The 144,179-nt window shown below is 47.1% G+C and overlaps 2 protein-coding genes across 2 annotated transcripts; both read right to left on the minus strand.

Moving 5' to 3' along the window:
- Nucleotides 1-6,507: 6,507 nt before the first annotated feature.
- On the minus strand, nt 6,508-25,358 carry LOC144695694 (zinc-binding protein A33-like). Its single transcript, XM_078566643.1, has 6 exons — nt 24,452-25,358; nt 21,842-21,928; nt 18,009-18,233; nt 12,672-12,694; nt 8,358-8,470; nt 6,508-7,676 (listed from the first exon to the last, which is right to left on the minus strand). Exons 1-6 carry the CDS (start codon nt 24,857-24,859, stop codon nt 7,138-7,140), a joined length of 1,395 nt encoding a protein of 464 aa, XP_078422769.1. The 5' UTR covers nt 24,860-25,358; the 3' UTR covers nt 6,508-7,137.
- Nucleotides 25,359-53,889: 28,531 nt separating this feature from the next.
- LOC144695336 (zinc-binding protein A33-like) lies at nt 53,890-93,858 on the minus strand. Its single transcript, XM_078566236.1, has 6 exons — nt 93,451-93,858; nt 69,911-70,006; nt 62,774-63,007; nt 60,530-60,552; nt 56,394-56,506; nt 53,890-54,579 (listed from the first exon to the last, which is right to left on the minus strand). Exons 1-6 carry the CDS (start codon nt 93,847-93,849, stop codon nt 54,035-54,037), a joined length of 1,410 nt encoding a protein of 469 aa, XP_078422362.1. The 5' UTR covers nt 93,850-93,858; the 3' UTR covers nt 53,890-54,034.
- Nucleotides 93,859-144,179: the final 50,321 nt, after the last annotated feature.

The following is a 144,179-nucleotide window of genomic DNA, read 5'->3' on the forward strand; positions in this document are numbered from 1 at the left end:
GCGGTGGGGTGAGAGTGTCTGCCCTGGACATCAAGACAGCATTTGAGTTTATGTGGCATTAAAGAGACCAGGCAAAACTGAAATTCATAACAATGAGGGGGAAAAGTCTCCACTGGTTGAAGACAAACCAAGCACAAAGTACAATGATTCTATGTGTTGGACACCAATCACCTCAGTCCCAGGACATCACTGCAGGAATTCCTCAGCACATTCATCTTCTGTGTTTGCTGCCCATCATTGGCTCCTGTCCAAGCAACCGCTTGATTTTGAGATTCTCATGCTCGCTTTCAAACCTCTACAAGTCCTCGCCCCTCCCCATCTCTGTAATCTCCTCCAGCCCACAACCGTGCAAGGTATCTGCACTCCTCTAATTATTCCCCCTTGAGCATCCTCATAATTTCTCCACTGTTAGTAACCATACCTTCAGTTCCTAGGCCCCAATCTCTGCAATATTATATATACATCTCCACTTCGCTGACTCACTTTCAGCTTTTAACAGACTTCCTAAAACATGCCTCTTTGACCAAGCTTTTGGTCATCTAACCGAATGTCTCCTTTTTGTGGCTCAGTGTCCTACTTTGTCTTATAATGCTGCTGTGAAGCCGATTGGGACATTTTATTGTGTTAAACGCGTGATAAGTTGCTGTTTTTTATATTGTTCAAAACACCTTCCTCCTAAAACAGTTCTAAAAGTCATTCGCATGAATCAAACATGGCAAGTACTGAGTGAATCTTCTCCTGTTTGATTGTTCCCAGTCCCACTGAGCTCATTTGTATCAGTGGGCACTGTCCTGGGCACTCACTTAAGTGACTTAGTTCTGTACTCATTAGGACTGAGAAGGATCTGCTGCATTCATTACACCATGCCACAAGTCTCCCCTGACAGGCAACTCCTAATCATTCATTTACAGTCAAGTGTCACTTCATACTGTTGACCAGTTAGGATGGCAATTTGTTGGATTCCAATTTCATGCAGCGAACCTGATTGCAGTTGTGATTTTGTTCCAGGAAAAACGTGGTCTCTCCAAAGGCATCTCTCGGTACATGATAGCCATGGCAATGGCAGACCTAATGGCTTGTATTTTTAATGAGATTTTGGGAAGTATCTTTAACCATCATTTCCGAGATTCATTCTTGATCGACACCAATGTGTGCCATGTCACTGCCTTTATTCAGTATCCAGCATTCAATTCTCTCTCTGGTCCACAATATTATTCATCTTTGACCGGTTCATAGCAATTTGTTGTCAGAAACTAAAATTAAATATTGCACCGGAAGAACTGCAACTGGGATTCTAACGATTGTGTGTGTACTAAGCTTATTCATGAATATTGCAGTTTATTTCCGTTATGAACCCGATGATATTAGTGCTGATGTACAGTGGGACTGCCGCACAGTCACAGCATATGCTTGTTCACTGGCATGCATAGCTTACCAGTGGGTCACTAATGTCTCAGTCCCGTTCTTGCCATTTCCTTTGTTTTTGCTGTTGATTTCTCTCACCGTCGGGCACATCTTAGTGGCCAGCGGGGCCCTGAAGGGGCAAAGCATTGGAGAGACCAGCAGTGAACCTGAGCTGAAGAACCAAAGAACAGAATCACAGTCACATTGCAGAAGAGGCCCTTCAGCCCATTGAGTCTGCACTGACACCTGTGAAACACCCGACCTACCTACCTAATCCCCTTTTCCAGCACTTGGCCCATAGCCTCAAAAGTTATGACATGTCAAGTGCTCATCCAGGTACTTTTTGAAGGATGTGAGGCAACTTGCCTCCACCACCCTCCCAGGCAGCGCATTCCAGACCGTTACCAGCCTCTGGGTAAAAAAGTTTTTCCTCACATCCCCCCTAAACCTCCTGCCCCTCACCTTGAACTTATGACCCCTTGTGACTCACCCTTCAACTTACGGGAACAGCTGCTCTCTATCCACCCTGTCCATGCCCCTCATAATCTTGTACACCTCGATCAGTCTTCTCTGCTAAAATGAAAACAACCCAAGGCTATCCAATCTCTCTTCATAACTTAAATGTTTCATCCCAGGCAACATCCTGGTGAATCTCCTCTGCACCCCCTCCAGTGCAATCACGTCCTTCCTATAATGTGGAGACCAGAACTGCATACGGTACTCCAGCTGTGGCCTCACAAAGGCTCTAAACAATTCCAACATGACCTCCCTACTTTTGTAATCTATGCCTCGATTGATAAAGGCAAGTGTCCCATATGCCTTTTTCACCACCCCACTAACATACCCCTCTGCCTTCAGAGATCTAAGGACACACACATCAAGGTCCCTATGTTACTCTGAACTTCCTAGTGTCATGCCGTTCATTGAATACTTCCTTGTCAAATTACTCCTTCCAAAGTATATCACCTCACACTTTTCAGGGTTAAATTCCATCTGCCACTTATCTGCCCATTTGACCATCCCATCTATATCTTCCTGTAGCCCAAGACACTCAATATCACTGTTAACCACCCAACCAGTCTTTGTGTCATCCACAAACTTACTAATCCTACCCCCCCATGTAGTCACCTATATCGTTTATATAAATGACAAATAATAGGGGACTGAGCACAGATCCCTGTGGTATGCCACTGGACACTGGCTTCCAGTCACTAAAGTATCCTTCTGTCATCACCCTCTGCCTCCTACAACTAAGCCAATTTTGAATCCACCTTATCAAATTACCCTGTATCCCATTTGCATTTGCCTTCTTTATAAGTCTCCCATGTGGGACCTTGTCAAAGGCTTTTCTGAAATCCACATAAACTACATCAACTGCACTACCCTCATCTACACACCTGGTCACCTCTTCAAAAAATTCAATCAAATTTGTTAGGCATGACCTCCCTCTGACAAAACCGTCTATCCCTGACCAAACCTTGCTTCTCCAAGTGGAGATAGATGCTCTCCTTCAGAACTTTCTCCAATTGTTTCCCTACCACTGAAGTGAGACTCACTGGTCTGTCATTCCCTGCCTTATCTCTACAACCCTTCTTAAATAGTGGAACCACATTAGCTGTTCTCCAGTCCTCCCCCGTAGCCAGAGAGGAATTAAAAATTTGGGTCAGAGCTGCTGTGATCGCCTCCCTTGCCTCCTTCAGCAGTCTGGGACACAAATCATCTGGACCTGGAGATCTGTCCACTTTTAAGCCTGCCAACGCCTCCAATACCTTGTCACGCCCTATATCAATTTGCTTAAGAACCTCGCAGTCTCTCTCCCCAAGTTCGATACCTTCTTCCTCATTCTCTTGGGTGAAGACGGATGTGAAGTGTTCATTCAACACTCTAACGATGTCCTCTGGCTCCACCCATAGATTGCCCCCTTGGTCCCTTATGGGCCCTACTCTTTCCCTGGTTATCCTCTTTCCATTGATATACTTATAGAATATCTTGGGATTTTCCATACTTTTACCAGCCAGAGCTTTCTCATATCCCCTCTTTGCTCTCCTAATTGCTTTCTTAAGCTCCACCCTGCACTTTCTGTGCTCCACTAATGCCTCTGCTGATTTGCTTCCCTTGTACCTGCTAAAAGCCTCTTTTCCTTCTCATCGTAACCTGAATATCTCTGGTCATCCATGGTTCTCTGGGCTTGTTACTCCTTCCTATCACCCTAGAGGGAACATGTTGAGCCTGTACCCTCCCCATTTCGATTTTGAACACCCTCCACTGTTCCTCTGTAGATCCCCACAAGTAACTGTTTCCAGTCTACTTTGGCCAGATCCTGTCTTATTTTACTAAAATCCATTCTCCCCCAATCCAAAACATTGTTTTTTTGCAACTTGTTGATTTCTTTGTCCATAGCAAACTTAAACTGTACCATGCTGTTGTCGCTATCGCTAAAATGCTCGCCCACCATCACCTCAGCCACCTGTCTGGCTTCATTCCCCAGAATTAGGTCCAGCACTGCACGGTCCCTTGTTGGACCCTCTATATCCATGATTCTGCTCTTCGCTCTCTCAGGGAGCTTTACTGGTCTGTGGACGCCTGTGGTGATACTTGACATCTGCTTCGAGTTCACGGAAAGTACTGCTTTCAAGGGTTCAAACCAGTTTCATTTGACAATTCGAATCACACTTGTGTTGATGTATTCAGGCTGCTGTACATACACGTTTATTTAAGCATTGACCCAGAGGAGATTCTGAACTTAGCGAAATATCCCTTTACTCTCATCATTGCATTGTTTAACTGAATAAAATATGCCGAGTTAATGTGGATTTTTAGAACGAAATCTAAAGGTTTTTCTGGAACGTGAAATCAGACCATGTGAACGCATCCATTTCGGCTGTTGTAAAAGTGCTTCGGGGCCGAGTGCTAATGTTAACTTGCGGCATGAAGTTGGACATGTCGGAGCGCTGACCCCCAATTCCAGTTACCTCTCCAGTCAATAGAAGGGAAAATCGGTGCATGGGTGACCAATTCCATATATGGTGATCCACCATTGAAGTTAAAATGAACCTGCACCCCGAATGCTGAAAGCTTTTCCATTGACTTGAACTGCCTGTTAGGGTGTTGGATAGTGTAAGCTTCTCTCTGCAGGTAGCCTCTTCGTTAACTGTGGGTTTCACTATGGGGCATGGTCCCAAGAGCTAGCTGAGCCAATATAGGGATTTAACCCACACTGTTGGCACCCTTGAGCCATCTAACCAACTGAGCCTACAGGTCAGCTGTCCTACACTCACTATCTGGGGTTTGGCCGAAAGGCAGGGTTTTGGCCCCCAGTATGTGGGCAGGAACGGAGGCGGGCAGGCATAGAATTTCTCGATGATGGCCAGAATGTTGGTTCCCTGTCTCAGTCCTGACTCCCAGGCAGTTTCTTTGAGGTCAAGTTGGGCAACAAACGCCAACTCCCCACAGGCACCGGTTAGCTTGGTGCTGTCAAACAAAAGACTAAATAAGGCCATTAATTATGAATTGAGGCCATTGGCTGGGAACACGAAAGATGCCCGGAGATGCACTCTGGCAGCAGACAGGGTATGGGAGGAAGAGGGAGGTAGCTCTCCACGATTACCCTTCAAACCCCCTATCCACCATCCCCTTCCCGGCATCCATGCCGCAACCCTATAACCTACCTGGCCGCAGTTACAGCCAATCCCCTCCCGAGAAGCCATGACCATTTTTAATTTCAAATATCTCAGAATGGCTAGAGATAACGCTGAGAGATTGAGGCGCCCCCTCTCGCCCTTACCTGCAACTGCAGGCTACAGCACCCTCAGCTGGAGAGACTGCTATTGGCTCTTCGGCTTTGAGATCCCGCCCACTATCATTACATGGTCTGACCTACATATGACTCCAGATCCACAATAACGTGATTGATTCTTAAATGCCCTCTGAACAAGGGCAACTAGGGATGGGCAATAAATGCTGGCCTAGCTGGCAACACCCACATCCCGTGAATGAATAAATTTTTTTTTAACTAGTCAGATGAGGAGAGCACCCTTTGGCCCCTCATTGGCCCAAGCATTAAAAAAAAATCACTGCCAGTTTGCTGCTCATGACACGATGTGGGCCTGGGTCCTGGATTTGATGTGTGGGTGCCGAACCCACTCAGAAGACGCTGCCCATGGAAAGTTAGGGATTGCTAGGCCCAGAAGGCTGAGCAAGAAATGTTCCCTAGGGTTTGGATTGTGATACCAGTCCCATACGCAGAGCATGGCGACATGTAAAGAAGAATAAAGAGCTACATTCATATAGCATCTTTTATTCCCACAGGATGTCCTAAAGTGCTTTAGAAACACTTTATAACCAATGAAGTAGTTCTGAAGTAAAGTCGCTGTTGTAATGTAGGAAATATGGCAGCCAGTTTGCACACAGCAAACATGCACTAACTGCAATGAGGTAATGACCAGATAACCAGTTCTTAGTGATGTTAATTGAGGGTTAAATATTGACCAGGACACCAAGGAGGACTGCCTTGCTCTTCTTCAAAATAGTGCCTGGGACCTTCTGAGTTCACCTGCGAGGACACAAGGGGCCTCGATTTACCAGGTTGTCTGAAGGAGAACACCTCTGACATTGCAGTGTTCCCCCAATGCTATAATGGAGTGTCAGCATTGATTATTGCGTTCAAGTCCTAGCACGGGACTTGAACCGGCAAGATTCTGTCTCAGAGGTGAGAGAATTTGATCCGCTATCGTGCTATTTAAAATTTGGTAAATAAGTGGAAATTTTAGGAATGAGGGATTTGGGGACAATTCAGGAAGAATATCCATTTTATCCAGCTTTAAACTAATAAACAAAACACTAGTGTGGTCATTGAAAAGGAAACATTTGCAGTGCTACGGGAAGGGGGCAGGAAGTGGGGTTAATTGGACAGCTTTTTCAAAGTCCCTCAGCAGGCACCATAGGTCTGAATCGCTTCCTGTGGACTGCAATGTTCAATGATTCTCTGAATTTGCACTGGAAATTAGTAAAAAGAAAATTCTGAATTTGAATAATCATTAAGCATGTTGCACACCAGTGCAAGGAAAAGACGGAATAACTTAAGATGATGAACTGGGCGCTTAATAATTTCAATAGTCTTTATTGTAAATAAATGAAAAATGCTGAGCTATGGAGGTGTTGTGCTGCAACGGGCAGTGTCCTAGCTTCAGAGCCTGAAGCTTCGGTTTCGAGTCCCACCCAAAGACTTGATGGTTAATTCATAAGGGCAATTATGGATGGGCCATAAATGCTGGACTAGCCAGTGATGCCCACGTCCTGTGAAAGATATTTTAAAAAATAAGGTATGAAGGTGTGTTCATAGTGTGGCCAAACAGGTTGATTATCAACCGGCAAAACCTTCCAAAGCATGTCAATACCAGGCAGCAAGAGTGGAAGGCAATCCTGGTCAGCCATGTGATGGAAAGAACGTTGGAGCCTCTACCATCACTATCTGTAGCTCCAGGCTACAGCGCACATGTGAAAGTGCAAGTTGCCACAGCAACTCGGACTCCCTGACTGAGCTGCAGCACACCACCAGCAATTGGGATACATGTTAGTTTGCGGAAGCAATATTTAATCAGTAAGACAAAATGTAGCTTTGTATCTCAATGGAAATGCTTGGCACATGAAAAGCGATTCACAAAATAATTCGACAGACAATCTGACTATGAATGTAGGGTCCACCGAAGAGTAGATCATCTCTTTATCAATGTGCTACAGTTTCAAATGGAAGAGCTTCAGCGCTTCCTTGGTCATTGACTCTGGGAAAGGCAGAAAGAAAGGGTAGATCTTCTCTGTGAATTGGTCAGTGGAAGTGTAGAGGTGAGTCATGTCTTCGGCATTATAAAAGGACACCTGTCCTCCCTCATAGTCCACACAGATGCCAACCTTCTGAAGGTTCATGTTTTGATGGCACTCAGATTCCTTTGCATGGTGTGGGCCGTAGATGTTTCCATTCCACTTTCTCAAGATCCAAAACCCATTTGACGGTGTCAGTTCAATGGTGCTGTGTCTGTCAATGGACTCTTTGGCTGCACCAACGATCCACTCATCGTTGCTCTCCACGCTGACCTCCCAGTAGTGTTTGCCTGATGTAAACCCTTCCTGCGCCAACACACAGGCATAATTACTGAACCGCTTGGGGTTCTGAGGAAATGCTTTCAGCTTTGAGCGGCCCTTCACCATTGTGTGGTCTTTGGATAGGACAAGGTCCAAGCTTGCTGATTCCGAGTCCAATGTCAAAGGGGCAGGAGCTACAATCGAGAGATAAATAAGTTAAATAAATAAAAGGGGAAAAAAATTCCAATGAATTAATCTTAAGCTATGAGAGGCCAAGATAGCTTAAAGGGGAAGGTCAGGGAAGCTTTATATGGTAGATCAGTTTTCGATGAATTTCAAATTTGAGTTTCAGGAGGACAGCAAGTTCTTCTTGTTTATTCTTTAATTAGGACTTAGGTGAAGTTAGCTAGCCAAGGTTTATTCCTTTGGGAGTTTGATGATATTGGGAGGAGAGGGGAATGGGATAAGTGGAATGGAGGGGAGAAGATGAGAGGGGGAGAGAGGAGTGAAGGAGGGCAGAAGTGGAGAGAGGATAGGGGGGAGGCAAGGTGAGAGGGCAAGGGGAGAGCAGAGGAGAGGAGAGAGGTAAAGAGTGGGGAGAGAAGGGGGAGGGAAGAGGGAGAGAGGACAGAAAAGGGGAGATGAAGCAAGAGGAGGGAAGGAGTGGAGGGGATAACAAGGAGTGAGGAATGGAGTGGAAAGAAAGGAGGGGAGGGAAGGCGAGTGAAGGGGTGGAAGGGTGAGAGGAAGGAAAGAAGAAGTGATATGACGTGAAAGGGGGAGAGGACAGAGGAAAGGAATAAGGAGAGGAAGGTAAGGGAGAGAAGGGAAGAGGCAGAGAGGAGTGGGGAGAAGGAGAGGGAAGAGGACGTTACCTGGGCTGATTATATTCAGCATCTGTTTCCATACTGTGTACTGCAGAGGTCCATTGAACTCCCCTAGATTCAGTTTGGGAGTCTTTAGTGCAGGTTTAGTCTCCAAGTCACATCTGTAAAGCAAACATAAGTTTTTCAATAAACTGAACACACTTCAGCAAAAGCAGCCGAACTGTGTTTACACAGGAACATAGCAGGTTGATACTGGGGTAAATTTACCTTCTGGGCCAAGTAAAGAATAGGTGATTGAAAATGGATAATTTATATTACACCTCGACAAATTTACTTTCTCTCTGACTGTCTCAGCCATGTTTCTAGAGTAATAACAAATCAGCCAAAGTTCAGTCAGTGAGAAGCAACTGAAATGAGTCGCGACACAACTGGGGTCATGAGTTGTTTACTGAGAGCAGTTCCATTTTTGCTGTAGGCCAGCCAGAACTTCATTGATGTCTATCAATGTTTTCTGGTAAGTGACACCGATACAATTACGGCTACATCTGTATTAATACTATTTGAACATTCGTGCACAGGGCAAGTTCAGTTTGCCTCCAGTCCGTTCCTGGAGTTACTGTGGTGCATCCGCGAGGCAGAGAACTACGTGGGTTGCACATTTAGGGAGGTGGTCACACTGCAGGCTAGAAGGGTGCAGGCAGGGAGGGAATGGGTGACTGCCAGGCAGTCTAGGATAACCAGGCAGGGAGTGCAGGAGTCCCCGGTCAATTGTGTCCACTAACTGGTTTTCCATTGTGGATACTGGTGAGGGCAATGGCTCCTCAGCAAAGGGCAGCAAGAGCCAACTCTGTGGCACCAGGGGTAACTCAGCTGCACAGGAGGGGAGAAAGAAGAGCAGAAAGGCAATAGTGATAGGGGATTCATTATTCAGGGGAGCAGGTAGACGTTTCTGTGACTCCAGGATGGTGTGTTGTCTCCCTTGTGCTAGGATCAAGGATGTCACAGAGCCAGCTGCAGGGCGGTCTTCTCAGGTACCAACCTCCATTGGGTACCAATGACTAAGGAGTGGAAATTGGGGAGAGAGAAGAGGAGGAGAGGGAAGAGGACATTACCTGGGCTGATTATATTCAGCATCTGTTTCCATACTGTGAACTACAGAAGTCCATTGGACTGGTTCTGGGGCAGGTGGGGCCTGTACAAAATGGATAGGCTGCACCTTAGCAGGTCTGGGACTAACATCCTCACAGGGAGATTTGCAGGTGCTGTTGGGGAGGATTGAAACTTGATTAGCAGGTGGATGGGAACCTGAGAGGGAGCCCAGATTGGAGGGGGGCAAAAGTGGTAACAGAAGTAAGAAAGTAGTAAACAAAATTAGAAGGCAGACGAAACAAAGGCAAGCATCAAGTAGGATCAGAATGCAGAATAATGTTAAAAAGACAAAATTAATGGCACTTTATCTGAACGCACACAGCATTCGCAACAAGGTAGATGATTTGAAAGCACAAATAGAGGTAAATGGGTTTGATTTAAGTGCTATTTGAGGGACGTGGTGACAGGCTGACCAGGACTGGGAACTGAATACTCAGGGATATTTGTCATTTAGGAGGTATATGTGGAGGGGACAAGGAGGTTGGGTAGTACTGTTAATCAAGGACAAGATCAGTACACAGTGGGAGTGGCTGTTAGACTGAAGGATCAAAATGTAGAATTAATTTGGGTGGAACTAAGAAACACCAAGGGGCAACAAATATTGGTGGGAGTTGTGCACAGGCCACCAAACTGTTGTGGTAATATTGGGCACAGTATAAATCAGGAAATTGGAGCTGCATGTAACATAGATAATACTGTAATAATGGGTGACTTGAATTTACATATAGACTGGGAAAACCTAATTAGCACTAATGCTGTGGAGGATGACTTCCTGGAGTGTGTACAAGATAGGTTTTTGAAGCAGTAAGTTGAGGGACTAACTAGGGATCAGGCTATTTTCAATTTAGTATGATCTACCACCGGGCATGGCACGAAAACCAGAGACACAGCAGCGAAGAAAGAGGCAGTGTCTGCTGTTAGAAACATGAAAAGGTTTAGTAGAAACATTTCAGCAGCGACTCCAAGGTTAATTTGTTATAGATGCGGCAGTGACCACGTACCAGACACCTGCAGATTCAGGGAGGCAGAATGCCATTACTGCCATAAGAAAGGTCATGTAAGTAAAGCAATGCAGGCTAATGAATAACCTTGCTGTAAAGGAGCCATGGGGAAATAGTGACCATAATATGATGGAGTTTTACATTAAGTTTTAAAGTGATATAGTTCATTCTGAACCTAAGGTCCTAAATCTGAACAAAGGAAACTATGAAGTTATGAGGGGCAAATGAGCTGTGGTGGATTGGGAAAATACATTAAAAGATTTGATGGTAGACAGGCAATAGCTAGTATTTAAAGAAGTGTTACATGGTCGACAACAAATGTACATTCGTCTAAGACACAAAAACCCAACAGGAAAGGTGAATCAAAAGTGGCTAACAAAAGAAGTTTAAGATTGTTCTTCAATGGAAGTGGCCTATAATGTTGCCAGAAAAAGTGATAAGCCCGAGGACTGAGAGCAATTACGAATCCAGCAAAGGATGACCAAGAAACTGATAAAGAAAGGGAAAAGAGAATATGAATGCAAGCTAGCGAGTAACATAAAGGCTTCTTTAGGTATGTGACAGTAAGTAGCATGTTGTCCTTCATTGTAAGGGGATTTCAGTATAGCAGTAAAGATGTCTTGCTGCAATTGTATAGAGCCATGGTGAGAGTGCATCTGGATCAGTGTGTACAGCTTTGGTCTCCATCTCTAAAGAAGGATGTATTTGCCATAGAGGGAGTGCAACAGAGGTTCACCAGACTAATCCCTGGGATGGCAGGATTGACTTATTCGGAGAGATTGAGAAACTGGGTCTGTTTTCCCTAGAGTTTTGAGGAATGAGAGGTGGTGATCTCATTGAAACTTAGAAAAGACTTACAGGACATGATAGGTTTGATGTAGATAGAATGCTTCCTGTGGCTGGTGAGTCTAGAACCAGGAGACGCAGTGTCAGAATGAGGGGTGGGCCATTTAAGACTGAGATGAGGAGGAATTTCTTCACACAGAGGGTGGTGAATCTTTGGAATTTTCTACAGCAGAGGGCTGTGGATGCTCAATCATTGAGTATGTTCAAGACATAAATCAATAGATTTCTGGATACTAATGACATCAAGGGACATGGGAATAGTGGGGAAATTGGCATAAGAGGTAGATAACCAGCCATGATCTGTTTGAATGGCATAGAAGGCGGAATGGGCTGAATGGCCTATGGCTGCTCCAATGTTCCTATGTGGTTTCCACCTCTGGGTGTTAGATCTGACAGTATAGAGGGAGCTTTACACAGTGTCTAACCCCGTGCTGTGCCTGTCGTGGGAGTGATTGATGGGACAGTGTAAAGGGAGCTTTACTCTGTATCTAACCAGTGCTGTACCTGTCCTGGGATTGTTTGATGGGGCAGTGTAGAGAGATTTACTCTGTATTTAACCCGTGCTGTACCTGTCCTGGGAGTGTTTGATGGGACAGTGTGGACAGAGTTTTAGCCTGTATCTAACCCATGCTGTATCAGCCCTGGGGGTGTTTGAAGGAACAGTGTAGAGGGAGATTTACTCTATATCTAACTTATGCTGTACCAGCCCTGGGAATGATTGATGGGACAGTGTAGAAGGGGCTTTACTCTGTACCTAACCTGTGCAGTACCTGTCCTTGGAGTGTTTGATGGGACAGTGTAGAGAGAGATTTATTCTGCATCTAATCTGTGCTATACCTGTCCTCAGAGTGTTTGATGGGACAGTGTAGACAATTTGTCTATTTTTCAAGCAAGGGCAACTTTAGCAAAAAAAACCTACAGTGTAAGAGTCACATCGATGACTGAATTATCATTGCTTTCTACTCCAGTAATTGAAAAAAATACACGACAGCAAGAGTTGAATACTCTGCTAGTTCTATGGTGGTGGCTGTAGTAATATACCTGTTACTATACAATGCACAGACTTAGGTATACTTATTGGCGTACATTGTACCATGTGGACAATGTGACACGTAGAGAAGGCTGACTTTTGATAGACTCAGTTCACATTTTTGAATGTTAAAAATAAAAAAATGCTTGGCTCGCCATGACCCTTTAAGGAAAAAGCAGTTACTGACTGAAAATGGGTGGATGGAGTCGGGGAGCTGCACTTCTTGTGCTAATTGTCCTCGAGTGCCCTCTCAATGGAGGGGATTGTGGGATGAGATTCAGAAAATGCAAAGCGGAAGTAAAAACAGATAAATTAACAGGTAAATAAGTTACACACCTCTGAAGAATGCCTTTGATCTCCTGAAAAAGAAAATGAAAGAAAACTTGACTTTAACATTGTGCCATCATCGGGTCATTTGCTGTGCTGGTGTATAATTACAGTGAACAATTTACTGTTCGGCCAGGGAGTTGAGAACTTTAGCCTGAATTTAGTGTTTGGTTTTCCACATCTCTGAGTACCTCATTTGCAATATAGGAATATTTTTTGGTTCCCAGCATTGACAACCTTCCGTTCAATGGACATTGAACTTTTTTATCCCTAATTAATGCAGCCCCATCATTCTGGCCCACTAAGTTGGCCACAGTCCTCCTGGGATGAATCTGAGAGCCCTTGAATGAACTGTCCCATCAAACACTGCCAGGCACTCTGTTAAAGCCCTTCATAACTCTATACAACTCAATTAAATCTCCCTTCGGTCTCCTCTGTTCCAAAGAAAGCAACCCAGCCTATGCAATCCAATCTTTCCTTAGCTGAAATTCTTCATGTCTGGAAACTTCTTCATAAGTCTCCACAGTACCCGCTCTAGGGCAATCACATCCTTCACCAGTGTGGTGCAGAACTGTACTCAGTGCCCCATCTACAATTTTATTAAATTCATTAGACATGGTCATCACTGGCTAGGCCAGCATTTATTGCCCATCCCTAATTGCCCTTGTTCAGAGGGCATTTAATAGTCAACCACATTGCTGTGTGCCTCTGGAGCCACATGTATGCCAGACCAGCAGATCCCTAAAGGGCATTAGTGAACCAGATGGGTTTTTATGGCAATCGGCCATGGTTTCATGGTCAGCATCAGACTTTTAATTCCAGGTTTTTATTGATTCAAATTTCATCACCTGCTATGGTGGGATTCGAACCCCGGTCCCCGCAGCATTGCCCTGGGTCTCTGAAATGCTCTCCAGTGACAATGCTACTATGCCGCCACCTCCCACAATTCCAGTGTAACCTACCTGCTCTAATGCTTGGTGTCTCATCCAATAAAGGAAAGTTCCCTGTATACCTTCTTAATCACTTTATCCATCTGTCTGGCTACCTTCCAGGGATCTGAGGACATGCACTCTCTCTCCCTCTTTCCAGCAAGGCTGCTGCCTGTTCCCCTCAGTCATAGCTTTGTACACAATGTCGAATCAAAACAGAAAAAGGCATTGATCACTCACTCTGTGTATCCCCTGACTCGAATAGAACTTCCCTGAGATACTTGGGGTCTTGCCCTAACTCTAACTTGGTTGCTGTGAAGCGGCTGCTGCATTTCTTTCTAATTCCAACAGAGGGTGCACTTGTACTGGTTAAACAGTCATTTCTCTGCTGAATTATTTTCTAAACGGTAATCTGTCCTCTCACTGAGACAGAAAACTCATGGAGTGAATGACACTTGTGTTAAAAAGTTGCAGAATCACAAATGCGGGTGAATTAATGTTTCTCACCAACGCAATAAGCCCAGAAGCGTAACCCAACCATCCCTGTGTGTTTCAAGTTTTGCAGGCACCCTCTATAAACCCTGCTGCCTGTTTGCACGAAGTACCATTTACACATCATCCCTGTGCTGGCTGCCTGAGATTGTCTCCCAGTCCGGCGATGCTTCAGCTTTAAAATCCTCACCCTCGCTTACGAATCTCACTCACCCGACTCCACGGCCTCCCCACTCATGGCTTGACCTCTGCCTCTGTAACCTTCTGCCCGTCAACCATCCTCTGAGATCTCTGCACTCCTCCAATTCTGGCTTCTTGCGCATTCCTTAGTTTCTTTGCTGAACTATTGTGTAAGGTCAGCAATTCCCTCCCTAAACCCGCTCCCATCCGCTTCCCTCGCTCCTTCGTTAAGACCTTCCTTCCTCTTTGACTAAGTCCTTGCCCTAACATCTCCTTATGTGTCAAATTATGTTTGATATTTGTTCAAGTGTCTTGAGATATTTTACTCCGATCAAGGCGCTAGATAAATGCAAGTCATTGTTGCTAAAGAGTGAGAAAATATATGAATATATATAAATATACACCCACACACATTATATATATGAAAAAATGGGTTCAGAAACTGTGCATATCCAGCCCATGATTTTCCAATCATTGAAAATGGATAGAAAATTAAATTATGGGATGACTGTACACGATTATCCCAATTCCTGCTGCCTGTGGAAATTTCCTTCCCTGCTTGCACCGCCATTGGATTGATATTGGATGTTCTGCACCGGAGCTCCAGAGAAATGGAGGGATGGGAAATCACCGACTGGTGCGCGTGAATTCCCGCTGTACCCCCATCCCCGGGATCGCTAACATCTCAGTCTGCCCCACCCAACACCTAGTTCGATTGAAGTCAAAGGCACTTCTAACCAAACCTGCTCCCTGGGGGGCCTGACCGCGATCGGGTTCAGCGCTGGCTTTCCCTGCTGTAAATCCAGCCTGTGGAGCCCAATAGTGGGTGCAGCGTATTCTGGGTGGGCCAAATTGATGCAATTCACCCTGTACTCCCCTTCCTCCAGTCAAAACTCAACCCAAGCCCAAAGCCGTGCCTGAGGTTTCACCATTGCTAGGCTGCATGTGCAGACTTAGTGCTGAGCTGCAGCAGTCTTCAAGCTGCTGATCTAACCGCAATGGTCTCAGCATGAGCTCCTCTTGCGGTTTTGCTCCCTCCTGTGGGTTGTGTAGGCGTCATCCTGCTCAAGGGCATTGATGACATCACAACTCACAAAGTCAGCTCAACAAAATTACTTTCCCCCAGGTCTATAATTTTTGTAAATCAGTCTTATGATCAAATCCCACTAAATGGTGTGCCAAGGAACTGCTTCACCTGCAGCCATTAATGTCAACATCGAACACCCTCAGACCAGAAACTTTTCGCTACACTGTCCCCATCAAACACTCCCAGGACGGGTACAGCACGGGTTAGATACAGAATAAAGCTCCCTCTACACTGTCCCATCAAACACTCCCAGGGCAGATACAGCACGGGTTAGATAGAGAGTAAAGCTCCCACTGCACTGTCCCATCAAACACTCCCAGGGCAGGTACAGCCCGGGGTTAGATACAGAGTAAAGCTCCCTCTACACTGTCCCCATCAAACACTCCCAGGGCAGGTACAGCACGGGTTAGATACAGAGTAAAGCTCCCTCTACACTGTCCCATCAAACACTCCCAGGGCAGGTACAGCCCGGGGTTAGATACAGAGTAAAGCTCCCTTTACCCTGGATTGGCGAGCCAGAGATTTGAATATAAGGTGTCTGTGCAAAGAAATGAGAGGGGCAGATGAGAAAACATTTTTTCCTAATGCAATTTGATCTGGGATGCGCTGACTGAAAGGGTGATGGAACCAGCTTCTATTATGAATTTCAAAAGGGAATTGGATGAAAATTAACAGGGGGAAGAATCTGCAGGGCTGTGGGGAAGAGCAGGCACAGGCCTGATTTTTTTTCATTCATGGGTTGTGTGCAGCATTGGCAAGGCCAGCGTACACATCTAAGTGGCTTGTTAGGCCATTTCAGAGGAGTGTTAAGAGTCAACACTCTGCCTTCAGGGAGCTTACTGTCAGTGCCGGCCCACGCTCCGCATTGACATCATCGGCCGCCCTCTTCCCGACCCCACCCCACCCCCACCTCTGGCTGGCCGTTAATTGGCTAGCCGGGGGGAAATCACGGTCAGGGGCCGATCGCGGTTGGCGGCCCGTTTCCCGGCCATTCCTGGGCCCGCCGAGCTGAAAATTCAGGCCGTTGAACGACATAGCACAGAACAAGGCCATTTAATCCATCGTGGCTGTGCCAGCTCCTTATTACAGCCATGCAATTAATACCTGTCCTCTGCTCTTTAATCCAAAGTCATGTGTTTTTTTTAATTTAAGTATTGACCAAATTCTCTTCTCAATTTTACTAGTGAATCTGATTTCTCCACCCATTCAGGCAGTGCGCTCCAGATCACGAGTTTACCAATTTCCCCTCCAGTTCTTTTGTCAATCATCTTAATTTGTGTGCCCTGTGGGTGACTGACCCCTCTGCTACTGGAAAGAGTTTTCTCCCTTATTTCACCCTCTCAAAAGCCTTCATGATTTTGAAGCCCTTAATCGATGCTCCTCATGACCTTCCCCGCTCTAAGGAGGATGACCCCAGTTTCGCCCGCGCCCCCACATATCTGAAGTCACCTCATCCCTGTCCCATTCAACAACCTGCCATCGGGAAGCTTTGCAATTTTTAATGGACACTTAAGCTGATGCCATGACAATGCGCTCAAAGGAAGAGAAAATATGGGGCAAGTCTGAGTCCAGATTAATACAAGGAACCATTTGAAAAAAAAGGCATCACAATTGGTCACCTGACAAAATGATTCAGTTTCCTGTTGTATCCAGAACTTGGGGCTTCAGTTTACGCCTGTACTGATCAGGTGCACAACTGCAAGAAATTCACCTGTCAGTGTCTTTAGCCGGGACATTATATTAAGTTCTGAGAAACAAAGGGACCTTGGCGTGTGTGTCCATAGATCTCTGAAGGCGGAGGGGCATGTTAGTGGGGTGGTGAGAAAGGCATATGGGACACTTGCCTTTATCAATCGAGGCATAGATTACAAAAGTAAGGAGGTCATACTGGAGTTGTATAGAACCTTGGTAAGGCCACAGCTGGAGTACTGTGTGCAGTTCTGGTCGCCACGTTATAGGAAGGATGTGAATGCACTGGAGGGGCTGCAGAGGAGATTCACCAGGATGTTGTCTGGGATGAAACACTTAAGTTATGAAGAGAGGTTGGAAAGACTTAGGTTGTTTTTATTGGAGCAGAAAAGACTGAGGGGCGACCTGATCGAGGTGTACAAGATTATGAGGGGCATGGACAGGGTGGATAGGGAGCAGTTACTCCCCTTAGTTGAAGGGTCAATCACAAGGGGACATAAGTTCAAGGTGAGGGGCAGGAGGTTTAGGGGGGATGTGAGGAAAAACTTTTTTACCCAGAGGCTGGTGACGGTCTGGAATGCGCTGCCTGGGAGGGTGGTGGAGGCGGGTTACCTCACATCCTTTAAAAAGTACCTGGATGAGCACTTGGCACGTCATAACATTCAAGGCTATGGGCCAAGTGCTGGTAAATGGGATTAGGTAGGTAGGTCAGGTGTTTCTCACATGTCGGTGCAGACTTGATGGGCCGAAGGGCCTCTTCTGCACTGTGTGATTCTGTGATATTAAACCGAGCTGTGTTCAGGCATAGGTACTGGGTAGACAGGGCTAATAGGGCAAGGAAATTGGGACAGCGCGCAGTTAAGTGCATAACTCAAAGCTCCGGAGTTTCTTTGATCTTTATGGCCCCAGGCGCGGAAACAGGGACGAATCCACCCTTTACTCTGTCGGGTTCCCCAGAGCGGGCCTTACCATCAGAAGCTGTGTCTTCTCCTGCATCGACTGTATGTCTTCAAGTGCCTGTTCAATGAGGGCACTTTGCTCCGAGATCAGTGACATGTTTTCCACAAGCTGACTGATAGCAGACTCAGCTGCGGCCCTCAGCCGCTGGATCAGGGCTTGCTCCCGCTGCTGGAGGAAGTGCTGCAGCTCCGCAAACTCAGCTGTAATATGATCCTGCAGGCGATTGGTATGTTCCTGGGAAGGGTTGGCGGAATCATAGATCAACGTTAGCACGTTGAGACTGCTGATCGATGATCAAACAAGCCCCCATTTCCACAGTCACCCTGGAATCATCAACTATCTTCACTAAAATCGGGCCATTGCTGTTTGTGGGATCTTGCTGTGTCCACATTGCCTGCCACGTTTTATGCATTTCAACAGTGACTATACTTCAAAAGTACTTCATTGGTTGTAAAAGTTCCTGGGCTTGGCCTGAGGTCCAAGACACTATATAAATGTAAGTTCTTTCAAGTGCCCTTCTCAAGGGCAATTAGGGATGGGCAATAAATGCTGGCCCAGCCAGCAACATCCCATCCCGTGAATGAATAAAAAGAAAAATTCTTCATTCATAATCAAAAGCAGCCACAGCGCTCTTAAATTTGGTCTTTTACCGACATGTGCTTATACACAAACCCTTATAGGTGACAGGGAATAGTTTTTTAATATTCATTCACAGGATGTGAGCTTCGCTGGCTGGGCCAGCATCTATTGCCCATCCCTAATTGCCCTTGAGAAGGTAATGGTGAGCTGGCTTCTTGAATCGCTGCAGTCCCTGTGGTATAGGTACACCCACAATGCTGTTAGGGAGTTCCAGGATTTTGACCCAGCAACAGTAAAGGAACAGTGATATATTTCCAAGTCAGGATGGTGAGTGACTTGGAGGGGAACCTCCAGGTGGTGGCGTTCCCATCTATCTGTTGCCCTTGTCCTTCTAGATGGTAGTGGTCGTGGGTTTGGAAGGTGCTGTTGAAAGAGCCTTGGTCCTGCAGTGCATCTTGTAGATGGTACACACTGCTGTTACTGTGCATTGGTGGCGGAGGGAGTGAATGTTTGTGGATGTAATGCCAATCAAGCAGGCTGCAGTGTCCTGGATGGTGTCAAGCTTCTTGAGAGTTGCAGGAGCTGCACTCATCCAAGCAAGTGAGGAGTATTCCGTAACACTCCTCACTTGTGCTTTGTAGATGGTGAGCAGGCTTTGGGAATTCATGACGTGAGTTACTCGTTGCAGGATTCCTAGCCTCTGACCTGCTCTTGTAGCCACAGTATTTATGTGGCTAGTCCCGTTCAGTTTCTGATCATTGGTAACCCCCAGGATGTTGATAGTGAGGGATTCAGTGATGGTATTGCCACTGAGCATCAAAGGGCGATGGTTAGATTCTCTCCTGTTGGAGATGGTCATTGCCTGCAATTGTGTGGTGAGAATGTTACTTGTCATTTGTCAGCCCTAGCCTGGATATGTGCTGCAGCAAGACCTGGATAATATCCAGGCTTGGGCTGACAAGTGGCAAGTAACATTCAATAAGCATTTGATAAAGCTGATAAGGTGGTTAAAGAAGCATATGGGTTACTGGGGTTTACAAGTCAAGGAATAACATACAAAAGCAGAGAGTTCGTGCTAGAACATTATAAGTCTCTGGTTAAGGCCTCAGCTGGGCTATTGTGGGCACCACACTGCAGTAATGTTGTAAAGGTTACATGGAAGTTTACCATGTTATTGCCAGCAATGAAGAACTTCAGTTGTGAGAAGAGGTTGGAAAATTTAGGAACGTATTCCCAACCCCCTCACCCTTTTCTCTTGTATCCCCCCTTCTCTCATGATCCTCCCATCTCTCATATTCCCCCCTTTTCTCTTGTACCACCCCTTCTCTCTCATACCCCCCACTTCCCTCACGTTCCCCCCCTCGCTCACATTCCCCCCTTCTCTCTCATAAACACCCTTCTCTCATGTCCCCCCCCCACTTCTCTCACATTCCCCCCCTAAGAGGTGACCCAACAGAGGTTTTCAAGATGATGAAAGATATTGACGGAATGAATACAGAATAAATATTCCCTCTGGCAAGTGGGTTGATGACTCAAGGTTATGGATTCGAAATCACTAGGAAAAGATTGAGAGGAGAGATGAGGAGAATGTTTTCACTCCCGAGAGAAATCAGTAATTTGGAAAGCTTTGCCTGAAAAGGTGGTGAAAGTTGGTTTTGAAAGGGAGTTGGACAGGTGCTTGAGGATAAGAAACTTACAGGGTTACAGACTAAAACAGGGGGATGTGCGAATATGCACGCCTGCTATTTCAAAGAACCAACACAGACATGGGAGGCTGAATGGCCAGTCCCTGTGCTGCAAGTCTCTATGATGCTATATTGCTAACGGGCAAGCAGCACAAAGACTGCACGGAATATTGGTAGACCCTTTCACTTTATCTGCATCTTCTTCATACTTGGTTGTAATAAAGGAGAGTGTGTAAATGACCTGTGCAAGAGGTGAAGAGAATGCAACACTCCCAGGGCCTTCTTAGAGGAACAATTTGTAGGGCTATGGAGAAAAAGAGCATAGGGAGTAGGGCTAATTGGGATAAATCTCTCAAAGAGCCAGTACAGGCAGGATGGGCCTGTAAAAACAGAATATGCTGGATACCAGTGAAGAGAAGAAACCGAGTTAAAATTTCACAACAGTGCCCTTCTGACAGAACTGCTTCCATCTGTGAAGTATGATTCCACAATTTAATGGGCTAATACCTCTGCCAAAATAGCAGACAAAGGAATGTCATTGAAAAGTCTAAAGTGTTTGCCTAGAGAACATGACTGACAGGTTGTGCCATCCGTCCCAGGAAGAATCAGGGCACTTGAAGAGGCCAAGCAAAATGTTATTGGAGGGACTGCCTTTGCGGAGTCCTTTTGAAAGGGACCATCAGTGCCAAGAGCACTTCTCAGGCCTTCACAATCACTGGATGGCTCAGAGCTCTGCACATCCAATGAAGTATTTTCTGAAATGTAGTCACAGGAAATATGGCAGCCAAAATATAACACTGTGACGATGACTCAATAATTTTTTTTTTCCACAATGTGTTTTGATGGATTAATATTGGCCAGGACACTGGGGAGAATTACACTGCTCTTCTTTGTATTAGTGGCCATGAGACCTTTTACATCCACTAATTCACCAAGGCTCCTTCAACAGCACCTTCCAAACCCACGACTACTACCATCTAGAAGGACAGGGGCAGCAGATACATGGGAACACCACCATCTGGAAGTTCCCCTCCAAAACCCTCACCATCCTGACTTGGAAATATATCACTGTTCCTTCACTGTCGCTGGGTTAAATTCCTGAATTCCCTTCCTAACAGCACTGTGGGTGTACCTACACCACATGGACTGCAGCGGTTCACCCACAGTGCTCACCCACCTTATCAAGGGCGACTAGGGATAGGCAATAAATGCTGGCCCAGCCAACGAATCCCACATCCCTTGAATGAATAAAAAAACACCTGGGAGCGCATACAGGGCCTCAATGTAATATTTCATCCAAAAGGCAGCACCTGTGGAAGTGCAGCACACCCTCGGTACTGCACTGAAAGGGTAGCCTGGATAATGTGCTCAAGTCCTGGGATGGGAATTGAACCAAAAACCTTCTAGGCCACAAGTAAAAGTGCTACCCACTGAGCCACAGGTTAAAAGATGGCAATGCTACGATTCCCATTGAAAGCCTGAAGCCTTTACAATATAACCACTGTATAAACTGCACCCTTACATATAGCTGGCGGATTTAACAGTGTACCTGCTGCTTTTTCACCTATAAAATCTCACCAGGGTTTCGGAGATCTGCAGTCCTGTTGCTGTGTGTGTGTCACGATATTGCTTCAGTTTGTCCTGGAGCAGTTGAATCGAATTCGCCTTAAAAGGAGATAAAATATCGGTAGCTTCATCCTGGCAGCTCTCACTTGAGGACTTTTAAGCTAACATGGAGCTCTTAAAGAGCAGGCCCCAACTTGTTCCTTATCATCAAAAACTGATCGGCAGTCTATATTTGCTCACTAAGTGCTCAATACCACGACACGCCTCAGCATGCAAATTCTGTGCCGTGACCTACTATTTCTTCCCCCCACTTGTCTATTTGTCCCCTCCTCCTCCTGAAGAGTCTGATCCCTTCATCATTGTATATTTCAGATAATTCCACAAACTGCAAGTCCCCCTCCAAGTCACTCACCATCCTGACTTGGAAATATATCCCCGTTCCTTCACTGTCACTGGGTCAAAATCCTGGAACTCCCTCCCTAACAGCACTGTGGGTGTACCTACACCACATGGACGGCAGCAGCTCAAGAAGGCAGCTCACCACCACCTTCTCAAGGGCAACTAGAGATGGGCAATAAATGCTGGCCTAGCCAGTGACGCCCACATCCTGTGAACGAATAAATTTTTTAAAAATCTACCTGCTCACACCACCCTCCACCCCCCTGCCCTGCCACGCCACCCACAACCCCTTGCCTCCCCTGCTATCCATTCGTGACATGTAAACAGAGACGGTGAAAGGACTTATTTCCAGTGCCTCTCTGCCCAGTTTCAGATGGGGTGAAGGGGCAGATGGGAGAGGGAATTGGCCGGCAGTTACTGTCCTTTTCAGCAATTTCCATGGGAAGTGATAACAAGTGTCAAACTCCCCTGTTTAAACCTGGCTCGTGGTACTCAAAGTGAGGGAAAGGTTGGCTTTTATGTATCACTTACCCCAATCTCAGGGCACCCAAAGGGTTTTAACACCAATCGAGTACTTCACTAAAGTGTCGGCACTTGTAGGAAACTCAGCAGCCAATTTGCACATGGCAAGATCCCACAAATAGCAATGAGAAAGTAATCAGTTATTTCAGTGATGTTAACTGAGGGATTGATACTGGCTGGGACACCAGGTTGGATCACACTGCTCTTCTTCGAATTAGCAGCTATGAGTTCTTTTACATCCACCTGAGAAGCCCTCCGAAATGTCTCCTCTGAAAGATGGCATCTCCGACAGCGTGGCGCTCCCTCAGTTCTGCACTGGTGCATCAGCTTGGATTTTGTGCTAAGGTGTCTGAAATGGGGCTCAAACCCACCACCTTCTGACTCTGAGACATGTATGCGCTACCCATAGAGCTAGAGCTGACACATTCAAGGCATCGCAATTGATCCCCTTGGGGAACAATCAGGCAAGGTTCCATGGCCGCATGTCAGAAAGTGCAGCTGCGATGTACCACGGCTAATACTCTGGAGACATGGGTTCAAATCAAATTCAATTAATTTTTTTAAAATCTAGAATTGAAAGCCGCTCTCGGTAATGGTGACCACAAAACTATCACTGATTGTCGTAAAATCCCATCTGGTTCACTAATTGTCCTTTAGGGAAGGAAATCTGCTGTCCTTACCTGGGCTGGCCTACATGTGACTCCAAAAGCGCAACAACGTGGTTGATGCTGAAAGGGCCTAGGCAAGCCACTCAACTCAAGGGCATTTAGGGATGGACAACAGATGCTGTCCTTGCCAGAGACACCCACATCCCGGGAAAGGATAGAAAGAAACCTTCTCCAACAATGACCAACCTGTCAATACCTATTGCCCAGAGATAAGAGGAGTGATCACTTGGGCAAAGGGTTCTGACACAACAAAGTGACCCCAACATAGCATCGCTGCCTTTGTGGGGGGCGGGGGGTTGGGGGGGTATGCGGGGGGTGGATCTGGGAAGGGGGAGGATATTAGAGAGAACAATATTGGCGTGGGGGGAGGATATTGGGGTGGGGGAGAGGTTGGGGTGGGGGGAGGATATTGGGGTGGGGGAGATGTTGGGGTGGGGGGAGGATATTGGGCAGGGGCAGAGGTTGGGGTAGGGGGAGGATATTGGGCAGGGGCAGAGGTTGGGGTGGAGGGAGGATATTGGGGAGGGAGGACAGGTTGGGGGGAGGATATTGGGGAGGTGGGCGGAGGTGGGGGAAGGATATTGGGGAGGGGGAGAGGTTGGGGTTGGTGGGAGCATATCAGGGAGGGGTGGAGAGGTTGGGGTGGGGGGGATATTGGGGAGTGGGAGGGGGAGGATATTGGGGAGGGGGAGGGGGAGGATATTGGGGAGGGGGAGGGGGAGGATATTGGGGAGGGGGAGGGAGAGGGGGAGGGTATGGGGGGAGGATATGGGGAGGGGTTGGGAGAATATTGAGGAGGGGGTGGATATTGTGGAAGGGAGGGGGAGAGGTTGGGGGAGGATATTGGGGGGGGAGGATATGGGGGGGGAGGACATGAGGGAGGGGAGGGGGGAGGGGAGGGGAGGGGGGAGGATATGGGGGGGATATGGTGGGGGGGGGATATGGTGGGGGAGGGGGGAGGATATTGCAGAGGGGGTGGGTTAGGGTGGCAGGTGATAAAAAACATTAAACATCCTCTAAGGTGCCTCCCTACCTTGCAGACTTTGTAAGCCTTTTTTATGGCCGTGCAGCCATGGTTCCTGTGCGCCTCTGATCTCCAACATGCCCGACAGATAAGCTGCAGGTCGTCCGAGCAGAAGAGGCCGATGTCCTGCTGGTGGAGGTGGCACTTTAGTGGCAGCTCAGGAGCGGCCGGCTCCGAGCGCCAGAGCCTTTGGAAACCCTCCACGATGCTCGCCAACAGGCGGTTACTCCTGATGTCCAGCCTGCCGGACTCCCGGCGGCACTGAGGGCAGGAGATCCGGCTGGCATGGTCCGACTGTGCCCAGGCGTTCAGGATGCAGTCCCTGCAGAAATTGTGGCCACACTCCAGGCTCACCGGCTCGATGAAGAAATCGATGCAGATGGGGCAGCTCAGGTCAGCATTCAGACTGTCAGCCATGGCTGATCCCCACTTTTAATTTCCCTTCCCTCCGTCTATCACCGTCTCTCTCTCTCTATGTGTGTCTATCACTGACTCTGTGTGTGTGTCTGTCTCTCCCTCTCTCTGTGCCTGTGTCTATCACCACATCACTGTGTCTATCACCGTCTCTCTGTATGTGTCTATCTCTCTGTCTGTCTCTGTCTCTCTCTCTCTCTTTGTCTGTGTCTGTCTCCCTCTGTTTGTATCTATCTCCCTCTGTCTTCCTCTTTCTGTTTACTCTCTCTCTCGCTCCGATTTTCTCTGTCTTTCCTCTGTAACGCCTGCCTATTCCTCACGATCTCCCTGTCTCTCTCTCTCTCTGCAGTCTGCCTTTACTTGTTTACCCGTCTATTTCTCTGTCTCTCCCTCTTGTCTGTCAGTCCGTCTTTCTTTTTGGCTTATTTCTCTCCTGTGCTCTTGCTGTAGTCTGTTAGCAAATATTCTCAGTTGTGGTTTCTATCTTTCACTTCCTCCTTGTGACGCCCATGCTTGCTTCATTTCCATATTAGTACTCAGAACACTTCAACAGGGGAATTTCGACGGTGTTGTAACACAGGTCAAGGGCCATTCGTACATTGATGTTCAGGTTGTTGATAGGACGTTTACACAGGTAATCAGGGTCGGAGCTGGGTCAAAATCCTGGAACTTCCTCCCTAACCGCACCGTGGGTGTACCTACACCACATGGTCTGCAGCGGTTCAAGAAGGCAGCTCACCACCCATCTTCTCAAGGGCAACTAGGGATAGACAATAAATGCTGGCCCAGCCAGAGACGCCCACACCCCATGAACAAATAAACAAAAAGTCGACAAAATTCGATAAGACATTTGCAGGGAGAGAGGCAGTCAGTGAATCCAAATCAACTCTGCACCCTGTCATGGACTGAGCGTAGCATCAGGGCTCTCTCTGCTGGTGGTGAGCTTGCCGGAGCTCTGCGCAGTTGCCTCTGTATCAGCAGACAGACTTTGCCGCCATCAATCTACCCTGAGAGAGGTCAAACTCAAGTTCACACGATGTGGTTAACTCTCAGTAGTTAGGAGTGGCTATGTTTTTTCATTCATTCACGGGATGTGGGCTTCACTGGCTGGGCCAGCATTTATTGTCCATCCCTAGTTGCCCTTGAGAAGGTGGGGGTGAACTGCCTTCTTGAACCGCTGCAGTCCATGTGGTGTAGGTACACTGTTAGGGAAGGAGTTCCAGGATTTTGACCCAGCGACAGTGAAGGAACATACTGCATTCTGATATCATCACATCAAAGAGGAGATGGTGGCATGAAGGTAATGTCACTAGACTAGTACTACAGAGACCAAGGCTAATGCTCTGGGGGTCAAATCCCACCAAGGAAGTTGGTGAAATTTAAAATCAATTAATAATGGAATCCAAAATAATGATGACCATGAAGCTATCATCAATTGTTGTAAAAACCCCTCTTTCTCCCTGACACCCTTCAAGTGAGGAAATCTGTCACCCTCTGATTCAAAACTGGCAAGCTGCTCATTTGCACCCAATTGCCACAGGCAGTCCAAGACAGTGGCTCACCATTGCCTTCTGAAGGGCAATTAGAGATGGGCAACAAATGTTGGCCTTGCCAGTTGTGCCCACATCCCCTGAATGTAGCACAAATTGCCAAAAGCAAAGGAGCCAATTGGACCAGCTGCTTCCATCCCAATGCTTCAGAGGTTAGTGCAAAGGTTGAGGCTGCTACACAGCACCAAGGCCAGGTACTGCTCTGGGGGCCAGAGAGTTTTATTCTGTATCTACACTGTGCTGTACCTGACTTGGAAGAGTTTAATGGGACCATACAGAGGGAGCTTCACTCTGTGTTTGTTTGATGGGGACATGCAAGGGAGTTTTAAGTTACATGTTACACCTGCCCTGGAGGTAGGTATATCTGACATGGGTTTCAGAATGTTAACGTGACCTATTTGTCAGCATTAACAACCCTGGCCTGCGATGCAGAACAGCTCACACAAAAATTGCATCAATCCATGTTTTCTGTTGCAATTTTCCACTGCACCTGCACTTGGACATGTATTTAAAGAGAACTTGTTTGCAGGGCTATGGGGGAGAAGGATGAGGTGTGGGACTAAATTGGACAGCTCTTTCACAGAACTCGCACAGACACATTTGGCCAAATGGCCTTTTTTTTTATTATTCGCTCATGGGATATGAGTATCACTGGCTACGCCAGTATTTATTGCCCATCCCTAATTGCCCTTGTTCAGAGGGCATTTTAAGGGGCAACCACATTGTTGTGGGTCTGGAGTCACACGTAGGCCAGATTAGGTAAGGACGGCAGATTCCCTTCCCTAAAGGACGTAACTAGTCCAGTGATATTACCATGATGCCATCATCTCCTCTTTGATGTGATGATATCAGAATGCAGTATGTTCTTTCACTGTTGCTGGGTCAAAATCCTGGAGCTCCCTCCCTAACAGCACTGTGAGCGTACCTACACTGCATGGGCTGCACTGGTTCAAGAAGGCAGCTCATCACCACCTTCGCAAGGACAAGAAATTTACAGCAATCGGCAGTGGTTTCATGGCCATTATCAGACTTTTAATTCCAAATTTTTATTGATTTCACATTTTAATATCTGCCATAATAGGAATTCAACCCGGGTCCCCAGAGCATTACTTTGGGTTACTGGAATACTAGCCCAGTGACAATACCATTATGCCACCAATTGCTCCTGTGCTGCATGATGCTATGATTCTGTACATCACCCTCTAAACTTGATGTGGCCTGGCCAAGCGGATCTGCAATTCACCAAGAGAAGGCAAGGCTGCCTTGGCAACCAGTCGAATGTCATTCAACTCAAACTGAGGGTCTCTCAGTGCATGGGGGAAAAAAAAAGAGAGAAAGCTCCCAAAACTCCCTACAATGTTTTTTTTCCCGTTGCAGAACCTGTTGGACTAGTTCTGTTTTCCTACGATTTTCAGTTCTTATCGTCCATCTCTTGGAATTCCCCCGGACGTTGTTCTGATCTTCATTCTCAATGTGGGTGGGAGAATTGGTGGGAATCCCGAAGAAAACTGCTTCCTTATCGATCCCCAAGTTACTGCGGTATACTGGGAGAACCCCTCCCATCCTGAGGAAGCTTCCTTCCGCAAAAATATTTCTTATTGTGGAATATTATGTCATGTTGTTCTTATATTTGATAGAAAGTGGGAGCTGGTGATTGAGGAGCTGCAGGTGTTTTCCAAGCTGTTGACTCAGCATAAATACCCTTCCTCACCCAGTGTCACATCTCATGACCTTGGATCTCAGCTTGGTTTTGGACTGACACCCCCCCGCCCCTGCTCTCGTTTTAACCTCATGGAAACCATCAGCACGGGTGGCTTTTATTGGATTTCCTTCCCTTGTTCACATACTTCACAAATATCAATATCGCCCATTTTTTGAATATTACCCAAAGTTACAACTGCATCCCTGCCACTTAGAGGTCTGGACTGCTGCCCCTCCTCCCCCCCACCCCCGCGCCCCCACCCTACACCCCTACACCCCATTTCCAATCAATCCCAGGAGGAACTTTCTCAGCGCGGTAGCATTCCTGCTCCTGTGTCAGAAGGTTACGGCTTCATGACCCATGCCAGAGACTTTTTCCCCACACTCCAGTGAGGACACATTGCACTGTTGGAAGTGCCAGCTTCTGGGCGAACATTAAACCAAGGCCCCATCTACCCTCCCAGGTGGGTGTAAAAGGTGATATGTCACTGTTTCAAGGACCACACCCCTTCCTCAACTCACCTGCTGCTAAAACCCTCACCCAGGCCTTTGTTGCCTCCTGACTTGACTATTCCAATGCTGCCCTAGCCAGCCTCCTACATTCCTTCCCCATAAATTCGAGATCCTCCAAAACTCTACTACCCATGTCATTACTTGCACCAAGCCCCATTTTCCTGTTATTCCTGTGCTCGCTAACCTACATTGGTTCCTGGTCAAGCATTATCTTATTTTCAAATCCCTCCATGGCTTTACCCCTCCCTATCTCTCTAATCTCCTCTGACTCCACAACCCTCCGAGATATCTGCTCTCCTCTAATTCTGGCCTCTAGAGCAGCCCTGATTTTAAACGCTCCACCATTGGTCGGATGTGCTTTTAGCTTCCTGGTTCCCTGAACTTCTCCTTATTTCCACCTCGCTTTCCTCCTTTAAGAGACTCCTTAAAACTTACACCTTTGATCAAGCTTTTGGATGTCAGCCCTAACGTGTCCTTATGTGACTTAATATCAAGTCACTCCTGTGAATCATCATGGAACATTATCTTACATTAAAGGCATTAAATGATGTGTTTTGAAGAACATGGGGGAAGACCCTCCCACCTTCACTAAAGCAGATGGTCGGATCATTTATTTCAGTGCTGTTTGTGGGAGCTTGCTGTGCACAAATTGACTGCCCCGTTTCCTACATTGCATATGTGACCGCATTTCAGAAAGCAATACCAATGGCTGTAAACTGCGTTCGGGTACACTAGGGTCGTAACGAGGTGTCAGCTGTGGCTCAGTTCATAGCACCCTCACCTTTGAGTCAGAATGTTGTGGGTTCATGTCCCACTCCAGGACTTTGAACAAAAAAAAAGTCAAGAACTGTGAATGTACTCGAAAGAGTTACACTAGGGTCGTGAAAGGTGAAGTATGAATGCAAATCTTTCAAGCCTACCTCTTCTTGAAGCCCAGCATGGTCTGAAAAGCTTAGAAGCAGACAGCACAAAGAATCACAGAAACAAAAGAATGGTTATAATACAGGAGAGGCCGTTCGGCCCATCATGTCCGTGCTGGCCCTCTGAAGGAGCAGTGCACCTTGTGCCGATCCCCTGCCATTTCCCCATAGCAGTTTTATTTTTCTCAAACCAGTTCCCTTTTCAAAGCCTCAGTTGACCTTCCCTGAACCACACCCTCAGGCAGTGCATTCCAGATCAGCAGATACAGCTCAGCCATTCAGAGGTCAGGTGCATACAGGTGGAATAACCAAGTGATACTGAGCGGTGTATGAATCAGGAAAACAAGTTTGAATCGAAAGCATTGCTGGAACGTAGGTGTTTCTCAATATAAATAATCAGTTTAAATACCGACTGTCACCCACAAGCAATGGGTAGAATTTTACGCTTCCCCTGCTGGTGGGTTTTTAAGGGGTGGGGGAATGAGTGTAAAATTCCTCAGATGGGCTTTCCACTGGGTTCCCGCCTGCCCCAACCTCTCTGCAATTTTCCGTTGGGTCGGGCGAGACCTCGGACAGGCCGCACACCCTTGCCCCACTTGAGGCCCTTAAGTAGCCAATTATTGACACAATTATTGTGGGTGACTCTAATTGAAGCAAGTTATTGGAATGGCTTTTGCGTGTTGACTGTCCAGTGCCTTCCTTCAGTTTTGGCAGTCGGTATTTAAACTGATTATTTATATTGAGAAACACCTACGTTCCAGCAATGCTTTTGATTCAAACTTGTTTTCCTGTTTCATACACCGCTCAGTTTCCCAACCAGCCTCAATTCTCAGGCTGGCGGGAGGAGATTCCCGGGTATGAGGGAAGCCCAAAAATGCATCAGATTCAAGTCTCAGGCGGGAAAGGGATGGGGTGGAGGCTTTCATCAGCAGCCGCCCTTTAACATCAGGTGCCCTCCTCCCCACCTTAAGATCTGGCAGCTGCAGGATCTCCCTCCCCCGACCCGGCCTCTCCACCGGCACCCCAATACCCCTTCTGTCCATCTCCCCAGGCCTGAGGTGTCAGCTGTGGCTCAGTTCATGGCACCCTCTCCTTTGAATCAGAGGGTTGTGGGTTCATGTCCCACTCCCGAAAAACCAAGAACTGTGATTGTACTCGAAAGAGTTGCAATCTGTGACTGTTGATAACTCGAAAGAGTTTGAATCTGCGAGGTGTCAGCTGTGGATCAGTTCATAGCACCCTCACCTTTGAATCAGAGGGTTCTGGGTTCATGTCCCACTCTTGGAAACCAAGAACTGTGATTGTACTCGAAAGAGTTGCAATCTGTGACTGTTGATAACTCGAAAGAGTTTCCCCAGGCCTCCTCAGGCTGAAACCCCCAAAACGTACCTGTCCCTGGAATCCCAGGACTTAGGCTCTGGGGAGCACTTGCAGTCCCAGTCCTGTCCACTGCAGCTTCTGGCGCTGCACGGACGGGAGAGCTGCTGGCCAATCAGACTGGCCGGCTGCTCTCTGAGGCGGGGCTTCCTCTCGATTGAGGGGTGGAAGTCCCACCTAAAGCCAATTAACGCTCGCTGGAGCGTGAAATCGCTGCAGGACAGACAGTGTCGGCGGGGACTCTTCGGATGGTGGGGAGGCAAACCCTGCCTCCCTAAAAACCCTGGCCAATGAGGAGTGCTGATTCATCTGCTGAGGGGCGGGTGGTAGGTGTCAAACAGTAGGAGGTTTCCTTGCCCATGTTTGACCTGATGAATAACATTTCATGGGGTCCAGAATCAATGTTGAGGACTCCCATGGCAACTCCCCTACCACTGCTGGCAGCTCTGGTGGGCTGTCCAGCTGTGGGACAGGATATAACCAGGGATAGTGATGGTGGTGTCTGGGACATTGTCAGGAAGGTATGATTCTCTGAGCATGACTATGTCAGGCAGTTGCTTGACTAGTCTGTGGGGCAGCTCTCCCAATTTTGGCACAAGCTCCCAGATGTTGGTAGGGAGGATTTTGCAGGGTCGACAGGGTAAGGTGTGCCATTGTTGTTTCCAGTGCGTAGGTTGATGCCCGGTAGTCCCTCTGGTTTCATTCCTTTTTGACTTTTCTGTATTGGTTTGATACAACTGAGTGGCTTTCTAGGCCATTTCAGAGGGCATTTAAGGGTCAACTGGATTGCTGTGGGTCTGGAGTCACATGAAGGCCAGACCAGGTAAGGATGGCAGATTTCCTTCCCGAAAGGACATTAGTGAACCAAATGGGTTTTTACAACAATTGATGATTGTTTCATGGCTCCCATTACTGGGACTAGCTTTGAATTTCAGATTTTCTAATTAATTGATTAGCAATTACACCACTACCATGATGGGATATTAACCTGTGTCCCCAGAGCACTAACCTGGGCCTTGGGATTCCTCATCCGCTGACATTAACACTCTGACCTCCTCCTCCCCATAATTGTGATTAGGTTCACCCCCTGTTGCAAATGTTGCAAATTTGGTCTTGATCATTGCTATTTCAGGACAGCCCTTCTTAATTCTCAGGAAATTTATATAACCGTCAAATTATATGTAGGCTATCGGCCTCATTGATTCGAGGAAAGTGAAGCTTGCTAGGACTCATTGTGGTCAATTTTCCATTAGTCAGTATTCTGCATTTTAAGATTAAGACATGGTTCTAGGTTGTAAAAATTTCACTTGTGTATGGTCGAGGATTATCAGTATGAACTCATCTTATCAAATCCTGTGTTCTCTTTCCTGGCAGTGTGCAAAAGAAAACATTCTGGTGTTGCCGTTTTTTGGACGTGTGTCTTTCTTATCAGGGATTCTCATATTGCCATAGAAAGACACAAGGCTGTACAAGCTAGGATGTGTAGTTAGGCATCGCCCTTTTAAAAGAAATATGAAACCTTTTTAATTCTTTGACCTCTTAGTTATGAGAAAATAAATATTTTACCCTTTATTATGACGTATTTCTTTACACGGATTCCTTCACAGAGATACAGGCAACAGAGTTTCGGGTGAGCTCAATTTTCTGGAACATACAAACGTATACAAATGAATAATAAAATTAAGTGGAGTAGGCCATTCAGCCCCTTGAACCTGCTTTGCCATTTGATATGATCTAGCTTTTTAAAATTTTATTCTATCATGCGATGTGGTTGTCGCTGGCTAGGCTAACATTTATTGCCCATCCTTAATTGCCCTTGAGAAGGTGGTGGTGAGCTGCTGTCTTGAATTGCTGCAGTCCCTGTGGTGTAGGCACACCCACAGTGCTGTTAGGGAGAGTGTTCCAGGATTTTGACCCAGCGACACTGAGGGAACAGCGATATAATTCCAATTCAGGATGGTGTGTGGTTTGGAGGGGAACTTGCAGGTGATGGTCGTTCCTATGCATCTGCTGCCATGTCCTTCTTGGTGGTAGACATCGTAGGTTTGGAATGTGCTGCTGAAGGAGGCTTGGTGAGTTGCTGCAGTGCACCTTGTAGATGGTACACACAGCAACCACTGTGCATCGGTGCTGGAGGGTGCAAATGTTGAAGGCATTGGATGGGGTGCCAATCAAGCGGTCTACTTTGTCCTGGATGGTGTCAAGCTTCTTGAGTGTTGTGGGAGCTGCACTCATCCAGGCAAGTAGAGATTATTCCACCACACTCCTGACTTGTGCCTTGTAGGTGGTGGACAGACATTGAGGAGTCAGGAGGTGAGTTACTCACCACAGGATTCCTAGCCTCTGACCTACACTTGTAGCCAGGCTATTTATATGGCTAGTGCAGTTCAGTTTCTTGGTCAATGTTAACCCCCAGCATGTTGATAGTGAGAGATTCAGCAATGGTAATGCCATTGGTAGTGCCACACAACACGATAGAGGATATCCTCAATGTGATGACGGCCTTCGTCTCCACAAGAATATACGGTGGTCACTCCTACCAATATTGTCACGGACAGATGCATCTGCGACAGGCAGATTGATAAGGATGAAGTTTGGATTTTCCTCTTGTTGGTTCCCTCACCACCTGCCGCAAAACCAGTCTAGTCGCTATATCCCGTAGGACATGGCCAGCTCGGTCAGTAGTTGTACTACCGAGCTCATCTTGGTGGTGGACGCCTTGCATGCCATCTTGAAGTTCCTCACCCAGAGTACATTCTGTGCCCTTGCCACCCTCAGTGCTTCTTCCAAGTGTTGTCCAACATGGAATAGTATTGATGGGACACTGGCATCAATGTTGGGGAAATTGGGAGATGTACTGTTGGGACGGTCTTCACCTTGCTTACCAATAACATGCTCACTAATGCTCAGTTTGGGTTCTGCCACTCAGCGCCTGACCTCATTGCAGCCTTGGTTCAAACATGGACAAAGGAGCTGAACTCAAAGAGTTCTGTGAGAGTGACTATCCTTGACATCAAGGCAGCATTTGACCGAGTGTGGCATCAAGGACCCTAGCAAAACTGGAGTCAATGGGAATAGAGGGAACACTCTCCACTGTTTGGAGTCATACCTAGCTCAAAGGAACATGATTATAGTTGTTGGAGGTTAATCATCTCAGCTCCAGGTGATCACTGCCGGAGTTCCTGAGGGTAGTGTCCTCGGCCCAACCATCTTCAGCTGCTTCATCGATGACCTTTCTTCCATCATAAGGTCAGAAGTGGGGATGTTCGCTGATGATTGCACAATGTTCAGCACTATTTGCAATTCCTCAGATGCTGTAGCAGTCCATGTCTAAATGCAGCAAGACCTGGACAATATCCAGGCTTGGGCTGACAAGTGGCAAGTAACATTTGTGCCACACAAGTGCCAGGCAATAACCATCTAAAACCAGAGAGAATCTAACCATTGCCCCTTGATGTTCAATGGCATTACCATCACTGAATCCCCCACTATCAGCACCTGGGGATTACCATTGACCAGAAGCTGAACTGGACTAGCCATATAAATACTGTGGTTACAAGAGCAGGTCAGAGGCTAGGAATTCTGTGACTCACTTCCTGACTCCCCAAAGCATCTACAAGGCACAAGTCAGGAGTGTGATGGAATACTCTCCAATTTCTTGGATGAGTGCAGCTCCCACAACACTCAAGAAGCTTGACACCATTCAGGGCAAAGCAGCCCCTTCATTGGCACCACATCCACAAACATTCACTCCCTCCACCACTGACGCACAGTAGCAGCAGTGTGTACAGTCTCCAAGATGCACTGCAGGAACTCACCAAGGCTCCTTACACAGCACCGTCCAAAGCCACAACCTCTACCATCCAGGAGGACAAGGGCAGCAGGTACATTCCAGGAGGGGAACAGCACCACCTGGAAGTTCCCTCCAAGTCACTCAGCATCCTGATTTGGAAATATATTGCCCTTCCTTCCCTTCCATTATCCTGAAACTCCCTCCCTATCAGCACTGTGGGCATACCTACACCAAATGGACTGCAGCGGTTCAAGAAGGCAGCTCACCACCACCTTCTCAGGGACAATTAGGGATGGGAAATAAATGCTGGCCTAGCCAGCAACGCCCACATCCCATGAACCAATAAAAAAAAGGAAGGGGCAGACCATACAAACATTAGAGTGCACCAACAGGTAATGCTGGAGATTGTGAAAATTAGAAGACAGAATTAAAAGCATTCCAGCTGAATGCATGCAGCATTCAAAACAAGCTACATGAATTGACAGCACAAATAGAAATAAACAGATATGACCTCATTGACAATTACAGAGACGTGGCTGCAGGATGACTAAGGTTGGGAACAGTAAGTTCAAGGATATTTGGCATTTAAGAACAATAGGCAAAAAGGAACAGCAGGTGGTTTCACACAGTTAATAAAGAATGGGATCAGTACATTAGTGAGAGGGCATCTTAGGTCAGACGATCAAGGTGTAGAATCAGTTTGGTTGGAGCTAACAAGCAGCAAGGGACTGCAAACTTTGGTGGGATTTATTTTATGGGCCAACAAATAGTAGTGGTAATGAAGGGCACTGTATAAATCAGGAAATTAAAGGTGAATGTAACAAGAGTTACAGAGTAATCATGGGTGATTTCAATCTACATATAGACTGGGTAAATGTATTAGCACTGATGCTGAGGAGGACAAACTCCTGAAAAGTATATGCAATGGTTTTCTAGAACAGTATGTTGAGGAACCAATAGAACAGGTTATTTTAGAATGAGTATTGTGCAATGAGAAAGGGCTAATTAATAATCATGTTGTAAAGAACCTTTAGGGGAGAGTGATCATAATATGGTATAATTTTGCATTGAGTTTGAAAATGATGTAGTTCAATCCGAAACTAGGGTCCTTAAACCAAACAAAGGAAACTATGAAGGTATGAGGGGCAAGTTGGTTGAGCTATATTGGGAAACAACATTAAAAGGTGGACAGGCAATGGCTAGCATTTAAAGAATTAATGCATGGTTTGCAATAAATTTACATTCCTATAAGGCACAAAAAGCCAGCAGGAAAAGTGATCTAACCATGGCTAACAAGGGAAGTTAAAGATTCTATTAGATTAAAAGCAGAGGCTTATAAAGTTGGCAAAAGAAGTGGTAATCCTGAGAATTGAGAGCATTTTTAAATTCAGCAAGGGAGGACCAAGAAGTGCGGTCCCATTGCAAGTAGGGAATGGAGATTTATAATGAGTAATAAAGAAATGGCAGGGGAATTAAACAAATATTTTGTGCTGTCTTCACTGAGGAAAATAGAAAAACTTCAATGAAATAGTGGGGAGCCAAGGGGCTGGTGAGATTGAGGACCTGAAAGAAATTAGTATCAGTAAAAATGTAGTGCTGGTGAAATTAATGGGACTGAAAGTTGATAAATTCCCTGGGTCTAATGATCTACATCACAGAGTGTTGAAAGAGGTGGCTGTTGATATAATGAATGCATTGGTGATCGCTTTCAAAATGCTATAGATTCTGGAATGGTTTCTGCAGATTTGAATGTAGCAAATATAACCCATTTAAAAAAGAAGGAAGAGAGAAAACTGGGAATGACAGACGTGTTAGCTTAACATCAGTAGAAGGGAAAATGACATCTATTATGAAGAAAGTGATAACTGGACACTTAGAAAATAATGGTCGGATTAGGCAGAGTCAACATGGATTTATGAAAGAGAAATCATCTTTGACAACTTGGAGTTTTTTTCAGGATATTTCTGGCAGGATAGATAAGGGAGAACAAGTGGATGTAGTGTATTTGGATTTTCAGAAGGCTTTCAATAATGTCCCGCACAGGAGGTCAGTAAACAAAATTAGAGCACATGGGATTGGGGGTAATTTACTGGCATGGATTGAAAATTGGTTAATGGACAGAAAAGAGAGTAGGAATAAAAGGGTCATTTTCAGGTTGACAGGGATACCGCAAGGATCAGTGATTGGGACTCAACTCTACACAACTTATATCAAAGATTTGAATGTGGAGACCATATGTAATATTTCCAAGTTTGTTGATGTTACAAAACTTGGTGGGGGTGTAAGTTGCGTGGAGGATGCAAAAAGACTTCAAGGGGGTTTAGACAGTCTAAGTGAATGGGCAAGAATATGGCAGATGGAATATATGTGGGAAAATGTGAAGTTATGCAGTTTGATATGAAAAACAGAAATGCAGAGTATTTCTTAACTGGGGAGAGATTAGGAAGTGTTGATGTCCAAAGTGACCTGATTGTTCTTGTCCATAAGTCGCTGAAAACTAACGTGCAGGTACAACGAGTAATTAGGAAGGCAAATGGTATGTTAGCCTTTATTGCAAGGGGATTTGAGTGCAGGAGTAAAGAAGTTTTGCTGCAGTTATATAGACCCTTGGTGAGACCACACCTGGAGTATTTTGTGCTGCTTTGGTCTCCTTACCTAAAGAAGGATATACTGACTGTAGCAGAGGTTTGCCCTGGGATGACGGGATTTCCCTATGAAGAAAAAATTGAGGAGACTGGGCCTGTATTCTCTAGAGTTTAGAAGAATGAGAGGTGATCTCTTTGAAGTGTACAAAATTCTTACAGGGCTCGACAGGGTAGATGCAGGAAGGGTGTTTCCCCTGGCTGGGGGGTGTCTAGAACCAGTGGACACAGTCTCAGAATAAGAGGTAGGCCACTTAGGACTGAGATGAGGAGGAATTTCTTCACTCAGTGGGTGGTGAATCTTTGGAATTCTCTACCCCAGAGGGTTGTGGAAGCTCATTCACTGAGCATGTTCAAAACAGAAATCGATAGATTTTTGGAGACTAATGACATCAAGGGGTCTAGGGATAGTGCAGGAAGGTGACTTTGAGGAAGAAGATCAACTATGATGTTAAATGGCAAAGCAGGATCGAGGGGCCAAATGGTCTTCTCCTGACCCTATTTTCCTTTCTGCTGAGGAGCAGGATGAGAGGGGGTGGGTGTTGAGGGGGGTGGGGGGGGGGAATGGGGGGTGGTGTTGGTGCTGGCGGATGAGTGGTGGTAGGTAACCAGGAGGATTCTTGCCCATGTTTGACCTGATGGCATGAGACTTCAGAGTCGATGTTGAAGACTCCCAGGGTAACTCCCTCCTGATTATTAACCACTGTGCTGCCCCCTCTGCTGGGTCTGTCCTGCCTGTTGGACAAGACAAAGCCAGGGATGGTGATGGTGATGGTGGTGTCAGGGACATTGTCTGTAAGGTATGATTCCACGAGTATGACTACATCAGTCTGTTGCTTGACTAATCTGTGGGACAGCTCTCCAAATTTTGGCATAAGCCCCCAGATGTTAGTAAGAATGGCTTTGCAGGATCAACACAGCTGGTTGTGCTGTTGTCATTTTCAGTGCCTAGATCGATGCTGGGTGCTTCGTCCAGCTTATTCCTTTTAGGCTTTGTAGCAGTTTAATACAACTGAGTGGTTTGCTAGGCCATTTCACAAGGCATTTAAGAGTTAATCACACTGCTGTGAGTCTGTAGTGACATCTAGGCCAGACCAGGTAAGGACGGCATATTTCTTTCCCTAAAGGACTTTAGCGAACCAGGTTGGTATTTACTGCAATCAATAATGGTTTCATGGTCACTATAACTGAGGCTAGCTTTTAATTCCAGATTTATTAATTGAATTTAAATTCCACCAGCTGCCATGGTGGGATTTGAACCCATGTCCCCAGCATTGGCAATTATGACATTATCACTATGCCAATGCCTCCCCTAATTGTTGATCTGATTGTGGCCTCAACTGCACTTTCCTGCCTACCCCCAATATCCTTTGACTCCCTTGTTAGTCAAGAATCGATCTACCTCTGCATTAAAAATATTCAATGACCCTGCTTCTACCACTCTTTCGGAAAGATAACTCCACTGACTCAAAACCCTCAAGAGAAATAAATTCTCCTCATCTCCATCTTAAATGGGAGGCCTCTTATTTTTAAACTGTGTCCCCCAGTTCTAGTCTCTCCCCCACAAGGGGAAACATCCTTTCAGCATCCACCCTGTCAAATCCCCTCAGGATATTATGACGGGTGTGTGATGAGACCCCCATCAGGATAGGTTTGGAAGTAAACCAATCAGGAGGTTACAAAAGTATGGACGGAAAATTCTGCTGAGATGCCATAAATTAGGGTGTTTTAACCATTATGCTTCTGATACCAACCTGTGACATGATGAAGGTATATTCCTGTCTAAAAATTAGTTATACAATTAAACATATGTATTTATTATTGTTATTTAAATTACCTAGCCTGAAATTTGTCGCTGGTGCCGAACAACAATTTTGTCAAGACATGAAATACCTTTGATAAGCACACACACACAGACATGTGCACACACATACGCACACACACACATGCACTCTGTATCTAACTCTGTAGCTGAGCTGGATATATTTGATGAGGCAGTGTACAGAGTTGAACTCCCTCTACATTGTCTCATCAAGCCTCCCAGGACAGGTTCAGCATGGGTTAGATAAAGAGTGTCTCGACTCGCTGGGGATAGTGCACTGTAATATCAAGCCCCAGTGTTCTCCGGGCCACGACAAACGTGAAAAAGTTTGATAAAACCACCAGATTGCTCCAATTCCATCTCACTGTTTAATTTAGGTTAACAGAATACAAGAACCAGGTTTATAAACTTAATAAGTAAATAAGTGTTTATTGAACAAACCGTTGTTAACCAGTGGCAAAAGAAAGAAATATGAACTGCTAATTTCTAACACTATATCCTAAACTCTACCCCTTCTTAAATCCCTATACACACATACAAGACACATGGATTTTAGGGGTGGGATAAAACAGTTCAATAGCACCAATTCCAGAGTACATGATTCAATGGGTTGATTTTGATTGATGTCTTCCAAATTCTTTTCCTTTCTTGTTGATGACATGAGGTGGTCTTCCAGCACTTTCCGTATTTAGCTCGATAGTTGAGCACTTGCCTTTCAATGTCTTTAACGGTGATTTTCCCCTTTGCCTCTTGACAGAGGTTTTCAGAGAGACAGAGCAGATTACAGAGATATGAGGAGAAAAAGCCAGCTAGCTATTACTGTGGAATTACTGGAAGCTTCCACTCACAGGAGAAAGAGACTTTGGGTATTTTTCCTTTCAGGCTAGGAGCTATTCTGCTGCACTGCTCATGGACAAAACCTGGTCACCTGGTCAGGAGTCAATTAAAACATTGTTGCCAGGCAGTTCCCCATTAGACCTCACTCCAATCAGCACCTTCCTGTCTTTCATGGCACATTCTTTTCCAGGACAGCAACATTATATATATCCCTCACACTGTTCCAGTGGCCATGACCTTCAAACTGCAGCCATTGTAATTTTAATCCACAGTCCAACAGAAATAAAAAGATATGTTCTTTACAAGAGTAAAGCTCCTTCTACACTGTCCCACTAAACACTCCCAGGGCAGGTACAGCAGGGGTTAGATACAGAGTAAAGCTCCCTCTACACTATCCCATCAAATACTCCCAGGAGCGGGACAGCAGTAACATTTCCTTACCTTGATGAGCTTAAGAATTACCCAGTCATTTAGCTCTTTCTTTCACAAATTCATTTTGTGGGTTCCTGTGGTATAAGGGTCCAGTACATACAGGGTTAATGTGGAACTGAGTACTGTTCCACCCACGCAGTGATATGAAAAGGCACATGACCTGGACCTGGGGCCAGTGTGGTATTAGCGAAAGATGTGTTAAGACCTAGGATGGAGATAGCTCCTTACCGGTACTCTTTACTGTACACTTGTATATAGTGACATGTAGGTAATAAAGACCTGCTATTAACATTAAGAAAACTATAAAGATTTCTTTAACAGGCACATTCTGTAACCAACACTACCCCAACATGGTGGCAGCTCCAGGATCAAAAGCCCTCATTCTCACAGAAATGCTGAAAGGCTAAGAGAAAGGATATCTTCAATGGATTCTGAACTGAAAGAAGCTTCCAACAAAGCTACAGATGCCGAAAAAATTCACCAGAAATAGCCCCAGAGAGAAGAGCCTGGAAGCTAAATGGCAGAAGTCCCTGCAACAGGAGACTCCATGCAATCTTCCTTGGAAGTCCAGCTTCAGCATGTGGGGCTCATAGACTGCAAGCATAAGCTATGTTTTCTTTTACTACCAGGCTGCAGCCAATCCAGAGGAACCTCTTTTACTGATACAGTCAGAAGCGCTGTTTCAATAAAGTCCATCACCCAGTCCCGATCTCTGGTTCCGAGCCTCAACACAGTGCCTCCAAGTTGAAAAGAAAAATAAAAACTAATCACTAATTCACTCAACTCTCAGGAACCTCGCGACCGTCTGATTCCTTAAACCACAAGCCTGCGGCACTTTTAAACGCTTTGTTACTCACGACGCTACATCGCTGATTAAATCAAGTCACCAGGCTCCCCACCCATGCAAACATTGTTGAAAATTCTTCTTCCCGAAGCGCAACGCTGCCATTTTGCAAAGCCCACCAGAACCAGCGAGTGCGGGAAATCCATTGGTCCACAGTGAACGGCGACGCCATCTTGGAAACCTGTGAGCCCTTAAAGCTGTACCCACACTTTTAAAATCTTCAACATGGATCACAATTTCACACTTTCAATTCCACTGGAACTCACCCAAGGCCCCAGAACAGTCACAAAATTGGAGTCTTTGGAGGAAAAGATTTTTAAGATACAGCATCGCTTCAAGTTTAAATTTTAAAAACTCAGAAGCAGCAGAACAAGTAATACATATTTTTCCCCAGTGCTCCAATTGCAGACAGCATCATTGCATGTCAATCTATCGATGAGTCGTTCGCCAAGTTTGAGATGGTGTTAAAATCATTTGATGTTTATTTCAACTTGAGACCCAACAAAATATTGGAAAGAGCTAAATTCAATATGAGAGTTCAGCTGCCTGGGGAACCTGTCGACTCCTTCAAAAATGAGCGCTACAGGATGGCAGAGGGGTGTGAATATGAAGAATTAAAGTCTGAGAGCATCCGAGAGAGAGGATCGTGTTGGGTGTTGCAGACATTTCATTCTCTGACCTCCCATAAGCTAAAGACGATCTTACCCTAGAGAAGGCAATCGAGCCAGTTAGACTGTCTGAGCTACACAAACAACACACTGCCATCTTAAAGGGAAGAAGACACAACATGGGGCAGAAGGCAAACCTCAGTCTAGCAGTATCAGGCCACATCAGGGAGGATCCAAGCCAGGGAAGGCAATTCCTGAACTGCACAGCAGAGCGACCTTGCCAGCGCTGTGGTGCGAAGCGCCCTCACAGGAGAGGCCAGTGTCCTGCGAGAACAGCCCAATGTTTCCGTTGCAACAGACAGGGACAATCTGGCAAACTGTGCAATTCAAAACCCCAGCACCCCACAGGTAGCCCAAAGGTCATCCACAAGGTCAAGGCCAAAATCCCAGAAGACACGCAGCCATGCTTCTTAGGTAAGGTCAAAGATTGTGACGCCCTGGTCAATGGTCATCTAACACATTTTAAATTAGATGCGGGTGCCAGTGTGACAGTCCTGTCGGACAAGGAACGATGCCTCAAAGACCTCTGGCTTCGAACAACGGACTCTCCACTTTACAGGGCAGGGAGAGTCCGGCTCCCGGTCACCGGCAGGATCGTGCAGCCACTGAGGTACGGCAGCGAACAGATCTTTGAGCTGATGTACGTCATCAGTCACCAGCCTCTCCATCTCCTGAGCAGAGATGCCTGTGCAGTCCCGGATCTCCTCCAGACGGCAGAGGGTGTAAAGTCTATCACTGTCATTAGCCAGCCAGAACAACACGGTCCTGAGTACTCAAACACTAAAGAGTATTTAAGCTCTGATTTCACCTTTGATCTCTCTTCTCTCTTTGTGGAGCAAGTTTGCCCGATATCATTCCAGGTCCCAAAAGTCCCCAATGGTCAGACCAGCCTGTCGCACATGAGATTACCAATGGCATCTCTGATGGATGTGGTACTAGAGAATGATCAGCAGTCTGGGAAGCCTCTACCTCCAACTACGCCAATGGTACAGCTGGTCAACACATCAACCACCGTGCAAATTCCAGCCAGCATGCCACAACCACAAGGGATACTGGTACCTGGTAGCAGTCTATCGCCATCGACAACAAAAACACAGGTGGGCTTAACACTAAACTTTCTCCCCCCCACAGGAACGCTCCTCCTCAGTCTCAGAGCTTCCACACAGCCAACATGGAAAAAGAAGAAGGAAAAGCAGCGCCAAGGAGACCAACACCATCTTCGTTCACCCGCAAGAAACAATCGAGAGTAACAGCAGCCATGCATCAACGTAACAGCCGAACCGACCAGACATGATTCAGCATAAAACAATAGTAGAAAAGAATGAAGGCCTACCCAAATGCCAGGCCGACCTCCAAGCCAACAACAAGAACCAGAACCAGCAGAGCCTGCCACTCTCCCGACAGAACACCGAATGAGGTTTGGAAGGGCTATAAGGCCTTCAGACCCCCTGAATCTCTAACTTCAAGGACTTGAAGTGGGGCGATGGGGTTCTGAGACTGTTGTTAATGTTAATACTGCAATAGCAATGATTTGAAATAGCATTAAGGTTGTAACTATAAGGCAAATGCATAAGGCCTATAACAATGCAAAACGAAGTAAACTAAAGTAACTCAATATCCATGGGAATTGTGGAAGGTGTTGTATAAGGGCCTGGTACATACAGGGTTAATGTGGGACTGAGTACATACCGCCAAAGAGTGATGTAAGAAGGCATGTGACCCAGGCCTAGAGTAAGTGTGGTGTTGAAATAGTTCCTTCCCGTACCCTTGACTGTATAGTTGTATATACTTACATGTGGTTAATAAAGAATTGCTGTTGACATACAGAAGACCATGAAGACTTTTTTAACAGGCACATTCCATAAACAACACTATCCCAACAAGTTCATGTGGCTGTTTTTTTTTAATTACTGAAAGGAACTCATTTATTTGCATGGAAAAAGATCTGCTCAGATCTGATCCTTTTGTATTGGGCAGGATGCTGTTGGATTAACAGGAATGTGGAAAAATCAAGTGTGATGGAATGCGGTGGTAATCTTTTGCCACAAGTGCTCAGAAGGAATTTTGGACACAGTTGGGTGAAACTGAAGCAGTTTATTAAGCAGAGAAACAGCAATACAGTCTATATGGATGAGCACACATCTGATAGCAGGTTTACACTTGACTGAAAATGTAATGAGGCCTGGTTGAGCCAGCTAAATTCGGAAAGCAGCTTCAATCAAAGAATTGCCATGTTTTGTACACAGCAATGTTTCACAATACCAGCAAACACGCTTTTTTTTAACACTGAGTTCTGCCCCACTGAGTTCATAACAATACAAGTAGTTTTATAATAGTAGTGAGAGGGGAAAAGATCACAGGAGAAATGGGAGTGGTGAGTCACACTAAGAGACAGAGATACAGAAATGGAGTTACAGAGAGAGAGAGTGAGAGAGAGAGAGAGACAACAGATAGAGAGAGAGTGAAGAAGGTAGAGCAAGAGACAGACGGAAAGAGGCACCGACAGAGATGGACAGAGGGAGAGTGTGAGGGAGGCACAGAGAAATGGATAAATAGAGACAGAGACTCAGAGACAGACAGAATCACAGGGGAAAAGTATGAGAGACAGAGGAAAACAGAGAGTGAGAGAGTGACAAAAAGAGAGAAACAGAGACTCATGAAGATGAGAGACACAGGGAGAGAAACAGAGAGACAGCAAGATAGACAGAGAGATTGAAAAAGACAGAGAGATTCACAGAGATAAGTAGACAGAGTCAGAGAGAGATCGATCGAGGCAGACAGAGTCAATGACAGAGAAAGAGAGAGAGAGCAAACACAAAGGAGACACACAGGGAGCCAGACAGACAGAGAAGGAGTAGAAGTAGAGCATGAGAGGGGTAGTGGGAGTGAGAGAAAGAGAAACAGCGATGCACATGGAGATAGACAGAAGGACAGAGAGCACGAGAGAGACAGAGACACAGAGAATGGGAGTGGGTGAGAGAGAAACAGACACAGAGGGAGAGCAAAAGGTAGAGAGAAAGAGGCAGTGAGCAAGACAGAGAGAGTCAATGGCAGAGGGAAACAGAGCTAGAGACAGAGGGGGAGAGAGAGAGAAAGAGAGATAGGGAGGCAGGAGGAGGCCTTGTGGTCAGTAGGTACACCCATGCCTTTAAGCAGAAGATCCGGATTTAAGTGCCACTCCAGGACTTGTTGGTCACAGAAGGCGCATTGATGACACGGTTCAACGGGTTGATAATCAGCCAGCTAATCCTCCACAACCTTCCCCAAAGGGAAAAATATGTGAAGATATAAAATGAGTGAAGGACATACATCACAAAGAGCCAGGCAGAGGGGTCAGAAAGAGGAGAAATAGAGAGAGAGCCCAACAGTGATGAAGAGAGAGAGAGATGTCAGAAAATTCCTCTATCCTTGGGAGATAAGTGAGGGTTTTATAAGATATTATTCCTTCATTAGCCCTCGATTCTTATCCAGCTTCTCACCTTTGCCAGAATATCACATGGACCTGGGTGAGTGGGGATATGAAGTATCAAGTATCAGGATTGTCTGGGGTAGGCTGGATTGACCAGTTGGTCTTTACGAGTCTAGCATTATTGGTGGACACACATGCATCAGGTATTGCACAACAATGGCACCAACTAGTCCAATAAATGGATATTCAACTCCTCAGATCCTGCAGAAATATGAGAGGTAGCTTCAGGCTTTCTAGGTCCTTCCCTCCATAGCCTCTCAGCGCAGCTTTGGGACATTGAAACTTACCAGATTACAGCAGTCAGCGGCACAAAATGTGGGTGTGGCGTAGCTTCCCCTGACACTGCTGCACTGCGAGGACGGACTCCCAGAGCAGGGGGGCTCGCTTCGGAAGCCTGGGTGGGGAATGTGGAACTCCAGTGCAAGGTAAGCCAACAGGAGTGGAGTGGCAATCCAACGGTGATTGACACTGCTTGGGAGATTCGGCCCACTGAGGGACTGCTGCATCGTCAGAGGTGCTGACTTTCAGGCGGAATGTTAACACAAGCCCTGACTGCCCCCTCAGGTGGATGTATAAGATCCCATGGTACAATTTCTAAAGAAAGGGCAGGGAAGTTCTCCCCAATGTCCTGGCTAATATTTATCTCCCAACCAACATTACTAAATAGAGATGCATTTGTTGGTTTCAGCTCACTGATATTTGTGGGACCTTGCTGTGCACAGATTGACTGCCATGTTAGCCTTCATTACAACAACATTTGGCTGCTTTGGCATCTTTTTCTTTTTCCTTAAAAGTGGCTCATTTCTTTGCATGACCAGCTATCAGTATCTGTTTAATCATGGGGGCAATGCTGAGGGGGAGGGGTGGGGGGGGGGGGGGGTGGGGCAGCGGTTGTAAGGTAAGTGGGTGAGGGGGTAGGGTGACAGGTGGGTGGGTAAAGGGGGTAGGGTGACAGGTGGGTGGATAAAGGGGTAGGGTGACAGGTGGGTGGGTAAAGGGGGTATGGTGACAGGTGGGTGGGTAAAGGGGGTAGGGTGACAGGTAGGTGGGTAAAGGGGTAGGGTGACAGGTGGGTGGATAAAGGGGTAGGGTGACAGGTGGGTGGGTAAAGGGGGTAGGGTGACAGGTGGGTGGGTAAAGGGGTAGGGTGATAGGTGGGTGGGTGAGGGCATAGTGTGGCAGAAAGCAGGTAAGAGGAAGGGTGGCAGGTAAGTGGGTGAGGAAGTAGGATGCTTCGGGGGGGCTCAGAGTTTGGGGTAGTAGGGAGGCCGGGTAGTAGTCAGGTGGTCGGTCTGGTCATCAAGGGGTAGGCAAGTTGGAGGGTATTGGGATTTAGTAAGAGGGTGGGGTGGGAAGCCTAGTCGGGTGGGTGGTAGTAGGTGGGTCCGGGGTGTAGTCAGGGTAGTTGGGAGGTAGTTGCGGGGTCTGGGTTAGTCTGTCAGAGGGGTTAGTCAAGGGGGTTGAGGGAGAAGTTGAGTCTGCGGGGGTGATCAGGTGGTCAGGGGGATGTAGTCAGGGGGGTCCAGTGGGGAATTGGGGGTTCAGAAGTGTAGTTACCCAGCAGTTAGAACTGGTTTTAATCCTTCTAACCTCTCCTGGGTAACTATTCTGATAAGTAAGTCAGAGCTATCCAAAGTATCCAACTTCAACTCGGAAGGAGGATTCCAGACACAGGGGAACTGCCCATTGGAAATCCAAACTTCCTGGGCAATTCCTGTGTAGTCAATGCACGGGAACTTCCAAAGGTTCACCTAGTGCATTGGTTGGGGAGGGGGGGCTGGGAGCGGGTACCTCCGGGGTACGAACATCTGGAGATCGCAAGTTCTGGGCCACTGTTTCCAGCTTCTTCTTAAACTGGCTCCAAAGCCGGTTTTGAAAGCGTGACCCCAAATTCACAAAGTGAGCCTCGAACTAGACAAAACAAACATTGACTTATATCCATGATCCAAGAGCAGCTGAGCAGCGCGAAGATTGACACCGTTGTAGGGCCGATGTCAGTGAGCCACATCCGATCAGATAACTTGTTTACAAGAAGGTTCCTTCCTGCAGAAACGCAACTATTAACACTTTCCAAACTCCAGCATTCTATAATACATTTCTCAAACATTCAAAGCACTGAATCAGGAACAGGATAGTTGACAATTTTGATAAATGCTAAGGCCATCAAACCTGTACTTATTTTTCACTTTCTGTTGGTCTCATCACGCACCCCTTGAGCAGAAGTTTGATACAGACTAAAGCTCCCTCTACACTGTCCCATCAAACACTCCCAGGACAGGTACAGCACGGGGTTAGATACAGGGTAAAGCTCCCTCTACACCGTCCCATCAAACATTCCCAGGACAGGTACAGCACAGGGTCAGATACAGGGTAAAGCTCCCTCTACATTGTCCCCATCAAACACTCCCAGGACAGGTACAGCATCAGGTTAGATACAGGGTAAAGCTCCCTCTACACTGTCCCATCAAACACTCACAAGGCAGGTACAGCATGGGTTAGATACAGAGTAAAGCTCCCTCTACACTGTCCCCATCAAACACTCCCAGGACAGGTACAGCACGGGGTTAGATACAGGGTAAAGCTCCCTCTACACTGTCCCATCAAACACTCACAAGGCAGGTACAGCATGGGTTGGATACAGAGTAAAGCTCCCTCTACACTATCCCCATAAAACACTCCCAGGACAGGTACAGCATGGGGTTAGATACAGGGTAAAGCTCCCTCTACACTGTCCCATCAAACACTCACAAGGCAGGTACAGCATGGGGTTAGATACAGAGGAAAGCTCCCTCTATATTTTGCTGCAAAAATAGGCTTGAGGCTAAACTCAGAACAGCGCCACCTACTGTAGCTTCTAATGGGCAACTTTGGCATTTCCTGTGCTGTGGTATTAAAGATTCACAATTTAATGCAAATTAAATTTAGTAATGTAAATTTAGGATCATTTTTGTGCTGTAGCCCATGCTTGCAAGGAACCTGAGACTTACAAGGCTCTCTCCACCAATCAGCAGATAGTTGTCTTGCCTGTTGGGATGGGTTTAGAATCCAGCTCTATAGAAGCCCACCATGTGAGTCACTTCCTGGCCCAGTCCTCCAGCTCAAGTCTGGGTGTATTTTTGGAGGGAGACCTTTTGGGGAAATTATCTGGCCATTCCAGTCAGCATAGAATGCAGCTTGTTTAAGAACCTTCCAGTAAACACAACAAGCCAAACTTGCATCAAAATGTTTCTTGGGATCCCAACCTATTGACTGTGCTAACCCGACCCCATCGTTTCATAGGTTCCAAAAGCTACAGATCCATTGATCAATCTCTAACCTGTTCACGTGCATCGAATATGAGGACATCTGCTGAAAGAGGCAAGTAGTGCTCCTTTTTGCATGAACCTCTCATTTAGAGCAGAGACCAGGATGTTTTACTTGTTCACTTCTACCTCCACATCTCCTCAACCTCCCCTTTTGGCTCCACCCAAATCCAATGCAGCTGAAACTCTCATTCACGCTTTCCTCACCCCGAGGCTCTTGGGGTCAGCCTCCTGAGTTCCTCCCTATATAAAATTCTTCCACCTGTATCACGTCCTATACAACATCTTTGCTCACCTGTTGTTGTGGGTGTAGTAGTCATGGGTCTGGACTTACAGATAGTGCTGGAGGCAATGCTGTTAGGAAACTCTATCTTTTATTGAACATTACATAGTTAACATTAATCTTTTATACTACACTCTGTTCCTCCTGTCCTTGCAAAACTCCAATGGCTTTGGGGCTCCACACCACTTTCTAGCTCCAAGACACTTCAAATTCATTTAGAACCCTTTCTCATTTACAAACCTGTCCATCGCCGCACTCCACAAAACGGCAATCTCCTCAAGTCCTACTCACAAGTCTATCCTCCATACTTCCAACTCAGCCCAGGTTTGCATCTCTCCTTTCTGACTATATTAACCTCGGTTCAAGAAAGGAGAGAGACAGAAATCAGGAAACTATAGGCTCTGTAGCCTAACAAATGTCATAGGGAAAATGTTAGAATTCATTGTTAAGGAGATAATAGCAGGACATTTAGAAAACCATAATAAAATCAGGCAGAATCAACATGACTTTATGAAAGAGAAATCATGTTTGGCTCATTTATTTGAATTCATTGAGGAAATAATAAGCAAAGTGAATAAAGGGGAACCTGTAGATGTGGTGTACTTAGATTTCCAAAATGCAATTGATAAGGTGCCACACAAAAGTCTATTGCACAAAATAGGAGCTGGACAGGTAATGTATTAGCATGGATAGAGGACTGGTTAACTAACAGGAAGCAGGATATAAGGATAAGTGGATCATTTTCAGGTTGGCAAGCTGTAACTCATGGAGTGCCACAGGGATCAGTGCTGGGGCCTCAATTCTGTACAATCTCCATCAAAGGCATGGATGAAGGGACTGGATATATGGTAGCTAAATTTGCTGATGACATAAAGGTAGGTAGGAAAGTAAGTTGTCAAGAGGACATAAAGAGTCTCAAAGGGATTTAGATTTGTTAAGTGAGTGGGCAAAAAATTTGGCAGACGGAGTATAATGTGGGAAAATGTGAACTTGTCCACTTTGGCAGGAAGAATAAAAAAGCAGCATATTATTTAGGGAGAGGGAGATTGCAGAACTCTGTGGTACAGAGGTATCTGGGTGTTCCTGTTACACGAATCACAAAAAGTTATTATGCAGGTACAGCAAATGATTAGGAAGGCAAATGGAATGTTGGCATTTTTTGCAAGGGGAATCAAGTATAAGAATGGGGAAATGTGGTTAGTGAGACCGTATCTGCAGTGCATGGTCTACGGTTTTTGTCTCCTTCCTTAAGAAAGGACATCATTGCATTAGAAGCAGCTCAGAGAAGGTTCACTCAACTGTATGAAGGGGTTATCATATGGGGAAAGGATGAACAGGTTGGGTTCGTACCCAGTGTAATGTAAAAGAATGAGAGGTGATCTAATTGAAACATATAGATCTGGGTTTTTGCTTGCTGATTGGGTGCACAGAGACCCAATCTGGGACATTTTGCAATTCCGTGAACCTGACCAGGAACAAGAGACCTGGAAGTGGCGATTTTCGACCTGGGTACGGGCTGGATTATAAATCAGGCTCAAAGTCCCTGGGATAAGTGCAGAGGAGGGCTGGCAAGAAGCCCTGTCTCTGTGCATCGGCACTGTGTGAAAGATTGAAAAAAAAACAAAACAAACGCATCCCTCCAGGCCTCAAGCCCTCACACATTCCTATGCCACCTCATGTCCCATCCACGCACAGACCCCAATATATTCCAGGCCAACCTATCCCCATGCCCACCCACCACAGCCCCTAATAACTCCTATGCCTACCCATGCCCACCAATCATCCCCATGGCCCTTTATAGCTCCTATGCCAACTTATTCCCAACTCATGTTAACCCATGCCCCCCAAACCCCACTCATTGCCCTTACCCCCTTCATGCCAGTATCCGCCATGGGCAAAACTCAGGAGCCATGCTGACATAATGTGTGTTGAGTGATGATTAACTGTTTTAAAAAACATTCTCATTGATAAAAAAATTTCAATACATTAAAATTCCTTCAACTAACCTCTTATGAAAACCAACATTTCACTTAAATCCTTAATCTCTTATGAAAACACACATCTATATTCTATAACCACATGGAGTTGTCAATCAAATTGCTCACTTAACAGGTACCCCACTGTGATAATGTTAGGTTGTAAAATCAGCCATGCAACACAAATCATATAATGACAACCCTCAGGCTTATGTCATCAGAGTGAAATAGCCAGCACTGACCTTTTTAAAACTCCACACATTTTTTTTTTAAATGTAAAGCCAGCAAAGTTAAATCCCTTGAAAGCTTTGACAGGTCCATGAGTTTTGACATTTCTTTGACAGCTCCAAAGTTCCGATGAGTTTATGCACTATTGCATACATTCATGTTTACTTTTAACAATCCCAAAAGGCATCTGGCTTCTCCCAAAGGGCATCTGACATCAGCCAAAGGTGGAAACAGGACCATAACAAAAGGGATACCTTAACTCTCCAAAATGGTACCCTGGCTATCCAGATGAATCCACAAGGTTCAGACCAGCTCCTACCAGGTCTAATCTGCATCTACATCACCAAAGTCACTCATGAATGGAGGCAACTGCCGATTTATATTAGCAGCTGCCTCTGGGAACTACGGATGTGCGATTTAGAAACAGCCCTCTTTTCCTTCCCCGAGAAAACGCCAGGGCCCAGGTTCAGGGGCAGGACTTCCGGGTTCTGGCTTCTGCTGGAATTTCTAACTGAGTGAAAGTTCAGGCCATAAATTCCTGAGGGGACTTGACAGGGTGGATGCTGAGGGGATGTTTCCCCTTGTGACGGAGTCTAGAACTAGTGGACACAACATTCAAATTAGCACTCTCCCATTTAAAACGGAGATGGAGGGGGATATTTTTCTCCCAGAGGGTGTCTAGCCTGTGGAACTCTCTTCCCCAGAGAGCAGTGGAGGTCGGGTCATTGAATATGTTCAAGGCTGAGGTAGACAGGTCTTTGATTGAACCTGGGGAGTTAAGGGTTATGAAGGACAGGCAGGAAAGAGGAGTTGAGGCCACAATCAGATCAGCCAGGACTTTATCGAACAGCGGAGCAGGCTCAAGGGGCTGAATGGCCCACTCCTGCTCCTAATTCTTGTGCTTGTGCCCTAGCTCTGGCTTGAGTCACAGAATCATCAGCCACTTTGGTTTGACATTCCACCAAAACCTTCTACCTTGCAACCTCTATCCATTCCTTGAAAAGCATCCTTTACACCTTAAACCACTTAAACTTTAATCCACTCTTTTCCAGTCACCACTCATTCCTCTGTATTCAATTCTGCAGAATACTTGGCAAAATCTTATTAAGTTACAGGTGCGATTAACGGATATAAATTTATTCTTTCGTGGGATGGGAGTGCCACTGGCAGGGCAAGTATTTGCTGTCCATCCCTAATTGCCCTCAAATTGAGTGGCTTGCTGGTGAATATCAAAGGACAGGTAAGAGCCAACCACATTGCTGTGGGTCTGGAGTCAAATGTAGGCCAGACCAGGTAAGGATGGCAGATTTCCCTCCCTGAAAGGAAAATTAGTAAACCAGATGCATTCAATGATAGCTTCATGGCACCAGCCCTGAGACTAGCTTTCAGCTTCCAATTTGTTTCCTCTTTAAGTGAATTTAAATTCCACAAGTTGCTGTGGTGGGATTTGAACCTGTTTCCCCAAAGCATCAGCCTGGGCATTTGATTACTAGTCCCGTAAGACCACCACAATGCCACCATGCTCCCCTAAAGCACCTTATAGTTTCATGTGGCACTTTTGAGGTAGCAAAGGCATCCCAAGGCATTTCACAGGAGCGTTGTCAGACAACATTTGACACAGTGCACAGAGGAAAGGGTGATTAGGGCAGGTAGCCCAAAGGTTGGTCAAAGAGTTCGGTTTTAAGGAGCAATTTGGAGGAGAAGAGAAAGGCAAAGATGCGCAAGAGGGAATGCCAAAGGTTAGGGCTGAGGTGGCTGAAGGCCTGGCCTCCAAAATGGTGCTGCGATGAAAATTGGGGATGCACAGGAGGCCAGAATTAAAGAAGCACAGATATCTTGGAGAGTTGTGTGCCTGGATGAGATGACAGAGATAGGGATGGGCCAGACCGCGGAGGGATCCAAAGGGTGAGAATTTTAAAATCGAGGTATTATCAGACTGGGAGCTGATGTCAAATCAGTGAAAACAGGGGTGATAGGTGACCTGGTGCAAATATTATGTGGGCCGTGGGCCTTTTGTTTATATGAGAGAATGATCAACGGGTAACAGTGAATGACAGGGAGCATTGCTGAGACCGGGGCACTGAGGTTGGTAATGTGAAGACAGGAGGGTTGGTATTCTGGAGAGAAGGAAAGAATTGCTGTTATAAAAACACCTTTCATGCCTTCAGGATGGTTCAAAGTGTTTTACAGCCAATGTAATGGAGGAAATGAAGTAGCCAACTTGTGCAAAGCCAGCTCCCATTAGGAGCTGAAGCTGTGTGATAATGGACCAACCTATATTTCTTTTTGGAGATGTTGGCTCCGGGGTTAATATTGGTGACCCCGGGGTGAATGACACGACTCTTCCTCAAAGCATTGGCTATGGAATCCTTTACATCAAGCCGAGGGGGGGAAAGGGGGCCTCAGGCTAAAGTCACATGTGAGGGTGCTGGGCTTCCCCTCAGTACTGCACGGAGAGTGTCAGCCTGCATTTTGTGTTCAAGTCTCTGGAATCTGGGCTTGAACCCGCAACCTTCTGCTTTAGGGAAAGTGCTACACACTGAATGATGGCCGGTGGATGACATCCAAGGAGCCAAAGGACCACCTTCATCAGAATCTAGCTACTGGGAAGTATCACTGGGCCAATAGACCAACTCAACCCCCTCCCCCCACCCTCCAAGTGAAAACCCTCTCAAAACAACAATTGCATTGGGCTCATAAATGTTGGCGGTGAACTTTATAATCAAATTCCATTATCCAATGGGTAAGGTGCTTTGCTGGACAACATTTACTCCATGGATATTCAGCCCTCCAATCCCTTCCTTCTCCCTTTTTTCAAATGTCATAAATACAAATGGAAAAGCTTCAGGATTTCAGCCTCTGACATTTCCATGTTAGGCAGAGGGAAAAGGAAGGGATACATTTTCTCCACAAAGTGATCAGAGAAGGTGTAGAGGTGGGACATGTCACCGCCATTGTAAAATGATATCTGACCCCCTTCATAATCCAGGTAGACTCCAATCTTGTCGGGCTTGATATCTGCACAGCACAAAGAGCCAGATCTGCCTTGAGACGCATGCACTTTCCCATTCCACAGCTGGACGGTCCAAAAACCGTTGGCAGGCGTCAGTGGGATGTCGTCGCTCCTGTTGACCGTCTCCTTGGCCACGCCAATGATCCAGCCGGACATGCTCTCCACTTCTACCTCCCAGTAGTGCCTCCCAGATGTGAACCCTTCTGTCGCTAGCACCGAGACACAGAAGGTGAATCTCTTGGGGGTCTCCGGTAGCTGCTTGAACTTGGTGCGACGCTTGACCATGGTGTGGTCCTTGGACAGAATAAGGCAGGGGTTTGCCGTCTCGGAGTCGAGGGTCAAAGGAGCTGGAACTGGAATGCAGACATCAGTCAGTCAAGCCATTCATTAGAACGTGAGAGTTCAACTGTCAGAGTACACATGTTAAAAAGGAGCAAGCTAAGAATAAGATGGTGAATCAGGTGAGGCTTCTTCACCCTAAAAGGTAATGAAGTTTGGAAAGAAAGGTTTGCATTGATTGCACAATTGAAAAAGACAACAGAGTTCACAATGGAATGTGTTTTGCTGTATAGCCCCTGCTAGAAAATGTGGCGGCTAATTTGGGCACAGCAAGGTTCCACACAAAGCAAAGCGATAATGGCCAGATCGATCATCTTTTTTCAGTGACTGTTGCTAGAGGGATAAATGTTGGCCAAGACCAAGATCTTTGAAGGTGACAGGGCATCTTGAGAAAGTGGTTAGTAAAGCATATGGGTTTGGGGCTTCATAAATAGAGGCATTGAGTATGAAAACAGGGAAGTTATGCTGCATCTTTATAATGCTCTGGCCAGGCTACAACTGGAGTTTTACATCCATACTGGTCACCACACTTTAGGGAGGATGTGAAGGTTCTTGGGAGAATGCAGAGGAGATTTACCAGAATGGTTCCAGGGATGAAGGGTTTCAGCTAACAGGTGAGATTGGGGAAGCTGCGATGGTTCTCCTTGGGGCAAAGGAGGTTGAGGGGAGATTTGATAGAGGTGTACAAGGTTATGACTTGCTTAGATAAAGTAGACAAAGAAAAGATGCTCACATTAGCTGATAGTACAAGGACTAGGGGAAACAGATTTGAAATATTAGGCAATAGATGCAGGGGGGGATGTGAGGGAAAACATTTTTATGCAGCAAGTGGTAATGAGTAGAAAGTCGCTGCCTTCCAGGGTGGTAGAAGCAGATCCATACTTAATTGATTCTTTAATGGCCTTAACGGGCCTTTTAATTGTTGGCAGGCGCACTGCCAACTCTGGCACGTGCCCACCGACTGAAGTATCGCGCGACTGCGCATTGACGTCAGGACCCTCGCCCAACGTCAACCTTATTACAAATTACATGGTAGAGCCATACTTTCAAAACGAAATTGGATGGGCATTTGAGGGAATTAGACTTTTTACAGGGTGAGAGCTGGGGGAACGGGGCTAACTTACAGAGAGCTGGAATGGACTTGATGAACTCCATTGCTCTTCAAAACAGTGTCATTCACTTGAGTGGGCAGACAGGACCTCAGTTTAACCTTCCAACTGAAAGACAGCACCTCTGGCAGTACAGCACTTCCTCAGTGCTGCAATGGGAGCGTCAACCTGGATTATGTGCTTGAAGGGTCTGGTGTGGGACTCAAACACACAACCTTCCGGCTACCCACTCATCCATGGCTGGCACCAACCAGGAAAGGTACATGCAGCAGAGAATTATATAGGTTCAAGGGTCAATTGCATTGTTTTTAGAAAGTTAAAAGGATTTTGGAATACCGTGAGAATACGGGTAGGCAGGACTGATGTCATGGATAGAGCTGGGGCTTTTTGTAGACTTTTTTGTATCTAAAATTTCTTTAGGAGTTAGGCCTCAGTTGGGCCGAATGCCATATTTTGAGTTTCACATGATTTAATATAACAGGCTAGACCAGTTATTTAGCATGTTCTGTATGAAATTGAAAACTGTCTGCACGTTACCGATAACTATTTATCTTAGCCTCTCTTTATGAACTTCACCAGGGAATAAACCTGAGTGACAATATTTAAACCTGCAGCTGGTTGAGTCAAGTTTATTTTTGACATAGTTCAGTGGGGCATGGTCTGTTAGCTGGGCCATTGGGTAGCTTTTAGTCTGTAAGTCCATGACAGAAAAGAGTTACCTGGGTTGATGATGCTCAGCATCTGTTTCCATGCTGCATACTGCAGAGGCCCATTAAACTCCCCCAAACTCATATCAGATGGCTGTAGGATAGGGTCATTGTGTAAGTCACTTCTGAAAAGTCAAGAACATAATTATTAAGCGTACTTTGGGGTACTTCCTTACAACTGTTTCATTTGCACTGTGAGCAAAGGTGCAAATATGGAATGTGTGAGTGTATCAGCAGGTCAAAATACATGTAGGCGCATGTGTGTATGTGTGTGCAAGTGTTTGAAAACGTGTGGAGAATGAGTGTACCTTCATGTGTTTTGAGGTTTTCAGTGCGAGTGCATCTGTAGCTCTGTGTGAAAGTGCGGATGTCTGAGCGTATGTATGTGTGCATGTAGGAAATGTAGCCTGAGTTAGTGTATGAATGTATTTATGTGTGTGACAATGTATGAGGGAGCTGGTGTGAGCCTGTGAGTGTGTTTACATATGTATGAATGTGCTTATGCATGTATGAGTCCAGTTGTGTTTCTCTATGCATGAATCGGAGTGTGTTTCTGTATGTGTGAATCTCTGTGTGTTTCTGTGTGTGTGAATCTCTGTGTGTTTCTGTGTGTGTGTGAATCTCTGTGTGTTTCTGTATGTGTGAATCTCTGTGTGTTTCTGTATGTGTGAATCTCTGTGTATTTCTGTATGTGTGAATCTCTGTGTGTTTCTGTGTGTGTGAATCTGTGTGTGTTTCTGTATGTGTGAATCTCTGTGTGTTTCTGTGTGTGTGAATCTCTGTGTGTTTCTGTATGTGTGAATCTCTGTGTGTTTCTGTATGTGTGAATCTCTGTGTGTTTCTGTGTGTGAATCTCTGTGTGTTTCTGTATGTGTGTATCTCTGTGTGTTTCTGTGTGTGTGAATCTCTGTGTGTTTCTGTGTGTGTGAATCTCTGTGTTTCTGTGTGTGTGAATCTCTGTGTTTCTGTATGTGTGAATCTGTGTGTGTTTCTGTATGCATGAGTTTGTGTGCTGGTGCTTTTAGTATTCTTTCGTGGGATGTGGGCATCGCTGGCTAGGCCAGCATTTATTGCCCATCCCTAATTGCCCTTGAGAAGTTGGTGGTGAGCTACCTTGTTGAACCGCTGCAGTCCATCTGGTGTAGGTACACCCAGAGTGCTGTTAGGGGGGGCAGTTCCAGGATTTTGACCCAGCGACAGTGAAGGAACTGCGGTATATTTCCAAGTCAGGATGGTGAGTGACTTGGAGGGGAATTTCCAGGTGGTGGTGCTCCCATGCGTCTACTGCCCTTGTCCTTCTAGATGGTAGTGGCCGTGGGTTTGGAAGGTGCTGTCTAAGGAGTCTTGGTGAGTTTTTGCAGTGCATCTTGTAGATGGTAAACACTGCTGCTACTGTGCGTCAGTGGTGGAGGGAGTGAATGTTTGTGGATGTGGTGTCAATCAAGTGGGATGCTTTATCCTGAATAGTGTCAAGCTTCTTGAGTGTTGTTGGAGCTACACTCATCCAGGCAAGCGGAGAGTATTCCATCACACACCTTGTAGATGGTGGACAGGCTTTGGGGAGTCAGGAGGTGAGTTACTTGTCAAAGGATTCCTAGCCTCTAACTTGCTCTTGTAGCCACAGTATTTATATGGCTAGTCCAGTTCAGTTTCTGATCAATGGTAATCCCCAGGACACTGCTAGTGGGGGATTGAATGTTGGAAATGCCATTGAATGTCAAGGGATGATGAATAGATTCTCTCTTGTTGAAGATGGTTATTGACTGGCATTTGTGTGGCACGAATGTTACTTGCCACTTGTCAGCCCAAGCCTGGATATTGTCCAGGTTTTGCTGTATTTGGGGATGGAGTGCTTCAGTATCTGAGGAGTTGCAAATGCTGCTGAACATTGTGCAATCATCAGTGAACATCTCCACTTCTGACCTTATGATGGAAGGAAGGTCATTGATGAAGCAGCTTAAGATGGTTGGGCCGAAGACACTATCCTGAGGGACTCCTGCAGTGATGTCCTGGAACTGAGATGATTGACCTCCAACAACTGTAGCCATTTTCTTTTGCGCTAGGTATGACTCCAACCAGCGGAGAGTTTTCCTCCTGATTTCCATTGACTCCATTTTTGCTAGGGTTCCTTGTTGCCACACTCGGTCAAATGCTGCCTTGATGTCAAATGCAGTCACTCTCACCTCACCTCTGGAGTTCAGCTCTTTTGTCCATGTTTGAACCAAGGCTGCAATAAGGCCAGGAGCTGAGTGACCCTGGTGGAACCCAAACTGGGCGTCAGTGAGCAGGTTATTGCTAAGTAAGTGCCACTTGATAGCCCTGTTGATGACCCCTTCCACCGCTTTAAAGATGATTGAGAGTAGACTGATGGGGCGGTTACTTTGTCATCCCGTGGATGGTGACGGTGGTTCTGGGATATTGGCAATGAGGTGCGATTTTGTAAGTATGACTATGTCAGCTACTGTGATGGGATGTGAACCCTTGGCCCCAAGGCCATTAGCCTGGGCCTCTGAATTATTAACACAGTGACATTACCACTGGTCCATCATCTCCCCGACCTATGCACAAACCTGTGGGGGTGTTTATGTATGTATCTATAAGCATGTTTATGTATCTATACATACGTGTGTGTGTGTGTGTGTGTGATTGAGAGTTTGCAAGTCTGTATCTGTGGCTATGAGTGGGTTTATGGGACAATTTTAACATAATTCATGGGGTGGAAATACCATGGGATTGGATGGATTCCCAGTTTTATATTCCAGTGAGCATCACTCTCCACTGACTCCAGTGAGTGAGGAATCGTGGAGGGATACAAAACCAGCTTTCTCCTCTGCCCCCCACGCCCCCACCCCTCACCCCGGCCCCACCCCCGTCCAATTCAGTGGGTTTTTGGGTGGGCAGGTGTAAGAGGGCAGCTCCTGTTAAGGCCGCCTTAGTAACAAACACTTTGCCGTCAGAAAAAGCGTTCACTACATTTCTGTGCCATTGTTACAATACAGACAAGGGTGGCATTGTGAATGCACCAATATGGCAACCAATATTGCGCATTGCAACACAACCTGTTTGTGTTCAAGGCATGAAAGCCTTTCCTGGCTATAGACACCTAGGGCAAAACTTGCGCCCGACCTGCTCAGGCGTGAAATGATGGGGGTTGACGTCGGGCGAGGGTCCTGACGTCAATGCGCAGTCACGCGATACTTCAGTCAGTGGGCACATGCCGGAGTTGGCACTGCGCCTGCCAACAATTAAAAGGCCCGTTAAGGCCATTAAAGAATCAATTAAGTTAAATTTTTTCGCTGCCCATTTCCGAAAGCAAATAAAAATTAAAATTTTAAAATGTAATTGATAACATGTCCCTGCTCATGTGACAGCCACATGATGGGACATGTTTTATAACATTTTTCAAATCTTTATTATTTTCTTTACAAAACTCTTCATCTCCTGTGCCTCAGGGCAATTCTGCAGCGTGCACTGGCGCACACAAATGAAGTTCGCACTCGCCCTGCTCTTGCTACCCCTCCCCCCCCCCACCCCCCCCAGCTCGGACAGGCAGCGCGTTTCACACTGGGCAAGCCTTAACTGGCCCACCAGCATGGAATCGCCTTCTGGCCTTGATCACGGGCTGCTTCCTAGCCACTTTCGCTCACCCGCGCCAGGGGCTAAATTCTGCCCCTAGTTTTCTCCTGTTCTCTCTTGTGCCCTTGGCTGGTTCCTGTTTATGATTCTGGTTCACTTGACTGCACCCCACCCCACCCCACATTATCCCCCACCACCCCCCCACCCCCCCCGCCCCACCCCCCCACCCCACCCGAACCCACCCCCACCCCCCCCCACCCCCCCCCCCCCCCCCCCCCCCCACCACAACCCCCTCACCCACCCCCCACCCCCCCGAGTGTACCTCAGCTCTTATAATGCCAGCTCAGGCAGACTTCAGCAGGGCATTCAGCTCTGAGAGTATTGCAGCAGTCCCTGACACTGTCCTCAGCAGAGTGTATACTATACATATTACTATATATATATACTCACAAGTACTCATTATCAATTATACACACATATACACTCACATACAATCACACTCTCAAAAAAACATTCAGGGTTAAAAACACTCTTGTGGTTTAACTGGACAAGAGTTGTAAGGAGTTACCTACCTTTGAAGGACACTCTTAATATCCTAAATAAATAAAAACAAAAGCACAATTAATAAAGCCAAGCAATTTTCTTTTCACAGATAATAAGAAGGAACTCAAACAAACGGATATTAACAGCCCAAAGAGTCGGATGGGTAATTGACTGTTCAATTGTTGGATGTTTGTCCTCTCACCTCCATTAGAGAATTCCGGATCCCTTTTTATCTTCCGTGGGGCAACGATCATTCTGTTAAAATCTTCTGCGTTTGCACAGCTTACCTGTCCTGGCCTGAAGAGCCGGGGAGCAGGACTAACTGGATTGCTGAACGGAGAACCAGCAGGGATTTAGTGGGCTGAATGGTCAGCTTCTGTTCTGTGATGTCTCTATGGCTCTATCAGGAGGTGCACTGGCTCCTGCGATAGGGGTGTGGGACTCTCACAGGTACGTCTATGAAACCACTTCTGGACAATCTCCCCAGCATTCTTGGAACCAAATCCCAGATTACCCCCACTGACAGCACTGTGGGATTACCCTCCTAACTGCACTGTAGGATTACCTCCCTAATAGCACTGTGGGATTACCCTCCTAACTGCACTGTAGGATTACCTCCCTAACAGCGCTGTGGGATTACCCCACTAACAGCACTGTGGAATTACCCCCCCAACAGCACTGTGGGATTACCTCCCCGCAACAGCACTGTGGGATTACCTCCCCCGCAACAGCACTGTAGGATTACCACACCCCTCAACAGCACGGTGGGGTTACCCCCCACCCCTAACAGCACTGTGGGATTACACCCCCTAACAGCACTGTGGGATTACCCCTCCCCCCGGCAACAGCACTGTGGGATTACCCCCCCACCCCAACAGCACTGTGGGGTTACCCCCCACCCCTAACAGCACTGTGGGATTACACCCCCTAACAGCACTGTGGGATTATCCCCCCTAACAATACCGTGCGATTACCCCCTAACAGCACTGTGGGATTACCACCCCCACCCCCCACAACAGCACTGTGGGATTACCCCCCTAACAGCACTGTGGGAATACCCCACTAACAGCACTGTGGGTTTACCCCCCCTAACAGCACTGTGGGATTACCCCACACCCCTAACAGCACTGTGGGATTACCCCCCCCCAACAGCCCTGTAAGTTTACCCCCCTAACAGCACCATGGCCTTAACCCCCTAACAGCACTGTGGGATTGCCCCCTACAGCACTGTGGGATTACCCCCCCAACTGCACTGTTGGATTACCACCTCCCTCAACACCATTGTGGGATTACCCCACCCCCCCCACCTCACTAACAGTACTGTAGGATTACCCCCCTAACAGCACTGTGGGATTACCCCCCTAACAGCACTGTGGGATTACCCCCCTAACAGCACTGTGGGATTACCCCCCTAACAGCACTGTGGGATTACCCCCCTAACAGCACTGTGGGATTACCCCCCTAACAGCACTGTGGGATTACCCCCCTAACAGCATTGTGGGATAACCCCCCAACAGAACTGTAGGATTACCCCCCACCCCGCTCCAACAGCACTGTGGGATTACCCCCCCCCCCACCGCAACATCACTGTGGGATTACCCCCCCTAACATCACTGTGGGATTACCCCCCCTAACAGCACTGTGGGATTACTCCCCTCCCCTAACAGCACTGTGAGATTACCCCCTAACATCACTGTGGGATTACCCCCCCTAACAGCACTGTGGGATTACTCCCCTCCCCTAACAGCACTGTGGGATTACCCCCTAACAGCACTGTGGGATTACCCCCCTCCCCTAACAGCACTGTGAGATTACCCCCTAACAGCACTGTGGGATTACCCCCCGCTAACAGCATTGTGGGATTACCCCCCTAACAGCACTGTGGGATTACCCCCCTAACAGCACTGTGAGATTACGCCCCCTAACAGCACTGTGGGTATACCCCCGCCCCACTAACAGCACTGTGGGATTACCCCCCCCCCCCCACCTCACTAACAGTACTGTAGGGTTACCCCCCTAACAGCATTGTGGGACTAACCCCCTAACATCACTGTGGGATTACCCCCCTAACATCACTGTGGGATTACCCCCGCTAACATCACTGTGGGATGACCATCACCATACTAACTACAATGGTTAAAGATGGTGGCTCACTTTCACCTTCTCAAGGGAAACTAGCGACGGACATGAATTTCGGCCTCTGCTAGTGAAGCCCACATTCCCGGGATGAATTTTTTTAGTCCTGGCTGGCTGTAGAGTGTCAACCTTCTCACCGTCAGGAGCCGGCTTTGATCGTCTGTGTGAATCAGCGAGTGCATCTCAGCAATGAACTTCTCGATGGAGCTGCTCTTCTTGGAGATCAGTTTGAGGTTTACCTCCAGTGACTGCACCAGCTCCTCCGATTCCCTCCTCAGCTTGTCACTCACGGTCCTTTCCTGTTCCTGCAGGAACTGGTACAGTTTGGAAAATTCCGCTTCAATGTTTTCCTGGAGACTCTTCACCAGCTCCTGGACATGAAGGAGGGGAAAAATGGACAGTTAACAGTCACACGAACATACAAAGATACGATTTAGTAGCAGGAGTAGGCCACTTGGCCCCTCGAGCCTGCTCCACCATTCAATAAGATCGTGGGTGATCTAATTGTAACCTCAACCCCACATTCCCGCATACTCCCGATAACTGTTCACCCCCTTGTTAGTCAAGAACCTATCTAGCTCTGCCTTAAAAATATTCAAAGACTCTGCTTCCACCGCCTTTTGAGAAAGAGAGTTCCAAAGACTCACAACCCTCTGACAGATGTTAGGCTGACTGGCCTTTAGTTCCCTGCTTCCTGCTTCCCTCCCTTTTTGGATAAAGGAGTTACACTTGCTATTTTCAAATCAAATGGAACCTTCCCTGAATCTGAGGAATTTTAGAAAACTGAAACCAATGCATCAACTATCTTACTAGCCACTTCTTTCAAGACCTTAGGGTGAAGTCCATCTGGACCTGGGGATTTGTCAGCCCATAGCCCCAATAATTTGCTTAGTGCCACTTCCCTGGTGATTGTAACTTTTCTCTTGAGTTCCTTCCTCCCTTCCATTTCCGTATTTCCAGTTATTTCTAGGATGATGTTACTCGTATCCTCTATAGTGAAGACCGATGCAAAATTCATCCACCATTTCCTTACTTTCCATTATCAATTCCCCAGACTCACTTTCTATAGGACCAACGCTCACTTTGTTAACTCTTTTCTTATAGAAACTCTTACTATCCGTCTTTATATTTTTAGCTAGCTTTCTCTCATACTCTAATTTGTCACTCCTTATTAATCTTTTTTGGCATTCTTTGCTGTTCTTTATATTCTGTCCACTCTCTTGACCTGCCACCTGTCTTAGAGCAATTATATGTTTTTTCTTTAAGTTTGATACTGTCTTAAACTTTTTTAGTTAACCACAGATGGTGGGCCCTCCCTTGGAATTTTTGTTTCTCTTTGGAATGTATCTATTCTGTGCATTCTGAATTATCCCTTTAAACGTCTGTCACTGAACCTCTATTGACCTATCCCTTAACTTCATTTGCTAGTTCACTTTAGCTAGCTCCACTTTCATACCATCATAGCTGCCCTTATTTAAGTTTAAAACATTAGTCTTGGATGCACTAGTCTCCCCTCAAACTGAATGTAAAATTCAATCATATTATGATCACTGCTACCTAGGTGTGCCTTCACTATGAAGGAGGGAATCAATTAATCCTATCTCATTGCACAGTACCGGGTCTAGTATAGCCTGCTCTCTGGTTGGTTCCAGAACATGCTGTTCTAAGCAACTATCCTGAAATCATTCTATGAATTCCTTATCTACATTACCTTTGCCCATCTGATTTTTCCAGTCTATATGTAGATTAAAATTCTCCACGATTATCACTGTACCTTTCTGACAAGCTCCCATTATCACTTCCTTTAAACTCTGTCCTACCCTGTAGTTGCAATTAGGGGGATGCGGACACCATTCCCACAAGTAGCATCCTCCCTTTATCATTCCTAACCTCAAACCAAACTGCTCCTACATCCTGCTTTCCTGAAATTATGTCATCCCTCTCACCTGTCCTGCCATACTTATGTGCTTAAATTAATTACTTAATTATTTTATTGAATTATTTATTTTCTTTTATATATTTATTAATCTTCTCACAAGTTCCTGTGCCATTTTAAACCTTAAGAATAGAACAGACCTTGACCACTTACCACATACTCACCAAACAGCTAGCTTCTTCCACTGTAGTAGAGCAAGAAGCAGTTCCTACAGGGTGAAAAAGTGAGAAAAAGCAAATGAGCACCTCCCTCCCCTCCTCACCAAACCCCCTCAGCTCACCAAACACTCACACTATGTTCAGGTTGCACACTCAGTGCTGGTCACACTGAGAATGTGCGAATTTATATGTTCCAAACAAAGGGACTAGCTGAGCCCAGGTACAGCAGGACCAATTCTAGCTAGTTTCCCTAGCTCCTGCCAGTGGATAGCTTCTAAACCCCTGCTTAGGTCCCTGGATGAGACTTAGAATTTAAACAGTACTTGCAATTAAATGTTAAATGCAAACAATATAAGGTTTTTAGAAAGATATTTAAGTTTCCTCAGCTCACCAAACTCTCACTCCATTGAGGTCGCACTCAGTTACAAGAGGCAAACCGATGAAGGCCTTTCAGCCCAATTGAGCGCACCTTTCCTCATGACCAACCTTACTGTCTTCACTTTGCAGCATCAAAGGGACTTTTTTGGTTCAGAGGTAGGATCCACAGGATGGATTAGATTTAGAGTAAAGCTCCCTCTACACTGTCCCATTAAACACTCTCCGGGCAGGTGCAGCACAGGATTAGATACAGAGTAAAGCTCCCTCCACACTGTCCCATCAAACACTCTCAGGACAGGTCCAGCACGGGGTTAGATACAGAGTAAAGCTCCCTCTACCATGTCCCATCAAACACTCTCAGGGCAGGTACAGCACGAGGTTAGATACAGTACTCCCTTTGCACTGTCCCATCAAACACTCTCAGGGCAGGTCCAGCATGGGTTAGATACAGAGTAAAGCTCCCTTTGCACTGTCCTATCAAACACTCTCAGGGCAGGTACAGCACAGGTTAGATACAGAGTAAAGGTCCCTCTACACTGTCCCCACCAAACACTCTCAGGGCAGGTACAGCACAGGGTTAGATACAGTACTCCCTTTGCACTGTCCCATCAAAAACTTAATCTTATTTAAAACCAGTAGCAGTTTTGTGTTGTGGGCTGATGCCCATTGGGACCACATTTCCCAAATCAGCAAACAACATTTTTTCATCCAATAATTCACTGTTTGCTTTCCACTGATGTCCCTGAATTGAGCAAATTAGTACCTTACACACTGGACCACACACAATGAAAGCAGCCAGCCAGAAGCGTGGTCGCACAATGATGAGTAGATAATGCCGATTCCTTCCCCCTTTCTCCTGCTTTATTCCTCCACCCTCCCTCAAGGTTCCATCAAGGAAGTTTCCGCACTGCCGACAAATCCCGCATTACTTAAAAATAATCTGCCTGGTGTGTGCACATCGATGTACTACTATTTCCTACCACCAGGTGGCACATTCGCCTCTTCGTCAGACGGTTCAACCTTGCTCCAGAGATTTGAGTATATGACCCAGGCTGACACTGCAGTTAAGCACTGAGGGAATGCTGCACTGTCAAAGGTCTTTCACATGAGACGTTAAACTGAGGCCCCATCTGCACTCTCAGGTTCCATGGCACCATTTCGAAGAAGGGCTGGGGAGCGTTCCTTGGTGCCCTGGTCAATATTTATTCCTCAGGCAGCACCACTAAAAACAGTTTCTGGTTATTATCTCGTTGCTGTTTGTGGGATCTTGCTGTGCCGGATTTGGCTGCTGCGTTTCCCTCATTACAACAGCGACTGCACTTTGAAACATACAACTATTTAGAAACAGTTGGCGGTAAAACGCTTTGCGCAGAACCTTATGTCCTCAGGGCGGGAGAGCGCCCGACCCGATCAGGCGTAAAATCGCGTGAGGCGGGGACCATCCCAACACCATCCCGACACCGTCCCGACACCATCACGCGCCGGCGCGACAGGTGCACGTGAAAGTCGGAAGTGCGCCCACCGACAATGAAGCTGCCTGCGATTTTTCGCGGCCCGTCCAACCTTGCAGTCGGCGGACGGGCCAATCGGCCAGGCGGCCTTGACATTTTTCAGGAAACCTCATGCAAGGGGCGGGGTGAAATCTCTGTTCGGAAATAAAATAAAAAGAAATATCTGGGGACAGCGTTGTTATGATGTCGGCCTTCGGGTGCTTGATGGTGCTGCACGGACACTTTTATTTAGTTATTTTTTTGGCAGCCTTTTACTGCTTCATTTCATTAGTTGCAGGCCTGCAGCTCCCTGAGGCAGCTGTCTGCCTTCAGTGGGCCCCCTCAAAGCGCACACCCACACCCATGAATCGACCCTGTGAACCTTCCCTGCAGCACGTCCAATGAGTTTTGAATAAGCTCAAACTTCCCCATATTATACTCCACATATCACCACATGGCTGTCCACTCACTTAACCTGTCTTTACCTCTTTGTGTCCTCCTCACAGCTTACATTCCCACTTCGCTTTTGGAGGAGGTTAGAGAGATAGGGCGAGGCAAGGCTATGGAGGAATTTGAACACGAGAATGAGAACATTAAAATTAAGGTAATGCTGGATTGGGAGCCAATGCAAGTCAGTGAGCACAGAGATGAAGGGTGACTGGGAGCCAGTGTAAGTCAGTGAGTGCTGGGGTGATGAATGACCAGGAACCAGTGTAGGTCAGTGAGCACACGTTCTAATAACTGTAAATTACATAAGATCATGAGACATAGGAGCAGGAATAGACTATTCAGCCCATCGAGTCTGCTTCGCCATTCAATATGACCATGGCTGATCTGATTGTGCTCATAACTTCACTTTCCTGCTTGCCCCCCTTAACTCCCTGGTTAAAAACCTGTCTAACTCAGCCTTGAATATGCTCCATGGCCCAGTGTAATTTAATCAGCCCTGATTTGTCCTCTCACCACCCGTCCGTAAACAGAAAGGTGTTTTGATTCCGATTTCCCCCTTTATAAGCCGTGGTATATTTCCCAGCCCCTCAGTTTTGGTCTGATCCTATTTATATTAATAACCCCACAGCAAACTCGAGAGGCTAAACTCAGAGGGGTGGTTTATTCGCACAAGCTCAAACATGGGAGGAGGGATCGCGACGTAGCCTCCTTTTTCATTCATGCAATGAAAGAGGGAGGATAGAGAAAGAAAGATTTACAGGGCAAAGACCACACAATAAGGAATCATTGTTCCACATGATTCCAGAGTCCAGTATCAAGGTCCGATGATGTATTCTTTCACACGGGCCGACAGGTTGAAGACTGGTGCTGGATAATTCGCTTTTCCAGTAGAGTTGTCTTCCACAATTGGATGGGCAAGTAGAGATGAATTAGTCTTGTAGGGTATAGAAGTTCAGAAGTCCCAGTAGAGTAGCATAGATAGGGGGGTAGATATTCACCTGGACTAAACCTTTGTACTGAGCTGCTGCTTGCTAGATGGAAGATGGCAGACTGATTGGCAGTGCAGCAAGACACAGTAACTGGTTCTCCCAGCTGAGGGGTGGGGGGGGTCATGTGATTCCCACCTTGCCACTTTGGCTTTAACAAAGGATGTTTTTTCCTATTGTCCAGATTCTCGAGATTGTTAATGTTTCAGCCATTAAGAATTTAAAAGGAGGTTGCAGGTCCTTTGTCCTAACAGACTGGTAGTCTCCATTGGCCAGGCCTGGCTTAGGAAATGTCTTTGTACAATTCTTTTTGGATTTGGTTTCTGCAGCTCACAGGATGTTAGCTGTTTTAATACTGCCAGAAAGTTCCTTTTCTTTGAAATTCACAGCCAGACATGGCTTCATTCTTTTTAAACACTTTGTCCAGTTTTTAAAATTTTATAAATTAGCCATGAGAATGGATATATATATTTTATAAAAATATAGTGTGAGGTCTTAGCTGCATTACAGAAGAAACTCCTCCTCATCTTAAATGGGAGATCCCTTAGTCTGAAACTCTGTTCCCTAGTTCTAGATTCCCCCAAGAGGGGAAACATCCTCTCAGTATCCAGCCTGTCAAGCCTCCACAGGATCTTAGATGTTTCAAAAAGATCACAGGAAACAGGAATTCACCAAGAAACAGTAAGAAACAGGAATTCACCAAGGCTCCTTTGACAGCAACTTCCAAACCCATGACCACTACCACCTAGAGGGACAAGGGCGGCAGATAGATGGGAAAACCACCAGCTAGAAGTTCCCCTCCAAGTCACTCACCATCCTGACTTGGAAATATATCGCCATTCCTTCACTGTCGCTGGGTCAAAATCTTGGAGCTCCCTTCCTAACTGCACTGTGGGTGTACCTACACCACATGGACTGCAGCGGTTCAAGAAGGCAGCTCACCATCACCTTCTCAAGGGCAACTAGGGATGGGCAGTAAATGCTGGCCCAGCCAGCGAAACCCACATCCTGTGAATGAATAAATAAAAACCTCTTATTCTTCTAAACTCCAATGAAAATAGGCGCAACCGGCTCAAACTTAATTCATAAGACAATCTCTGTATACCAGGAGTGAATCTTCTCTGAACTACTTCCGAAGCAAGTATACCCTTCCTTAAGTAAGGAGACCAAAACTGTACACAGTACTCCAGATGCGATCTCACCAATGTACAACTGTAGCAAAACATCCCTACTTTTATACTTCATCTCCCTTGCAATAAAGGCCAACTTTCCATTTACCTTCTTAATTACTTGCTGTATTTGAATGTTAACCTTTTGTGATGCATGTACGCTGTGGCTCAGTTCATAGCACACTCACCTTTGAATCAGAAGGTTGTGGGTTCATGTCCCACTCCCGGAAACCAAGAACTGTGAATGTACTCGAAAGAGTTACAATCTGTGACTGTTGATAACTCGAAAGAGTTACAAGGATACCTAGCTTCCTCTGAACCATAGCATTCTCTATTATCATCGTTGTGGGTCTTGGATGAGGTTGTCCTTAGTCAGGATCGATAGAGACTCCTGGATACAAGGCTATTGGTAAACTTTACCTTTTATTGAACATTCTACTAACTATGTACAGTGCAAGGCTTAGCACGAGGCTTCACATAGAACTATCTCTCAGCATACTCTGTTGTCATGTGATCTTACATCACTGATGATGCGGACAGTCTACTTGTCTATTTAACATAATCCTTTACGCTACACGTTCTGCAGTCTCTCTCCACTTACACAGTATTCTTGCTTTTCTACTCTGCCTGCCAAAGTGAACAGCCTCACATTACACTCCACCTGCCAATTTTTTGCCCACTCACTAAACCAGCGGTAAAAGGCTCACCAGTGTCTCGGTGATCTTGATTCCTCGGGCGGCTTGCGCCTCGCGGTACTCCTCCAACTTCTTCTCAAGCAATCCGATCGAATTCTCCAATTTGCCCTGCGGGAAAACATAGGGAATTTCACTCATCATCAAGAAACACTGGTGCGAGCCAACCTGCACGGTAACAACAAGAGGAGGCCATTCAGCCCGACGGGCCTGCCCCCACCATTTAATTAGATCACGACTTTCTATGACGTCAAGCCCTTACCCAATTAAATCTAGCCACCTGCAGTCTTGAGAGCTTCAGTTGACCACCCCCACCCCCCGCAACATCCCGAGCTGCTCCGGGGAGACAATTCCAGGTTTCCACCACCCAATGGCTGGGATTTTCCAGTTCTGCCCTTGATGGGGATCGTCACAGGCAGAATGGGAAATTTGATGGAGCAGCCAAAAGGTGCATTGGCTTCGGGCAGGAAAATCCCGGCCCTGCGGCGGGCGGGACCGGAAAATCCCGGCCTAGGTTGCGTGGAAAATAGCTTTCTGCTTTTGCTCCTGGACAGCACATCTCGAATTGTAAGATTTTTCCCTCTCGATTTTGATACATCACTGGAGGGATTAATTTCTCTGCACTGCCCTATTGAACCCTTTTAACATTTTCAGCTTTGATCACCCTTTGACCTTCCATACGAAATAAAGGTTGCACTTTTGTGGCACCTTTGTCACCTCAGGGTGTCCCAAAGTACTTATAGTTAATCCAATACTTATGGAAGTTCAGTCACTGCTACGGTATAGGAAATGCAGAAACCAATTTGTGCACAGCAAGCTCCCACAGACAACCATGAGGTAAGGACCAGAAAAGCGGTTTCAGTGATGTTGGTTGAGGGGTAAATATTGGCCAGGGCATGGTGGAGAGTTCCCCTGCTCTTCTTTGAAATAATGCGGATGGGATCCTCCAGGTTCACCCAAGAGAGCAAACAGGGCCTCAGTTCGGAATCGCCCCAGATTTGCACTAAATGTGGTAATGGGCATGAAAAGCGATGTTTTACCCGCCAGCCGCAATGGCGGACTTTCACACCGTATCGTCCTATTCCCGGCGCATCTCGCCCCATGCATAATGTATTGACGGGACTCACGCCGGGTCACAGGCGGACGGGCTCCAGTTTGCCCGCCACGCCATTAGCTCGGCGCTTCCTCACTCCGGGCGCCAGATTTAAACTGCAGCTGCACGCACAGTTCTTAACGCTTGCGACCCAGCACTGCTCCAGTGAGGACATGGCCCCAAAAGCCAAGAAGGGTGCAGCCTCCCGATTCAGTGACACATCCCTGGGATGCCTTTTGGACGCTGTGGAGGGCCATCACAATGTCCTCTACCCCCGCCCTGGCCACAGGAGGCCCATCAGTCTCACCCACTCCGGCTTGGGAGATGGTGGCAGAGGCGGTCAGTGCCAATGCTGCACACACGGTCAACCATCCAGTGTGGAAAAAGGATGAATGATCTCATCCGTGCCGCCAGGGTAAGGTGACCGTCTCATCACTCTAAACTCACTCACTCACAAGCTCATCACACATTCACTGGCATCTCACTCACTGTCAGCTCAAGGGACACCACCACTCACTCTCTCTCTCTCACACACACACACACACACACACACACCCACCCACATCTCCATCTGGCCTCATCTCCTCTGGAGGTAGCTTCCTTATCCCGCCCTTGGCTCCACTCAGCACACATGTATGCCCAGCATCCTTCTCACATGGCCTGGCATGTGCCTTGCTCACACTCTTTATGCAGGGCAAGATCACGCACAATCACCAGGAGAGGTCCCAGTCCGGGGCTGGAGTGCAGGACATCAGGGTCCTCATTCCTTTCGAGAGTCGTGCGTTGGAGCTGGCCAGAGGGAGCGTGGACCATTCCTGCAGTGACAGTGAGGTTGGTGGCAAACATCCACATAAGGATCCTGCACCACAACAATTGAAGACCGGTCATGGCGCTCACCCACACCCTCCAGCAGTGCAGAGGCATGCACCTCAGTGGGACCTAGATGTGGAGCAGCTTTGGGATCGCAGTCTGATGAGCACAGCACACAAGCTGTTCCACAGCAGGTGGAGGCAGTGACATTTAATATAGGCGACACTCATATCTGCTGGAGGGAAGGAATCTGCTGAGTCCGAATCAGGTGATGAGCCATCAGTTGCTGGAGCTTCAAAGACAATCACGGGAACATCAGGAAGGCATGTCCGCTGCACTCCTCAGATTGCAACAGACGACGGAGGAGTCCATTGGCCTTCAGTCCGAGCTGATAACACCAGCCGACGCACCGAGGTCAACACTGGCAGGATGGTAGCCACCATGGAGACCTTGATCCAGGGCATCAGTCCTGCACTAATGTGTGGGCTGAACCCCATCGCTGATCCCATAGTTGACCTCCAATGGTGTCAATGTGAGAGGAGTGCAGGGCAGCTCGATCTCACTCCAGCTTACTCTCCTCCTCTAGCAGTTAGCCTGGGGCCCTCGGGCACACCCCGGGGCCATCCACCCATGTGACTCCAGTACTGTCCAGACAATCCAAATCCCCTCTTCCTGTAATCCCCTCATCCCCAGCTCCACAGGCAGAGGAGGGTGTACCTGGCCCACAGCAGGATACCAAAAGCATGTCCAGGCCCACCAGGTCTCAGTCCTCCAGAGACACCCGCCAAGGTCATCATAGACAGGGCATAGCAGTCAGCAGGCTGCTTCCACCTCCGCTGTGGATGTCAGTGAAGGACCAAGATGTAGCGGCAGCGTTAGGAAGGTTAAGAAGATGTAGTTGCGTAGCCTGGGCATGGGTGTTAATCACATGTACATACTGTTCGCTATTGTAAATGAACTCCCAGGAATCTCTCCCTGCCTATGGCTCCTTGTTCTGACGAGTAGTATTTGTGTTACTCAGATGTGAAACCTTTCTGCACAAGATAAAGGCAAGTGTCTCAGTCCAGGGCCTCTTCCCAGTGCAATGTTTAACCTTCAGACCAAAGTAATGGTCCAGCTTCACACTCCCTGGACACATCAGTGATACCTGCACCTCGATGGTGATGGTCATTGCTGCCAGAATGTCATGGGCAGGCAGCACAGAGTTCCCTCATTCTCTCTGTGTGCTCTCAGCACCTTTGAGGCTTCCCATCTCGTCAGTATCTGTGACCAGTGACACTGTGCTCCTGCAGGGGACAGGTGCTGAATGCTAACAAGGATCAGGTGCATTTAAAGTTTCATGGCTGCATCTCCATGATATGGCCCTAATCACAGAGAGCAAGTGAGCTGCCCTCAGCCAGACAGGAGTCAGAGATTCACAGTGACAATGTGAAGATCTATGGGGTGTCCTCACTGCATGTTGTCATCATCCTCCTGGAATCTAGTGACTGTTAGGGCCTCCACTGTGTCTCCATGACATGAGCCTGAGCACTGAGGGTGTGTGCACTGCCATCAGCCACACAGGAGTCAAACATTCACAGATGCAAGGTGAGGATGTCAGGACTGTCCTCACTGCATCTCGTCATCATCCTCCACGAATCTTGTGGCTATGAGGGCCTCCTGAGCGCGCCTGCCTCATCTGACCAGTGCGATGGCCTCATCGCCAGCATCCTCACCTTTGAGGACCACGTCACCCTCCTCCCCTTCGACATCCTCCTCATCGGAGGGGATGTGCAGCTCTTCCATCTCCTCCTCAGCCATCAGCTGATGTCCTCCCTCCATTGCAGTGCCAGGTTGTGGAGCACACAGCAAGCGTCGTGATACCCTCTGGGGACTGTATTGGAGGGCTCCACCGGACCTATCAAGGCACCGGAACCCCATTTCCAATATGCCTATCATTTGCTCCACCAAAGCCTGGGTTTGTGGCAGGATCCCTGTTACACCATCGCTCTGCTGCAGCCTGAGGTCGCCAACATGGGCATCATCAGCCATGTCCTCTGTGGGTAGCCCTTGTCCCTGAGCAGCCAACCCTGCAGACCCCTGTGGACCCTGGGAGATATCAGGGATCTGAGACCTGCTCAGGGTGTAGGAGTTGCGGACACTCCCCGGGGATCATGTGAAGACCTGTAGGATGCGTTTGTGGTGGTTGCACACCAGCTGAACATTCAATGAGTGGAAGTCCCTGTGGTTGATGTAGTTGGCTGCTTGTTGCCATGGAGATCTAAGCACCATGTGAGTGCAGTCGATGGCACCCGGCACCTGTGGAAAACCAGAGATCTGTACAAATCCCAGCGCTCTTCCCCCTGGCTTTCCTGATCCCGGGCGAAATGAACAAAGTTCTGTGTCTTCATGAAGATGGTGCCCGTAACCTCCTGGATACCCTTGTGCATGGAGGCTAGCGAGATCCCACACAGGTCACCTGTGGAGCCCTGGAAGGAGCCACTGGCGTAAAAATTGAGCGTCGTGGGCACTTCCACGGCCACTGGCAGTGGATGCCCTCCATGTCCTCGTGGCGCCAAATCCTGCAGCAGGTGGCACATGTGACCGACCAGTTCCCTAGACGTGCTCAGTCTTTGGAGACACTGATTCTCGGTTATCTGCAGGGATGACAGGTCCTGTCAATAGACCTTGGGTCTAGCGAGGTGCCTACGAGCGACAGCTTGCTGTGGATCTTCAGCTGCGTGCGCAGGAGACCCTGCCACACCTTCACCTCGAGGGTGATGCTCCTCCCTTTGCTAAGCCAGGAGCCTCTGTCGCACTCTCCTCCTTCTCTGCTCCCTGTAAGTCATGAGCCATACTGCTAAATCACCAGGCTCCATGGTCCTGATGTTCTCCTCCTGCACGATCAAAGAGAGAGACATGTGGGTTATCATATGTGTCCTAAGGATGTCTCTTGGTTAAATCTGAAGGCCCCTTCATACTTGCAGGAGAATGCTGGCCACCACTTGGATGGCCAGTGTGTAGTGCACTTCATGGCTGTCTGAAACCACACCCACGTCCGCCCCACTCCACTTGACCGATTGGCGGCAGCTTTGGCTACTGGACTGCACGCTGTGCTCTCAGCTCAGGCATCCTCCTAATCTGCACTTGGAAGGCTGTGCTGTTAGCTTGATTCCACAACTTGCCCCAGTGGCCAGTTGTTCTGTAGCTCCCTAAAACACACATTAATTTGCTGTTTGCCCCCGAGAGGTGAAAAGTTCTGGAGCACTTGGTGGCAATTTCATGCTTTTGCGTTGCTCGAGTGGGCAGAGAAGCTTCAGAGGCCCGACTCCAAGCAGAGCAATGGAGCTGCTGCTGAATGGCCTCAGCTGTGGAACAACGCTCACTTTTCACCAGCTTTTCCAAGCGCATGGCCGCTTTCTTTACCCCTCACCCCACCCCACGCCCACCCACGTGCCTGTGCACTTCCTTTTCAGTCCGTGCTGCCTTGCATCAGCACCCGTCTTGCCCCGGCCAGCTGGGATAAAACGGCCTGCCTGTGTGACCACACCCACCCCCACCCACGACCGCGCGGTGCCTCCTCTTCCATGTCCTACAGGCGAATCTCGCGAGTGCTGTGCAAGGCTGTGTGCGCTCACCTCCGAGCTCCCCTTGAAGTTCAGCTCACCAGGGGCACACACCTTTAAAGGTGATCGTAAATCACGTCGTTCTAAAGCCATGCCAACGTGGGAGGTAAATTTGATGCGGGGGGAGAGGGATGATTCCGGCGGGCACAATGATGAGATGCAAATGCATTAAAGTGAAGTTCCCGTGTTGGGTGGTGGGAGATGCGTCCCGCCATTGAACGGCGGAGCAGACGATCGCAAACTGGTTTCATGACGGCGTGAAACCGGTTTTTGGCCTTCCCGCCGTGTGGTCCGCTCACGCCACCGAACACGGCCGCTGCCAACAGGAACGGACAATTCCGGCCTCAGTTTAATGCCTGTCCCAAGAGACTGCACCTCCGGTACTGGATTGTGAGCCTACATTGCACGCTCTGAGGCAAGATTCAAACCTTCAGACTCAAAGACAGGGGCAGTACTAAGTGAGCCAGAGCTTTGGGCCTAGCCAAGTAGCGTCTAATTCCTGCCGAGAGTCCCAAAAGAGCATGCAACATGGTGTAATGAATCATGGAATTGTAGAATGGTTACAGCGCTGAAGTGGGCCATTCATCCCTAGTGCTGCTCCACTGGCTTCCCCCACCCCCCCGAGCCCAGCAAAATCTTTCCTCTCCGGATAATGATCCAATTCTCTTTAGCAAACCATGATCGAAACCTGCCTCCACCACACCTTCAGTCTGTGCAATCCAGATCCTAAACGCTCGCTGCGTAAAATTATGCAGCCCAAATACAGCAGCCGCTCATAAACCTCTCTCAGGTCACAGAGAGTGATAGAGTTATTTACAGCGCAGGAGGGGGTCATTCGGCCCATCGAGTCTATGCTGGCTCTTTGAGAGAACACCAGTCAGTCCCATTCTCCCGCTCCACCTCTGTAGCCCTGAAAGTTTATTTACCTCAAGTGCCCACCAAATTTCCTCCTGAAATCATTGCCAGGTCATTACTATTCTCATTATAAGAAAGTTCCTCCTCACAATCCCCCTGCATCATGTGCTCAAAATCATAAATCTGTGCCTTCTACTCCTCATGCCTTCAGCTAATGGGAACAATTTCTCCTCTACCTTATCCAAAACTGTCACACTCTTGTCCACCTCTATCCAATCCCCCCCTCAGTCTCCTTTGCTCCAAGGAAAGCAACCCCAGCTTCTCCAACCCAACCTTGTAGATAAACTCCCTCCTGCCTGGGACCACCCTGGTAAACCTCCCCTTGCACCCTATCATTCACAAGTCCTTCCCAAAGGTGCCCATTACCTTTGCATAGTGACATGAATCGGCCAACAAAGCCAACAGCAACCAATTTGTTTGCTGTCATTTCATATGCCTTCCACATCAGCAGGTAGTGACATTGAAATTTGTACCTGGATTTCCCTATTTCAGTGACCACGGAGCTCAGATATGGCTATTGTGCCTAATCTTGACAAAAGGCAACATTTTCAACAGGCGATACGGGATTGACTGCCCATTGCACAAGTCACCCAATTATTTCTTTCGACTTCAGAGGCAATATGATCCCCTGGTGGGATAACCGTGGGCAAACATTTCACACTTTTGCATCCCATTTCCCTCTTTGTTTCCTTAATAGGGGCATTGACCTATTTCAAACAGATGAGTAACAATCTGCATTCAAACATTAGCTGAACAAATTTCACACAAATACACTAAACTTACAGCTATCACAAGCAATGACTTGGCTGGTCTGCTGTTATCCCTGACTCAGTGGATCATGCTCTTGATGAGTCAGGAGAGGTCATGAGTGGGTTCAAATGTCACTTCAGACACCATATTGCATAATGGGGACTTCCAATGCAGCACTGTGGGAGAGCCAAACTAGCAGAGATGCTGTGCTTCAGATGCAACGTAAACTTAAGACCCTTTCTACCCTCTGAAAGGTCTATGTGAAAGATCCCATGGCACTATTCCAAAGAAGAGCAGGAGAGTTCTCCACGATGCGCTGGCCCAGAGTTATCCCACAATTAATTCCACTAAAAGCAGGTTATTGGGACTGTGTCACATTGGTTTTTGTAGGGGCTTGCTGTACACAAACTGGCTACGGCTTTTTCTACATTACATAGTTTCTACACTTCAAAAGTATTTATTTTGATGTAAAGGACTTTGGACACCCTAAGATTGTTAAAATGCAATTTTTCCTACTGTGGTTTCATTCACAATGTAAAAATAGAAAGGTTTCTCTTCCTGTAATTGGCTCTGTTCCTTTCTCCTAACCCTTCAATCTATTCATCTCCATTTCTCTTCCATATTGTATTGTCCTCAAGTCCTCTCTCCTCCATCTGTTTCTCACTATTTTCCCCCATTTCTGTGAAACTTGCTTGACTCTTTCATCTGTCGTAGGCTTTGGATAGATTTGATATTTTGACAGAAATACAAGGAAAGGGTTAGATACAGAGTAAAGCTCCCTTTACACAGTCCCCATCAAACATTCCCAGGACAGTTACAGCACGGATTAGATACAGAGTAAATCTCCCTCTACACTGTCCCCATCAAACACTCCCAGGACAGGTACAGCACGGGGTTAGGTACAGAGTAAAGCTCCCTCTACACTGCCCCATGAAACACTCCCAGGACAGTTACAGCATGGTGTTAGATACAGAGTAAAGCTCCCTCTACACTGTCCCATCAAACACACCCAGGACAGGTACAGCACGGTTTGAAAACAAACTCCTGGCTCTCTCCATGCTGGTTTAAACAATGAAACTTCCAGCTCACTTCTCACTGTTACACTGAAGTTCCTGGCTCTCTCCTCACTGTTTTAAACTGAAACCCCTGGCCTTCTCCTCACTGTTGTAAACTCAAACAAGATTAATCACCTGTTCTTTGAAACTGTTGAATTTTTTGTTGCCCTCACTCTGTGGGCTTCTGCACTCCCACCCTCAGGTAATCAGTCCCGATATTCGCACACTGAACATTTAATCACATGAAAAACACAGTGTGAGATCGCTACGCTGGTCAGAATTTTTTTTTCTTTAAAGTTGGTTTTATTCTGATCTTGCACAGTGAATTTAGGTTAAAAAATAGCAACTTTAGCGGTTACGTTTGGCTGCCTTTCTGGTGTGAAGCCTGTGTGTGTGAGTGGCTTAAAAGCAGCCACTTTACTTTATACAATATCAGACACTCTATTTAAGGCCCGGTTTCTTGTCCAGGCCAGGGACACATATTCGCTGGAACACAAATCATGCCTGCTGCAGCATCACAGAGCAGGGTCTTGCTGGAGCAGCTTCCAGTCTGACATTGTTGCACGCAGTCACTGACCATCACTTCCTGCAGTTCAGTGGCTTTGCCTCAACGACAATTATAAAGAGGTTACATCTGAGAGTCGTTGGGTCAGAGCCTTAGAACCATATATATACATATATATGTGTATGAGGTGATGTTTTTAAAAATAATTTGTAAAACAGGATAGCGTGAACTTAACACCTACCACATGCCCTGATAAAACCAGAATTAGAATAAGAATCAGAGAATGGTACAGCAGAATGGGCGGCCATTCAGCCCCTCATACTGGTACTGGCTTTTGAAAGAGCCCTCTAATTAGTCCCTCCCCTGCTCACGTCCCCATTTCTTTATAACTTCTGTTTCTCTTCAAGAATTTATCCAATTCCCTTTTGAAAGTTACTGTTGACTCAGAGTCCTTTTGGGGCAGTGCATTCCAGATCATAACGACTCGCTGCGCAAACTAAAATCTTTCCCCACGTCGCCTCCAGTTCTTTCGATCTTTTTCCCAGATTGCCTCCCGGCAGTGTCCTGGAAACTAATTTTCAAATCCTGAAGGCTCCAGGCCAGTTCTGGATGGATAGACACAACTTTCCTCCCCGTCTACAAACTACATTAGGCTGAGAGCTGTAAGGAGGGCATTCCAGGGTTTGGGCAACTGAAGGCAAGCGAGGCCCCCTGGAGGGGGTAGGAACCAGAGGTTGTAATTTTAAAATAGCTCATTTTTTTTTGTAAAAAATGAGAGAGGCATGGGGAGAAATTTCTGGAAGATCTGGAACGCACGGTCTGAAAAAATGGTGGAATAAGGCTCCATAGGGAACTTGAAAGGATAATTGTACATGCGCTTGAAAGGCTAAATTGGACAGTCCTTTCAAAGGGCTGGTAAAGGCACAAGGGGCCAAATAGCCACCCTCAGTGTGGTCAATTCTATGGTTCCAAGGTTGAAGTTAGCGAAGGTCAGGCGAGGACAGGACAAAGCTCTGCTGATGCCCAAGTGCCCTGTCATTGCCATGAAGTACCAGCAAGAAGCTTGCAATCAGGAGGGGGGTGATTTTTCTGCAAGGTGTAAAATAATATTGACACTTGCTGTTCATTGTTTGACACTGTGAGTGACATTAGTTAAATTGGTGATAAGAGCAGCCACTTCTCATTGATTTGAGAGATGAAATAGAGATAAAGAAAAGACTTATCCAGTGTTTATCTATGTCCCATTCACTCCACTGGTGCAGAATCAAAATGTTCCAAGCCCTGTCCCAGTCACTACCATTGTACAGAATTATAATTGTGTAAACCCTGTCCCATTCACTCCCATTGTGCAGAAATATAGTTGCGTGAACCCTGTCCCAGTCACTCCCATTGTACAGAATTATAATTGTGTAAACCCTGTATCTTTGACTCATCGTTGTCAGGTGGCCACGTTATACTATTAATGATACAGTTTCAGCAGACAATTCTTGGGTGGAAACTTTAATTACAATATACTCAGCAGCAACAACATGTGTGCTTTAACTCCAAGTCTAACTCCACAGTGCCTGCTGAGGTAGCCTGTGCTACTCTATTGGTTACTACAGATCATGTGATCTTACCTAAGAAGGGTTATTCTTAAAGGTACATTGCATGCGAAATAGAACCATAATTATTCCACTCCTGCCCCTCTAACTTGGCTATACATATTATATTTACAAGGACACATTTTAAGACAAAATAATATTTGTACTGGGTAAGGAATTTACAAGTTCAGTCTTTCAATTGGTTTCCTGGTGCATATGGAACATCGCAGCTCCACAGCTTGAGCTTCTGTGTCAGGGACCTCCTTTTCCGGAGTTGCCTGAGCATCAGGTGCTTCGGTAGGCACTTGCAGTTCCGTATCCTCAACTCTTACAGGAATATCAGACACGTCAGTCCCGGGTTGAGTATCTTCAACAGGAAACGCAGACCAGGTCACGATCACCCATGTCTGCCTTCCTTAAATGGTCCACATGTTTACGAATGATCCATCCTTCCACTCCCACTTGGTAAGATAGAGGTCTAGTCACTATGCTTATTTCACCCAGTATCCACTTTGGCCCTTCCCTGAAATTTTTCACATATACTGGCTCTCCCACAGTAAATTTCTTCTCACGACTATGCCAGTTATGTCAAGTTTTCTGGCTTCCCTGACCCCTTTCCACTTTCCCCTCTAAATTCAGCATTATTAAGCTCCATCTCGTCCTGAGACAGCATTTCAGCAATAACTCTGCTGGTGTGACACCTGTAGTGCGAGGGGTAACCCTGTAATGAAAAAGAAAGCTTGCTAGCTTGATTGTCAAAGAATCACCAGTTAGCTTTCTCATGCGTGCCTTGAATGTTTGAACTGCCCTTTCAGCCAGTCTGTTTGAGGAAGGGTGGTGCAGGGTGGTTTTCAGTGATACCGCTGAAGCTAATAACCCGTTGAAACTCAGCACTCGTAAATGCCGTGCTGTTAGCGGAAATGACTCTTCCAGTAGTCCATGAATGGCAAAACTGACGTGGTTTCTCAGTTGTAGCGCTTGATGTTGGTGACTTCACCTCACATACGTCCAACCATTTTGAATGAACATAGACATTGAGCAGAAACATTATTCCCAGGAAAGGTCCAACGTAGTCAATGTGTAACTGCACCCATGGGTGTAACATAGCTGTCTCTGCCAACTTTTGCAGTTGCTGACATTGCAACCAGAGCTTTACAAGACTCTATTTCGCCATCCATCCCAGGCCACCATAGATAGCTGTGTGTTATGGTCTTCATTCAGGAAATTCCTGAATGGGCACTGTGTAGTTATTAAAAGTGGCTCCCTTCTCTTTGGAGGAACTATCACTTATTGTTGGAGGGGGGTGTATTATATGCCATCCTGCCTGGTTATTTCATGTCTTTTGTTGAAGTACAGTTTCATTTTGTCAGATGCAGGCTCCTGTGACCAACCATGAAGCACTTGTTCTCATACCCGAGAAGGGACTGGGTCCCGACCTGTCTAGTCTCTGATCTGTCGAGCACCTATCGGTGAGGAATCTAAGAAATTTAACAGTAAAACAAGTTCCTGTGGAACTGGGACATGTTCATCATTTTCTTGTAAAGGCAAACGACTAAGGGCATCGGCATTTGCAATTTGATTGCCAGGCCTATGTACGAAAGTGTAGTCATATGCTGCCAGAATTAAAGCCCATTGCATTCTTGCTGAGGCTATGGGTGGTATGGCCTTGTCCTTTGTAAACAATCCTAGCAATGGTTTGTGGTCTGAAATGATTGTAAAGTGGCAGCTGTGTACATACTGGTGAAATTTCTTGACACCAAAGATGGGCAGGCCCTCTTTCTATCTGCGAGTGTCCCTTTTCTGCTGTGATGAGCGTTCTTGATACGTAACCTATTGGCCGTTCCGTGCCATCGTCCATCCAATGAGAGATCACTGCTCCCATTCCGTAGGGAGATGCATCACATGTCAGCACTAATTCTTTTGTCTGGTCATGATGATTGGACGAGTGCAACAATTGTTTCACCTTTATGAAAGCTTCTTTCTGAGGCGCCTCCCAAGACCAACGTTGGTTCTTTGGGATGTTTATAGTGTCCTCCACTGTGAAGACCGATTCCACATATTGGTTTAAAAGATCTGCCATTTCCCTGTTCCCCGTTCTCAATTCTCCAGTCACATCCGCCAAGGGTCGCACACTCACTTTAGTCACTTTTTTTAAACCCATAGAAGCTCTTGTTGTTCATTTTTATATTTCTGGCCAAGTTACTTCCATAAGTAATTTTCTTCCTCTTAATTCACTTTTTAGTCATCCGCTGCTGGTTCCCAAAAAATTCCCAATCCTCTGGCCTACCATTAGTTTTTGTCGCTTTGTATGCCTTAGTCTTTGATTGGATACTCTCCTTGACTACCTTTGTTAACCACAGGTGGCTCATCCTTCTCAGAGTCCTTCTTTTTGACCGGGATAAATTTCTGCTGAGCGTTATGAAATATCTGCTTAAATGTCTGCCACTGCTCATCCACTGGGAATTGAGGGAAAACTCTGCTGGTTGGAGTCATACCTAGCACAAAGATAGATGGTTGTGGTTATTGTGGGTCAGTCCTCTCAGCTGCAGGAGATCACTGCAGGAGTTCCTCAGGGTAGTGTCCTCAGCCAAACCATTTTAATCTGCTTCATCAATGACCTTCCTTCCATCATAAGGTTGGAAGTAGGGATGTTCGCTGATGATTGCACAATGTTCAGCACCATTCACAGTGACTGATAGTGAAGCAGTCCATGTCCAAATGCAGCGAGACCTGGACAATATCCAGGCTTGGCTGACAAGTGGCAAGTAACATTCGCACCACACAAGTGCCAGGCAATGACCATCTCTAACAAGAGAGAATCCAACCATCACCCCTTGCTGTTCAATGGCATTACCATCACTGAATCCCCCACTATCAACATCCTAGGGTTTACCATTGACCAGAAACTGGACTGGACTAGACATACAAATACTGTGGCTACAAGAGCAAGTCAAAGGTTAGGAATCGTGTGACTAGTAACTCACCTCCTGACTCCCCAAAGCTTGTCCACCATCTACAAGGCACAAGTCAGAAGTGTGCTGGAATACTCCCCACTTACCTGGGTGAGTACACCTCCCACAACACTCAAGAAGCTTGACACCATCTTGGACAAAGCAGCCCGCTTGATTGGCACCACATACACAAAAACATTCACTCCCTCCACCACCGATGCACAGTAGCAGCAGTGTGTACCAAACTGCAAGATACACTGTATTGCAGGAATTTACCAAGGCTCCTTCGACAGCACCTTCCAAACCCACAACCGCTACCATCTAGAAGGACAAGGGCAGCAGACACAAGGGAACACCACCACCTGGAACTTCCCCTCCAAGTCACTCACCATCCTGACTTGGAAATATATTGGCTGTTCCTTCACTGTCGCTGTGTCAAAATCCTGGCACTCCCTTCCTAACAGCACTGTGAGTGTACCTACAGCGCATAGACTGCAGCGGTTCAGGAAGGCAGCTCACCACCACCTTCTCAAGGGCAATTAGGGATGGGCAATAAATGCTGGCCCAGCCAGCGAAGCCCATTTCCCATGAATAAATAAAAATAAATAAAATAGCTTGTTCCTGGGTAGGTTCTGCAACATATTGCTCTGAAACAATCCCGGGTGCACTTTACAAATTTGTCTTTCAAGTAACCCCTGCCAATCTGATCTGTCCAGTCAATATACAGATTAAAATCACCATGACAATTGTAGAGCTCTTCTTACACACCTCCATTATTTCCCGATTTATACTTTGTCCTAAAGTGAGGCAACTCTTCAGGGGACTATTGACGGCTCCCACTCATGACATCTTCCCCTTGCTATTCCTTATTTCCACCCAACCTGATTCCACATCACGATCTATTGCACCTATATCACTACTCACCAGCACACTGATACCTTTAAAGCTACCCCACCTCCTTTTCCTTTTTGTCTATTTTTCCAGACTGTCGAATAGCCTTGAATATTGAGCTCCCAGTCTTTGTCACCCTGCAACCACATCTCTTTAATAGCTATCAAGTCATATTCATTTATTTCTATTTGTGCCATCAACTGATCTTGATACAAATGCTGGGCGCAGTCAGATAAAGAGCCTTAAGCTTTGGTTTTTTACCATTATTACTCATCCTGGCTTGAATTTCTGCTGCACTCATCTGCTTATATTTTCTGCCCCTTCCTGTCACACTTTCCCTTCGATTGAACCCTCTCCCCCACTCATTAGTTTAGTTTAAAGTCTTATCTACAGCCCTAGTTATGCGATTCACCTGGACACTGGTCCCAGCATGAGTCAAATGAAGCCCATCCCAACGGAACAGCTCTCTTTCCCCAGTGCTGTTTCACGCCGAAACTCCCGGCTCCCCCCTCGCCGTTTCACGCCGAAACTCCCGGCTCCCCCCTCGCCGTTTCACGCCGAAACTCCCGGCTCCCCCCTCGCCGTTTCACGCCGAAACTCCCGGCTCCCCCCTCGCCGTTTCACGCCGAAACTCCCGGCTCCCCCCTCGCCGTTTCACGCCGAAACTCCCGGCTCCCCCCTCGCCGTTTCACGCCGAAACTCCCGGCTCCCCCCTCGCCGTTTCACGCCGAAACTCCCGGCTCCCCCCTCGCCGTTTCACACTGAAACTCCTGGCTCCCCCCTCACTGTTTCACACTGAAACTCCTGGCTCCCCCCTCACTGTTTCACACTGAAACTCCCGGCTCCCCCCTCAGTGTTTTACGCTGAAACTCTTGGTCTCTCCTCACTGTTTTAAACAGCAGAACTTGCAGCTTTCTCCTTGCTGTTTTATACTAAAACTCCTGACTCCCTCCTTGCTGTCTTATACTGAAACTCCTGGCTCTCTCTGTTAATTTTGACAAACACCTTGTTAAAAACAATTGCTAGTTAAACAGGTGATGGGCATTGATTATCCCATCTAAATAGAATAAAAATATACAGCTGGAACACTTTGCGGGGAAGCTATTTGGAAGTTAGTAGCATTGAGGAGCTGTCTTGAAAATAACACCAGCTTGAACCAAAAGTACCAGCCTGGATTAATTCTTCGACCACAACCTCTTATGGTAAGTAACATGATAGCAGAAGGTAAACTTTAGGCTTTGCTGATTGATTGCTGTATATGAAGGTTTCTGTCTCAATCCTCTCAGGGAAAAGAAGTGTACTGTTGTTGACGACTTAAGTTATGGAATGGCAGAAGGATGGTGTAAAATCACAAGCTTTGGTTATCCACCAACTTTTTCTGACTTTGGACCTTATCAGCAACGGAAGGCTGAAGTTGAAATGTGGACCCGGGTTACTGCTATACCCTGGAAGAAGCAAGGTATGGTTTTGGCGTTATTATTACCAGCCAAAAGTAAGATTAAAGAGTAAGGTATTTTCAGAGTGCAAAGTGAAAGATTTGGATCATGAAGAGGGATTAAACCTTCTGTTACAATTTTTGGATAAGTTTTACAAAAAGGATGAGTTATTGGAAGTGTATGAAGCTTGGACGATCTTTGATAGGTTTAGGAAATCAGATGATCAGTCCATGGAAGAATATATCATGGATTTTGATAAATGGTATAGGAGGCTACAGAGATTTGAACTTGAAACTCCAGAATCGGTATTGGCATTTAAACTGGATCGTGCTCACATTTCCCACATTGATGGTCTTTTAGTACTAACAGGGGTTCAGTTCCGGGAGAGAGAATCTCTTTCAGATCAAATGGCTGCTGCCCTAAAAATGTTTCTGGGGAGCAGTTGTTTTCCGCCACTTTTTTAGCAAAAGCGAACAACTGTGCTGTAAAACAAAGGACAGAGGTGGCCAAATTTTGAGGTCGACCAAATATTAAACAAAGCTTCCAATACAAAGATGCGATTAATGACAAGAGGTCTGAAAATGGTGGTAACCCTAGCCGATTTGAGAGTCGGGACAAAAAGCATGTCTCGGATGGTGACCATAGGCGTTTAAACCCAAAAAACGCACAGGGAATGGTTAATCGGTGTTTTCAGTATGACTCCCAGTATCATTACGCAATGAACTGCCCACAGCGAAGGAATCGCGTTTTGAAGTGACCCACGAGGCGGATTCATCTGAAACTGAAAATGATGACGGTGACTGCCATGATGGAATTGTATTGATCACAGAGTTTGAATCCGGTAATGAGTGTTTTGATGGCAGACTCCTTCAACTGTGCAGTTCTGGACAGTGGTTGCACTTCTACGGTGTGCGGCATGGACTGGCTTGCCTGCTATCTGAGCGTCTCGATGAGGCAAACCTGCAGAAGGCCAAGGAGTATGAAAGCTCTGCCTGCATCAGTTTCGGAGATGACAATATGCTAACATCCTCCAAATGGATGGTCCTCGCTTGTAGGATAGCAGGGATCAATCTGTTTATCAATACTAATGTGGTTTCTAGTGAGATACCGCTATTGTTGAGTCGAGAAGGCTCATATGACACTAAATATGAAGAATGATGGAGCAGTCGTGTTTGGAAAAAATGTGGATCTACATTTTACTTGGTCAGGCCATTATTGCTTGCACTAAAGAAGCCAGAGATTTCTCATCAAAAAGTTCATGAAGTTTTGTTAACTGCTAAGAATAAGAATTCGATGGACAAAAAGATCATTTGGAAATTACATAAGCAGTTTGCATATTAGGCGCCACAGAAACTGAAGACTCTACTTTGAGATGCTGGAGTGGTCAATAAAGGATATGATGACCTTAGTAAACAAATCACTGCTCATTGTGAAACTTGCCTTAAATATCACAAGACACCCCTGGGTTCTGTTGTCAGCTTGCCACTAGCCAGGGAGTTTAACGATGCAATGGGAATGGACTTGAAAGTTTGGGGCATGGATAGGGGTATATTTTCACTACACTTCTTAGATATGGCAACCCAGGTTTAGCCTATCCACTGTAATACATAGTAAGGACAAAAGGACCATTGCCGGTAGTATCATGGAGAAATGGGTAGGAACAGGGTTAGGAACACCAACGAACTTCCTCACCAATAATGAGAAATTTCAAGGTATGTGTGAAAATTTAAACATCATAGTTCTGCACACTGCAGCTGAGAGCCCCTTTAATAATGGTCTTTGTGAAAGAAACCATGCGGTAATAGATGACATGTTACATAAAATATTAGCTGATCAACCAGACTGTAAATTGCAAACAGCGCTAGCATAGGCAGTGCATGCAAAGAACGCTTTGCAAACGGCTGGGGGGGTACAGTCCCTACCAGTTGGTGTACGGAAGAAATCCGAAGTTACCTTCAGTGTTGTCAGATGCTCCCCCTGCTCTAGAATGGACTAGCATTAGCTCCACCTTTTCTGCTTATCTGAACACTTTGCATGCAGGCAGAAAAGCTTTCATTAAAGCTGAGGTTTCAGAGAAAATTCGGTGAGCCCTACAGCGCCGCAGAAGACCATCAGGAATACAGTTTAGACAAGGAGACATGGTATATTATGAAAGGGAAAGCCAGAAAGAGTGGAAAGGGCCTGGCAAGGTAATAGGGAGTGATGGGAAAGTAGTAATTGTACAACACGGCAATCAACCTGTTAAGGGTACATTCTTCACGGTTAATTGTCACTGACTATACCTTTACAGGTTCTGAACAGGACATAGAATGCGAGGAGGCACTGTGCACTTCACATACACATACACTGGGTAGCTATGAGGAGCAGACGACGGCAGATACAGGGTTCACTGACTGAACAAATTAATACTGAGGTACAGTATTCATCTAGAAGGGCAAGTATGCAAAGGAGGAACAAAAGTAACAAACATGCCAGAAGGGACCACTGTGTGGAAGGATGCCACTACCAGAGAGAGCGGGAAAGGACACTGGTAAATTAAAACATTGGCTAAATGTGCAGGAGTGAAGACAGGAGACAAGACCTATTGATTGACAAACCGAGGTAAAGATGTGGAAACCCAGAAAGTGCAGTATGAGTTCTGGCAGTGGACCAGCAAGTGGTTGTGACCCTAGAAAAAGAATTACGGACTTGCGAACGGAGTTCTGTTCGCATGGGAGAACGACCATATGGTAGCAGTCCAGAAAGGGAGAGAAATGTGAGTAGAGACCGGAGCTTAACAAGGAGGACTAGAAAGCAAGCTAGCAATCTGAATAGAAGTAGAGGTCCTAATGACCAAGAGATTCCAGTAGCTGCTAATAAATTGGTAAGTAAGCTAATAAAGGAAGCCAAACGGAAAGAGTTAGAAAGTTGGAAGGAATTTGGGGTATATTCTGAAATACCTGACAGAGGTCAGCCAGCTTTATCTCACAGATGGATCTGTACAGAAAAGCGACTCCCACACGGCACATATAAAGCCAAAGTGAGATTAGTAGCCCGAGGCTTTGAAGGGAGACTAGGAGATTGGGATGTCAGAGCAGACTTGCCTACTGTGGGGAAAGTGAGTTTGAAGACTTTTTTTTAGCTATTTTGGCATCCTATTCCTGGGAGTGCAAACCGATTGATATAAAGGCTGCGTTTTTACAGGGGACGAAGTTTCAAAGGGAAGTTTTTTTTTAACTCCCCCAAAGAAGCCGGGGATGTAGAAGGAAAGTTATGGAAATTGAACAAGTGTGGTTATGGATTGAATGATGCATCAAGAGTATGGTACTTTTCCGTGAGGTCTGTCCTGTTGAAAACAGGTTGCAGTCAGTTAAAGGCAGACCCTGTGATGTTCAACTGGTACCATGAGGAGAAACTAGCTGGAATCTTTATCATTACTGTTGATGATTTCCTGTGGGGAGGCTCTGTAGAATTTGAACAATGGGTAATCGAGAAGATAAAGAAAGAATTGCAGGTCAGAAGTCAGGCTTCAGGGGCCTTTAAATACATAGGTATAGACATTAAGCAGAGCAAGTCAGGAGCAACTTTGAATCAACAATATTATCTAGAAAATGTTAATCAGGTCCCAATAACTCATGGTAGATCCTGACAAAAAGAGGATTCTGCTACCAAGGAAGAAACGGAAAAGTTAAGAAATTTGATTGGGCAGCTGAACTGGTTGTGCACTCAGACTAGGCCTGACGCTAGTTATGATGTGTTGGAGCTGAGTACCATGATGAAACATGCTACAGTTGAGCAAGTTCTGAGAGCAAATAAAACACTTAAAAAAATTAAATTCTGAGAGATGTGCGCTCAAGTTTCCTGCCTTGGGTGGTCCAGAAGATTGAATGTTGGTCATTTTTAGCAATGCTTCACATGCCAATCTTCCAGGTGGGTACTCTGGTACAGCCGAGTTCGTCATATTCTTGGTGGGAAAGAATGATAAATGTTGTCCACTGGCTTGGGAGGCCAAGAAAATAAAAAGGGGAGTGAAAAGCACCCTAAAACGCTGGCCTTGGTAGAAGCATTAGATATGGGGGTTTACTTATCCAATACACTGACAGAAATATTATATAAGGGGCAATGTGGGAAAAGTTTGCCAATAGAATGTTAGGTTGATAACCGATCTCTTTGGGGCAACGTTCATTTCACAAAGAGTTACTGACAAAAGGCTAAGAACAGGCTTAGCCGACATAAAAGAAATGTTAGAGAAGAGAGATTTCTAAGATAAAATGTGTTGACACAAGTCACCAACTACCAGACTGTTTTGTGAAAAAAAAGTGCCTGCTCTAAGACATTATTAAATGTGTTGGAAGAGGGGTGTCTTATTTTATAATGATGCAACGGGAAAAAAAATTGTTTTATAATTATATATAACATATGAACATATATGTAAAAGAAATACAGGAATTATAGATGTGGAAATACTTGACATTATTTCCTTCTGTTTGTTTTTTTAAAATGTTCTTTAAGAATCTATTAATATGGAAATCACCTTGTTAAAAACAATTGCTTGTTAAACAGGTGCGGGGCATTGATTATCCCATCTAAATAGAATAAAAAGATACAGCTGGAACACTTTGTGTGGAAGCTATTTGGAAGTCAGTAGTATTGAGGAGTTTTCTTGAAAATAAACCGGCTTGAACCAAAAAAAACCAGCCTGGATTAATTCTTCCACCACAACCTCTTACTGTGAGTAATACTCTCCCTGCTGTTTTAAACATTGAAACTCCTGGCTCCCTCCTCACTGTTTTAAACTGAACTCCTGGGCTTATCTACACTGTTTCAACCTGAAGTCCCTGGCTCCTCCTCACTGCTTTACGCTGAAACTCCCAGCTCTCTAACACTGAAACCCCCTGCTTTCTCCTTGCTGTTTTATACTGAAACTCCCGGCTCTCTAACACTGAAACTCCCTGCTTTCTCCTTGCTGTTTTATACCGAAACTCCCGGCTCTCTAACACTGAAACTCCCTGCTTTCTCCTTGCTGTTTTATACTGAAACTCCCAGCTCTCTAATGCTGAAACTCCCTGCTTTCTCCTTGCTGTTTTATACTGAAACTCCTGGCTGTCTAACACTGAAACTCCCTGCTTTCTCCTTGCTGTTTTATACTGAAACTCCCGGCTCTCTAACACTGAAACTCCCTGCTTTCTCCTTGCTGTTTTATACTGAAACTCCTGGCTCTCTAACACTGAAACTCCCTGCTTTCTCCTTGCTATTTTATACTGAAACTCCCGGCTCTCTCCTAATTGTTTTACACTGAAACGTTCCGTCTCTCCTTGGTGTTCCAAGCAATGGAACTTGCGGCTCTCTCCTCGCTGATTTGAACACAAACTCCCAGCTCTCCCCTCTCAGTTTTGAACACAAACTCCTGGCTCTCTCCATGCTGGTTTAAACACTGAAACTCCCAGCTCACTTCTCACTGTTACACTGAAGTGCCTGGCTCTCTCCTCACTGTTTTAAACTGAAACCCCTGGCCTTCTCCTCACTGTTGTAAACTCAAACAAGATTAATCGCCTGTTCTTTCAAATGTTGAAGTTTTTGTTGCCCTCACTCTGTGGTCTGCTATTGCCCTTGGCAGAGTTGCCCTCTCTCTCTCTCTCTCTCTCTCTCTCTCTGGGGTCTCTTGTTCCCTTTGGCAGATTCGCCCACTCTCTGTGATCTCTTCTAATTTTCTGTCCATAGCCATTTTTCTTGTATTTACCACTTTGCTTTTAAAGTGGCAATCCATTCAGTCACTGTTTTTATTTAACTCGGGCTATCTCTGCAGCTGTTGGCTTTCCTGTGCTGTGTTTCTTGTGCTTTTTGAGTTTTGGCAGGATCCGCACAATCGTGGGTCACCTCCTCCTTCAACCTTGCAAAACTTTGTTCCTGTTTGGAAGAAACAACTGCGACTCCTTCTCCCTTCTCCGGGTGATCCTGCATGGTCGCCTTCCAAATTTAAAAATGCTGCACTGCTTTCTGCTCCCTCTTTTTAAACTTTCGAGCCGTGTGACAGCCTCTCCAACCCACTGAGCCTGTGGGGCTGCTGCCTATCCTACAACGCAAGTATAGGTTCCCTTTCCTTTTTTTTGTCTTGCTCCCCCATCTTGTGGATTCTCACTCCAGGGTCTTGCAATTTTGGTTTTTTTTAAAATGTCGGGAATGCTCCGGGAGATTTCTCAGCCATTTGGATCGGGGCCCGTTTATTCTTTTAACTTAAAGTGACAGCATATCTGGTGAGGTATATTTTCCTTTTTTTAATTATCTTAAACACTCAATCGCTGGGCGAGGGACAGCATTGGATCTGATCGAACCTCGGCGCCAGTTTGTTGTAGGGTGGCCAAGTTGTATTAATGATAGTTGATCTGCCGACACTTCTTGGGTGGAAACTTTAAGTTCATTTGCAACATACTCAGCAGCAACTACATGTGTGTTTTCAACTCCAACTCCATCTCTACAGGTAGCCTGTGCTACTCTCCTGTTGGTTACTATGGGTCATGCAATTTTGCCTAACAAGCATTATTCTTAAAGGTACATTATACATCAAATAAAACCATAATTACTACACTCCCATTGTACAGAATCAAAATGGTCCAAACCCTGCCCCATTCACTCCCATTGTGGCAAATGACCCTTCCCTTTTTGCCACCAATGTATAGACTGACATTCCAGTGAGTTCTTCCACCAGTTTGCTGGTATTGTAAGGTGTTGATCTAGGGTCTATCAATCGCTCCTACATTGGGTATTTCTCTTGTATTAGAAGCAAAGGTGACACTGGGCATTTGATACGTATGGCCAATTGCCATATCAAAACCTGCTTCATGATGTCACACCTTGAATGTGCTGCTGAATTGCTTACACCCAGGCCAACTGCACGGAGTTATGTGTAAGACACACATCTCCCTTTTTACCCCTCGACCCCCACCCATTTTAGAAGGAGGCGGGGGGGTGGGGTCTGCCAGATCTCCCACCCGTGTTATTGTCATTCACCAGTAGGATTCCTTTGCTGAATTTCAGGGGCTGTGTCCAGGTACACTCCAGGAAAAGATGTGTTACCACTAAACATGCACCTTTTTTGAAGGGCAAAGTAAGACACACGACAGCCACATAGCAAGGTCTCTCAAACAACAACGTGACAATCCACGACAATCTACTTCTGTGAAGTTGGTCAGTTGGGGATAAAGATTGACCGGGTCACTGGAGATAACTCCCCTGCCCTTCTTCAAAATAGGTGCCATGGGATCCTGTGCATCCACCTGAGAAGAGCCTTGGTTTAATGTTGCATGTGAAAGACTGTACCTCTGACAGTGCAGCTCTCCCTCAATGCTGCCAGCCTGGATTACGTGCTCCAGCCTCTACAGCAGGGCTTCAACCCTCGAGTGTCTTATTCAGGATGAGAGTGCTACCCACTGTGCCACAGCTGACGCCCTGCCATCAAAGCTGGGGGAGCTCACTTGCTTCCTTGGCTTGATAACCCAGCAGGCGCGAATATTACTTTTATCTCCAATTTTAAAGGGGTAAGGGGAGAAAGCACAAAGACACACTGCAGGTAAGATTTTAAACATGCGGTCCAGCTGTAAAACTGGCTTTGCGGAACAGTGGCTCATGACACGCTTCCCTATTTTGCTTTCCGTTTAAGACAATGGAACAAACATCCTCGAGTTGGTATCAAGGGTACAGCGCAGAAACAGGCCATTTGGCACAAGTAATCTGTGCCGGCACTTACACTTCACACAAGCCCACTTCTGTTCCTAACCCAATCAACATATCCTCCTTTCTCCCCCATCCGCTTTTCTAGCTTCTCCTTTAAATATGCCGGTTCTGTCCGCCTCATCCACTCCCTGTGGTAGCAAGTTCCACATTCTGACCACTGACTGGGTAAAGAGCTTTGCCCTGAATTCCCTGGGGGAGATCCGCTCCTTTACTGACAAGGAGGAGATAATGCCTACTTCAAGTACCCCTACCTTGCAGAATGCGTATGCTTCGTCGCCTGGTATCAAGGCCGAGCTCCCCTCCTGGCCCTGCGGCAGGCAGGCAGGGCACACCAGCTTGAGATCCTTGGAGCAGAAAAGCTTGGCTGTCTCGCAGTGGAGCGGGCACCTCAGGCCATTGACACCGGTTCCCAGACTCAGGTTCAGATGCCGCAGGCTGGCCACGATGGTCACCAGCAGCTGGTTGGTCATCAGCTCCCTCCTGGGGAACTCCTGCTTGCACTGGGGGCAGGAAACCATGGCCCACTCTTCGCCCCACAGCTCCAAGACGCAGGACTTGCAGAAGTTATGGCCACAGTCCAGGGTGACGGGCTCGGTGTACATCTGGGCACAGATGCTGCAGCTCAGGTCCTGGTTCAGGCTCTCGGCCATTTGTCCTCCCTCTGCAACCTCAGTATCTGTGTGAGGCGCAGCACTAAGCCACGGCTTGTATTTTTAGACATTGCACTTCCTGCTTTCGGTCTGATTACACATTAGCATGGCCAGTGACACACAGGCTGAAAACCACCTGCTCTTCATTAACTCACTGCTCTTCATCTTATCTTGCGCGGTCCTGTGCATGGCATGAAGGACATCAGGTCGACCGTTTTCCATACGTAAAGCTCCCTCTGCACGGTCCCCATCAAACACTCCCAGGGCAGGTACAGCACGAGGTTAGATACAGAGTAAAGTTCTCTCTACCCTGTCCCATCAAACACACACAGGACAGGTACAGCACGGGGTTAGATACGCAGTAAAGTTCTCGCTACCCTGTCCCATCAAACACACATAGGACAGGTACAACATGGGGTTAGATATAGAGTAAAGCTCCCTCTACATTTCCAGGAGATTGATCATAATCCTTACTGATAGCACAAGCTTGGAAATAGATCATCTTAGAGCTGATACCAGCACCTTCTGTTCCATGAGTGAGAATCAATAATGCAATTTATTAATCTGAGGTCGGGGGTTGTTTGCAGGTCATTGAAGTTGAGTGGAAAAGTCTTTCCCTTATTTTCAGCCTCTGCCATGCCTGCCCTGAGTGTATTATGCAGTACTTAAAGCAATCAAATAAGTATGAGAACTCACCCACTCTCAGACGAAGAATTACTAACCAATGAATGGCTAATCTGCCAGTCTTTCGACCTGAGCATTAAGCTGCTACAAACTGACCGCAGTTGTTCTAGTTTACGAAGGGGACAAATTACCCAAGCGAGCTCCTGGCTGATGTCCACCAGTGAAGTCAATGCAGCATAGAATCCAATCTCGTCAGTTTTCTACCAAGTGGGAGAGGTTAAAATTGCCCCCCTAAACTTAACTTTATCAAACGCAGCAGCCTATTCTCAGAATCCACTGCCGGTCAAAGAGGTGCATTCAGAGGCGCTCAGCCATTAGATACAAGGGAGCCAATCTTGTCACACCTCTTGCTGCAGCGGTGACCTCAATGCTCCCCTATTACGAGGGCAGAACATCAGCCATATCTCCCATTCCTAAGCACTCTTCAATGACGCTGACTCAAACGTACCAATGTAAAGCGACGGCAGACCCCAGCTCCATAGTGATTGTCCCCTATAATTGCATCGGCTGTTTATGGTAGCTGGCATTCAGCGTATACATGGGATGAAACACAAGACTAGGAGTGAGCCGTCCAGCCCCTCAAGCCTTTCCAGTTATTCAGTCAGATTGTGGTTGATCTATATCTTAATTCTATTTACCCGCCTTGCTTCTGTAACCCGTCAATGACCTTGCCTAATAAAAATCTATCAATTTCAGCTTTGAAATTTTAATTTATCCCCCAACCTCAATAGCATTTGGTGGCCGTTCCATATTTCCGCTGCACTCTGAAGAAATGATTCCTGACATTACCCCTGAACGGCCTAACTTTAATTGGCTTCTGATCAGTTAACGCTTTTTTTTGCCCTGGTGTTATTCTGTTGAATCTGCGCTGTTCCACATCCAAGTTCAAATCGTGCTTCTTGACTTGTGGTACCCAATATTAAAAATTCATCAAGGCGTACCAGGAAACCAAGAATTATGGGAAGGTTTATTGTACAGAAGGAGGCTGTTCAGCCCGTCGTGTCCATGGCAACCAAAAAAGAGCTCCAGTCTCATCCCACTTTCTGGCTCTTTGTCCATGTTGCAGGTTACAGCACTTCAAGTGCATAGTTTGCTGAGTCAAAATCCTGGAACTCCCTCCCTAACAGCACTGTGGGTGTGCCTACACCACAGGGACTGCAGCGGTTCAAGAAGGCAGCTCACCACCACCTTCTCAAGGGGCAATTAGGGATGGGCAATAAATGCTGGCCCAGCCAGGGACACCCACATCCCAAGAATCCAAGAGTTTTTTTTAATACAGTGAGTTTCTGCCTCTCCCACCCTTTGAGACTGTAAGTTCCAGAACCCCCACTACCCTATGGGTGACAAGGTTACTCCCCAGCCGCCCCCCTAATCCTTCCACCAATTATGTTAAATCTTCTCCTTTTTCAGTTTTCTTATCAAAGGCAGGTCCAACCCACACCACGACTTTCGTCACCTGTGGGGCAAGGGGGGGATGGGGACAGGTCCTGAATCCACCACAATGGATCGCGGTGAAGCTGCCTGGGGCGAGCGTCCTGCAGTCGGCATCGCGGTGAAGCTGCCTGGGGCGAGCGTCCTGCAGTCGGCATCGCGGTGAAGCTGCCTGGGGCGAGCGTCCTGCAGTCGGCGTCACGGTGAAGCTGCCTGGGGAGAGCATCCTGCAGTCAGCGTCGCGGTGAAGCAGTCTGGGGAGAGCGTCCTGCAGTCAGCATCGCGGTGAAGCTGCCTGGGGCGAGCGTCCTGCAGTCGGCGTCGCGGTGAAGCTGCCTGGGGAGAGCGCCTTGCGGTCGGCGTCGCGGTGAAGCAGCCTGGGAAGAGCTGCCTGCAGTCAGCATCGCGGTCAATCAGCCTGGGGAGAGCACCCTGCGGTCAGCGTGGTGGTGAAGCAGCCTGGGGAGAGTGTCCTGCAGTCGGCGTCGCAGTGAAGCAGTCTGGGGAGAGCATCCTGCAGTCGGCGTCGCAGTGAAGCTGCCTGGGGAGAGCGTCCTGCAGTCAGCGTTGCGGTGAAGCAGTCTGGGGAGAGCGTCCTGCAGTCAGTATCGTGGTAAAGCTGCTTGGGGCGAGCGTCCTGCAGTCAGCATCGCGGTGAAGCTGCCTGGGGCGAGCGTCCTGCAGTCGGCGTCGCGGTGAAGCAGCCTGGGGAGAGCACCTTGCGGTCAGCGTCGCGGTGAAGCAGCCTGGGGAGAGCACCTTGCAGTCAGCGTCGCGGTGAAGCAGCCTGGGGAGAGCTGCCTGGGGAGAGTGTCCTGCAGTCAGCATCGCGGTGAAGCTGCCTGGGGAGAGCGTCCTGCAGTCGGCATCGCGGTGAAACTGCCTGGGGAGAGTGTCCTGCAGTCAGCATCGCGGTGAAGCAGCCTGGGGAGAGCACCTTGCGGTCAGCGTCGCGGTGAAGCAGCCTGGGGAGAGCTGCCTGGGGAGAGTGTCCTGCAGTCAGCATCGCGGTGAAGCTGCCTGGGGAGAGTGTCCTGCAGTCAGCATCGGGGTGAAGCAGCTTGGGGAGAGCGTCCTGCAGTCGGCATCGCGGTGAAACTGCCTGGGGAGAGCGTCCTGCAGTCGGCATCGCGGTGAAGCTGCCTGGGGAGAACGTCCTGCAGTCAGCATCGCGGTGAAGCTGCCTGGGGAGAGCACCTTGCGGTCAGCGTCGCGGTGAAGCTGCCTGGGGAGAGCGTCCTGCGGTCAGCGTCGCGGTGAAGCTGCCTGGGGAGAGCGTCCTGCAGTCAGCGTCGCGGTGAAGCAGCCTGGGGAGAGCGTCCTGCAGTCGGCATCGCGGTGAAGCAGCCTGGGGAGAGCGTCCTGCAGTCGGCATCACGGTGAAGCTGCCTGGGGCGAGCGTCCTGCGGTCAGCGTCGCGGTGAAGCAGCCTGGGGAGAGCAGTCTGGGGAGAGCGTCCTGCAGTCAGCGTCGCAGTGAAGCAGTCTGGGGAGAGCATCCTGCAGTCGGCGTCGCAGTGAAGCTGCCTGGGGAGAGCTGCCTGGGGAGAGCGTCCTGCAGTCAGCGTTGCGGTGAAGCAGTCTGGGGAGAGCGTCCTGCAGTCAGTATCGTGGTAAAGCTGCTTGGGGCGAGCGTCCTGCAGTCAGCATCGCGGTGAAGCTGCCTGGGGCGAGCGTCCTGCAGTCGGCGTCGCGGTGAAGCAGCCTGGGGAGAGCACCTTGCGGTCAGCGTCGCGGTGAAGCAGCCTGGGGAGAGCACCTTGCGGTCAGCGTCGCGGTGAAGCAGCCTGGGGAGAGCTGCGTGGGGAGAGTGTCCTGCAGTCAGCATCGCGGTGAAGCTGCGTGGGGAGAGTGTCCTGCAGTCAGCATCGCGGTGAAGCTGCCTGGGGAGAGCGTCCTGCAGTCAGCATCGGGGTGAAGCAGCTTGGGGAGAGCGTCCTGCAGTCGGCATCGCGGTGAAACTGCCTGGGGAGAGTGTCCTGCAGTCAGCATCGCGGTGAAGCAGCCTGGGGAGAGCACCTTGCGGTCAGCATCGCGGTGAAGCAGCCTGTGGAGAGCTGCCTGGGGAGAGTGTCCTGCAGTCAGCATCGCGGTGAAGCTGCCTGGGGAGAGCGTCCTGCAGTCAGCATCGGGGTGAAGCAGCTTGGGGAGAACGTCCTGCAGTCAGCATCGCGGTGAAGCAGCCTGGGGAGAGCACCTTGCGGTCAACGTCGCGGTGAAGCTGCCTGGGGAGAGCGTCCTGCAGTCAGCATCGCGGTGAAGCTGCCTGGGGAGAGCGTCCTGCAGTCAGCATCGCGGTGAAGCAGCCTGGGGAGAGCGTCCTGCAGTCGGCATCACGGTGAAGCTGCCTGGGGCGAGCGTCCTGCAGTCGGCGTCGCGGTGAACGTCCTGCAGTCGGCATCGCGGTGAAGCTGCCTGGGGCGAGCGTCCTGCAGTCGGCGTCGCAGTGAAGCTGCCTGGGGAGAGCTGCCTGGGGAGAGCATCCAGCAGTCGGCATCGCGGCGAAGCCGCCCGGGGAAAGCGCCCTGCGGTCGGCGTCGCGGCAAAGCCGCCCGGGGAAAGCGCCCTGCGGTCGGCGTCGCGGCAAAGCCGCCCGGGGAAAGCGCCCTGCGGTCGGCGTCACGGCAAAGCCGCCCGGAGAGAGCGCCCTGCGGTCGGCGTCGCTGCGAAAAGCGCCCTACGGTTGGCGTCGCGGCACAGCCGCCCGGGGAGCATGCCCTGCGGTCGGCGTCGCGCCACAGCCACCCGGGGAGAGCGCCCTGCGGTTGGCGCCGTGGCGAAGCGGTTACTTCAAAAAGTGACAGCAGTACAAATGTGGGCGATGATTGGTGACTAGTGGGTAAGTGTTTTTCTCCAGTTTAAAATAGGTTAAGCTAAGGAAAGATAAGGGTTTTGGTTTTAATTTAAAATACATAAATAATTTAACTAAACTTTATTTTAAGTTAAATTCAGTATTTTTTTCAACTAAAGGCATTGCAGGGCAGCTCAGTCCTGTGTTATGTACCACCTGCAACATGTGGGAAGCCCTAGACGCTCCTTGTGCTCTGACCAACCACGTGTGCAGGAAATGCTACCAGCTGCAGCTACTTGAGCTCTGAGTTTCGGAGCCTGAGCAGCAGCTGAAGGCGCTAAGGTGCATCCCCAAGGCCGGGAGGTTTGTGGCTATCACGTTTTTAGACGTGGTCACCCCACAGCTTACGGAAGTGCAGACAGAGAGGGAACAGATGACCATCAGTCAGAAGAAAGCTGTCAGGCAGTTAGTCAGGAAATCCCCAGGGTGCATCTCGCTTGAGAACTGTTTCTCTGTGTTGGAAAACAGTGAGAGTGATGGTTCCTCTGAGGAATGCAGCCATGCTCATGGTACTGAGAGTGGCTCAGCCGCACAGTGTGGGGCAAAAAAGAGGGGAAGAGCAATAGTGGTAGGAGACTTGATAGTAAGGAAAACAAACAGGCATTTCTGCGGCTGTAAATGTGACTCCAGGATGGTACGTTGCCTCCCTAGTGCCAGGGTCAAGGATGTCACTGAACGGCTGCAGGGCATTCTAAAGGGGGAGGGCAAACAGACAGAGGTCATGGGACATATTGGTGCCAACGACATAGGTAGAAAGAGGGATGAGGTCCTGCAAGCAGATTTTAGGGAGTTAGGAAACAGATGAAAAAAACAGGATCTCAAAGGTAGTAATCTCGGTTACTTCTGGTGTCATGCGCTAGTGAGTATAGAAGTAGAAGGTTAGTCCAGATGAATTTGTGGCTGGAGAGATGGTGCAGGAGGGGGGGCTTTAGATTTCTGGGACATTGAGACCGTTTCTGGGGGCGGTGGGACCTGTACAAGGCGGACGGGTTGCACCTGAACAGTAATGGGACCAACATCCTTGCGGGGAGGTTTGCTAGTGCTGTTGGGGAGGGTTTAAACTGTTGGAGAGGGTTTAAACTAACTTGGCAGGGGAATGGGATCCTGAGAGGAGGTTCAGCAGGGGGATATGCACAGCCAAAATTAGAAGAGAGAGCAAGTGAGTATGGAAGGCATAGACATTATAGGCCAGTTAAGGCACAAGGGAGTTTGGTAAGGTTGGATGGTATTTATTTTAATGCAAGGAGTCTGACAAATAAGGCAAATCAGTTGAGGGCACAAATTACCACATGAAAGTATGATGTCATTGCTGTCACAGAGACATGGGTGAGAGAGCGGCAGGGTTGGCAGCTCAATATTCCAGGACATAGGGTCTTCAGGTGAGACAGGGAATGAGGTAAAAGATGAGGGAGTATCGCAATATTGATCAAGGAATCAATTACAGCAGTAAGGAGGAATGACATCTTAGAAGGCTCCTCAGATGAAGCCATATGGGTAGAACATAAAATCAAAAAAAGAGTAATCACACTACTGGGGGTGTATGATAGGCCCCCAAACAGTCAGGGAAACAGAAGAGCTGATATGTAGGCAAATTTCAGAGAAGAGTAAATATAATAGGGTAGTAATAGTGGGGATTCCAACTTCCCCAACATTAACTGGGTTAGTCATAGTGTGATAGGTTTAGAGGGAGCAGAGTTCTTAAAATGCATCCAGCAGAGCTTTTTAAGCCAATATGTAGAAGGCCCTACAAGAGAGGGGGTGGACCTGGACTTAATTTTAGGGAATGAAGCCGGGCAAGTGGTAGAAGTATCAATGGGGGAGCATTTTGCAGATAGTGATCATAGCTCCTTTAGATTCAAGGTTGTAATGGGAAAGGATAAGGATAGGCCAGAAATCAGAGTTCTAAATTGGGGGAAGGCCGATTTTAATAAGAGCAGATATGATTAGGCCAGAGTGGACTGGGAGCAGCTTCGGTAAATGTGCATTAGAGCAGTGGGACACATTCAAGAAGGAAATAGGGAGAGTACAGGGCCAATATATTCCAGTAAAGATAAAGGGTGGGACCAACAAATCCAGGGAAACCTGGATGTCGAGGGTGAAAGAGAATTGATAAAGAGAAAATGATAGGCTTTTGGCAGATATCGAGGGCTCAAAACAGCAGAAGTCCTGGAGGAGTATAGAATGTGTAGGGGGAGATTTAAAAAGGAAATTAGGAGACCGAAAAGGGGCATGAAAAAACATTGGCAGGTAAAATAAAGGAAAATGTAAAGTTATTTTGCAAGTACATTAAGAGTAAGAGGATAACTAGGGAAAGAGTAGGACCCATTAAGGGCCATAGTGGAGTGGAGTGTGGAGCCAGAAGACGTAGGTAGGGTTCTAAATGAGTCAGTGTTCACAAGTTAGAGGGACGACATGGGTATGGAAATCAGGCAGAAGGACTGTGATATGATTAAAGAAATTAGCACAGAAAGGGAGGAGGTTCTAAGTGGTCTGGCAGGATTAAAAGTAGATAAATCTCCAGGCCCGGATGAAATGTATCCCAGACTGTTGAGTGAGGCAAGGGAGGAGATAGCAGGGGCATTGGCAATAATTTTCAATACCTCCCTGGCCACAGGAGAGGTGCCAGAGGACTGGAGGACAGCCAATGTGGTACCATTGTTCAAAAAAGGGAGGAAGGGATAAATCAGGGAACTACAGGCCACTCAGTCTAACCTCCAGTGGAGGGGAAACTATTGGAAGCAATTCTGAGGGACGGAATTAACCTACACGTGGAGAGGCAGGGATTAATCAAGGACAGTCAGCATGGTTTTGTTAAGGGGAGGCCATATCTGACCAATTTGATTGAATTTTTCGAAGAGATGACCAGGTGTGTAGATAAGGGCAATGCATTTGACGTAGTCTACTTGGGCTTCAGCAAGGCTTTTGATAAGGTCCTGCATGGGAGACTGATAAGAAAGGTAAGAACCCATGGGATCCAAGGCAATTTGGCAAATTGGATCCAGAATTGGCTGAGTGGCAGGAAGCAAAGGGTGATGGTGGAGGGGTGTTTTTGTGACTGGATGCCTGTGTCCAGTGAGGTTCCACAGGGATTGGTGCTGTGTCCCTTGCTGTTTTGTGGTATATATAAATGACTTAGACTTAAATGTAGGAGGGTTGATCATTAAGTTTGCGGATGACACGAAAATTGTTGGGGTGGTAAATAGTGAGGAGGATAGCCTTAGATTACAGGAAGATATAGATGGGCTGATCAGTGGGATTTAATCCAGATAAGTGTGAGGTGATGCAGTTGGGCAGGACAAACAAGGCACGGTAATACACGATGAATGGTAGGACCCTAGGAAATACTGAGGATCAGAGGGAACTTGATGTACATGTCCACTAGTCCCTTAAGGTAGCAGGACAGGTAGATAAAGTGGTTAAGGAGGGGATGCTTGCCTTTATTAGCTGAGGCATAGAATATAAGAGCAGGGAGGTTATGCTGGAACTGTATAAAATGCTGGTTAGGCCACAGCTAGAGTATTGCGTGCAATCCTGGAATCCGCATTATAGGGAGGATGTGATTGCACTAGAGAGAGTGCAGAGGAGATTTACCAGGATGTTGCCAGGGCTGGAGAGTTTTAGTTATGAGGAGAGATTGGATAGACTGGGGTTATTTTCTCTGGAGCAGAGGAGATTGAGGGGGAACATGATTGAGGTGTATAAAATTGAGGGGCATAGATAGGGCAAACGGGAAGGAATTTTTCGCCTTGGTGGAGGGATCAATAACCAGGGGGCATAGATTTAAGGTAAGGGGCAGGAGGTTTAGAGGGGATTTGAGGAAGAATTGTTTCACCCAGAGGGTGGTGGGAATCTGGAACTCACTGCCTGAAAGGTTGGTAGAGGCAGAAACCCTCGAAGTATTTGGATGTGCACTTGCAATGCCAAGGCATACAAGGCTATGGGCCGAGTGCTGGAAAATGGGATTCGAATAGTTAGGTTCTTGTTTGACCGGGGAAAACTTGATGGGCCAAAGGGCCTTTTTCTGTGCTGTAGACTTCTGACTCCAACCAGATTGGGGATCGAGCCCCGCGCTGTTGGCACCAATCTGATCCACACCGGCCATCCAGCCAACTGCAACCCCCACCCCCCATCCCCTCCCTGCCCACCAAGGCATCAGAGTTGCTGTGGCAACATGCACTTTTACACGCATGTTGCAGCCTGGAGCTATGGATAGTGAGGCTCCAATTTCTTTCCATCACATGGCTGACCAGGAACCTTTCCCACTCTTACTGCCTGCCAATGGCAGGATTTAAGAATTGATATTTAACCTGCTATGAATGCACCATCCTTGGCCATCATGTCCTGAATTGGGACTTGAATCTAGAGCTTCTGACTCAGAAGCAGGGAAGCTACCCATTGCATCACAAGATCTCACACTTTAACTCCATGTCTTCTGATTATCAACCTTGCTGCTCACAAAAATAGGTTTTTGATATCCACTCTATTGAGGCCTCTTATAAATTTATACATCTCAATTAATCTCTCCTCTGTTCCAAAGAAAACAATCCCAGCCCATCCAATCTGTCCTCCGAGCTAAAGAAACATTCTCTGTAAATCTCCTTTGTACCTTCTCTAGTGTGATCACCTTCCTGCAACGTGATGTCCATGGAAATGAGAGTAAACAACAAGGGCACAGTATCTTTCATGGTGATTCCCTCACTCTCAACATTTTGAGAATAAATGTGGGTTCATCCATATGGGCATATTGAACTTTTTAAGGAAGACTTGTGTGTTTTTTAAAGGAATACAAGCAAGGACACTGAGCAAAAGATGGCTGATAATGTAAAGTGACCACTTTCTGGAAAATTCTGGATTATACTTGACCAACTGGTCTTCAGAGGAAGTGGAATGTCCCACCTGTAAAGCGTCAGGGCCTTCTTCAAGCCAAGACACTTGATAGGGGTATAGGAGATGCACGAGGCTGAACTTTAATTTCCTGTGATTGCAGAGACAAAAGACTGATTCACACATCCCAGCAGTCATCCAAAATCCATTTCCTGTTGATTTATATCTCAGAATGTGTAAGTAGTCTGAGATGAAAAGAACATGAGCTCTGGGTGAGAGTCATAGTTTTATCCCTTCCAGAATACACAGACAAAAATCAATTTAAAAAGCTGGTGGGCTGGGTGTGACAGCAAGAAGGACAACTAGTCACCCCTGTAGTTGCAGACGATGTGGCTCTCTCTCGCGCTCTCTCTCGCTGGATGCAAGGTTCATTAGAAGCCAATCCCACAGGAAATAGAACAGCCTCTTCAACTATCCTGCAGAACCAAGTGTCTCAAAACCAACTACAGAATTGCCAAAGTCAGCTCTACTGGAATCACCCAACTTAACGGCTTCAATGTTTCGCCATCTACGGTCACGGACAAGCCAAAGACTGATTCATATATCTTTTTTTTGCTCTCTGAAATTCTCATTTCTGATCTGTGTATGTGTGTTGCATTTTTATTATTTTTCTCGGGTTTTAATAACTAATAAACTTACTCTTTTTGACTCGAGAAACTCTGGTTAAATTGGCTAACACATTTGGACAGTGAAGAGGTATCCATGGGGGGGAAGGGATCCCTTTTAAATTACCCTCATTGCGACCAACCAAGGGGGCTGAATGAAGAAGGGGGCCAGCTTCTTCTCGTCACCTGGGACCATAACAAAAATGGGGTCCCGTTCGGGAAGTTACCAATTTGGGGGAACCTTGCCTGGGGATAAGTCATAACTATAGCGCTGTCAATGATATCTCCCATCACTTTGCAGATAATCGAGAGTGAACTGAGGGGTGCTAATTGGCTGGACTTGATTTGTCTTTACTTTTTGAGGAAAAGGTAGATCCCAGTTTTCTAGCTGCACTGGAACAGCTTTTTTTTAAATTCATTCATGGGATATGGGCTTCGCTGGCTGGGCCAGCATTTATTGCCCATCCCTAGTTGCCCTTGAGAAGTTGGTGGGTGAGCTGCTGCCTTGAACCGCTGCAGTCTGTATGGTGTAGGTACACCCGCAGTGCTGTTCGGAAGAGAGTTCCAGGATTTTGACCCAGCAACAGTGAAGGAACGGCGATATATTTCCAAGTCAGGGTGGTGAGTGTCTTGGAGGGGAACTTCCAGGTGGTGGTGTTCTCATGTATCTGCTGCTCTTGTCCTTCTAGATGGTAGTGATTGTGAGTTTGGATGGTGCTGTTGAAGGAGCCTTGTTGAATTCCTGCAGTGCATCTTGTAGATGGTACACACTGCTGCTACTGTTCATCAGTGGTGGAGGGAGTGAATATTTGTGGATGTGGTGCCAATCAAGCGGGGCTGCTTTGTCCTGGATGGTGTCAAGCTTCTTGAGAGTTGTGGAAGCTGCACTCATCCAAGCAAGTGGGTAGTATTCCATCACTCTCCTGACTTGTGCCTTGTAGATCATGGACAGGCTTTGAGGAGTCAGGAGGGTGAGTTACTCATCCCAGGATTCCTAGCCCGTGACCTGCTCTTGAGGCCACAGCATTTATATGGCTAGTCCAGTTGAATTCCTGGTCAGTGGTAACCCCCAGGATGTTGATAGCAGAGGTTTGGCTAGGGGCGCAGCAAGTTCTGGAGCACAAATCTGCAATACTCTTGCTGAAATATCGTCAGGACCCATAGCCTTTGCAGCATCCAGTGCCTTCAGCTGTTTCTTGATATCACGTGGGGTGAATCGACTTGAGTGAAGACTGGATGGATCATCCACTTGGTACCTCTGGCAAGCAACGGTTGCAAATCCTTCAACATTTTCCTCCGGCCCCTGCAGTTTCCTTTGCTAGAAAGGGCAACAGCCTGGGGTCAAAGTTACCTGCAAATTCCCCTCCAAGACACACCATCCTGACATATATCCATATCTTATTCTCACTTGGTCAAAATCCTTGTATTCCCTCCTTTAATGCTGATATGGCAGCAGCTTCACCACAAGGGCCACAGAGGTTAAAAAATAACTAAAAGAAAGAACTTGCATTTTTATAGTATCTTTCAGAACTTCCACATATTCCACAGTACTTTAAAGCCAATGAAACACTTTTGAAATGTAGTCACTGTTGTAAAGTAGAAAACAGAGCAATCAATTTGTGCACAGCAAGATTCCACAAAGAGAAATGTAAGAGTGATAAATAACCCTTTTTTTTCACAGTGATGTTGGTTGTGGGATAAATATTGGCCTGGACGCATGGGACAACTTCCCTGTTCTTTTCTGAAATAGTGTTGTGGGATCATTAATGGCCACCTGAGAGGGCAAATGGGGCCTGTGTTTGATGTGTAATTTGAAAGACAGCGCACCTCCAGCCGTACAGCATTGGACCGTCGGCCTAGATTATGTGGTCAAGTATCAAGAGCATGACTTGAACCCACAATCTTCAGACTCAAGAGGTCAACAAAGGCTGACATTCTGTGCACATGTGTGCAAAATATTTGCATTCTGTCAAGTGCATTTCAATTTAATTCATTGCATGCGATGTGCTTTGAGATATATTGGAGAAACATGATACAGCGATGTTTGAATGCAAGCCTTTCTTTCATGCACCAAGTGTTTTTCTCCTTGGTCGGTGCTCTGGCATACATTCCACCAGAGGGCAGCAGTGAGCAAAGCGGTTGGTTGTTTAGTTGGGGGTTGGGTGTTCAGATGATTAACTCTTAAAGATCTGGGCTTGTTATTGGCTTAAATTTAAAGCAATGCCAGCATTGTCGGGCAGTCCAATGAGGTCTTCATTACACAAAGGGGGACAAGTCATTGTCTGAGATGATGCGAAGCCAACAACTTCCAGGAGCAGTGACCTTTTCTTTAAATTAGATTTTTTGTGGGTTTGGCAATCGCCAGTGTGATGATTATCATTCCACTGGACATCAACAACATTCCAGCCGTGTGCAGCAAACCATTATAGGCTCAGGAATAGGCTCTTCGGCCCATCAAGCCAGCCCTGCTATTTTGTAAGCTGTTGACAAGAGTGTGCGTTGGCAGCATTGTGTCAGGCAATGAGATGGAGGACAGGCAGGATTCACAGCAAGTCAGGATTCACAGCAAACAGCTCATCCTGCAGCAAACAGAATCTATTTACTCATTCTAGTTTAAACAGCAGGCTAAAGCAAACAGTCTACAAATCTCTTTGAAAAGACCCTCGATGAACTACAGCAAGTATAATGGGGTAGAATTTATGCTTCAACTGTACAAAGCCCCAGTTAGACCAGGCCTGAACAATTCTGAACACAGCACCTTCGGAAGGATATATTGTACCATTGGGGCAGCCGCCGCAAAGGCACAATGGGGAAGGTTCGCTGTCTAAGACCTTTCTGCCACAGGGCACCGAGGGACTGGGAACTGTTTAAATCCCCTCGGGCTGTACAGCTCAAAATGAAAGGCTGTAAATGATTGTAATATTGTTTGTACTGATGCACCAGGTGATACATTTTGTAAAAGTTGAACCTGATTGTACCTTTGTAATGGTGTTTTTGAAATGGTTTGGAATGTGGTTGAAGATATTTTATGAATAAAGTATATTTTTGCAAAAAAAAAATATTGTACCATTATACTTTCTGTGGTGGCCATTTTGAAAAGTTGTGTAGTGTTCTTTCAGATGTTTTATGAATAAAGTATAATTTTGTAAAAAAAAAGTTGGCCTTGGAGGGGTGCAGTATAGATTTACCGGAATGGAACCTTGTCTTCAAAGGTTAAATGATGAGGAAAGATTACACACGTTTGGATTGCGTTCCCTGTGGGTTAGAAGGGGAGGGGTGATTTGATTGGAGTTTTCAAGTTACTGAGGGGAAACAGATAGGGAGAAGTGAGTTCTGCAATTTGGCGAGTCTAGGACTAGAGGTCCTAGGCTAAAAATTACAGTCAGATCTTTCAGGAGTCAGGTGAGGGAACACTTCTTCACACAAAGAGTGGGAGAAGTTTGGAATTCACTTGCGCAAATAGCCACTCAGTTCAAGGGCAATTAGGGATGGGCAATAAATGCTGGCCCAGACAGTGACACCCACATCCCATGAGCTAATATAAAAAACTATGATTTTTAAAATTGAGACATTTGTTATTCGAAGTTAGGATAGGATACAGGACAAATGTGGGTATATGGAGTTAGGTCACAAATCAGTCATGATCTCATTGAATGGCTAAACGGGCTGAAGGGCCTAAATGGCCTCTGTCTGTTCCTATGTTCCAAACAAAACTCATGGTCAAAACTGCAGCATCATTTCCAGTGAAAAGCAGTGAGTGGAGGATTGTTACATGATACAAACTGATTATGGCACGGCAAGGATTAAATACAAAACGAAGCTCCCTCTACACTGCCCCATCAAACACTAGCAGGGCAAGTGCAGCAACGGGTTAGATACAGAGGAAAGCTCCCTCTATACTGTCCTATCATACACTCCCAGGGCAGGTACAGCACGGGGTTAGATTCAGGATAAAGCTCCCTCTACATTGCCCCATCAAACACTCCCAGGACAGGTACAGCACTGTATAAATACAGAGCAAAGCTCCCTCTACTCTGATCCACCAAACACTCCCAGGGCAAGTACAGCACAGGGTTAGATTCAGGGTAAAGCTCCCTCTACACTGTCCCCATCAAACACTCCCAGGACAGGTACAGCACAGGGTTAGATACAGAGTAAAGCTCCCTCTACACTGTACCCATCAAACACTCCCAGGACAGGCACAGCACGGGGTTAGATACAGAGTAAAGCTCCCTCTACACTGTCCCCATCAAACACTCCCAGGACAGGTACAGCACAGGGTTAGACACAGAGTAAAGCTCCCTCTACACTGTCCCCATCAAACACTCCCAGGACAGGTACAGCACAGGGTTAGACACAGAGTAAAGCTCCCTCTACACTGTCCCCATCAAACACTCCCAGGACAGGTACAGCATGGGGTTAGATACAGAGTAAAGCTCCCTCTACACCGTCCCCATCAAACACTCCCAGGACAGGTAGAGCACAGGGTTAGATTCAGGGTAAAGCCCCCTCTTCGAACATTGGTTCTGGCTGATTGCACAAGTTTGGAATTAGATTTTCTGAGGGTGTCGAAGGAGCTAAACCCACAGTCATCAGAACCATAGGTGAGATTCAATAATGCAGATCACTAATCCGAGGTTGGGGATGCTGCAAGTAATCGGATTATAGAATCATAGCTTGGTTACAGCACAGGAGGAGGCCGCAAGGCCCATTGTGTCTGTGTTAGCCCTCTGAAGGAGCAATTCACCTCGTGCCTCTCCCTGTAGCCCTGCAATATTTTTTCCTTTTCAGATAATGATTCAATTCCCTTCAGAAAGCTTCAGTTGACCCTGCCTCTCAGGCATTGTGCCGAAGTGTGGGCTGCCAACTCAAAGACTGTGGCGCTCCTGTTTCAGGAAGTGTCCCATATCCAAATATGCCTTGACAGGCATCCTATGGACTTCTCAGTGCCTGGGTCCGGGTGGTTTGGCATTGTTGGCTTAGTGGGGACTGATTAGCTTTGCGACGCCACCACAAACTGGTTTCACTTATGTCCCTTACAGTCAGCAGAGCGGGGAGAGCTTCAGCCCATCAGCTAGGCTGGACTTGGAACGAGGTCACAGCCCAGGAAAGAAACGAACTAACCCAATGTCTCATCTGCCCCCCTACTGAAGCTACCGCAGGCAACAAAGTCTTTGCAAAATGCAGGGCACTGTCCTCAGGTAGGGAGACGCTGAATCCCACCCGCACACAGCCAGGGCCCACAATGCCATGAATGGCCGGATCATCCCTCTACGGTGTCGGTAGATGGATAACTATTGGCTGGGATTACCAGGGGGAGCTCTTGGTCTGCAGGAAGTGCCAAGACATCTTTGACACCCCAGCTGTTTTGAATAGAAACAATGTGCAGGGGTACGGGGAAAAGGCAGGGCAATGACACTAGGTCATGACGCTCATGCAGAGAGCTGGTGCAGACACGATGGGCCAAATGGCCTCCTCCTGTGCCGTTAAAATTCTATGATTCTACGATTTGTGCCTCATACTGACATCAAGGCAGAGTCTCGTAATAAACCCTTCTTTTCCACACACTGCGCACCACGGGAACGGAAGTATTCTCTAAGGAGAGGCTGGCACTTATTCAGAGCTGGGACCTTGCTTATTGACAGGGTAACACCCAGGACTGTAAGGGCAGAGGTCAGCCTGGCTCTCAGAGCCCACCGATCACGGGTGATGCAAATTTAACTGTGGCGGGTTCTAAGAAACAGGGTGCAGCATAGCAAGAGAAGGGCAAGTTTGCTGGAGCCCAGTCGATCCACAGCAGCTTGTCTTTTCTGACTTAAACCTGGCCTACCCTATTGTCCGAGAGTGGCTGGAAAGCTACTTAAGCTAATGGCTCAGGTGAAGCATAAGCACCAGCATAGGCCTGTCGGGCTGAACCGCCTGCTTCTGCGCTGTACGTTCCATGCAAGAGGAGGTCCCTTGATCCCAAGGGAGACAGCAGAATCCCCGGAAATTTCAGGGATCCCACTGAGAGTGGGCGCGTGCAGGAGAGGCTGTTTTCATTAGGACAGAGAAGTTTGTTGGGTGATTTGATTGAACTGTTTAAATGAAGGAACAGGATAATGTAGATGGAAACAGATTGCTTCCAGTGGTTGAGGGACCAACCGTGAGAGACATAGAAAACTACACGCGGGAAAATACAGGAGGACCCGTTTCTACACCGAGGGCAGTGAGGTTGTGGTCTGCACTACAGGAATTAGCAGTCAAAACGGAGGCCATGTCAACATTTAAGAATAACTTTGATAGGCGGTTGAAGGAAACAGGAATAAAAGTGTAGGTGAATACAACAGCACCGTCGACTGGGGCTATGTCATTCCAGAGGCCACCATGGAGTTGATGGTCTGAATGATCTGTTTCCACACTGAAATGTCGATTCTGTAATTTTCTTAATTAAATGACAACACTCTAAAATGCCGGGAAATTATATGCTGTGCTGACATGCACTTTATTCATGCCCGCTAGATTGTTCTGGTTGAATTTTGTGGAGGTTTGCAAAGGGCAAACTCGCAACAGGTAAGATATGCTGGTAATAGGGACATGGATTTAAAACTTATGAGATATGCTGGTAATAGGGACAGGGGTTTAAACATGTGCGATGTGTTGGTTAATAGGGACATAGACTTAAACTTGTGAGATATTCTGGTTAATACAGACATGGATTTAAACAGGTGAGATATGCTGGTTAATAGGGACATGGATTTAAAACTTATGAGATATGCTGGTAATAGGGACAGGGGTTTAAACATGTGCGATATGTTGGTTAATAGGGACATAGACTTAAACTTGTGAGATATTCTGGTTAATACAGACATGGATTTAAACAGGTGAGATATGCTGGTTAATAGGGACATGGATTTAAACAGGCGAGATATGCTTGTTAATAGGGACATGGATTTAAACAAGCGAGACATGCTGGTTAATAGGGACATGGATTTAAACAGGCGAGATATGCTTGTTAATAGGGACATGGATTTAAACAGGCGAGACATGCTGGTTAATAGGGACATGGATTTAAACAGGCGAGGCACGCTGGTTAATAGGGACATGGATTTAAACAGGCGAGATATGCTTGTTAATAGGGACATGGATTTAAATAGGCGAGACATGCTGGTTAATGGGAACATGAATTTAAACAAATGAGATATTCTGGATAATAGGAATGTGCTGGTTAAGTTTGCCAGTCTGGGTTGCCAATGCCCCAGGATCATCCTGCAGTCTCCAGGAATTAAAAGTAAATTTCCTGAGTCTTGCTGTAAGTCTTTTTCCAATTTCTTTGGATACTTTTGTTTATTAAATATAAAAATATTGGAGAAGGAGAAAGTGGGGTGGGGTGGGGTGAGTCGTGGGTCCGGAAATTGGAGGTCGTGTGCTGAAACCTCCAGGGGGATTCCCAGGGCTGTTTGAAAAATAACATTGATTCATACATGAGGAAAATGCTGGTTAATGGAACATCTCTTTCAGCTTCATGGGCAGGCGTTCAGCACTGGCTCCCTTTGAGGTTGAAATCACTTTCCTCAGTTTGTCAACACTCATTGATAGTGCCCAGGGCATGTGAGGCTGCAAATGGCCCCCTCCCAATATTTCCATAAAAGCAAAAAACTGCGGATGCTGGAAATCTGAAACAAAAACAAAAATAGCTGGAAAAACTCAGCAGGTCTGACAGCATCTGCGGAGAGGAAGACAGTTAACGTTTCGCGTCAGTATGACTCTTCATCAGAGTATTTCCATGTCCATTTGATCATCCCCACCATTAATTGGACATCATTCCGTGTGGGGCATTTCAGCAGCGGTGGCGAGAGGTTGTGGAAATTTGTAGGGAGGGAAAGTGGGAATCTGAAGGAGTAGCTCCCGGATTAGCTTTTACCTCCCATCTGTTTGAGTTACGGGGCAAAGCTGCACCACTCCAGGTTAAAATCCGGCTCCAAGCCTTCTCGCCAGTTGTTTATACCCAAGAAAGTTGACATCCAGGTGAGACCAGGTTAGAGGCTTTGTGCTAGTTCTGTTGGACATTCAGCCAAGGATCAGTGTTGGCACTGTCGCCTCTGAGTCATGAGTTCAAGCCCCACTCCAGAGTTACCTAGGCTGACACCACCGGTGCAATACTGGGGGAGGGCTGCACTGTCGGAGGCAGTATTGAAGGAGCTCTGTGTTGTTGGAGGAGGCAGTACTGAGGGAGTGCTGTGCTGTTGGAGAGACATACTGAGGAACCACTACATCACCAAAAGGACAGTACTGAAGGAGCTCTGCATCACCAGAGGGGCAGTACTGAAGGATCTCTGTGCTGTTGGAGGGGGCAGTACTGAAGGAGAACTGCACCACCAGAGGGGCAGTACTGAAGGAGAACTGCACCACCAGAGGGGCAGCACTGAGCAGGTTTTGCACTGCCAGAGGTGTCGTCTTTCAGATGCAACGTTAAACTGAGACCCAATCTGCCCAACCTACAAAAAGAGGTTGAGAAAATCGGTCCTATCTTCTCTCGAGCTTAGAAGAATGAGAGGTGATCTCATTGAAACATAGAAGGTTGTGAAGGGGCTTGACAGGTTGGACACTGAGAGGTTGTTCCCCCTGACTGGGGAATCTGGAACATGGGGGCACAGTCTCAGGATGAGGGGCCGACCATTTCGAACTGAGATGAGGAGAAATCTCTTCGCTCAAAGAGTTGCCCACGAGGGTTGTGGATGTGTCACCTTTGAATATATTTAAGGCTGGGAGAGACAGATCTTTGATCTCTCAGGGAAACAAGGAATGTGGAGAGTGAGAGGGAAAACGGAGTTGAAGTTTAAGATCAGCCATGATCATATTGAATGGTGAAGCAGGCTCTACTCCTGTTCCTATAACTTGTGTTCTTGTGCACACTCAGGTGAACATAAAAGCTTCCAAGACACTACTTTGGTGCAGACCGATGGGCCGAATGGCCTCTTTGTGCACTGTAACAATTCTGTGACTCCATGAAGAGCAGGGATTGGCCAATATTTATTGGTCATCAACATCACTAAAATAGATTATTTATGACTTTTTAAAATTTATTCTTTCAAGGGATGTGGGTGTCACTGGCCGGGCCAACATTTATTTCCCATCCCTAATTGCCCTTGAGAAGGTGCCTTCTTGAACCGCTGCAGTCCATGTGGTGTAGGTACACCCACTGTGCTAATAGGAAGGGAGTTCCAGGATTTTGACCCAGCGACGGTGAAGGAACGGCGATATATTTCCAAGTCAGGATGGTGAGGGCTTGGAGGAGAATTTGCAGGTGGTGGTGTTTCCATGCATCTGCTGCCCTTGTCCTTCTAGCTGGTAGAGGTAGTCAGTTTGGAAGGTGCTGTTGAAGGAGCCTCGGTGAGTTGCTGTGTACAGGATCCTGCTGTGCGCAAATTGGCAGCTACATTTCCTATGTTACAGGCAAAGGTGTAATTTTAAAGTTGTAGGGTGCTTTGCAACATTCTGAACTTGCGAAAGGTGCTGTGAAAATCATTTTATGAGTGGGATTTTGATCATTTTCAAATTAGATCAAGCAGCCTCTCCCATTAACTGAAGTTGCTGCATTCCACCCATTGACATGGTGGCATTGGATACAAAGGGCAAGGACTAATTCCCATTAGCAGCAAGATAAATCTCAGAACCTGAGCCAGGAGCCCCCTCCCTTGCTCTGCCCTGCACCCTACTGTACGTCAGTGAGCCAGAGACCCCCGGATATTCCAGGCTCCACATTTGCTCTATGCTCAATCAAACTTGGGAAATTTACAAACCCGTGACCTCTATCATTAGGTAGTAGATGTCAGTCAAAGTGTGCTTAAGGTTGCTACAATTGGCCTCAGCACCCCTGACTTGGCAAGGAGAAAAATCAGCCTCTACTTTCTATTCAGTGTGATCCTGTGCAGTTCGAATGTGCATGCATGAGTGTCTGTGTCAGTCTGTCAGTTTATGTGTACGTGTGTGTGTGTGTCCATGGTTACCTGCACATTTCTCTGTGTGTCTATGTGCTTGAGTGCCTGTATATATCCGTGTGTGTGTGTGTGTGTGTGTGTGTGTGCACGCACACGTGTTTATTTGCATATGTGTGTGTGCATGTGTGTTTGTGTCTATGCCTTTGATGTTTGTTTTGCATGTAACAGTGGAGGCCAGAATCAGATTGACTGTGATGCCCACCCTGGCCTAATATGCTGACACTCACACCCAAGCTGGGGTGAGGGTTGCATCTAAACCTGTGGATACCAATCCTGCCAACAGTGAGGAGACGAATGGGCAAGAAGATGGCAGGGAGAAAACAAGGCAGACAGAAACAAGCTGAGATGAATTACCCACCACTTAACGTCAGCAGCCCTAAGCCTTGACAATTAGAGCAATTACGACAATTAAAGCAGCTAATTAAAAAGCAATTACACCAGTAAAGTGTGGTGATTATAGGATTTTAAATGATAATAGAGATGGAAATTAGATTAATTACATATTCATAGGAGTCAAATTAGAGCAGGGCATCCTTGCTGCCTCCCTGGCAGTCGTCCTCCGTATATAAATCTAAATGGTTTTAATCAGCCACTTGTCGACATTTACAGCGCGAAGTGGGTAGGACCAGTCAACTCTTATTTAACTGTAACGAGACTGACAGTTTGTTACAGTGTCGAGCTAAGGGCTGGCAGGGCTGGCAGCTAACAAGTGTGCCCGCCTTCACTTAAAGGGGAACCGCTTCAATTCTATTAAAGGGGGTGGGTTATTTTTATTTCTCCGTTTGATTTTTTTTTTTGAAGACGGCTCCCCTATGAAAAGCGAAAGTAATTTACCCAGTTGCTAATGTGCGGAGGAGGGCACAATGGTGCTTTGGCGCACATGTCATCTGGATTGTTTTCTCGGGTTGGTGGGCACAGTAAATCGCGGATGTGGGAGCAGAAAGTTTCAAAGGGGCATTGACCGCGTAAGTGAATAGGCAAAACCTGTGGCAGCTGAGGTTCAACGTGGAGAAGTGTGAAATCATCTATCTCAGCCTGAAAGCTCCAATTGACTCCCAATGTCGATTGGCTTTTGGTGGGGGGAGAGACTGCCAGATTTCCTATTATCCTGGGCGAGGAGAAGTACTTCCTGATTTCACTCCTGAAGAGCGCTCTTCTGATTTTAAGAATAAGGCAGAATTTTCTGCTTGGCGTGTGGGCGGGTGCCCGACACGCTCGAGTGTGGAATAACAGGTGATGATGCCAGGTGGGCGTCCCGACACCATTGCGCACTCACACGATATTTCAGTCGGCGGGCGCGCACGAGAGTTGGCAGCCCGCCCGCCGGCAATGAAAAGGCCTATTAAGGCAACTGAAGCATCAATTAACATGGGTTTTTCGCTGCCCGTCCAAACTTACGGTTGGCGGGCAGGCGAATCGGCTGGGCGGCCTTTACGCTTTTCAGGGAACCTCATCCCAAGGGCGGGATGAGGTTTCCGGAAATAAAAAAAAAATCATTTTAAATCTACACGTGGAATTTTTATAACGTCCACGCACAGGTGACTCATTCTGATGCGTGGACGTTTCTTCCGGATTTTAAATTCTGTCTTCATCGATTTTAAGTTGGTCAGCTCCCTGGGGCAGCTCTCTGCCTTCAGGGAGCTTTCCTTCCGCGCTCCCCCTGCGCCCACGCAGACTTCAGCGCTTGCCCTCCTCCCACCCCGGCAGCGCTGAGCCGTTAATTGGCCAGCCAGCGTGAAATCGCGGTCAGGGGGACCGATCGCGGGTGGCGGCCTGTACCCCTGCCACTCCCGGGCCCACCAATCTGAAAATTCATGCTCTTGATTCCCCTCGCCAGAGGAAATTGCTCCTTCATGTCTATTCTATTTTACAATTGATAAGATGAAACACCTCCATCAAATCACCTCTCAAAATTTTCCATAGTTGAGGGAAGTTAACCAAGTCTATGCTACTGTTGGGTGGGGCATTGTGTATTAATGCACTAGGAAGGCAGGGAAAGTCTTTAAATAGACCAGCCTCGATTACATAAGGAAATAGAAAGACGGAAGAGAGCACAAAAGAGATTTACAAGGATGATCCCAGAACAGAGTTGACATAATTGTCAGGAGGGTCAGAACATGCTGGGGATCTTCTCTAGGAAGAAGCCTAAGTGGGTGACCGATCGAAATCATTAAGGTTCTGAAAGGAGTGGATGTAGAAAAGATGTTTCCACTTGCGGGAGCTTTCGATGCTAGAGGCCAGAAATATAAAATAGAACCCAATAACTCTGAAAGAGAATTTAGGTGAACCCGCTTTACCCGGTGAGTGATTGGAATGTGGAGCTCACTGCCGCAAGGGATAGTTGAGATATACAGCATAAAGGCATTTAAGGTGAAGCTAGATAGGTGCATGAAGGGGAAGAGATTGGAAGAAAACGTGCAAGGTGATGGTGGGAGGAGGATGGATCATTGCGATCGAATGGATCACAAACACTTTGATGGTCCATTTGAGCCAAATGGCCTGTTACTCTGCTGCAAAATTCTATGGCTAGGACTTTCCCGTCTGCGATTTGGGGGCGGAGCCCACTCGCCGACGGGAAAATGATGCGGAATGACATCAGGAGGAACTCCCGACCTCATCCCGGTCCCTTTAAATTTTCAGGAAGGCGGGCAGACAGTGAAATCAGTTGTCCACCCGCCGACCTGTCAATGGCCAATTAAGGCCATTGACAGGCTAATTAAGATCATTAAAAACCCTGCCTGTCCAACCTTAAGGCTGGCGGGCAGGCCAGGAGCCCCAGTGGGCTCCTGATAATACATGAAACCTCATCCACTGGCGGGATGAGGTTTCATGTCCGTTTTTTTAAAGTTTCATAAAGCTTATGTGTTTCTTATTAACATGTTCCATCTCGTGTGACATTGTCACATAAGGGGGACATGTTAATAATTTTAATATTTTTCTATTTTTGGAGTTTTTTTACCTGTCAGTAATCTCCCTGAGACAGCACTTAGTCTCAGGGAGATGTGCACTCTTCTGTGCACATGCGTGAAAGAGCGCACTTTGACAGCTGGGGAATCCCTCACCCCACCCCGCACAGGAAGAGCATAGCGGTCAGGCAGACCGATGGGCGGGCCTTAATTGACCCGCCCACTCAAAATGGTGGCGGGCCTCGTTTCAGCGGCGGAATTCGGCTGCCCGCCCACTGCCGAGCCGGTGGGGCCCGCACGCCCATCAAGGGCAAAATTCTGCCTTATGTACTTTTGGCAAATCGGCTATTTGCCTTCAGATGCATCCAATGCCTGAAAGACACAGTTACGGTGTCAGGCCAACATTTTTGGTCCCAGAATTTGCAAGGACGTCAAGTGGGCATTTAGATGCAACTTTCAATCTCCCATGTATTCGGCAAACATTTCTGATCAGCATTAAATCTGCCCATTAACTGAGGTGTGTTCAAATTCTGTAAGCAGAAGAATTGGGGGCCTGGTTATTCTTTATTAATCGTTCATGGGATGTGAGCTTCGCTGGCTAGGCCAGGATTTACTTCCCATCCCTAACTGCCCTTGAGAAGGTGGTGGTGAGTCGCCTTCATGAACTTCTGCAGTCCCACAGTGCTGTCAGGGAGGGAGTTCCAGGTTTTTGACCTGGTAAACAGATGGTGATGTAATTCCAAGTCACAATGGTGGGTGACTTGGAGGGGAACTTTCAGTTCCCGTTGTCATGAAAAGCAGATTAAAACCACAAATTACTTGCGAGCATATTGAATTTTTTAAGGAAGACCTGTGTGTTTTAAAAGAAATACAAACAAAGACACTGAGCAAAAGATGGCTGATAATGGAAAGTCACCACTTTCTGGAAAATACTTATGTGAATTATAGTTGATCGACTGATCCTGAGAGAACATGCTAGAGGCAAGTCTTAGCAGAAGTCAAAATCAAAAAGGAAACAGGACAGCCTCTTCAGCTACCCTGCAGAACTAAGTGTCTCCAACTAACTGAGAATTTTCCAATGTCAGCTCTATCGGAATCACTCAACTTAATGGTCACAATGTACAGCCATCTATGCCTCATAGACAAGTAAAGGATAATTTGTATTTTTTGTTGCTTTTATTTGGACCTTTAACTTCTCATTTCTGATCTATTTGTATGTCTGTTGCATTTTTATTATTTTTCTTGGGTTTTAGTAACTAATAAACTTACTCTTTCTTTGACTCAAGAAAGCCTGGTTAAATTGGCTCCTGAACAAAAGTAAATACATTTGGCCTGGGAAAAGGTATCCACGGGGGATCGGATTTCTAAATTAACCTTGTTGTGACCAACAGAGGGGGCTGAATAAAGAAGGGGAGCCAGCTCATTCCTCCTCACCCGTGATCAAAACAAAATTAGGGTCCCATCCCAGTCGTAACAAATTGGGAATCTTGTCCAGGAATTTGACAAACTGGGGACCATGTCCAGGGACTGGTCGTGACACTATGCACCTGCTGCCCTTGATTTTCTTAGTCTGGAAGTGAACTACGTATCGCAGAATTCCCAGCCTCTGATCCTGTCTTGTAACCATAGTATTTATATGGCTGGTCCAGTTAAATTTCTGTCAATAGTAACCCCCAGGATTTGATGGTGGGACATTCAGCGATGGTACTGCTGTTGAATGAAAAGGATAGATTGTGATATTCTCTCTTGCGGGAGATGGTCATTGTCTGGCAAGAGTGTTACTTGCCACTGATTAGCCCAAGCCTGAATGTTGTCCAGGACTTGCTGCATGTGGGTGTGGACTGTTTCAGTATCTGAGGGGTCACAAATGGTACAGAATACTGTGCAACGATCGGCGAATATCCCCACTTGTGACTTTATGATGGAGGGAAGGTCAGCAATGAAGCAGCTGAAGATGGTTGGGCTGAGGACACTACCCTGAGGAATTCCTGCAGTGAAGTTCCGGGACTGAGATAATTGACTTCCAACAACCACAACTGTCTTCCTTTGTTCCAGGTATGACTTCAATCAGTGGAGAGTTTTTCCCCTGATACCCACTGACATCAGCTTTACTGAGGTTTCTTGATGCCACACTCAGTGAAAGCTGCCTTGTTGTTAAGAGCAATTACTCTCACCTGACCTCTAGAATTCATTCCTTTCGTTCATGTTTGGACCACGACCAAGATCTGGAGCCGAGTGGCCCTGGCACAACTCAAATTGAGTGTCAGTGAGCAGGTTATTGCTGTGTAATATGCTTTGATAGCACTGTCCATGACACCTTTCATCACTTTGTTGATGATTGAGAGCAGACCGATGAGGTGGTAATTGACCAGATTTGATTTGTCCTGCCTTTCATGAAAAGGACATAGCTGAGCATTTTTCCACAGGTAGTGCTCCATGCTGTAGCTATAATGGAACATCTTGGCTAGGGCCATACATAGTTCTGGAGCACAAGTACTACAGTCAGATGTTGCTGGGGCCCATAATCTTTACTGTATCCAATACCTTCAGTAGTTTCTTGTCTTCACCTGGAGTGAATCGAATTGGCTGAAAATCAGCATCTGTGATGCTGGAGACCTCAGGACGAGGCTGAGATGCATCGTCCATTCAACACTTCTGGCTGAAGATGGTTGCAAATGCTTCAGCCTTGTGTTTTGCACTGATGTGCAAGGTCCCCCATCGTTGAGAATGGGGATATTTGTGGAGTCTCCTCCTCCGGTCTATAGTCAATTATCCACCACCATTCATGACTGGATGTGGCAGGACTGCAGAGCTTAGATCTAACCTGTTGGTTGTGGGATTGCTTAGCTCTTTACATAACATGCTGCTTCCACTGTTTAGAATACATGTGGTCCTGTGTTGTGGCCTCATCAGGTTGGCACCTCATTTTTCGATATGTGTATTGCTATTCCTGGCATGCTTTCCTGCACACTTCATTGAACCAAAATTGCCTCCATTGTAATAGTAGAGTGCTGGATATGCCAAGCCATAGGTTGTGATTGAATACAATTCTGCTGCTGCTGGCCCACAGCACCTCATGGGTGCCCAGTTTAGCATGGTGGTAGTGCCACACAATATGATGGTGGAAGTCCTCCATGGGAAGATGATACTTTGTCTCCACAAGGACTGGGCAGTGGTCACCCCTGCCAATGCTGTCATGGACTGATGCATTTGTGACAGGTATATTGATGAAGGCAAGGTCAAGTTGGTTTTTCCCTCTTGTTGGTTCCCTCACCTCCTGTCACAGACCAAGTCTAGCAGCTATGTCCTTCAGGACTCGAGAAGCTTGATCAGTAGTTGTGTTACCGAGTCACTCTTGGTGATGGACATTGAAGTCCCTACCCAGAGTACATTCTGTGCCCCATGCCACCCTCAATGCTTCCTCCAAGTGGTATTCAACATGGAGGAACATAAAAACATAAGAAATAGGAACAGGCGTAGACCATTCGGCCCCACGAGTCTGCTCCGCAATTCAATAAAATCTTGGCTGATCTTCTTGTGTTTCGATTTCCACACTCCCATCTATCCCCAATAACCTTTGATCCCTTTGCTTAACAAGAATCTATCTACCTCTGCCTTAAAAATATTCAATGACCCCACCTCCACCACCTTCTGAGGCAGAGTTGGCACAACCCTCTGAGAGAGAAAAATTCTCCTCATCCCTGTCCTAAAAGGGTGACTCCTAATTTTAAAACAATGTCCCCTAGTTCTGGACTCACCCACAAGGGGGAATCATCCTTTTGATGTCCACATTGTCAAGGCCACTCAGGGTCTTGTATACTTCACCCAAATCACCCCTCACTCTTCTAATCTCCAGTGGAAACAAGCCCAGTCTGTCCAACCTTTCCTCATAAGACAATCCACTCATTTGAACCTCCTTTGCACTGCCTCCAATGCATTTACATCCTTCCTTAAATAAGGAGACCAAAACTGCACACAGTATTCAAGGTGCGCTCTCACCAGGAGTACTGGTTCATCAGCTAAGGGAGGGCAGTAAATGATAATCAACAGGAGGTTTCCTTGCCCATGTTACCCTGATGTCATGGGACCCAGAGTCGATGTTGAGGACTCCCAGTCCAACTCCGTACACCACTGTGTCACCACCTCTAGTGGTTCTGCCCTGCCGGTGGGACAGGACAAACTCAAAGGTGGTTTTGGAGGAATCTGCAACATTGGTTGTTGGGTATGATTATTTCATGCTGTTGCTTTACTAGTCTGTGGGACAGCTCTCCTGATTTTGGCACAATTCTCCATACTTTACTGAGGAGGACTTTGGCAGGTTGTGCCCTTGTTGTATTTGGTGCCTGGGTCAATGTCAGATGGTGGTCCTAACTCCAACCAGTTTAACTCTTATTCAGCCTTTCTACAAATAGTTTGATAGATCTGACTGGATTGCTAGGCCACTTCAGAGGGCAGTTGTGAGCCAACCACAGTGCTGTGGGCCTAGGGTCTGCAGGCCAGACCAGTTACATATGGCAGATTTCATCTCCTGAAGGGCATCAGTGAACCAGGCGGGTTTTTACAACAGTCTGGTAGTTGTGCAATCATCATCACTGAAACATGCTTTTTTAATTCCAGATGAATGGATTAACTGATTTTAAATTCCCCCCAGCTGCTGAGGTGGGATTTGAACTCATACCTCCAGAGGAGCATTCCTACAGGCCTCTGGATTACTAGGCCAGCCACACTACCACTATGCTACCGGTCCTTCTGTATTTTGTTCCCTGTTGGGATTCCTGCCCAACTAGTCTGGTTAAAATTGACTTTCCACTCTCAAGTATTTTGGCAAATATTTTGCAAGTTGCGGGTCACCAGGATATTTTATGCGGGGGCACAAAGAACATAAAAGGATGCATGTGAGGGAGAACTGGAGAAACCAGAGCTGGACCGCCTGATCCATCAGCAAATGGACTATCTCTGTTGCCACCCAGTCAGCAATGAAGGAGTCACAGGGCTGTGCCATCTGCTTAAAAGGGATTAGCTGCAGTTGATCACTGCCATGCGGATGTCACTGTTACCATTGCCTCCTCCTCTACTCTTCAACCTCCTTTCAGGCTGTTATCAAATATTGCAACAAAGAAAGCCCAGAGCCATTGTCCTCGGTCCCTGCCACAAATTCCTTGACAACTGAGTCTGAAGATCTGCCCGGCCATTGTCTGAGGCAGAACCCGACCATTCACAACTTTTATTTCCTACTTGACCCTGAGCTGAGCTTCCAATCACGTATCCACTCCATCGCTAAGACTGCCTGCCTCCACCTCACCTGTACTGACATCACCTGTCTCAGTGCCTGCCTCAGCCCATCTGCAGCTGAAAGCCTCATCCAGGCCTTTGTCACCTTGAGACACACTTATTCTCATGTTCTCCTGGCCGTACTCCCACCTTTCACACTCTATAAACTCCTGGTCATAAGAAACATAAGAACATAAGAAATGTGTTGCAGAGGTAGGCTTCTCAACGCCTCCAGCCTGTTCTGTCATTCAATAAGATCATGGCTGATCCACCATGGCCTCAGTTCCACCTTCCTGCCACCCGCCCCTACCCGACCCCCAACCATCCCACCCACCCCCAACCGCATTAACCCTTGACTCTTTTGTAGATCAAAAGTCTGTCTAACTCAGCCTTGAATATATTCCATGGCCCAGCCTCAGCTGCGTGCTGAGGTAGGGAATTCCAAAGTGTAATGACCCGCTGAGAGAAGAAATTCCTCCTCATCTCTGTCTTGAATTGGACACCCTTATTTTCAAACTGTGCCCCCTAATTCTAGATTCCCCCAAGTAGGGAAACGTCCTCTCAGCATCTACCCTGTCAAGCCCCCTCAGAATCTTGACCAGCAGTGCCTCAAATCTTAAAATTCTCATCCTTGTTTCCAAATCCCTCCATGGCCTCACAGGCTCCCTATCTTGATACCCTCCACCAGGGCTACAGCCCTCCGAGATCTTTGCATGCCTCCGATTTTGGACTCCTCCCAAATTCCCATCACTCAACCATTTGCGACTGTGTCTTCTGCCCCAGGCCTCTAAGCCCTGGAATTTCTTCCCTCCATCTCTCCGACTCTCTATCCCTCTTCTCCCCCTTTAAGATACTCCTTAAATTCTGCCTCTTTGACCAAGCCTTTGGTCATCTGTCTTAATATCATCTTATGTGGCTCAGTGTCAATTTTTGTCTGATTACATTCCTGTGAAGCATCTTTGGGCATTATGACTACGTTAAAGGTGCTACATAAATGCAGGTCGTTCTTGCTGTGACAGGACATCTGCAGTATTATTCAGCATTCTGCCCACAGAAATGTCAGATGGCTGACTCAGGGATTAGCAGAGTGAGTGCTTTCATTTCCTTTTCCTACTGCAGGCTAACAAGAACCGGACACAGCTGCCCAGTTTTACCACGCTGCTGACTTTTCCCAGAGTACAGGGGCATCTTCAAGTAGGCCCATGCTCCTCATTGCCAGCTGTGGGACCTTGCTGTGCGCTGATTGCTCTGCATTTCAAGCAAGTCCATTTTTAATCACCGAGAGCGGTCAGAGCCTCATGAAAAATTCTTGGAGCTTTGGTGTCAAGAATCTTCAGGCCTCTCTCCTCTGCCTGCACCCAGAGTAAGAGCACCCTCACTCCCACCCCTTCACATGCTCATCCATTAAGCGTAAGAGTGCATCAGCAAACATGGTCAGAGTGGGGGAAAATGGCTTTGAACTGGCAAAGCGGGAGGGGGGGAGTTCAAGTGAAGGGAAATTTAGAAATCCAAAGATAAAAGTTAAAGCAATCGAAAAGTACATCAATATGGGTAAAGACGAGTTGAGTGGGGATAAAAAAAGGCACAGAGGGCTTAATGGTAACAGTGCATCAGAGAGTAAGGTTCATGCAGGGAATAGCAGCAACCAAATAAAATTGAAGTCACTTTATCTGAATGCACAGAGCATCCGCAATAAGATAGATGAACTAGTGGCACAAATGGAGATAAATGGTTCAGATCTAATTGCCGTTACAGAGACGTGGGGCAGAACTTAGCCCTTGTTGGACGGGCTCAGTGTGGGTGGTCGAGGAGCCGAAGGCTGCGTGCGATTGAGGCCGGAAGGCAATTTCATGCTGGCGGGACAATTAAGGCCCGCCCGCCGTGAAATGCGAGCGGGCGGGGAGAGGAGGACGAGCACGAACTTCGAGCATGCACGCAAGTGCATGCTTGAAAATCTCCTTGAGGCACAGGGAGATGCCTCAGGGAGATGAAGAGCTTTAAAGAAAAATTAATTAATTAAAAATATTATAAAACATAGTCCGTCACATGAGCAGGGACATGTTATTAATTCAATTTTTAAATTTTTGTTTTACTTTTATTTGCTTTAGACCGTGCATCCCAACCGTGGATGAGGTTTCCTAAAAGTGCGAAGCCAACTTGGCCGTAGGTTGGACGGGCAGCGAAAAATGTAAGTTGATTGAGACTTTAATGGCAGTAGCAGGTCTTTTAATTGTTGGCCGGCGTGCTGCCAATTCCCGTGCGTGCCCGCTGACCAAAATATCACGTGACTGTGCGTTGACATCGGGACACTCACCCAATGTCAACACGCGCCATTTTACGCTCAAGCAGTTGGGCATGCGCCCACCTGTTGAGGTAAAAATTTTGCCCATGGTTACAAAGTGACCAAGGTTGAGAAATAATTATCTCAGGGTACACAACATTTCAAAGAGACAGGCAGAATGGAAAGCGATGAGGGCTAGCCCTGATAATAAAGGGTGACATAAAGACATTAGCGAGAAAGGATCTTGGCTCAGATAATCAGGAAGTAGAATTAGTCTAGGTAGAGCTTAGGGATAACAAGCGTCGTTATATGCTGGTGGGAGTAGTTTATATCATTGGACATATATCATTGGACAGGCCATTAAACGAGAATTTATTGGAGCTTGCCATAAAGGCAGTGCAATGGTTGTGGGGGATTTTATTCTTCATATAGACTAGACCAATCAAACTGGCAAAGGTGAGTTTGAGGAAGCTTTTGTGACAGTTTCCTGGAGCAAGACGTTGTGGGACCAACTAGGGATAAAGCTATTTTAGCTTTACTATTTTGCAATGAAGTATGGTTAATTAGTAATGTCATGCTAAATGATCCACTGGAAATAGCGATCATAATAAAATTGAATTTCACTTTAAGTTTGAAAACAGCATATTCCGATCACAATCAAGAATATTAAATCTAAACAAAGCCAATTACATAGGTATGGGGGGAGGGCTAGCTAAGGTCAATTGGGTAAATAGACTAGGTATGGTGGTAAATAACAGTGGAAACATTTAAAGAAACAATACAAAATGTTCAACAAAAATACATTCCATTGAAAAACAAAAATTCAGTGAGAAAGATTTGTCTGTGATTTACTAAGAGGGGTAAGGATAGTTTAGGTTAAAAGAAGAGATTTATACTGTTGCAAAGAATAATAGTAAGTCTGAGGATTGGGAGTGTTTTAGAAACCAGCAAAGGGCCACCAAAAGTTGATAAAAAGGGGGAAAATATAGAATATGAGATTAAAGTAACCAGGAGTATAATAACAGATTATGTGAGCTTTTACAAGTATATTAAAAGAAAGAGAGTAGCTATGGTCAATGTTGGTCCCATAGAGGCAGAGGCAGGAGAAATTTTCATGAGAAATTAGGAAATTGCAGAGACTTTGAACAAATATTTTCTGTCTGTCTTCAGAGTAGAAGACAAAAGTTACATGCCAAAAAGAGGTATACCAAAAACCTAGTGGCTAATAATAGTGAGGATCACTAGATTGATCCCTGGGATGAGAGAGTTGTCCTGTGATGAGAGGCTGAGCAAATTGGGTCTGGATTTTCTGGAGTTTAGAAGAATGAGAGGTGATCTCATTGAAACATTCAAGATTATCAAGGGCTTTGACAAGGTAGATACTGAAATGTTGTTTCCCCTGGCTAGGGAATCCAGAATAATGAGGCACATTCTCATTTAGGACTGAGATGTTAAATTACTTCACTCAAAGGGATGTGAATCTTTGGAATTCCCTACCCCAGAGGGTTGTGGATGCACCGTCATTGAATATATTTAAGGCTGAGATAGACAGATTTTTGGTCTGTCAGGAAACCAAGGGATTTGGGGAGCGGGTGGGAAAGTGGAGTTGAAGACCCCATGATTATACAGAATGGCAGAGCAGACTTAATGGGCCTTATAGTCTTTTCGCTTTCCAATTTTTGTGTTCTCCGGTACTTAAACCTTTTGCATGCTATCACTTTTGCCTCTGAGCCAGGAAGTTAAGAGTTCAAGTCCCATTTGAGATAGCTTGAGCACAAAATCTAGGCTGATATTCCTGTGTAGTACTAAGGAAGAAGAGCGGGAGAGTCATCCACGGCTTCTTGACCAATATTTATCCCTCAAACATGACGAAAATAGATGATCTGGTCATTATCACATTGCTGTTTGTGGGAGTTTGCTAAACATATTAGCCACTGTGCCTCCTACATAACAACAGTGACTCCCCTCTGAAAGCACTCCATTGGCTATAAATTGCTTTGAGATGTCTGCTGGTCATGAGAAGCACAATAGAAATACAAATCTCTTTCTCTTTTATATAAGTGCCCAACTCTATCCCTTTCTCTCTCTCCGTCTCTCTCTCTGTCTCTCTCTTTGGCATCACCACTTGTTCCTCCTCACCTGTGCACGGTGAATTTGAAAAATATATTTGTTCTGTGAATGTGGGAAATGTTTGCAAAGCTGTCATTATGGTCCATTCCCAATGGTCCTGGAGAGGTGAGAGGGGTCTCCTCCTTGAACTGCTGGACTCCATGTTGCCAATGGTGTCCTCCTGCCCGCCATCATCCATTATAGGTGGTTGTCGTGGTACTGCTTCCTCGACTGTACTGGCAGGCCATCAATCACAGGAGAGGAGCATTTCTTAGAACGCTGGTTGTGACTCAGGGGGAGGTGATGGTGTAGTGGTATTGTTGCTGGATTAGTATTCCAGATTCTGCTCTGGGGACCTAGGTTTGAATCCCACCACTGCAAATGTTGAATTCAATAAAAAAATATGGAATTAAAAGTCTAATAATGACCATGAAACCATTGTCATTTGCTGTAAAAACCCATTGGTTCACTAATGCCCTATAGGGAGGAAATCTGCTGTCCTTATCTGGTCTGGCCTACATGTGACTCCAGACCCACAGCAATGTGGTTGACTCTTAAATGCCCTCTGAACAAGGGCAATTAGGGGTGGAGAATAAATGCTGGCCTAGCCAGCAGTGCCCACATCCAAAAAAACTCATTACATTTTGTCAAAACACCGGCCAGGAGATTTTGATGTTGTTGAATAGTGTAAAACTGGTGATTATGTGTCAGCAGCCCATATTATGTCTCTCCCCATTTTTAGTTCCATTTTTGGGTATAAGTAAAACAGGCTGTCACATTGCTCTTATGTGGTTTCACACTATCACACAAAGAAAAGGTCTACCTCACAGTGTATGATGTTTACATGCTTATCTGTAAACTTGTGTATTTGTGTATGAGAATGGAGTTGATATCTAACTTGTTAGCTATGGCTTTGTGGCTAGCACTCTCGCCTCTAGGTCAAAAGGTTCTAGATTCAATTCCACTCCAGCACAAAAATGACAGCTGACACTCCAGTGCAGTACTGAGGGAGTACTGCACTGTCGGAGGGTCAGTACTGAGGGAGTGCTGAGCTATCAGAGGGTCAGTGCTGAGGGAGTGCTGCAATGTTGGAGGGTCAGTGCTGAGGGAGTGCTGCACTGTTGGAGGATCAGTGCTGAGGGAGTGCTGTGCTGTCAGAGGGTCAGAACTGAGGGAGTGCTGCACTGTCGGAGGGTCAGTACTGTTGGAGTGCTGCACTGTCGGAGGGGCAATACTGAGGGAGTGCTGTGCTGCCAGAGGGGCTGTCTTTCAGATAAGACATTAAACTGAGGTCCCATTTTCCCTCTGAGGTGGACATAAAGGATCTCATGACACTATTTATTCCATAAGGAAGAACAAGAGTTCTCCCCAGTGTTCTGCCCAATATTATCCCTCAATCAACATCACAAAAACAGACCATCCGCTGATTATCACATGGCTCTTTGTGGGAGCTTGCTGTGCACAATTGCCTGTGTGTTTCCTACAATACAACAGTGACTACACTTCAACAGGCACTCCATTGACTGTAAAGCAAATAAGACGTCCAGTAGTCGTGAAAGATGCTGTATAAATGAAAGCCTTTCTTTAATTACGGCCAATTAATACTGGCCCCAAGTTTTCATGGGCAAGGACCATCACGAGCAATGTTTATGTGACCCATTTTCAGAATTGAACCCACTAAGTTCCTGGAATCATTCTGGTAAACCCGTGTTCTCTCCAAGGCCAATATCTTCAGCCTGAGGTGCATTTCCCAGAACCGATTGTCTTGGACTGAGACACCATGCACCTGATGCATAACTTCCTTCCCTTTGTGTTCCATCCTGCTTGAGACCAACAGTCTATTTGCCTTTTAATTTTTTTTCCACTGTTTTTTTAAAAATGTAAAACATTTTCCTTTGCTGTATTGACAACTGTGTGGCAATCCATTCTTTCATACGTGTAAAGCTTTGCAGTCAGTTCCTTTGACTATGCAATGTATGTGTGAGTCTGATAGCTCCCATTTCTACCCTTTCTTTCTTCTGACTGCTCCCTGTGTCTGTGTTAAATCCCCCCAGGGGCAGAATTTTATGTTTCCCCGCTGGCGGGTTTGTAAGCTGATGAGGCGGGGGGGGAGGTGGGCATAAAATTTCTCGGATGCCCTTCCTGCCAGGTTCCCGCTCCCCCAACCTAGCCATAATTTTATGCTTGGACGGACGAACGGCCAATTGGGGCCCATAAGAGGCCAATTATTGACCACTTGAGGGCCATTTCCCATCCAGCCTCAAATTTTAGGCTGGCAGGAGGAGTTCCAGAGCAGGGGGGATGCCTGAAAGTAAGCTGGGTTCGGGACTTGGGCGGGAAGCAGTGAGGAGGCACTTCCATCAACCGTTTCCTTCTAGCATGGGGCAAGAAGGGAAACCCCACCATCCTGGCCCAGGTCTACAGCTACCAAGAACAGCTCCAAGGAGATCCTGACGGTTTATCTCCTGTGTATTTGTGTATCGATCTCTGTCTCTCTGCTTTGTCTGCATCTCTCTCTCTCTCTCTCTCTCTCTGCTTCCCTCCGAGATACTACTCAGGCGTCCTCTCTCAGTGAGTGACATCACTGTGGCATGTCTACTTTTGCACATGCTCAGTATGCTCTTATTAGCATTAACCCTTTACTTGACAGTATATCTCATTCTTTCTCTCTCTGCTTCCCCTTTCCTTTCCAATCTGTATCTTGCTTCGGCACCTCCATCCTTGTGATCATCAAGGTCAGCATGCAACCTGCGGTGATGTTGCATGTGAAGACAGTAGTCCAGGTAGCTAATTTCCCATTGATTCTATGAACACATGAACAAGGAGCAAGAGTAGGCCATTCGGCCTCTCGAGCCTGCTCTGCCATTTAATAAGGTTGTGGCTGATCTGATAGTAACCTCAAATCTGCATCCCACCTATCCCCGATAACCCTTGTTTACAAAGAATCTATCCACCTCTGCCTTAAAAACATTCAAAGACTCTGCTTCCACCACCTTTTCAGGAAGAGAGTTCCAAAGACTCACGACCCTCTGAGTGAAAAAAATTTGCCTCATCTCCGTTTTAAATGAGCAACCCCTTATTTTTAAAAAGCGACCCCTAGTTCTAGATTCTCCCGCAAGAGGAAACATCCTCTCTACATCCACCCTGTCAAGTCCCCTCAGGATCTTTTATGTTTCAATCAAGTCACCTCTTACTCTTCTAAACTCCAGCAGATACAGGCCTAGTCTGTCCAAACTTTCCTCATAAGACAACCCACGCATTCCAGGTATTAGTCTGGTAAACCTTCTCTGAACTGCTTCCAATGCATTTACATTTTCCTTAAATAAGGTGACCAATACTGTACACAGTATTTCAGATGTGGCCTCACTAGTGCTCTGTGTAACTGAAGCATAACCTACCTATCTTTGTATTCAATTCACAGATTCACAGAATCTTTACAATGCAGAAAGAGACCATTTGGCCCCCGCAAGAAATTATAATGTCTTATTAGCTTTCCTAATTACTTGCTGTACCTGCATACCAGTCTTTTGCGATTCATGCACTAAGACACCCAGATCCCTTTGCATCTCAGAGCTCTGCAATCTTTCACCATTTAGATAATTTGCCTCTCTTTTATTCTTCCTGCCAAAATGAACAATTCCACATTATCCCACCATACACTGCATTTGCAAGATTTTTTCCCACTCGCTTAATCCATCTATACCTTTTCGTAGCCTCCTTATGTCCTCTTCACAAATTACTTTCCTACCTATCTTTGTGTCATCAGCAAATTTAGCAACCATCCCTTCATTTATATAAATTGTAAACAGTTGAGGTCCCAGCACTGATCCCTGTGGCACACCACTCGTTACATCTTACCAACCTGAAAAAGACCCATTTATGCCTACTCTCTGCTCCCTGTTAGCCAGCCAATCTTCTACCCATGCCAATATGTTACCCCCTATACCATGAGCTTTTATTTTCCACAATTCTAAGAGCTTTTATCTCACTGAGAGGTGAAATATATTAAATGCCTCCTTGCAAGACTTGAACTATTGCTTTGAAAACCATGTTGATTTCATCTTGTGGGTTTCTGAGCAGCAACATTCCAAATGGTAAAACTTGCAAGGTTCAAAGTATTAAGTATGGTATCTCTAGGCAACAAAGTTTTAAGGATGGAATTCCTGAGTGGTGAAGTCCCAAGGATGTAATTCCCAAGTGGTGAATAGAGCTTCCAAATACTGAACTTCTAAGGGTGGAATTTCTGGGTGGTGAAGTTCTAAGGGTGGAATTTCTGGGTGGTGAAGTTCTAAGGGTGGAATTTCTGGGTGGTGAAGTTCTAAGGGTGGAATTTCTGGGTGGTGAAGTTCTAAGGGTGGAATATTAGGATGGTGAAGTTCTAAGGGTGGAATTTCTGGGTGGTGAAGTTCTAAGGTTGGAATTCCCAAGTGGTGAAGTTCTGAATAGTGGAAGTTTGACTCTTTCTTCTCATCCTCAATGATTTCAAACGCCATCTCAATTCATCATGTTCTCTCTTCCTCTGACATTCACGGTCATCTGCCTGACTTTGCCATCTCATATGTCCATGGTTCTCCTAAAAAAAATCAATCACCGACAAGTTCCTGATCACTCCCTTGTATCGCTTTCCATACACATCTCACTTCCCCTTCCAAAACCTAGTTCTTTCTCCACCTGTCCCTGGAAAAAACTCTGCCAATTCATTTGTAAGTGCCCTCTCGAATTCCTGATTGGTTGACTTTGGCCTGCACCTTCACCTTCCATGTAGTCCCCATTAAAACCATGACTGTCTCTCACCGTGGCTGCACCCACTGCTATGGCCCTCATCTCTGCTCCCGTAAGTCCAAGGGATGTAGACTTGAAAGGATATGGTGGACAACTGGTTTAGTTATTCACAGCCAGATCTAGCCCAACAACATAAAATACTAACTGTTCTCATGTGCTAAAACCATTTGTATTTCAGGATCACCTGCAAAGATAATCCTGGCTTCTTTTCTCTACTATAAGCTGTCTTCTTAAAATCCTGTCCCCTGTCCTAACCACCCTCACCTCTTATGTCTGAGGAGCTCATAGATTTCTTTTCCAATCAGCTGCCCCTGCTGCATCTCTCCCTTCTGCTTGCCCTCCATGCCAAACGTTCCCCCTGAACTAGCCCTGAAGTCTCATCTTTCTCGAATTTCTCATCCCCTCTTCAAGCAGGAGACCCACCTCCTGCTCCCTCGGTCCTATTCCTCATTCTTTCATGGGATGTGGGCGTAATTGGCTAGGCCAGCTAAGTGGCTTGCTGGGGTCACAGGAAGAGAGGGATTCGGATGGGCTTACTCCAACCTTCCCCTTCTCCTCAAGGAGTCAGCCAGGGGCCCTTGGGCACCCATAGGAAAGAGGATCAGCAGATGTACACCGCGGGGTCATCCACCCAGGTGACTCCGGGAGTGTCCAGCCCATCCGAATCCCTCTTCCTGTGACCCCAGCAGCCCCAGTTCCACAGACCGAGGAGGGTGCCACTGCCACACATTAAGACCCCGAAAGCAGGCCAGGGCCTTCCTGGTCTCAGTCCTCCAGAAGACACCTACCAAGGTCATTACAGACAGGGTGTAGCAGTCAGGAGACTGCCTCTATGTCCGCTGTGGATGTATGGTGAGGACAAAATGTAGCGGCAGGGTTAGGCTGGTTGAGTAGTTGCATTGCCTGGGCATGGGTGTCAACCACTTGTGCTTAATGTTCACTTTTGTAAATAAACTCCCAAGAATGTCTCCTTGCCTATGGTTCCTTGTTCTGTTCAGCAGTGTTTGTGTCACTCAGATTTGAAACCTTGGTTCCTGCACAAGATAAAGGCAGGCGGCTCAGTCCCAGGGCCTCTTCCCTGAGCAGTGTGTAACCTTCAGGCCAAAGTGATGTTCCAGCTTCACACTCGCTGGACGCATTACTGTGTCCTCATCGGAGGGGACATGCAGCTCTTCCACCTCCCCCTCAGCCAGGTCCTCCATCCGTTGCAGCGCCAGGCTGTGGATCGTGCAGCAAGCGAAGATATTGCACGATACCCTCCAGAGAGTGTATTGCAGGGGTCCACCGGACTTGTTGCGGCACCGGAACCTCATTTTCAAAATGCCTATTGTTTGCTGAACCAAAGTCCAGGCCGCAGCCTGAGCCTCGTTGTACCATCGCTCTGCTACAGTCTGAGGCCTCACAGGCATCATCAGCCACGTCTTCTCTGTATAGCCCTTGCCCCCGAGGAGCCAACCCTGCAGCCTCTCTGGACCCTGGAAGATTTCAGGGATCTGGGACCTACTGGGACATTTCTACCAGTGACTGTACCATGGCCATCTTTCACAAGGGGACTGTACAACTTGCCCAGCCGGCCAATTGCTCTGCTGCCCCCTAAAACGCACATTAATTTGCAGACTGCGCCCAAGGGGTGAAAGGTTCTGGAGCATTTGGTGGCACGTTCATGCTTTTGCGTTGCTTGAGTGGGCAGAGAAGCTTCAGAGGCCCGACTCCAAGCCTGTCAATGGAGCTGCAGCTGAACAGTCTCAGCTGCAGAAGAATGCTCACTTTTGACAAGCTTTTCAAAGTGCATGGCTGCTTCCCTCACCCCCACCGCCCCTCCCCCCGACACCCCGGCATGTGCTGGACTACTTCCTTCAGCCTGTGCTTCCTTACGCCCCCCCCACCAGCCATCACCCACCCTCCCCGGCCCCACCCACACCAGAGCCCTTGACCCGGCACTGTACTGAAAGCCATCCGGGAAAGAGCAATTTGCCTATGCATCCCCCACCCCAGCCCCCCCTCCCCCCCACTCCGAATGCGCAGTTCCTCCTCTTTGATGTCCTTCAGGCGATGCTCACGAATGCCGTGCAAGGTTGTGTGCACTCACATCCGAGTTCCTCTCAAAGTTCAGCTCGCCAGGTGCACGCCTTTCAAAGGCAGTTGTGAAATCGGGCGCCATTCTGAAGTCACGCTGCTGTGGGGGAGGGGCGGGGGGGTAGGTTCGAGGTGGGAGGATGATTCCGATGAGCGGGGCTCATAATTAGACGCCAATGTATGAAAATTGCGATCCCAGTGTGCGGTGGCAGGAGATGCAGCCCGCCATTGAAGAGTGGAGCAAACTGGTTTCACAACAGCATAAAACCGATTTTTGGCCTTCTCACCATCTTGTCCCGGAACCCCAAACTCTACCCTGCCGCCCGCCATGACACCTAACGCCAACAGGGCCGGAAAATTCCGGCCATTGCCTTCAGTCCCCATGACAAACTTAATTTCCTATAGCCACTGACTACACCCTCTCCCTGGCAACAGCCTGAGGTTGAGATAGTCCAGTCACAATCTCGGCATCATACTTGACCCCAAGATGAGCTTCCAATCACATCCGTGCACTGGTACTAAGACTACCTATTTCCAACTCTGTAACATTGCCTGTTGCACCATTGTTCCAGCCATTCTGTGGCATGAAGCCCCGGCTTCCTGTTCAACAACACTTTCATTTTAACATTCTCACCATTGTTTGCAAATCCCTCCATGGCCTCGCCCCACCCTATCTCTGTCACCTCCTCCAGCCCCACAACCCTCCGGGATATTCGAGTTCCTCCAATTCCAGCTTCTTGAGCATCCCTGATTTAATCGTCCCGCCATTGGTGGCCTTGCTTTCAGCTGCCGAGGCCTTAAGCTCTGGAATTCCCTCCCTAAGCGCCTCTGACTCTCTACCTCACTTTCCTCCATTAAGTTGCCCCTTAAAAACTGCCACTTCGACAAAGCATTCTGGTCCTCCGCCCTAATATCACCCAGTACGGCTCAGTGTCACATTTTGTTCCTGCGAGGTGCCTTGGGACATATTATTACATTAAGGGTGCTATATAAATGCAGGTTGTGGTTGTATGGTATTCTCTCCTGACCATTCACCATTTTTGTTCTTTTTGGTTTCTGACCCCTTTCATGAACGAGCTCCTTATTTAGCTCATTTGCTGTTAAGGGCGGAAACTCACAGCCCCCTGGCAGTGGGGGTGGGGCTGTAAAATGCGGCCGGCCATTCCAAAGTCCATCCACCCCGGCGTGATTGTAAAATGCCGCCGGCACAAAATTTCAAGCGTTAGCCCCGTGGATGCTCAGGGACGACGGGCACAATTTCGCCGCGTGCTTCACGACCCTGAAGTCGGGGTCAAAATACGACATCCGAGCCCAGGCTTGGCGGCAGTGGCACCAATGTCAGCAGTTTTACAGCAGGCAGCTTCCTAATTGGCCCCCTCCGGGCTCCCCATCCAATTAAGGGAGGCGGATGGGCCCCCGGTGTTGAAGGCCCGACCGGACGGCCGGCAACTTTGAAGCCTCGGCAGTTCGACTGGGAGAGGCGGGCGCAATCGAGACGGGTCGGGGACTTCAGCACGCCTCAATGTCGGAGAACGAAGTAAAAAATTTAAGATCGGGAGCGCCAATGACCCCTCCAGATGGCCCATTGGGGCCATGGGTGCAGCCTTTCATGACCGCGCACCACCACCAACAGAAGATTCCCCAGCGGCAGGATGACAACAGGGAGCCACCGCAATGCGGGCTTCCCATTATTTTCCCTGCCACGCCCCCTCCCAGCCCGTGTGCCAGGGCTGGGGAAACCTGATGCGCTTTGGAGAGCCAAGCAGCCAGCGATTTGTGGTTTCTACACACATTGGCCCGTTTGCTGTCTCGGTGGCCCTGTGTTCAAACACAGGCATCAACCTCGTACACGTGACTGTGCGTACCAGCTACTATCACCTGGATGAACGCAGGAGTTGCCAACTCTGAAATGACGTTTTCCTGGAGGTTTCACCACTTGACCTCCCGCCCCACCTGCTCAAACACCTTCGCTGATCTCCGATTTTTTTTTTTTACAGCTAATGAACATTCGAATGAATTCAAGAAGATCAACACTCCATTTATTTTACGCCCCTCGTGATTTTTCTCCCTGAGCTTTGGTCGGAGCAGTGACCTGGAGATTAATTTTTAATTCAGTGAGACGCCAGGGAAGTCCTGGAGGGTTGGCAACCCCTAATCTGCAGCGCAAACACAATGAGACATCACCAGCTGCAGAACAAGTGATGTCCTAATCCTGTCAACAGATTGTTTCGTCCCCTCTCTCAAGATAGGTTTCTACAAGATTGCTGCTATCGAACATGTCCTCCTGACACCTGGGAGTTTAGTTACTGTCTTATTTATTGGAACTAACAGCTTGCCGGACAATGATAACTGCAGGCTAATACATCATGTACTCCTTTCCTTGTGGGGACTGTAGGCAAAAGTGAAAGTAAATACAAGCCCTCAGCAACTCCAGACAGTCTGGCTCCAATCAAACATCTCAGAGTTCCCAAGTGATCCTTAAAAGGTGCACCATTTAAAAGGGCTATATTAGACTGGTTTTCCAAACGCATGCTTCCTAGGCATTGTCGGGATGTGGGTTCCGGCGTGGTGGGTCCACCAGGGAATACCAAGGGATCATCCATGTCATCAAATTTCTCTCCAGATTTCCGTGAATCTTCATTTACCCACGCACCCTTTCAGCTGCTGTGCACTATTTTCCAGCACTGACGCTTACTTTGTGGGTGCCCACATTGTGCTTCAGAGAGAAGCATCAATGTTTGCTGGGTACCCAGGACTGTGTCAGTGTTCACAAGGGAATATCCAAGGCTGTGTCAATATTTCAAAAGGTTACCTGGGACTGTACCATGATGTCAATATTGTGGAATGGGTCAATATTTTTAAGTGTACCAAGGGCTGTATCAATAATTGTAGGGGTACCCAGAGTACTTCAATATCCTGAAATATACCATTGTTTGCAAGGAGTATCCTGGAATGTTTTGACATTTGCAGACACCACTCAAGAGTGTGCTGCTATTTGCATGGGACCACCAGATGTGCTGGTTTTTGCAGGGGAACACCAGGCCTTTGTTGGTATTTGCCGGGAGTCTCCCGGAGTGTGTTGGTATTTGCAGGAAGTCCCCAGGAATGTGTTGGTATTTGCAGGGAGTCTCCGGGAGTGTGTTGGTATTTGCGGGGAGTCCCCGGGGATGTGTTGGCATTTGCAGGGAGTCTCCGGGAGTGTGTTGGTATTTGCAGAGAGTCCCCAGGAGTGTGTTGGTATTTGCGGGTAGTCTCTGGGAGTGTGTTGGTATTTGCAGAGAGTCCCCAGGAGTGTGTTGGTATTTGCAGGGAGTCCCAGGAGTGTGTTGGTATTTGCGGGGAGTCTCTGGGAGTGTGTTGGTATTGTGGGGAGTCTCCAGGATTGTGTTGGTATTTGCGGGGAGTCTCCGGGAGTGTGTTGGTATTGTGGGGAGTCTCCAGGAATGTGTTGGTATTTGTGGGGAGTCCCCAGGAGTGTGTTGGTATTTGTGGGGAGTCTCCAGGAGTGTGTTGGTATTTGCGGGGAGTCTCCAGGAGTGTGTTGGTATTTGCGGGGAGTCCCCAGGAGTGTGTTGGTATTGCGGGGAGTCCCAGGAGTGTGTTGGTATTTGCGGGGAGTCTCCGGGAGTGTGTTGGTATTGTGGGGAGTCTCCAGGATTGTGTTGGTATTTGCGGGGAGTCTCCAGGAGTGTGTTGGTATTTGCGGGGAGTCTCCAGGAGTGTGTTGGTATTTGCGGGGAGTCCCCAGGAGTGTGTTGGTATTTGCAGGGAGTCCCCAGGAGTGTGTTGGTATTTGTGGGGAGTCCCCAGGAGTGTGTTGGTATTTGCGGGAAGTCTCCAGGAGTGTGTTGGTATTTGCGGGGAGTCCCCAGGAGTGTGTTGGTATTTGCGGGGAGTCCCCAGGAGTGTGTTGGTATTTGCGGGGAGTCCCCAGGAGTGTGTTGGTATTTGCGGGGAGTCCCCAGGAGTGTGTTGGTATTTGCGGGAAGTCTCCAGGAGTGTGTTGGTATTTGCGGGGAGTCCCCAGGAGTGTGTTGGTATTTGCGGGGAGTCCCCAGGAGTGTGTTGGTATTTGCGGGGAGTCCCCAGGAGTGTGTTGGTATTTGCGGGGAGTCCCCGGGAGTGTGTTGGTATTTGCGGGGGGTCTCCGGGATCGTGTTGGTATTTGCGGGGAGTCTCCGGGAGTGTGTTGGTATTTGCAGGGAGTCTCCGGGAGTGTGTTGGTATTGTGGGGAGTCTCCAGGAGTGTGTTGGTATTTGCGGGGAGTCTCTGGGAGTGTGTTGGTATTTGCGGGGGGTCTCCGGGAGTGTGTTGGTATTTGCGGGGAGTCCCAGGAGTGTGTTGGTATTTGTGGGGAGTCTCCAGGAGTGTGTTGGTATTTGTGGGGAGTCTCCAGGCGTGTGTTGGTATTTGTGGGGAGTCACCCGGAGTGTGTTGGTATTTGTGGGGAGTCCCCAGGAGTGTGTTGGTATTTGTGGGGTGTCCCCAGGAGTGTGTTGGTAATTGCGGGGAGTCCCCAGGAGTGTGTTGGTAATTGCGGGGAGTCCCAGGAGTGTGTTGGTATTTGTGGGGTGTCCCCAGGAGTGTGTTGGTAATTGCGGGGAGTCCCCAGGAGTGTGTTGGTAATTGCAGGGGCACCTGATTCTTTTGCCGGAACATGCTGACTTCCACGTTTTTGCCCAGTCTCCAGGTGATTTTTGGTATTTGCATCAGGCCCCCAGGTTTGTGTTAGTATTTGCCGTGTGTGTGTCAGTTACGTGCATGGGGTGCTTGGGAGCTGGTCAATATTTTTGAGGGTACGAAAATGCTTATGCTAGTTCAGTATATCAGCATGTACTTAATTCATCGTTTGTGGGATACGCTGCTGCTCGTGTCAGTGTGGACAAACAGGCATACAGTGAGCCACCAAGCACATTAAAGTCAGTGCCAGAAATCATTGGTCCTGATCACCAAACTGGACCATGAGAAATTCCAGCATTAAACAATAATGTTTATCCAAACTCCATCTCAGCAGGAAAAAAACTCAGTCAGGAATTGGCCAGCTATTGAACTTAAAATGATCATATTGATGTGTGGCAATGGCAGTGGTTTGCTAAAGAGGACGGGAGAATTCAGATTTAGCTTCAACTGCCCACCATAAGCAAGGTACAACTGTGTCCTTATCATGGGTGACATTAGCAAAACCGGAAAGTAGCAATGTAAAGAACAAGAAACTAGTTAAAATCACAGGCTCCTAGATTCTCAGCTCAAGGAAACTCAATGGGCTGTAACTTTGGAGCTCCAGGGCAATGTATCTAAGGGGGTGGTGGGGGTACTCCAAAGGTGTGTTGGGCAACACCCAACAACACCACCCACCCCAGCAACCCCCCCACCCCTGTGGACGTTCCCAGGTAAGGATTGCATGGCAATTGCCGGAGAAGTGCAAACTTCCGATGGGCAGTTGCCCTGCACTGGGAATCATTTGAAAATGTGATTTAAATCATCAACTTTGGATAGTTCCGACTGTGTTTCATCAGGTAGTTACCCAGAGCACGTTAGAAGAATTAAAATCACTTCTGGCTTCTGGGTAACTATTGTACAGATCCACACCGACCCCACCAACCCCTCACACCCCTCCCCACCCCGCCGCGGGACTCCCCCCACCCCCCGAACCCTCAGAGGTCTCGCCCCCACCACGAGACTCACTTCTCCCACCCCTCCCCCACAAGACTCCCCTCCTCCCTCATGCCAGTGTTTCCCTACCACACACTATGACACTCTTCTCCTGCCTGCCATTGGACCCCCAACAACCCATGACTAACTACCACCTCCCCCACTCCCACAGCCAGGAGACTCTCCACCTACTGGAACTCCCCCATCCCCACGAATACCCCACCCCCAAGGTACTCCCCCACCGACAACCCCACCCACATGGGACCCAGGATTCCCACCCCCTCGACGACCACACCCCCATGGGATCCCCCACCACCCATGACCTCCCACAAGACTTCCCCCGCTATGGGACTATTCCCCCTCCACGTGAACTCCCCACGATTCACCCCACCCCCACAGAACTCCCCATCCCCCCTGACTAACCTCTCCCCGCCCCCCATGGGACTCCCCCTTCTCCCCCCACCGACACAGCTTCCCACTCCCACGGGACTCTCCATCCCCCTCCTTGACTAATCCCCACCACCTGGGAACTCCCCACCCCAAGTGAACTGACACCCACCGGCTCGACTACCACCCCCCGTCCTCCACCCATAAGGCCCAACTGCCGACTTCCACCACACCCCCAGCCCCGGCCTCACCCAACTCCCTTCCCCAACCCCCCCTAACTTGGCCAGCCACTACTCCCCTCCCCACATCCCACCCGCCTCAGCCAAGCCCGCCTCCCCTCCCCATCCCCGGCTTGGACCAACTCCCTAACCTTCCCCCCTACCACACCCCCGCCTCACCAGCCGAGTTGCTAATGAGTAGAGATTGAGAACACAGCTTCCATCTCTGACACAAAAATTCAAACCGAGCATCACCGCAAATGACCACGAGAGAGTAAAATAGCGTGAGGAAAAACAGAGAAACAACTAGGCTCAGAACTTTAATCACAGGCCCAGAGCACGTAGGTTACCAGCGCTGAATCCCGGCTGAGACCAACAGACGGAAGGTACAATCATTGAATAAAACTCCACAACCAAGATCGTACAGGATCAAGACAGACCAGGGTGTCATAAGGAGAAACCACAGTGCCTTAATATCCTTGGAGAGAAAACCAATCGAAACTTGGGCCTAGTACTCAGACCCTGAAGAAGAGGAAAGACTTATCAAAAGCTTTGCAGTCACCCAGGAAAGGAAGACTCACACTGACAGAAGGGGGAGTACTGAATATTCCCGACCTCAATAGATCAGACAAAGACCAAAGATTGGCCAAGGTACCTCAGAGACTAACCCTGCAAAATCTAAGACTTTGTGGGAGATGTAGGAGGATGTAAATATGATGAAGATAAAGACTTGGGGGGAGATTTCGAGTAAAGGGCTAACATCAGAAGCACACATGGTGCTTATGTAATAATGATGTCAGATCACATGACTGAGAAATAAGAGCGATCTGGAAGACAGCAGAAGCTCTTACCTCATGTGGAGTTCCAAATGTGTAAACACTTTGCGGTAAATAAATGGTTTGGTTTAAAAAGGCAATGGGGGGGATTTTCCTCTCATTGGGCTGGTGCGGCGGTCCGACACCCACAATCGGGCCCTGACCGCGATTTCACGCTGGCTGGGTGTTGCCATTTAACGGCCAGCCAGTGTGAAACACATGCTGATAACCTCAGCACTACCGGGGTGGGGGCAGGAGGAGCGCGAGCACTGAAGTGTGCGCATGCACGGGGGTGTGCTCAGTGAAAGCTCCCTGAAGGCAGAGAGCTGCCTCATAGCCGCTTGATAGCACTGCTGATGACCCCTTCTATTGCTTACTGATGATGGAGAGTAGACTGATGGGGTAATTGGCTGGGTTGTATTTGAGCTGCTTTTTTTGTACAGAACATATCTGGGCAATTTTCCACATAGCCGGGTAGATGCCAATGTTGTAGCTATATTGGAACAGCTTGGCTTGGGGCAGGGCAAGTTCTGGAGCACAAGTCTTCAGTACTATTGCCGCAATATTGTCAGGGCCCATAGCCTTTGCAGTATCCAGTGCCTTCAGCCGTTTCTTGATATCACTTGGAGTGAATTGAATTGGCTGAAGACTGGCATCTGTGATGCTTGGGACTTCTGGAGGAGGCCGAGATGGGTTATCCACTCGGCACTTCTGGCTGAAGATTCGTGAAAAGCAAACCAAAGAGGAAACAAGGTAGCAAAGTAATTTAAGATTTATGGTCTTGAGATGCTCTGGGGTCTTTTTCAGGTCTCCCACTGGGTTTGCAGCTTGAAACCATCGTCCCCACCGTATGGAAACCGACTGCGCAGCTAAACTCACCATTGACAACGTTTTCCTGAGCGTTTCACTGGTCACTCACCAGACTTTGGCACGGGATTGGGATTTTGAGGGCCTCCCCTTTAAAGGAAAAAGAGAGAGGACTTTCATTTATATGGCGCCTTTCACAAACTCAGGACGTCCCAAAGCACGTTACAGCCAATTAAGTGCTTTGGAAGTGTAATCACTGCCGTAATGTAGGAACTGCCAACCTGTGCACAGCAAGCTCCCCTAAACAGCAATGTGATATTGACCAGATCATCTGTTTCAGTGAAACCAAGGCCTCTGCCCTATTAGATGGACAGAAAATATCTTGTGGCATCATTTTGAGGAAGAGCAGGGAAGTTCTTCCCCCTGCTGTGGCCTAATGGTTGATCTGGTCATTTATCACATTGCTGCTTATGAGAGCTTGCTGTGGACAAATGACCTGCCTTGTTTCCTATATTGCCCTTTGAACAGGAACTTCATTGGCTGTAAAGCACTTTGGGGTGTTCTGGGGTTGTGGAAGGCATGACATAAATGCAAGTTTTATTCTTTTTAATGACCACCTTCCTGTCCAGGTAACCCCTAGCGTCACACTCATCTACAAAGAGTGATTCAGCTGTGGACTTCTTTCTCCTTCAGTCTCAGGATGTTCTTCACAGCATTTATTACCCATTCCGAACTCACCTCAAGAAGATGGTGAAGGGTCTTCTTCTTGAACCGCTGCAGTCCATGTGGTGCAAGTTTACCAAAGTGCTGCTCGGAAGGAAGTTCCCGGTCTTTGACCCAGTGACAGTGAATGAACGGTGATATAGTTCCAAGTCAGGAAGGTGTGTGGCTTGGAGGGGAACTTGCTCCCAAGCAGCTGCTGCCCTTGTCCTTCTAGGTGGTAGAGGTCATGGGGTTGGAAGGTGCTGTCAGTGGTACTGCTGGTTGCCTGGATCAGTGCAGCTTGAGAAGATTCCTCCAGAATCCACAGCTGATAACTTGATTCCGCTTATACTGACAAGCTTAGGTAAATCATCTTCATTCACCAGTGTATCCTGGCCTGATTAGAAAATAAACAGAGAAAAGAAAACTCTGAATGTTGAGCAGGCCAGGACAAAAGTGAGTTAAACATTTCAGGTTGATGGCCTTTCATTAGGAACCGAAAAAGCAAGAGATTTAACAACTGATAAGCAAGTGCAGGGGTAGGGGAAAAGCTTGGGGTAGGGTAGGAAGTAACAAAGGGAAGGTCTGTGATAGGATGGAGAACTTATATGATAAGTGGGATCTTGATGGAAAACAAGAGGGGGGTGGTGTTACTGGCACAAGTAAAGAAACAAGAGTTGGGACTAGAGGTGGTGCAAATGGCAGAAGCAGGACCATCTGATCACCTGTTGCTTGAAAAAGTGGGAGCAGTGTGTACGATCTGAAATTGTTGAACTCAGTGTTGCACCCTGAAGAGAGTAAAATGCCATATTGAAAGATGAGACACTGTTCTTCGAGCATTAACCCTCATTAGAAGAGTGTAGAAGGATAAGGGCAGAAAGGTCAGAATGGGAGAGGAGCAGAGTATTGAAGTGGCAAACGACTGAAGGCTCAGGGTTAAGCCTGCAGCTGAATGTGTTCAACAAAGCGATCGCCAAATCTACGTTTAGTCTCCCCAGTGTAGAGGAGACCGCATCATGACCTGATTGGAGTCTGTTTACAGACAACTGTGTAAACAGAGCCAAGTTATTGTTACTTAGTACTCCTGATTAACTCTTATACTGTATTTTCATACTGCTTACACTAAAACAAGTGAGACAAAACTGAAGATTCTTTCCAGAAGCAGCTAATAGGCTCCATTTTGAAGCCATTGTATAAATATTGGGCTTAGATTTTACATAGACAAGGTATATAATATAGAATTTCATGATATGACACAGGTTGGAGCTCTATTTGTCAAATGCACTTCCTTACCAGTATCTACCTTGAAATATTAAGGCAGGCTGCCCAACCCTGTTTCAGTTGATGCAAATTATCCCATTTTATTTGAAGTATTTAAGGAAGAGCAAATAAGTTCTCATGGAGTGCAGGCTATCATGAATTCCTCAACTAACCCCACCAAAATGAAATTAACTGCTCATTCATCTCACTGACGTTTATGGGACCTTGATGTGTGTAGTTTGGCTGCTGGATTTGCCTACACAACCAACAATGATTATAGTTCAAGAGGTTAATCACTGGTTATGAAGTGTTTAGTGTTAATTGTGTATTAATTATGCTTAATTGTATGCAGGTGGTGGACGTTAACTGGGCATTCACTTGAGTCTTATAAATAGACACAAACTGAAACAGCAGCTGTTGGGTTGGGACTTGTCTGCTTTTAATGCCCGCTAAATGAATGTAAAAGTGTGTAAAGATTGGTTCCAGTTCTATCCTTCACCAGTTGGCTTTCTAGAATGGAACACCTAGGGATGTGCAGCAGCCATATAAATGCAAGTTCTTTCTATTCAGTGTCTGTGATGTTATGCTTCTGAATGAAAGCAGTATTGAATTAATATGTTGATCTGAAT

This window comes from Cetorhinus maximus, chromosome 21, assembly GCF_964194155.1.
Source record: "Cetorhinus maximus chromosome 21, sCetMax3.hap1.1, whole genome shotgun sequence".
Taxonomy (NCBI): Eukaryota; Metazoa; Chordata; class Chondrichthyes; order Lamniformes; family Cetorhinidae; genus Cetorhinus; species Cetorhinus maximus.

Coding starts and splice junctions, on each gene's coding strand:
- LOC144695694 (XM_078566643.1), bottom strand. CDS start 24,859: ATGGCTGACAGTCTGAATGCTGACCTGAGCTGCCCCATCTGCATCGAT. Junction 12,695..18,008: donor AGAAGACACAGCTTCTGATG/GTAAGGCCCGCT, acceptor TTTCTTTTTCAG/GAGATCAAAGGCATTCTTCA. Junction 8,471..12,671: donor ATCAAAGGCATTCTTCAGAG/GTGTGTAACTTA, acceptor TTTGCTTTACAG/ATGTGACTTGGAGACTAAAC.
- LOC144695336 (XM_078566236.1), bottom strand. CDS start 93,849: ATGGCCGAGAGCCTGAACCAGGACCTGAGCTGCAGCATCTGTGCCCAG. Junction 70,007..93,450: donor AAGCATACGCATTCTGCAAG/GTAGGGGTACTT, acceptor GTTTTCCCGCAG/GGCAAATTGGAGAATTCGAT. Junction 63,008..69,910: donor TCAAGATCACCGAGACACTG/GTGAGCCTTTTA, acceptor CTTCATGTCCAG/GAGCTGGTGAAGAGTCTCCA.